Genomic DNA, 144,179 nt, shown 5'->3' on the forward strand with positions numbered 1-144,179 from the left:
CTATAAGAAGCCTTATCTCATAAAGTTATGTATTGTGGCATCCCTTTCTGATTTTTAGACTGGTTTAGCACCGAGGTTTTCTCCTCATGGCAGCCTTACCTCTAAGAGTTATCTCATTGGGGAAGCCCCATGCTAATGCAACATTCTATGGCAATGGCTAATGCTAATGCTAATTATCAATATATTTCACCAGGAAATGTCCATGGCTATGATTTTGTTAACCAAGTAATTCAGAGAATCACTCAGCCAAGTAAAATTTACTCTAGGAAGTAAAAGCGAATGTTGACAAAAGATAACATTCAGCCATTTGTGCCTAATGTACTCCAAGCAGGTTAGTGCAGCAGAGCTGTGGGAATGGGATGTGACAGAACGTATATGTGTGGACATGTGCACCTGTCTGCATTACATGAGGTTGAATAAATGCCTATGTGCATGTGTTCATGTCACACTCATTCTTTTGCTCTTTTTATAGAAAGCCATTGATCATATAACAAATTCTTTCTTTTAAGTTCACCCAAAATAATTCATTATAAAATAATTACTTATGGCTACAAATAATATTCTCCAAATGTATGCAACAACATTTTCAAGACAACAATAATCTTCATTAGTTAAGCTTCACCCACACCCCCATTACTGTCAGTCACTGGATATTTACCCAGCCAGGGTTTCACAGTCTTTCATCTCCTCCTTTTCATTGGGCACTGAAGCACACAGTTCACATCTCCGACCATCTCTCTCTCTCTCTCTCTCTCTCTGATACCTGATTTTTAAAAGATGATCCACACAAAATCTTTTCCATCCAAGCTTTCTTTAACTTCAGATGGTATTTTAAATACAACTGAGAAGACAGAGAGGAAAACACAAACTTAGTATCCTCTAAACAATATTATACCCAGCTTAATCACCCCCCCCCCCTCAAACAATATACCTGCTAGCAGCTTGTGTTTGGCTTCTCATAGTGTGTTCCTTTCTTTATCACTGTCATATACCAATCCATTGTACCCTTGCCTCTTTCTTCCATGTTTATTTGTTCTTCCAGTGACTTTCGCCCCCCTTAGCCTAATCCAGTTGTCCTTTTTTCTCCACGTTTCTTCTTCTTTGCATCTTCATAAAATTCAACCAACATTTCAAGATCACCCCATATATCATCAGTGATCTATAGCTTTCATTGGAGATATGTTTCTGTATACTACCTCTGTGCTGCCACCCTCTCTCACTCTTCCATCTACTGAAGGTAAAAACTCCTTCTGTCTTCTGGCACCACTACCTACTTTATCTTCCTGCTAATTGGTCATCATAGGTGTTACTTTTTAGTGGGGGTTCCTTTGTATTACTTATCTCAGAGCCATCAGCTATGGATTCACTATGAATCATCCCTATGACTACTTGTGCATGGACTATATCCATATAATTCTGATCTTATTAATATTAATTCTCCAATATATTGTCTTCTTCCAGCAGTCCACAATCAACTATCTTCCTGTTGGTTTAAAATGGTTCCAGAAGCTCCCTACAGTAGTCACCACTTTTGCCACCCTCCAAAAGTCTTCATATATCTATATATTATTAGTAGTACACTGGACTTCCAATATACCTGGCCCTTCCAAATTACCTGAAGCAATGTAAGGAACACAGTTTTCACTGCCATCTATGTGACTGATATCTAGCAGGTGGTGAAGACGTACCAAATGGCATTTTAAGGAATATGTATCTTTCCAAAGGATGGGTCTATATCATTTCATTGAAAACTCATTTCATTGAAGCTTAATTCACTGACAAATATTCACTGAAAGCTCACTTCACTGAAAACCCATTTCACTGAAACTCATTTAGTTGAAAGGTATATATGGCCTATTCCCCACTGTTGTGTGATCCTGGAGTTAGTATATAAAGTAGGGGGGGCACAGCCTCCCACATTCCGGGGGTGTGGGGGGCAAAGCCCCCCCACATAAATTGGTTATATGTTGTCTTCTGGAAGAATTTATTCATTACACTTGCAAGTATCCATCTATATGCTTTAAAATATTTACAACATGTGGGGAGCTATGCCCCCACATCCCCCTTACTTTATATACTAACTCCAGGATCGCACAACAGTGGGGAAAAGGCCATATATGCCTTTCAACAAAATGAGTTTCAGTGAAATGGGTTTTCAGTGACGTGAGCTTTCAGTGAATATGTGTCAATGAATTAAGCTTCAATGAAATGAGTTTTCAGTGAAATGATATAGACCACCAAAGGCTCTCTGAATGTGTCTAAACCAGTCTAATTACCAGGATTCATGAAATACTGAAAAACATTAAGTTTAAGGTATCATACAGACAATCTCTTCAAAAGTTTTTAAATTGATGATGTTCCCTTAGCCTTGCCCTATTATGATCTAGAGCATCTGTATAGAATCTAATTGTGTCTGGTTTAACTGCATTAACCACACTATTCATCCAGGGAGTAAATGTAGTTTGTTCCATAAAAACACCTATTTACTCAATTTACTTTAGCTCCTTCTCGGGACTTTGCCTTCATCATCTTCTTTCGGCTGTTCCCGTTAGGGGTCGCCACAGCAGATCACCTGTTTCAATTTCTTCCTGTCCTCTGCATCTTGCTCTGTCACACCAACCACCTGCATGTCCTCTTTCACCACATCCATAAACCTTATCTTAGGCCTTCCTCTTTTCCTGTTACCTGGTAGCTTCATCCTTAGCATCTTTTTTCCAATATACTCAGCATCCCTCCTCAGCACATGTCCAAACCAACGTAATCGTGCCTGTCTGGCTTTGTCTCCAAACCTTCCAACCTGGGCTGACCCTCTAATATACTTATTCCTAATCCTGTCCACCCTCGTCACACCCAGTGCAAATCTTAACATCTTTAATTCTGCCACATCCAGCTCAAACTCCTGCCTTTTTGTTAATGCCACTGTCTCCAACCCATATAACATAGCTGGTCTCACTACCCTCTTGCAGACCTTCCCTTTCACTCTTACAGGTACTCGTCTGTCACAAATCACTCCTGACACTCTTCTCCACCCATTCCATCCTGCCTGTACTCTCTTCTTCACCTCTCTTCCACACTCACCATTACTCTGAACTATTGACCCCAAGTATTTAAACTCATCCACCTTCGCCACCTCTACTCCTTGCATCCTCACCATTCCTCTATCCTCCCTCTTATTCACACACATATATTCTGTCTTAGTCCTGCTGACCTTCATTCCTCTTCTCTCTAGAGCATATCTCCATCTCTCCAGGGTCTCCTCCACCTGTTCCATACTCTCACTACAGATCACAATGTCATCTGCAAACATCATAGTCCACGGGGACTCCTGTCTGATCTCATCTGTCAACCTGTCCATCACCATTGCAAATAAGAAAGGGCTCAGAGCTGATCCTTGATGTAACCCCACCTCCACCTTAAACGCATTTGTCACTCCCACTGCAGACCTCACCACTGTCACACTACCCTCGTACATATCCTGTACCACTCTTACATACTTTTCTGACACTCCTGACTTCCTCATACAATACCACAACTCCTTTCTAGGCACCCTGTCATATGCTTTCTTTAAGTCTACAAAAACACAATGCAACTCCTTCCGACATTCTCTGTACTTCATCAACACACTCAGAGCAAAGATCGCATCTGTAGTGCTCTTTCCTGGCATGAAACCATACTGCTGATCACTAACCTTCATGTCCCTTCTTAACCTGGCTTCCACTACTCTTTCCCATAACTTCATGCTGTGACTGATCACTTTAATCCCTCTGTAGTTACTACAGCTCTGCACATCACCCTTATTCTTAAAAATCAATACCAAAACATTTTTTCTCCATTCCTCAGGCATCCTCTCACTTTCCAAGATTTCATTAAACAATCTGGTTAAAAACTCCACTGCCATTTCACCTAAACACCTCCATGCTTCCACAGGTATGTCATCTGGGCCAACAGCCTTTCCATTCTTCATTCTCTTCATAGCTATCCTTACTTCCTCCTTGCTAATCCATTGTACTTCATGATTCACTATCCCTACATCATCCAACCTTCTCTCCCTCTCATTCTCTTCATTCATCAACCCCTCAAAGTACTCTTTCCATCTCCTCAACACACTCTCCTCACTTGTGAGTATGTTTCCCTCATTATCCTTTATCACTTTTACCTGATGCATATCTTTCCTAGCTCGGTCCCTCTGTCTAGTCAATCAGTAGAGGACCTTTTCTCCCTCCTTAGTGTCCAACCTTTCATGCAACTCTTCATATGCCTTATCCTTAGCCTTCACCATCTCTCTCTTTGCCATGCACCTCATCTCCTTACACTCCTGTCTACTTTCTTCATCTCTCTGACCATCCCACTTCTTCTTTGCCAACCTCTTTCTCTGTATACTCTCCTGTACTTCCTCATTCCACCACCATGTCTCCTTGTCATCCTTCCTCTGTCCAGATGTGATACCAAGCACCTTTCTAGCAGTCTCCCTTACTAGCTCTGCTGTAGTTACCCAGCTATTTGGTAACTCTTCACTGCCACCCAGTGCCTGCCTTAACTCATCCCTGAACTCCACCTCACAATTACCCTTTTTCAATTTCCACCACTTGATCCTTGGTGCTGCCCTCACACTCCTCCTTCTCTTCTTGATAACCAACATCATCCTACAAACCACTATCCTATGCTGCCTAACTACACTTTCTCCGGTCACCACTTTACAGTCTCCAATCTCCTTCACACTGGCCCTCCTACATAAGATATAATCCACCTGTGTGCATCTTCCTCCACTCTTGTATGTCACCCTATGCTCCTCCCTCTTGTTAAAATATGTATTCACCACAGCCATGTCCATCCTTTTCTCAAAATCCACTACCATCTGACCTTCTGCATTCCTTTGTTTAACACCATACCTTCCCATCACTTCCTCATCCCCTCTGTTCCCTTCACCAACATGCCCATTGAAATCTGCTCCAATCACCACTCTCTCACTCTTGGGTACAGTCATCACCACTTCTTCCAATTCACTCCAAAATGTTTCTTTCTCATCCATTGCACACCCAACTTGTGGAGCATATGCACTAACAACATTCATCATTACACCATCAATTTCCAGCTTCATAAACATCACTCTATCCGACACTCTTTCACCTCCAAAACACTCTCAGCATACTGTTCCTTCAGAATAACTCCTATGCCATTTCTCCTCCCATCCACACCATGATAAAACAATTTGAACCCACCTCCGATACACCTAGCCTTACTCCCCTTCCATCTCGGGTCTTTGCCTTAATGCTACAAAAACTATTCCTATCGCTTGCATTACTGGGAAAAACTCTGTATTTCACTGTATGCTGTACTGCCCTAGAACACAAACTGGGCCAGAGAAAATCAGCATTATTTCCAGAAATACAAAACTTGTTGTGAAGATAGGTGAAGGCTGCCAGCCTAACCAGATAGAATTTTGTAGATAATTCTGTCATTTGTAAATATTGATATAAGCCACAGGCTTGTTGTCTTAAATGGGAAAAATGGTGATAAATGTGGAACTGCAAAAATGTAACAACAATGCAGTCTGCTGTAAGAAAGCTGATAGGTCAAGCCTTTTATGACCATCTTTAATCTCAGGGCTTGGAGTTGATATGTCAGGATGAAAGAATTCTGTCTATTGTTTTGAGGCCACAGTTAATGGCTAGAATTTGCATGTATAATTTCTTTTATTGCTCTTGTTGCTAACCAGCGGCAAGATCAAAGGGGTTATTAACCTCTGTGAGCCTGTTAGCATTGGAAACCAGAAAGAAATGATGTAATCTGAAATGAATCAGTGGTACTGTGTTATCAATTTAAGGACAGAAAGAATGAGAGCATTTGAGCATTTGTCTTGAGAGCATCCAACTCACCACTCTGCCTGCGTCTATATGTAAGTAGGATTTTAGAACTGTGTTTTCTCTTACAAATAGCTAGGAATTAGGAAGCTTAGACTAAGTGTTTTTCTGTGTTGATGTCAAAACCTTTCTACTGTATTATTTTAAGTATTTCTCTGTGATCTCTGAACTCTTGACTGGCACTGTGTAGTAAGAAGTATTGTCTTCTGTTTTTATTATTTATTATTAAATATTTTTAAACCTTTCAACTGTGGCTCTTTTGTGTAGAGATAAGTTAAGCTCTAAGAGTACATTGCATGTATATAGTGATAGTGTACCAAGTCACTCTAAATAAGTCTTGACTGTTTGGTTGCACTTACCATTTGGATAATAATATTGCACAGTATAACTGGACATCCTTTCATAAGAGCCTTTGAGTAGCTGATAAATATTAGCTGGGTGGTGGCAGTAATTTCTACTGTATAGTCTAGGTAAAAGGGGCACAGCTGGAGAACTGGTGTCAGCCTTCCCTAGGAGTGCCTGTGTGGTTGTATATAACTCTTATCTCAAAGTGTGTGTGTATCAGCTACTTGGGCAGGAACACAAAGCACTGGTTGGACAGAGAGGGTGCTGGAGGTTTTAGCTTGCCCACTAGGCTGACATCTGGACCCTATAGCTGTCCCAGTGGAGATTCTTATTGGGGACCTGGAGAGAAAGGGAGAAACCAGCCCCCAACTGACTGTGATCTCTGTGTGCTCTTACGGGAAATTGTACTTTATTGTGCATGTATTTATTATCCTTTCCCTATATGGACACCCCTCACTGGTGTTACTGGTGAGAATTGAGGCTCCTTAATTGCTGGGCCAGTGCACGAGTGTCACATATTAATTGTTTGGCAATGGTGGGATATCCAAACCACATTTTAATTGGTTGGCAAATACTAATTGGCTGGTAGTGGTGTGGGTAGAGTGAATTCCTGTAGCTTCTGTACAGTGATCACTTAAGGTGTTTTGTACTCTAAATCATCCACACAGTGAATACTGACTGTGATCTCTGTGTGCTCTTAAGGGAAATTGTACTTTATTGTGCATGTATTTATTATCCTTTCCCTATATGGACACTCCTCACTGGTGTTACTGGTGAGAATTGAGGCTCCCTAATTACTGGGCCAGTGCACGAGTGTCACATTAATTGTTTGGCAATGGTGGGATATCCAAACCACATTTTAATTGTTTGGCAAATACTAATTGGCTGGTAGTGGTGTGGGTAGAGTGAATTCCTGTAGCTTCTGTACAGTGATCACTTAAGGTGTTTTGTACTCTAAATCATCCACACAGTGAATACTCAGAGTTCAGATCACAATTGTTTTATTTTTTTTGTTAGCTTAGTTAATCAGGGAGAGCTGGTAGCATGTCAGCAGAGGAGTACATAAAGCTGACAAGGAGCCAGCTGGCTGAGATGTGCCAGGGTAGGGGACTGGTGCATGGAAACCTGACTAAGGCAGACATGATTGCAGCTTTGGTCACAGCTGCATCAGAAAACAGCATCCAGGAGGATGATCAGACTGGCAGTGTTTGTGTACCACCCTCAGAGAATGGACAGCTCAACCTTTCTGCAGAGGACTTAAAAATCCATCTGGAGCTAAATAGTTGAGTTGTAGGCCAGGCATTTGGAAATAGAAGCAGCTGAGAGACTGAGACATCTGCAGGCTGAGGAGAATGAGAAACTGCTATGCCTGGAAGCTGAGGAAAAGGGGAGGCAGATGCAGCATGAGAAGGAGATGCTGACTCTTCACCAGAGTCATGGAGGTAATGGGAAAGAGAGCAACTGGACCCCAGAAGCACAAAATGTCAGTAAATTTCTTCCACAGTTTAAAGAGGGGGATAATTTTGATAGTTTCATTCATATGTTTGAGAGGGTATGTAAACAGTATGATGTTGAGCAAAGGATCTGGGCACGGTTCCTGACACCCTTACTCCATGGTAAAGCTGTAACTGTGTTGTCTAAACTTGCTGATTGTGAATATTTTGATTATACTGCTGTTAAAAATCACTTGTTAGAATGTTTTAAGCTAACACCTGAAACTTATAGGAAAAAGTTTTGTGAGCATAGGCACAAGGCAGATGAAAGTGTGTGTGAATATGTTGCTGAACTGAGCACTTATTTTCATAGGTCGGTGAGTGGATGTCAGGTCACCACTTTTGAAGGGCTGGCAGACCTTTTGGTGAGGGAACAAGCCCTTAGCACTTTGCCTGAGGACATGAGGATCTGGTTAGCTGATAGGCAATGTGCTACTTCAGGGGAGTTGGGGAAGACGGCAGACCTATACCTAGCAAGCAGGGCATCCCTGCATGGGAAAGGGACCTCCAGTACTGTTCATGGGTCTAAAGGAACCCATAGTGGGAAGCACAGACTGCCCCAATAGAATCTGCCAGTAGCAGGGGAAGCCACTATTCCAGGTACATGTCAAAGACCTAGGGTTAAATGTTTTGAATGCAACCAGTGGGGCCATGTGGCATACAGATTTCCATGGAGGCAAGGTAGGGAACAAAAGGTGAGCGAGATAGTAAGTGGGAAAGACAAAATGCCAATAGTAGGTTGTCTTGAGATAACAGGGGTACTGAATTACCATCCTGCAGATGTCCTGGTAAGGAAGGATTTGGATGAGGCAATACCATGTGTTTATGCAGTTACATGCAGTCAGGCTAGGAGACAAGCATGTGGGTCTGGTAGCCTGGGGGAGACCTAGACAAACTGCATACTTGCAGCCAGGACTAGTGAGTTAGTTACTTCAGGGAGGGACCTACTCTGTAGCAGTGAGACTGAATGTGAGCCACAGCTGCTTGTGGGTACTGATGTTCCCTTGGACAAAGTGACAGCAAAGGTAGAGGTGAGTAGTAGTACCCAGGCTGACAGTGAGGCACCACTGTCAGAGGATGCCAGACATCCTGTGGAAGGGGAGCTAGGAAGGGTTACAAAGAGGGAGTTGAGACAGGCTCAGCTCTTAGACCCTACATTGCAAGGCCTGAGGCAGATAGCTAGGGAGGCACCTTATTCTCAAATTAAGGGGAATCTGTATACTGGGACAAAGGGTTACTGTATAGAGAGTGGACCCCTGAGGAAGGGCTAGAAGGTGAGATGGTACAGCAGTTGGCAGTGGTTATAGCCTACTGTCTGGCACTTCTAGCCATAGCCCATGATATTCCCTTTGCAGGTCATATGGGCATAAAACATACAAAGAGACATATTATGCAGAACTTCTGTTGCCCTGGAATTTCCAGAGATGTAACAGGGTACTGCAGGACCTGTGAACAATGCCAAAAGGTAGGCAAGGCAGGAGACAAGGTGAGAGCTTCTTTGATGCCTTTGCCTGTGATTGAGGAGCCATTTCAAATGGTAGCTATGGATATTGTGGGGCCTCTGTGTACCCTGAGTTCCACAGGGAAAAAGTATATCCTAGTGGTAGTGGATTATGCTACATGATACCCTGAGGCAGTGGCTCTGTCCTCCATTGAGGCAGAAAAAGTGTTAAATGCTTTGTTACAGATTTTCAGCAGAGTAGGTTTCCCAAAAGAAATACTGACTGACAGAGGTGCCAATTTCATGGCAGACTGGCTGGCTTGTCTGAGGAAGTACTGCGGGATGAAGCACATGAAGACCACCCCTACCATCCCCAGACTAATTGTCTTGTTGAGAGGTTAAACTCTACAATCAAGTCCATGCCACAGGCATTTGCAGACCAGTTTAAGAGGGAGCGGGACAAATATTTGCCCCATCTGTTTGCTTACAGGGAGGCTTCCCATGAATCCACAGGTTTTTCACCCTTTGAGTTGCTGTATGGGCATAGGGTGAGGGGAGCTATAGATTTAATTTGAGATGAGTGGGAAGGTGAGTGTGAATCTCACAAGGAGTCTGTTGCGGCATATGTCCTAAACCTTAGGACAAGGCTCAGGGAACTCATGGGCTTGGCCTAGAAGAACCTGGCAGAAGCCCAACAACAGAAAAAGGTATGGTATGACAGGAATGCTCGAGTTAGAGAGTATGCTGTAGGGCAGCTGGTAATGATTCTCATTCCTGTCAGACACAACAAGCTGCAAGCAGCTTGAGAGGGACCATACAGGGTGGTAGAAAAGGCAAGTGATGTTGACTGCATGGTGGAGCCGCTGGGCAGGAGGCAGGGGCACAAACTGTACCATGTTACCGTGATGAAGCCTTGCCATGATAGGGAGGCCCTTGTGCTGAGTATTTGCAGTGGATTGCAGGAGGAGTCTGAGGGAGATCTGGCGAATGATCACCTCAGTGAGGCTCAGACTGACACCTTAGTGGATGTGGTAGCAATGTCCCAGCAGCTATCGCCTGCCCAAGTTTGAGAAATCTGTGCAGTGTTACAGGAGTTTGGTGACATGTTCACTGGGAAACCAGAGTGCACCTACCTGGTGCAGCACCAGGTGGATAGGGTGGATACAGGACCCCAGAGGCTTATTGGTCTGGCCCCTTGTAGGGTGCCTGAGAGAGTCAAATGGACTCTGAGGGAGGAGATACAGGAAGTGTTGAAACTGGGATTAATTCGGGAGTCCAATGGTCCCTGGGCCTCCCCAGTGGTGCTGGTGCCAAAGAAGGATGGCAGCACCAGGTTCTGTGTAGACTACAGGAAATTAAATAGTCACATAGAATCAGATGCTTACCCATGCCTAGGACAGATGAGGCCCTATAGCAGCTGGGCGGAGCAAAGTATCTTACAGCCATTGATCTTACCAAGGATTACTGGCAGGTGCCTTTGATTTCCAGTGCTAGAAAGAAGTCAGCCCTTGTGACTCCTTTTGGTTTCTATGAGTTCACAAAGATGCCCTTTGGGATGAAGCTTGCGCCATCAACTTTCAAGAGCCTGGTAGATCATATTCTAGCAGGAGAGTTTGCCCTTGTTTACCTAGATGATATTGCCATCTACAGCCATTCTTGGCAAGAGCACCTTCAGCATGTCATGGAGGTGCTGGGCAGACTACAGAGGGCAGGGTTGACCATTAAGCCCAGCAAATGTCAGGTGGGTATGGCAGAGGTCTCCTACCTAGGACATAGACTGGGGAGTGGTGAGGTCAGGCAAGAGCCTGCCAGGGTGGAAGCCATTCAGGCATGGCCTGCACCTGTTGCCAGAAAGCAGATGAGGGCATTCTTGGGGAAAGCAGGTTGCTACAGAGAGTTCGTCCCCAGTTATAGTGCCATGGCTGCTCCCCTCACAGACCTGACAAGGAAGAACATGCCAGATAAGTTAGTGTGGACCACAGCCTGTGAGTAGGGATTCCAGGAGCTTGGGGAGGCTTTGGGAGGACCCTCGTGTTGGTCAGTCCAGATTGCAGTGGGGGATTTCTTGTGCAGGTGGATGCTTTGAGCCATGGGGGTGGGGGCTGTGCTTGGCCAAACTTCTAAAGAGGGAGAAGAGCACCCAGTGGCTTATCTCGGTCATGTGCTCCAGCCCAGGGAGGAATGTTGTGTTGCTGTGGACAGGGAGTGTCTAGCCATGGTGTGAGTACTGCAGAAACTTCAGCCTAATCTGTATAGAAGAAAATTCAATGTAGTGACAGATCACAACCCCCCTGGCATGGTTACACAGAGCCAGCCACCGGGGTGCCAGATTCCTGAGATGGAGCCGAGGGTTGCAGGCATGTGGTATGTTGGTGCAGTACTGCAGTGGGATTGGCAATACCAAGGAAGATGGGCTCTCAGGACAGGGAATGGGGTAGGGTATACTCAGACAGACCTAACCCTCTCAAGCAACATTTCTCAAGGGTGACTTGAAAAACTAGTGTGTGTTCTCCAGGGGGTTAATGTGTGAAGATAGGTGAAGGCTGCCAGCCTAGCCAAATAGAATTTTGTAGATAATTCTGTCATTAATATAAGCTACACGCTTGTTTTCTTAAATGGGAAAAAATGGTGTTAAATGTGGTACTGCAAAAATACAACAACAGTGCACTCTGCTGTAAGAAAAGTAATAAGTCAAGCCTTTCATGAATGTCTTTGATCTCAGGGCTTGGAGTCAATATGTCTGGATGAAGGAATTCTGCCTACTGTTTTGAGGCCAGAGTTAATGGCTAGAATTTGCATGTATAATTTCTTTTATTGTTCTGATTCCTGACCAGCTGCAAGATCAAAGGGGCTATTAACCTCTGAGAGTCTGTTAGCCTGGGAACCAGAAAGAAATGATGTAATCTGAAATGAATAAGTGGTACTGTGTTATCAATTTAAGGACAGAAAGAATGAGAGCATTTGAGCATTTGTTTTGAGAACATCCAACTCACCAATCTGCCTGCGTCTGTATGTAAGTAGTATTTTAGAATTGTGCTTTCTCTTAGAAATAGCTAGGAATTAGGAAGATTAGACTAATTGTTTTTCTGTGTTGATGTCAGAACTTTTCTACTGTATTATTTTAAGTATTTCTCTGTGATCTCAGAACTCTTGACTGACACTGTGTAGTAAGAAGTATTGTCTTCTGTTTTTATTATTTATTATTAAATATTTTTAAACCTTTCAACTGTGGCTGTTTTGTGTAGAGATAAGTTAAGCTCTAAGAGTACATTGCATGTATATAGTGATAGTGTACCAAGTCACTCCAAATAAGTCTTGACTGTTTGGTTGCACTTACCATTTGAATAAGAATATTGCACAGTATAATTGGACACCCTTTCATAAGGGCCTTTGAGTAGCTGATAAATATTAGCTAGGTGGTGGCAGTGATTTCTGCTGTATAGTCTGGGTTAAAGGGGCACAGCTGGAGAACCTGTGCCAGCCTTCCCTAGGAGTGTCTGTGTGGTTGTATATAACTCTTATCTCAAAGTGTGGGTGTGTCAGCTACTTGGGCAGGGACACGAAGCACTGATTGGACAAAAAGGGTGCTGGAGATTTTAGCTTGCCCACTAGGCTGAGATCTGGACTCTATAGCTGTGCCAGTGGGGAGTCTTATTGGGGACCTGGAGAGAAAGGGAGAAACTAGCCCCAGACTGACTGTGATCTTTGTGTGCTCTTAAGGGAAATTGTACTTTACCGTGTGTGTATTTATTATCCTTTCCCTATATGGATGCCCCTCACTGGTGTTAGTGATGAAGATTGAGGCTCCTTGATAGCTGGGCCAGTGCATGGGCATCACAATTGTCATCAGACTTCTAGTTTTCCCTGAAATTGTATTAACTAGCTCTATGCATTAAATCTTTCATTACAATGTTGCTAGACAGCACCAGATTGCATTATCACTGTACTGCACACATTCACAAAATGCATATAATTTATCTGCAAAACACAGATCATTTCCTTCAAGACAATGTAAATGTCTGCCCTCACAAACTTGAGTTATGCACTGCTTGATATTGCATTTCTATGGATTTGCAAATTTACCAGTGTTTGCCTTCACTGGCTGCATATTGTTCTCTAGTGCTCTGAGACTGCCCAACTGTTCACAGGTATTCTTCTCAGAATATTTGGCTGTTGCAGTGCCACAATGTGAAATGAATGGCTGTAGTAGATTTTCATGTTCTTAACAGAGCATAGCACTTCTGATTCACTGACTTTAGCTTTCACCCTGAATAAGTCATCAGTGTAGCTTTAGCATTTTTACAATGCCTTGAAACCCAAGTCTCTAATGGTTTGCTCAGTCAAGATATTACACTGTTCACCAGTATCAAGCTTAAAAGTAACATATTTGCCATGAATAGAGAGTGTCACAGCCCAGTGATCCTTTCTGAATCAATACTCCTGTGATTTTGTCCTTTTGTTTTTAGCACACACACACACACACACACACACACACACACACACACACACACACACACACACACACACACACACACACACACATGGCATTCCCAGACAACTCCTGTTCAGCTTCCAAGTTAGCAATTGAACTCTCTGAACTTTTTGTATCACTTACTTGCTAAATCTTTCTTACTCTATCTTGTATGTTTTATTTTTTGCATATTTTTGGGAAATGACGCAACAAACCACATTTCTGCATTCTTCATTTAAAGAAAGACAAGTTATGCCTTCATGCCAATAACTACACCTCGGTCAGTATGGCATCTATACACTGATATGTTATTTTCAACTGTGCCATCACAGCCTTAGATTTTGCTATGCCTTTTCACTACCATGTTGTTTCTGTACAGTTTCACATTATTTATGTGCACCACTTATTCATCTACTTAATTTTTGTAGTTCTACTTTATTTTAATTTTGCATACATCCAGATCCTCTGCAAGCTCTCTCATTTGAATGTTTGATAACTCTGCTGCTCTATACATATTCACTGCTTTAGCAAGGGTTGTCTGACCTGGCAGAAGTTTGTTCCTCAATTTATTATTTTTTACTACATGTAGTTTCTGTCTATCAGAAACAAATCAGGCAGCCAAAGAAGCTCATAGCATACCTCTCAACTTCATAGTTCAAGAAATCTAGACAAAGCCTAAAATAATGGGGGAACAAATGCCCAAAAATAGAGTCAGATTTTAAATATTGCTCTTGTAAATGTAAAAAGTTGTGTGAATAACAGGATTTGTGTTAGCATACATTTTCTGAATAATATGAAGTCTGAAACACAAATGTATGACAACATTTGGTTCCTTAAATCCTCAGTGATTTGCCAGAAAATCCAAATTTTATGAGGAACAGATCAAAAACAATAGGCAAAAATCTGGACATTCTGCGAAAATCTGTATAGCTGAGAGACATGGTGTTCAGTGTTGCATCTCAGTCCTATTAGATATGTATCAAAAGACTCTTATGACCCTTTGTTTCATGGTAAGAAATTAATGAAGATGTATGGTGGATATTTCTTACGGTCAAAGTATTGTGTAATTCTGTCTTTTATAACTGCAAAGTCAGATGGCTGCTCTTTAGTAAGATTAAACATATTGATAACTTTATGACATCATCACTTTACTCAGTTATACAACACGCAACACAAAAGAGATTAAATTTTTCAGACATTTATAGTTTTCTGCAAAACTGTATGAAGATTTATGGTTTTCAGTGGAGTGAGTGTTAGAATGGATGCCATAATGCAAAATACCAAAGCACACAAAATGTAATGATGGCTGTAGCCTGTTTTTTGCTGAAAAGCCTAGTAGTCATTGTTAAAATCACAATGTAAATGGATTTGTCAACGTAGAAGCTTTTCTGCTGCCTGGTTCAGTGAATCATAGTAATTTATGTTATGCAAATGTTTGTTTTGTGGATTTTGGCAGTGCTGATGCAATTTGTTTTCTTTTTCACTATTTTTCTCATTTTATTTTTTTCTGCTGTGTTTTGCATAATTTCACATCATTTTAATCCGTAGATTTATACCAGTGGTGCCGTTCTTTCATCAGTTTTCTTGTTGGTGGTAGCATGGTTACCAGTTTACAATCTTTAAGTGCAGTCCTTGTGCATATCTCTTGAAATGTCCAACAAATGTTGAATGACTGCTGCTGCACATAATATAATTTTAACACCATGCAATAATGTGAGTTGTTAGAGGTACTGCTCAGACAACAGGAATGAATTACAACAAATGCCTACAGTAACCATCTGAGTGCTTTTATTCTGTTTATTATCAACTACTAAAGAAGATGGAAAGATCACATGGCATTCAGTATACAGCTTAGAGCACTGCTCTCCCTCTCTCTCTCTATATATATATATATAAATATTACAGTATACACACACATATCACAACACACACACACACACACACACACACACACACACACACACACATACACACACACACACACACAATCACATAGACAAACTTGAAATAGTTTGGAGTGCTGCGCTTCTTCTACTAATTGGGACATATTTAGTGACTATTATCTTCTGCCCTTAGCCTCAACCCACATAGAAGCAATATCAAATAGTGTGCTGAATACCCACTTTCAAACTGGTCCCCCCTAAAACAAGCTCTAGCCTCCCCATTGAGATTGCCCTCACCATTTAAGAAATGCTGGTCTAGTGTGTCTGTATTGTTATCACCTTGCCTTCAAGATAATGTTGAATGGGATTCATAGATGGTGGCAGTGAGGACACTGACCTCATGAATATATCAATGACTTAATTGGTAAATGCTGCTAACTTTGGTCTCATACTCATATGAATGAAGTAAAACAAAATCCATGTTGTTTTTATGTTGATTCAGTATAAAAACAAGCAGAACTCTGGATCCAAAAGTCTTCAGTAACTAAAGTTGATGTAATACTCTTGGTGCAGCAAACATTCAGATGTTGTTAAAATAAATGACTTTTGGGAAAAGTTAAATTCTGCAGTACAAAAATACTTGCATACCAAAGGTTCCTGTATTTTTTAGTAATATTTTAATTTCTTCAGAAATATAATTTTCTCGTCTACTGAATACTTCTTTTTCTTTCGGCTGTTCCCGTTAGGGGTTGCCACAGCGGATCATCTGTTTCTATTTCTTCCTGTCCTCTGCATCATGCTCTTTCACACCAACCGCCTGCATGTCCTCTCTCACCACATCCATAAACCTTATCTTAGGCCTTCCTCTTTTCCTCTTACCTGGCAGCTCCATCCTTAGCATCCTTTTCCCAATATACCCAGCATCCCTCCTCAGCACATGTCCAAACCAATGCAATCTCGCCTCTCTTATTTTGTCTCCAAACTGTCCAACCTGAGCTTGACCCTCTAATATACTGATTCCTAATTCTGTCCATCCTAGTCACACCCAGTGCAAATCTTAACATCTTTAACTCTGCCACATCCAGCTCTGACTCCTGTCTTTTCGTCAATGCCACCTTCTCCAACCCATATAACATAGCTGGTCTCACTACCCTCTTGTAGACCTTCCCTTTCACTCTTACTGGTACCCATCTGTCACAAATAACTCCTGACACTCTTCTCCACCCATTCCACCCTGCCTGTACTCTCTTCTTCATCTCTCTTCCACACTCACCATTACTCTGAACTGTTGATCCCAAGTACTTAAACTCATCCACCTTTACCAACTGTACTCCCTGCATCCTCACCATTCCTCTACCTTCCCTCTCATTTACACACATATATTCTGTTTTAACCCTGCTGACCTTCATTCCTCTCCTCTCTAAAGCATATCTCCACCTCTCCAGGGTCTCTTCAACCTGGTCCCTACTCTCACTACATATCACAATGTCATCTGCAAACATCATAGTCCACGGGGACTCCTGTCTGATCTCATCTGTCAACCTGTTCATCACCACTGCAAATAAGAAAGGGCTCAGAGCTGATCCTTGATGTAATCCCACCTCCACCTTAAACATATCTGTCACTCCCACCACAGTCCTCACCAATGTCACACTACCCTCGTACATATCCTGTACCACTCTTACATACTTCTCTGCCACTCCTGACTTCCTCATACAATACCACAACTCCTCTCTAGGCACCCTGTCATATGTTTTCTCTAAGTCCACAAAGACAAAATGCAACTCCTTCTGACCTTCTCTGTATTTCTCCAACACTCTCAGAGCAAATATTGAATCTGTAGTGCTCTTTCCTGACATGAAACCATACTGCTGATTAGTAATCATCACCTCCCTTCTTAACCTAGCTTCCACTAGAACAACATACAACATAACACATAGAACAATTTGAACCTGCCTCCTATACACCTGGCCTTACTTCCCTTCCATCTGGTCTCTTGCATGCACAATATATCAACTTTCCTTCTCTCCATCATATCAGCTAGCTCTCTCCCTATACCAGTCATACTGCCAACATTCAAAGTTCCTACCCTCACAACTACACTCCTAACCTTCCTCCTCTCTTCCTGCCTTCGGGCATGCCTTCCCCCTCCTCTTCACCTTCGACCAACAGTAACCCAATTTCCGCCAGCACCCTGTTGGCTAACAGTACTGGTGGCGGTCGTTGTTAACCCGGGCCTCGACCGATCTGGTATGGAAATATGAAATGTTCTCCGCATAACTAGTTTGGCAGAGGTTTTACGCCAGATACCCTTCCTGATGCAATGCTCCCCATCTATCCGGGCTTGGGACTGGCACAAAGAAATGCACTGACTTGTGCATCCCCAGTGGCTGGGTTAACTGAGACTGATAAAAATATGATGATCTTCCCATCTGTCCATATCTCAGGGATGGCAACTTGGGCTTGAGGCCTTTACAATGCAAGATGAACATTTTTTTGTATACCCTATTGATGTCTTACAGTACTGAGATGGTTGGTAGTACATCTTCAAGGTGTCTGCACCTTTCACAATCTTCCCTGTGTTGTTATGCAGCACTGTGGCAAACAGCAGGGATCCTCTTAAACTCTCCATCTATAATATTTAAGAAGGCAACTAGCTTTTATTTCATGTCTTCCTCACTGCCCTAAAGTTCTTCTGACATTTGCTAGACTTGGGATCACTGATATCACAAATAGAAATGATCCTTCTGCTCCATTAGCATGATCTTTGCCGTATTCATTTTAATGCATACAGTACCTTAATCTTTGCATCTAATCAAACCAATCATATCTAATCAAACCAGCCATCATTAAATGCACCTGATATGCATTTATTTTCTGTTACCTCTCCTGCCATGTACACACTTTTACAAAAAATCATTCAAGAGTGGAATTGGAGTAGAAACATTTATTTGCCAAAACAGAAAACTTGTATTTGCTTATGTGATAGCATAATTTAAAAAGTCATATATGAACAGACATAGACGGTCCATGCAGACAATCAGTTCTTTATAAAATGTAGTTATACTGAAAATGCTTCCTACCTCTTGACAGCAGGTGTACCAGTTATTCCCATGAGCAGTCTTTGTGTATCTGTCTACTGATGTCATAATTATATTTTTTCCAGAAAGTTCTTTAACTATGCAAAAGATTAAAAACTTCCAAGTAAGTAACTGCCTCTTAAGCTCTCCTTACATTTTATACTTTCAATGGCCCTGTTATTTGCTCCAGTATCAAACATAAATCACGTCGCTGGTAAAGGAAAGTGCACTTATTTTACAACCATCTCTCAGGAAAAATAAGCAATAAAAATAGAAATGAGTGTTGCAAGGAAAAAATGAATCAATGTTCTGAGTGCTACAGGAGAAAGTCTATTATGTGCTGGAGTGCATAATGGAAGAAGGTAATAAATTTCTTGAAATGGGTGTCTCACCAGACTAAACCCAGTAGCAGTACCTCAAAGTTTAATTTGAAGAAATAAAACTTTGCAGCGTGTGGATGGGAAGAGAGTGAGAGGATGTACAATTTTAACTACATAGCAGAATTTATTGAAACACACCCCACACACACACATGCACATCTTTACAAAGACAAATAAACACATCATATTTATGGCTTTGACTATACATCCTGCACTATTAGTTTTAAATTGAACCCTTAGTCAGGAGATTGCAGATAAATCATGTTGCTATCATATCAAACATGTCAGAATATTTTGATATCCTTTTCTTTCCGCTGTCCACTTTCTTCGTGTCTTTAACATCTACTTGTATTGTTTATATTGTAAACTATGGTTATAAGTGGACATTTCAGGTCAAGCAAAGAAGAAGCATTTCTGTTAACTATGGATTAATTTGATCCAGCACAGTTTGTTGTTTCATAATGTCCCTGACTATAATGGAAAGTGTATCTTGACTTTTAGAAGTCTTGACTATAGAACTTCTTTGTACAGACATAACGATTACATATGTATAGATCTTTTTCATTCTGAATTGTTGACGTGTGTGTGTGTGTGTGTGTGTGTGTGTGTGTGTGTGTGTGTGTGTGTACATATATATATATATATATATATATATATATATATATATATATATACATATACACACACACACACACACACACACACATGAAGATAGATAGATAGATAGATAGATAGATAGATAGATAGATAGATAGATAGATAGATAGATAGATAGAGAGAGAGAGAATGATAGACAGGCAGACACTGACAAGAAGATAGATAGATAGATAGATAGATAGATAGATAGATAGATAGATAGATAGATAGATAGATAGAGAGAATGATAGGCAGGCAGACACTGCTAAAGAGAGAGAGAAAGGGAGTCTTTTTTACATTCTGTTTTGTAGTTTGCCAGTCTGTGTTTATGTATGTATAAGTACAGATATTATATGTGTGTGTGTGTGTGTGTGTGTGTGTGTGTGTGTGTGTGTGTGTGTGTGTGTGTGTGTGTGTGTGTGTGTATATATATATATATATATATATATATATATATATATATATATATGGTTGTATGTACAGGATACATGCAAAATACCAAACCCAAAATCATAGAGCCCAAAAGATCAAAACTCAAAAAAGTCAACTTTTTTTTTTACCAGTTTAAAACAAAAAAGCCAGTGGCTTGTTTTCCAAGATTGTGATACATCAGGACATGTCTTTGTCCTTTCTTCACAGTGCTGCAATGTCACAGCTGGTAGGTATAAGCAGAAAGGCATACAGGGATACAGGGGATCTTGCCCTCCCTTACACTACGTCTGCTGTTTATGCAGGACAGTAACATCTAGATTGTATGGTTTCCCTGTACTTGAGCTCTAAAACCAGCATTTCTTACATTAAGAGGGTTTTCTAACTGCACTCTTTTTGCAGAAATGTGTTGTAGCAAACCTATATGAGTTTGGGGACTGCTGGCTGAAAGCTTATTGTGTACATTCTTGATTTGTCTTTAGGCCATGCTGTTGTAAAACTTGTTTTTCTGATTCTATATAATACCTGTGTTTATGTGGGTTTGTGCTCAATTTCTCAGAGTTGCTTTTGACTTGGCAACTTCGCCTAAGATTTATATTCAATTTGCTACATCTAAAGGCACCTGCTGCTAAAGAATGAAAAGTATCATTTTGCACTTCTGCTGATTATTTTACTGTATTTCATAATAATCCTGTATTGTTACATTTCTCACACTTTAGTAGGGTTTCAAAGCTAATCTCTTTCCACTGCTGCTGTAGTACTTAATTACAATGCGCCTGCTAGTTTTACAGGACAGTAGTATCTAGACTGTGTATTTTACCTGACAAGCTCTAAAACCAGCATTTTTACATTAAGGGTTTTCTGACTGCACTCTTGTGGCAGAAGTGTGCTTTAGCAAAACTATCTGAGTTGGGGGCTGTTTGCTGAGAACTTATTGTGTGTTTTCCTGATTGGTCTGTAGGCCTTGCTCTTTGTAAGATTTGTTTTTCTGATTCTATATAAGCCCAGTTTTTGTGCTAGGTTGCTGTCTGTGCCTCAGTGGTTGGCAGTGCTCTGTATAGATGCAAATGTTTTCAAGTTAAAATTTCCCTTAAAATAACTATGTTTGCAACCTTCCCCAGTCCCCTGCTGTGCTGCTCTAGGAGCATCTAAGTTGTGCACAGAGCAACATCGTCTTCTTGGATATCTGCAGTTCACACTGAGCATAACACCCGTTCTTCATCTGTGCACTATCGTCCCAGTCCAGTTAAATTTCCCCACTCTTTTCCCTGTTTATACCCACACTAAAAAACCTGAAACCATGGATAGGCACCATTCTGCTATCTCCGTGGCCAGTCTGGTGGACATGGGCATCCTGAGGCAATGTAACAATTGTCTCATGTATACTGACAAACAATCCTGAAACAAACACAGTAAATCTGTATGACAGATGTAGTTACAGTGCAAAAATTGAGACACGTCTCTCACATACTGACAAATCAAATGACAAACATGTTGTCAACCCATATCATTTCCCTCACAAAATAAAGTCTCAACTCATAAAATCATATATGTGGATGTACTCACAAGTAATGTAACAAAACCTCAGAGGCTTCCTATACACTGCCCTCAGAAACCACATGCAAACAAAACCAAGTCAACACCAACTATTACACATAAATGTACACATCACAGTGTCTCCACAAGGAAAGCCCAAAGGTGAAATACCACACATTCAAACATCTTGGTCATAGGAGACTCCACTGTGAAACACATAGAAGACACCTCACCAGGACAGATAATAAGAGGATAACAGTCAGTCACCTTTCAGGGTCCAGGATTCATCAGATCATGCAGGCACTCAGGTCACTCAATCTCAAGTACCAGTATGACTCAGTCATAGTCCATGTGGGTGTGAATGACCTGAGACATACCTCCCTGGACTATATGAAGAGAGACATGATGGACCTCTCTGAATGCATGTCACAGGCTGGTATGATCCTCACATTGAGCAACATTCTACCCTCATCGGGAATGATACTATGATGCAAACAGAAAATGACTGACTTCAATAATTGGCTTAGCTACTGGTGTCATTCCAAGGAGATCCAGTATTTGTTACCCTAGGACAACATAATCGGCAGACTACACTGCTTTGCCAGAGATGTTCTGCGCCTGTTGCTGACAGGCTTTTGAATACTGGCCAAGTCATTAGCCACCCCCATAGTGCCCTTTTTAGGCAGTGCCAAACCAACAGACTTACCAATGTAACAAATTATCCTAATGCCAAGTTGAAGGTACTACTGCTTAATGCTAGGAGTCTTAACATAAATCTGGACTCCCTGGTAGCTCTCCTTGCCCTGCAGAATGCTGACATCTGTGTAGTTACAGAGATGTGGTTGAAAGCTGAGGAAAGCACCACAGCAGTGTAAGGCTATAATCCCTATTGCACATTCCAACCACCTTCTGAAAAAAAAAATGAAAGGAGGAAGTGTTTCCATTTACATAAAAAGCAGTCACACCTCCAGACTGGTCAAGCAGGGTGCTGTGACTATAAATCCATGCTTTCAAACAGCTAAAGCTGTGGAAACGTGTTCTGAGGTGTGCTGCACTGGAAGCTGTGTGACTAGAATTGCATTCCTAACTGTATTTTGTAACTCAATATCCTATTAAGACCTGAGCTGTTTGTAATACAGAGATGTAGTCATTGGCTTGAGTTCATGTGGCTTTATTTCCTGTCTGACCTTTGTGTTTTACTTGGTTTTTATTGTGGGTACACTGGTGAACTTCTGCTCAGTACACTAAGTAAAATAATGGCCTTATATATGTCTTTATTGCATTGCCAATACATTTGAAGTAAAACGCCTCTGTATTTTGGCAGAATTGTAGTTGCAGTATGCTGTGCTACAATGTCATGCTTTCAAGCAGCTGAGGTGCTTTCAAGCCTATGTGGTGAAATATTGATGTGTGTTGTATTAAGAAGCTCTAAGGACAGAACTGCAGTTTTAGTTCTTTTCATAACTGATGTCTCTGTTGCTTTTATATGAAATAATTAATTAAATATGTAATGAAGTCACAGTCTTTAATGTCGTGGTTTGACATTTTGCATTATATTCTTGTTTTCATTGTGGGTGTTATAATGAACTTTCTCTCAGTACTCTGAGTACAATAATGGCCTAAAAAACTTCTTCATGTGGTGCCAGTAGATCACTTTTTGTCACTTGACTTCATCACCTGCATAATAAGAAGACAAAGTTGTATATGTGCCTTTAAGCTGAAACTACCATCCAAGTACATTTTGTAGTTGAAGGACATGATATAGTATTCTTAAATAAATTTTGATACAATACTTTGTGTGGATACAGAGAAATGTTCCTTTATTGTTATGTACCATGAATAGTCTCTTTTGATCATTTGGATGATCTGGTTTTGCTATTTGTTTCACAAAGACATGCATTTTATATATTTTTTCATCCTGACAAACAGTATGTATCTCAGTCATATCAATGGTGTGTTGTTATGAAATAAGAACCAAAAATAATTCTATTTTATAGGGAACAGTAATATTGTCTATTATTTTTATGTTGCAGCACAGAATGCATATCATATATGCATTGACAGATATGTACATATTTCATATTTTGTTGTCTTTTTCTCTTAAGGTAGTAGATATCAGTTAATCAGTTCTATCAATTAATAAATGAATGTCCCTTTCTACATGAAGTGCCTGGGTTGCCCTCTGCCCCCCATCCTTCAGCAGCCTCCAGTCCCTCTGGCTTTGCCTGTCATAAAGATTCTGGCACAGCTTGCACTTTGATTACATGTAACTCCCAGATTGTTAATTTTCTGCAGCTCTGCTCAAGCTGTCAATGATCCGGACACATGGAATGTGCCCTCAAGCTTTGAAAGCTGGTTGGTTGTTATATTCTATGCAGGATAAAACTGATATAGATAAGGTTATTGTACCTGTGATCAAATGATGAGCATTGCCTTTTCTGGCTTTAGGAGTGACAGGGTTCTGCTAATACCTCTTGGTCAACTATAACATGGTCAAAAGCCTTGCTTTGTCGAGCTTCTCATCTACTCATTGGATAAACATAAAAATATGTATCATTCAGTTTCCAGAAATCATACCAAACATGATGCAGCCATCAGACTTGGCACGGGGGGGGCAACACAATCAAATTATTCCATTCATTTTGGGATTCCTTGGTAACTCCCAGTTTGACCATCTTTCTCACTTCGTCACTAATTGTTGTTTTCTGGTACCCGGGTATCCTGTATAGTTTTAGTTTTGTCATATATCTGGCGCAGTTTCCTTACATTATTGAACTATTCTCTTCCACCAGGTGCCTCAGAAAAGAAAACAACTGAATAAACTAGAAGAGGCACTGAAGGACATAAACAACAAAATAAAAGGCAAACCCTTGAACTCAAGACTGGAGCAGAAAGAGAACTCAACCCATTAAAAACACACTGGACATGAGAGAAATATTTTAAGCACTTTTTTCTTTTTACCTTGAGAACTACATCAGAAAATAGCTAAAATACCATTCATACATTTAAATACAAAACTACGAGTGACATCATACTGAATTCATCCAGTAGAAACTGTTTAAAATTTAAACCTCTCATTGAGCTAATGAATACATACAAAGTCTGCTGTGCACAACTTAAAATATTTTATAAATGTTAAAATGAACAGAAAGCATTTAAATAATCTATACTTACTCTGTTCCACCACCCCCACCAACACACACACACACACACACACACACACAATTTCCACAGCATTTGGAACTGAGGGAAGTCATAACCTGTTACAATATCATATGTAAGATAAGGTACTAAAACTACAGGATGTGTTGCTCACCCAACAGTGTCTGGATTTCTACATGTCTTAAAGAATACTGCTTCATATCTCCATGAACACATATAACTTCTACCTTTTTCTTGTCATGTTTTTTTTTTTTTTTTTTTTTTTTTTTGCTTAAAACATCAGTTCCCTTTGACTTTTAATTTCACCCATTATTTTGGGTTTCTAATACCATGATAGCAATGCTCCCCATTCCTAAGTCAGGACATGATTAAAGTTCATGTAATTAGTATTGTTTCAAACTTTGATGTTAGCCAAAAGTGCTCTTTGCAGCACCCGCAATGTGTCCAGAATTGACTCCTTTTGTAATTCATATCGAGCTACATGTACTGATAGCATATCTAAATAAGACTCCAAATTCTTTTTTATTAGACCTATTGCTCTTACTACTATTGAAACTGTCTGGGTATCCTTCCTCCACATTGCTCTGATTTCTGCCTGCAAATCCTTATATTTTATGACTTTGTCTCTCTCTGTGCATAAGACACTGTAATCACTGGGTGTAGCAATTTCAGTAATCATTGCTACTTTTGTCTTTTTTTTTCCCAGAGACTACTGTATCTGATTTTCTCGGTTTTCTGAACTGTTGGTAATGGTTATTCCCATGCGATATATAAATGCCATTGTTTTCTACAATGCTTTGTGGTTCATGTTTCCATTGCTTCTGAACAACTTCAATATTGTAGTGTATGCACAATTCCCAATGCAGCAATCTTGAACATTACTGTACCTTTCAGTATACAGACCCACTGCCATGAGTGTATCATACCAACTAACAAGATGTGCAAATATTTCCAGTTCTGTTTTACAGAACCTGCATTTGTCTGTTTCTCCCATATGTTCGATGGACTTTTTAAATTAAAGTGTACATAGTCCACTATCCTGAACTACTGTAAGGTTCCTTAATAAATGTGACTGTGTAAGAAGAATCTTGTAATCCCTTCAATTAATTTCCATCTACCTGAATATACATTTGGCTGTCTTAATACTAATAACAGTGCAATATGTTGTTTCTACTGTTCTAGCAGTCACTTTACCACATTCCATTGATACAGCTCCATTATCAACTTGTCAAATGACTGTGGCGCAACTCTCTTTATTTTAATTCTAATGATCATGATATATGAACCATTGCTATTTTTCTACCACTACATTTGTCAAATTCATTTGCTAATGAGCTATTGTATACATTTTTTCACTCTTATATTTATCATAAGAATGTCTTAGTTCCACCACTGCAGTTTTTTTTCCTAATATGTTAGCTAGTTGGCTACTATATATTCTTTTAGTACTCTTACATTTTCATAAAAATATCTTTGTGCTCCATTTAGAAAAACTCTTGGCTACCTTTGAAAGTTTAACAGACATCAAATCCAACTCATTCAGAGCTCCTTTCAGCCATCTAAACATAAAATCAAGTATGTGCTTATACAATTAAAGAACTCATAATTCAGTATTTTTTTTTTCAGAGCTGCCCTTTGCCCTCCACTGGAACTCTGACATTGCTTCTTTATTCAAAATAGAATCTTCAGACCATAAAACAGCTCAAGAATGTAGGAAGCTATTCCCAATATAAAATAACATCAGCATACTTTGCCAGTTTGTTTTCTACTGTAATTAAGAAAAATGTCAACATCCATAAAATGGATTATATTTGTTAATTGGTAGACCTATTAAAAATAAGTTACTGTTTTAGGGGTGACCTAGAAACATTGCTGAGTTGAGTGAGTCACTCAGTAGAAAGGCTTGGACTAGCAGAATTAAACCATAGACTGCAGGATGGAGCTGACTGGCAGAACACGCCCTACATCTTCCTTAATGTATTATCAAATCATAAGCAAGGAAATATATAAGAAAGTGTTATTTAAAGTAGAGACACTGAACTACAGAATGCTCTTGGATGTCTGAATATATCTTTATTCAAACTTTTTTTTTTCATTTGCAATGTGTCTTGTAGAGCATATGAAATTAACAATAGCAGTATGCAAAAGAAAAAAGAAAAAATATTTAGAACCATTTGCAACTTAATATAAATGCAAGAATCACTTATATTTTTAGCATTCTACTTTGGTGTTCCAAACTTGCTTTTAAAACTGCCGTGATAAAATGTCATATAGTATATATTATTCTATGGGTAGTACTCATGATTAAAAGTAAGGTTAAAATTCATTATTACTCTTTCAAACTTTAATGCATTATTAATATTCATATGCCATTTAGAGATATCAAAGGTTGAAGAGCTCTGCCTTCTCAAATATTTCTAGCATAATAATGCTGGCAACTATGAATTATAATACTTGGAGGAACAACGTCACCAAAACTAAAGTATATTTTACATTTTTTGTTAAATAAATAAATACATTCAAAGGCATAAAATGTGTGGTGCATTTCTATTAGATCCATATTACAGTGCAATTTATCTGTGAATTTGTGATAACACTGCAAAAGTAGCTGAAATGTATGGCACATTGAATGCCCTTCATAGAAGTATAAAATGCATTTGCAGCATAGGAAAGAACACGATACAAATCTGCATCTCATCCTCTGTCATCTGTGTCATTGAGGAAGGCCCAGAGAATTGTAAAGGGGCAGCAGAAAAAGACAGTTAATGACAAATCAAGAAGAGAACATCAGAAAGAAGGGTGAGTAAATAACAAGTGACTAACAACCAAGTCAGGCAGTGAGAAAAAACAGTTAATTGCAATCCAAGGACACAGCAGTAGAAAGCAGAGCAAATGACCAGCAATCAAGTCTAGTTGCTTCTTTGAAATACCTCTTTCATGAGTTCATAGGTTAGTAGTAGGTTAGCTGCCCTTGCGAGCCATTGTAAGCCTAGCCAATTATCCCTTGTGAGACTCAAACCCTGTACCTTGTGTTTGTAAGGCAAACACCTTAACCATTAGGCCAGATATCACAGACCAATGGGCATAAGACAACTGCAGATTTACATAACCAAAATATTGTCACTGCTTCCCATTAGGAGTCTGCCATAATAGACAAACACTGTCAAATGTGATGCCAGCAAGAAAAGGGAAAGTCCCAAAAATAGAGTACCGTGATTCACAGGCTATGCCCTGTCAGTCAAAAAGACAAGAAAAGTCCAACAATAGTATATTATCTCTAATAAGGTTATCAAGTCCGCCCTTCACTATTGATTGTATGGTTGCTAAACAAAATGGTGTATAATTTAATTTTGCCTTAAGATGGGAAGTCAGATGCATCTGATTTAATGAGCCAGACACATGCACAGCCGTTTGTACTACCACGCCAAACAATTAAACAACACTGAATGAATGTGCATTCATAACAGTTTCACATCCATATATTGTTAGTTACAGGTAATGGTTGCAAGAGAAGGGCTGCAACAGTCCTGGCTCATTTGTCATGGGAGACAATAGGCTGCTTGGTCATAGTTATATATAAGTACTGAAATGGTTATTTGTGTGAGGTACAAGACTGACTCCCACTAACTAATATTTCAGACTTTCTTTTTGAGACACTGTATGTCATAAATACTAAATGTCAATGAAAGGAGTTAGCACAGACATGCCACTTAAGACTGACAGCAGAGCTGATGATATAAGTTTAAAATGCAATATAAATATAAGATGCATTTCACCAGTGCAGCTTTAGGCACACCTCAAACAAAACATCCCATTATTCTAACTAAACATCTCCTGTTAGACAAACAAAACAGCCCGTTAGTCTAACAAAACATCCCCTGTTAGTCAAACAAAACACCCCCTGTTAGTTGAACAAAACACCACACCCCCCTGTTAGTCAAACAAAACATCTCCTGTTAGTCAAATAAAACATCTCCTGTTAGTCTATGTATCTTCTCTGGACTGCTGTTATATGCAGATTAATTACACATTTGCCCTCAAACCTCAGTAGAGGAGCTCTGTGGCACATTCTTTAATGATCCTAGAATATGGCATGACAGCCATGGCACATCCCTTAATGATCCTAGGATATGGCATGACAGCCATGGCACATCCCTTAATGATCCTAGGATATGGCATGACAGCCATGGCACATCCCTTAATGATCCTAGGATATGGTATGACAGCCACAAAGACATCAGAATACAAGAATACCATAATGCTGATAATACGACGTACTAAAATGAAATGAGTATTTGCCACTGAATTGCCATGTGGAATAATTTGTCAAGGCTCATTTTTCCATTCATCTGCTTCCTAACATTAAAGCCCTAGAAATGTGAATGTGTCCCTGCTCTGTAAACAATGACATCATTAATGACATGTAATTGGAAGGAATCATGGTATCAAAAATACAAAAGACAGTCTGAGCATTGGTGGCCATGAAAAGTATGCACAGCAGCTACGCCAGGCAAGAAAAAAAAAATGAAAAAGCAGTAAATTAATATATAGCAACAAGTTTGCAATATTCAGAAATTTTAGAATACAAACTATAGAGCCTGAAGTGGAGGGGGTGTAACTGTGGATTTGATCAGACTTCATTACTCCTTAAATTTCATAACTACCTTTAATATGAAACACAGAACACTTAAACAGATTATTTAAAAAAAAATGGGTGATTATTTGTGAAAATCCCACTTTGAGAGAGAAGTTATGACATAAACCCAGTTTTACATTTAGAAGAGATAGGAACCTGAAGGAAATTTTGGAACACACATCTAAAGCATACATGCATCAGGTATGTCGTATGAAGAAATGTGGATTCTGTTCCCAATGTGAATTAATTCTAACGGGTGACAGGTTTCTTATTAAAGGCAATGAATTCAAAATTAGGTCAAATTTTGACTGTAATTCTAGGAGGGTGGTCTACACGGCACTGCGCCAACAGTGCCCATGTTTTTACATAGGTAAAACTGAGCGTAGGTTGAAGGAAAGAATTTATAAACACCAGTATAACATCAACAAAAGAAACCCAAACAATGCCTTGGCAAGACATGTTTTGGACAACAAAAGTCACACATTTAAGTTTGTAGTTATAGAAGGATTAAATATATTTATTTTTATTTTATTTATTGTCATTTGTTAACCGGGTTGGTCCAACTGAGCTAATGGCCCATTTTCAGTGGAAACCCAAGGAAAAAAGCTCCAATTAGAATTACAGTCCCTTCCCAATTAAAGGAGGTAATGAGGGGAGGTCCATGCATACAGTTATTGGAACTAAGGGGATTATATAGGCAACTGACTTTGAATGCCCGTGGTTGACCCAGATTTAATGAGTCTTGTTCCATTGCACCCCTGTTGAAATTTAAAGCATTGACTAAGTAATGAAACAGAGGTAGGGGCAAATGGTACAATAATACCTCTGGCCCCTTTGCTATGGGTTTGCAGTTTAAGCACTCTTTTTATATTTTAAATGCACAACACACTAACAAATAAAGCTATTTATGTGAACTGTATATTTAACACACAACTTTTTTTCCTCCCATTCAAGCTCCTTCAGGGAAATGACATATGACATACATTTTATATACTCTTCAATTGAATACCCTTATTGCCCATTACAACTGGTTTAATATATTTTACTATCTCATTGCATACATTGAATGTTGAGTTATTTTTAGCTTTTTAGGTACTAGGTTTTTGGAGTGATATTTGTGTATATTATTTTAACATAGTTATGTTAAAATATAGGATTACACATTTCTCATTTTAATGTCATTTTTATTTTATATTTTATATTTTTTTATTTAAGATTTTTTCCACAAAAACTACTTTTATATATATATATATATATATATATATATATATACATAAAAACATAATTTGTTCGATACAAAAAGTTTACAGTATTCTAGATGGCCTGCAAGATTACAACTGTTAAGATGAAGTGCACTTAAAACTTCCGAACACTAGATGGCATTGTGATATTACTTTGCCTAGGAATGGTTGGAGACACTCCCTCTTGAAACACCAAAGAAAGTGTCGTCATTACTTATAGATGTGTGTATAAAAGGTTTGTAATTTAACTGTTTTTATATTCTGATGATTTTCCAATAGGGGACGAAAGCACCTAATATGTATGTAACTTATTTGTTTTGGTTTTAATTGGTTTACCAAATAAAAAAGTTGCTGCTCGCGACCTTCTGCCTTGGAGTTGTCTTGGTTTTGGAACCTTCTGGATTTTGTGTTTTGCCAGTATTCAGAAGTGAAACATAAAGTATTGTACAAAATGCAAAAATGTACACACAGACAAGTACACACAAGCATACACACACACACACACACACACACACACACACACACACACACACACACACACACACACACACACCATAGAAATGGACAGAGGACACCTCTTGGTTGCAGACTGCATTTTGACAGTAAATAGCCAATGTTTTACTTATCTTCATATCACAGTTTATAGTCCAGTATACTTGCTTCATTCTGCATTTATACTTCAGAGCGAAATAGCATTGTGGTTAGATGGGCATCACAGTAAGAAAACCTGCACATTTAGTATAAGGTTTTGTTATCCATGCACAGACTGTAGAACAAGTGATTCTAAAGCCATAAGTGGACCATAACTCAGCTTAATGTGGCTCTAAACAAGATATGCCATCAAGAACATGTCAAAGTCTTCTATACTGTGTTAAATTAACTATGTTGTCTAAGAGGTACCATCAGTATTCAAGAAATGTATTCAAACATACAAAGCATGTAAAGCATGGACATTAAAATGATACCATTGCTATCAATGTATTCATTACAGCCAAGTGACATATTCAGGTATTTCTGCAGTTTCATCCTACTCATGCCTCTAGGTGTCAAACATTGCATGTTCATACTTACAGTACTAATTCCAAAACCATGCCATATACAAGATTTGTCTAGTATGTGATATTAATTGTTGTTCATATAACATTTATTTATATTGTCAAAAATGTCATGTTTTTTCTAAATATCTCAACAACCATGCAGCACAGAGAGAGCCGTTTAGCCTAATATGAAAGCTGTCAGCTGGATAAACAAAATGCTGAAAACAGTATATGTGTAACTTGAATAATTGCTTAAATACTATAAATTGTTTATAAAATATTACAAACGTAATAGTTACTGTGTTTGCTGTGGCTTAATAAAAACTACCTCTATAAAAAGAGTATATGTTAAAGAGTTTGCCATTTGCAGTTCTTTAGTAACCCCTATGGTCCCAAAGATATGAACATTTGTTTGAAATGTGAGAACATAATTTGATTCTATCAAAAAGCTTGGGCTCTACCATTGGATGTTACAGTGCAAACTTGCAGAGCTCCATAGGAGGGAATGAGTTGATATGCCAGCACCAAGTGACACAATCCTTCAAGTCATGCCACTCTTCCAATTAAAAATATATGTGAGGTGTCTTTCTGTTTTAGAACGTATGGCACATCAACACTGCTATCTTGAGCTGTGACCCAAATAAGGCTCACAATGAGCAGCTGCAGATCAAGGTTATGAGCACTGACATCCCTGGAACTCACACACACACACACACACACACACACACACACACACACACACACACACACACACACACACACACACACACACACACTAATTTCCAGCACAGGCTGATACTTTTCCAGTGTCACTGATCATACCTGCTTTTAAAGTATCACACTGCAATCAGCCCCACCAGTTTGGCACACTATGGTTGCAAACTGACATACATTGTTAAAAATGAGCTACTTGTGATACTAAGGTTATTTATAAGATAAGCAGTCTTTCTCTTTGATACATAGATGCCAACATTTAAAACTCACTGGTTTACTGTAATTACCCTTATATGCATTAATAATCAACCACAAGCTTTTAAAAATGAATAATAAAATGCTTTACTTAATTAAATGAAGTAGTACATTTTGATGATCAAATATACAGACAAAATAATGCAAAATGAGATTAAAATAAGCCAAGTTTAAATAGACAGAGATAACATTAAAAAACTCTGACTATTATCTATCTAGATCTGATACTAGTATTAGCTAATGAAAACTATAATCTACCTATCTCTGACTTTTAAGACCATTTAACAAATATAAAAATGTACACATACCATCCATAAACATAAATTATGTCATACTAGTCCTCTTTCACCTCATAAATGCTAATTACACCAAAAGCACTCACTATGTAAACTTTAGCCTTAATTAAAACACAAATAAGACCTTTTGAAAAGACAGGCTCCTCATCAAAGGAATCCACTAAGTAGGGAGAAAACTTCATTTGTATGTTTGACAGCATAACACACTACCCTCCTTCATGATCTGCCTTGAAGACCGGATGGATACTCTTACCACAAGAGGAGTGGTTTCTGACCCAAAAATTGTAGTTTATTGGCCATTCTGCCAGTTTTTTCATCCCTTTCCACTTTCTAGTTTAAAACCCCATGTTTGCGCGGGTTTGCACTTGTTTAAGCTCTGTGCAGTGGCACCAAGCTGAGGTAAACTATTACTGGTGCCAGAAAGTCTACTCTTCAGTTTTTCCCTTAGATCTTGCTATTTTTTTCTCTTTTGCACTTCAAATAGCCTAATTGATTTGCACTTCAACAGGTTTTGTAGCAATTATTGTAGCACACCTAAGTGCCATCAGCACTAGATGTTCTTCATGGAAATAGCTCCAGTACTTAATAGTTATGACCACCCCTCCAGACATGATTAAAGGGCAGTTCCCTGTGCTTTCTCCTATTAACCTGGTGCACTTGGGCATTCTGAGGCAGTGTAGCAACTGCCTCATGTACACAGACAACCTTCTCCTCTTACCTCTCAACACTCAGACTTGTGAGAGATGCACTTGTATCAGAAATGGAAGCAATGCACTCTTCAGCCAAGACCGAACTAGCTGGTCAAGAGGAGAAGGTCAACACCTGTACCACACCACATGGAACACACAGCCCTCCAGACCACCCACTATCACAGCTCGAACATAAAAACACAAGCCACACACCCACCTTTGCAGAGGCTCTAAATAAAAATTTACCCAAATAGCAGAGACCTCCAAGACAGAAACACACTTGACCACAACAACACAGCACAAACCAGAGGACACATAGCTCACCTCCAAATTGTGCCCCTCAACCTAAGCCCCTAAGGCTAAACACCTTGCCCAATACACTAATCATAGGTGACTTAGTAGTGAGGCACACAGATGTCCCACTCACTAGGTTGAATAAGGAGAAGGTGACAGTCAGCTATCAGGTGCCAGAATCTGACACATAACACAAGCACTCAGATCACTCCACAACAAGTACAAGTATGACTATGTCATTGTCCATGTGGGTATGAATGACCTGGGACGCACCTCCCTGGGCTACATGAAAAGAGACATGGTGGAGCTCTCAGATTATGTGGCCCAGGTAGGTATGACACTAGCCCTGAGCAGTATCCTACCATCACCCAGAATGATACCACAGTACAAATAAAAAATGATTGACTTCAACAAATGGCTATGTTTCTGGTGTCATTATAAGGGGATCCACTATCTGTCTGCTTGAGATGACATGACTGACAGACCTCAATGCTTTACCAGAGATTATCTGCATCTGTCACCCCTGGGTTTCCGGGTACTGGCTAAAGCTCTTGCCACCCCTATAGTGTCTTTTTTAGATGGTGTTCCAAAGACCAAATTACCACCATAACAGCTATAAATAAATGCAATCTGAGGGTCATGCTGCTCAATGCTAGAAGTCTAAATCTCAAGATGCACTCACTCAAAGCACTCCTTAAAATGGGGAACATTGACATTTGCGCTGTAATGGAGAACTGGTTTAAAGTGGCAAAAAGCACCCCTGTGCTACCAGGCTATAACTCATTCCACACCTTTCAGACCCAAAACATGGTCCGAAGCTCCAAAGGTGGTGGTGTCTCCATATTCATAAAGGATATGTACACCTCCAGACTACTAACCCAGCATACTGCATCTGAGATACTTCAGGTACAACTAACATTAGGTAAAATGGAGATCCAGGTCATAGCCCATTATAGGCCCCCAACCATGTCCCTAAACTCTCATTCCATGTTACTAAGCACCATGGAGAATATTAGGTCCAACCTAGCACTCTCTTGCTAGGCAACTTCAACTACCCCTCCATTAACTGGGAAAACTACTCATGTACCAATACACTTGCCCAATGTTTCCTGGAGTTCATTAATTCCAATGTCCTGGACCAGCTCATTCTTACCCCCACTAGAGGTAGCAACATCCTTGACCTGGTCATTACTAACATGGATGACCGTTGCCCTACACCAATAATCAGCTTCTCCCCTGGTTAGATCCGACCACAAACTAATCACCTTGGAAATCCACATACCTCCCACTCACCCCCATTCCCCACAAAGGTAACCACAATGAAAAACTTCTCCAAAGCTAACTCTGGGCTACTAAAAATAGAGATGGCTAACTTCACGGCACCCATGCAAATGGAGAATAGTTGTATGACCACCAAATCATACACCAATGCACTGTACAAACACATACACAAATGCATGGATCACGCCATACCCAATAGAACCAAGATGGTCTCCTCCAAAAAAGGAAGCCAATTTGGTAGTCCCCTACCATAAACAAACTCTACAACAGAAGGATGAAACTGGTGCAGAATAAGGTGAGTCCCCAAGACAGGAAAAACTCCCTTATCAGCCTCAACAAAAGGTTGAGATCCCTCATCAAATCCTCTAAAGCTAGCTATGAAAACAGAATTGCAGCAGATAGTAAAGACAACCACAATGCCTTCTATAGTTATGTAAAGAATCTCCAAAGCAATACCGAGATTTGCTCTGAGCTAATGCACAATGGTACCTCCTATACTGAGCCAACAGATATTGCCAGTAGACTGGCCGACAGATTCAGTGCCAACTTTACCCTTCTCTACCCCCCAAAAGGGCCAATTCAATACCAGTAGATTGCCAGATACCCAGTATTACTACTGCACAGGTTAGAACAGCACTATCCAAGGCCAAGAATATGGCTTCTATGGGACCTGACAATATCCCTGGCTGTGTTCTACATGAATTACAGAATGAACTGGCACCTCGCCTGTGTGCCCTGTTCAGTCACAGCCTCACCTCAGGCTTTGTCTGTACCAAATGTTGCACTGCTATAGTCATCCCTCTCCCAAAAGGAGGAGCGACTACAGACCCTGGGAACTATCGCCCCATTAGCCTGATGAGCCTGATATGCAAAGCTATGGAATGCATCATCATGGACCTAATAAACAAGGATATATAGAATCTCCAAACTCTGGATCCCACACAGTTTGGTTTTGTGAAGGGTAGATCATGCCTGCTCAACTTGGTCGATTTCTCTGAGTCAGTCACCAGAGATGTGAATGAAGGCAAGGTAGTTCAGACATCCTACCCTGATCTGGCCAAGGCTTTTGATACCATTCTCCACTCAGGAATCATAGAAAAACTCACTAAGTTAGGTATCAACCCCTATATCACTAGGTGGGTTGCAAACTGGCTCACAGATAGAACCCACAGTGTGAAAGTAGCTGACTCCAAGTCAGACTGCTGACTAGTCATGAGTGGAGTCCCACAAGATTCAGTCCTGGGTCCTCTCCTGTTTAGTATCTACTTCTCTGAAGTCCAGGTCAACATGAAGGGACTCTGGCTGACAAAGTTCGCAGACGATTGCAAGTTGGGAGGTATTATTAACTCCCCAAGTGATGTTGACATCCTACAGAATGGCCTCACTGAGACCAGCGACTGGTGTCAGAACCATGGCCTTAAGCTTAATGCCAAAAATGTGTCATCACCCCCTTTGGGAAAAACCCGGTTCCCATGAATTACCACATTGATGGTAGTCCACTGAACACAGAAGGTGTTATAAGAGATCTGGGAACACAGGTTGACAGCAACCTCTCTTCTGATCACCACATTGCCACTGTGGTCAGAAAATCATTCTATGTGCCACATTTCATTACTAAGGGTTTTGCCTCCAGGAAGAAAGAAGTCATTGTCTCCCTCTATTCTTCCCTCATTAGACCAATCATCAAGAACAATGCCCCATTTGGCATGTACCTCACTAGACACCTGCAATAACTGGAGAGACCACAAAAGTACCCCACAAAGAGGATCCTAGGCCTTAAACCCTTGTCCTATATGTACAGACTCAAAAATCTCCAACTATTCTCTGTCTCATATCATGTACTTAGAGGCGATCTCTGCTTGACTTACAAAGCCATGTCTGACCCAGCTCTGTTAGAAATGCTACATCTAAAGAAATTCCAATCCCTTCGCACCACATGCTCCAGAGACCTCAACCTCATTATCACAATTAACAGAACATGCTGGAGGGACAAGTTTATAACACAGAGACTGCCCATGCTATGGAATAGACTTCCCATACATGTCAAGCAGAGCACCTTACTGACCCTCTTCAAGAGAAATATTGATGAGTGGACAGGAAATAGAAAATTCACCCAGGGATAACTCCAGTGGCTCTACTCAACAGAGGCACTGGGAACTAAGGCTGGGTGGCACTATGCCAGGATAATCCTTCCTATGGCTAGACTTGTAAAGGTCCCAGGGCCATTAGCCTAGTACACACCTATGAACCTATGAGTTGTCAGTTAAGAAGCCAGGTTTCAGTGGCTGCTAAAGCTTCTTGAGTATTTTTTTGTAAGTGTGCCATGTTGTGAGATGTGCAAATGAGAGTGGAATCATCTGCATATTGTATTAGGGTGGCCTGCTGTGTGGAAATATAGAGGGTGTTGATAAAAATGTTAAAGAGGAGGAGACAAAAGACAGAGCCTTGCAGTACACTGGTGGAGTGCCATTTTACTGACTGATACCTACTGGACAAGTAGCTTTTGAACTACAGAGGGGTAGGCTGAGAGAGACCTAGTGAGGACATTTGAAGTAGATGTTTGTTGTAACAAACTGTCGAAGGCTTTAGACAAGTCTAGAAATCAGGAAGAGACTACTTTGCCGTTATCTCTAGTTTTATTGACAGTTAATGTATAGGTTAGAAGGGGAATGCTATTCCTATGGGAAGGATGGAAGTCATTTTGTGTAGGGGATAGGAGTTCTTCCTGCAGGAGATAGTCTAGCAAATTGTTTTAGAATACATTTTTCTCAAGTATTTTGGTGAGAGAAGATAAGATTGCTATAGGTCTAAAGTTATTGATGTTTGTTGAATTTCCTCCTTTATGCAGATGGATAATGTGTGAGTTTTTCCAGAGAGAGGGAACGTGAGATTCCCACATTGATGTGTTTATAAGGACTGAGATAGGATAACAATGCTATTGGCTGCTATTCTTAGGTACTTGCTTTCAGGTCATCAGCTAAAGAAGAGCACAATTTGTTTGTTTAAGAGTTTTATATAGGATGTGGGCACAGGTTTGAAGGTGAAAGTGGGTTGGTGATATGCGGTGATATGTGGATATTGGGATTAGATGTTGAGAAATCCTTGGTTAGAGATGCTATACTATCAACAAAATAAGAGCTGAACTGTATTGCAGTTTTGAGTGGTGAGTTATCGGAAGAGGGGTTTGGGTTGAATTTTTGGCCAGGATGTAAGATTTCTTTAATGGATGTCCAGAATTTTTTAGGGTTGTGTTTTGTATTTGTATTTAGTATTATCAAGGATTATCAAGGATCATCTCTGAGCCCTTTCTTATTTGCAGTGCTGTTGGACAAGTTGACAGACGAGATCAAACAGGAGTGCCCATGGACTATGAGGTTTGCGGATGACATTGTGATCTGTAGTGAGAGTAAGGAACAGGTTGAGGAGACCCTGGAGAGGTGGAGATATGCTCTAGAGAGGAGAAGAATGAAGGACAGCAGAACTAAGACAGAATATATCTGTGTTAATTAGAGGGAGGATAGAGGAATAGTGGGAATGCAGGGAGTAGAGTTGGCGAAGGTGAATGTGATGGTGAGTGTAGAAGAGAGGGGAAGAAGAGAGTACAGGCAGGGTTGAGTGGGTGCAGAAGAGCACCAGGAGTGATTTGTGACAGACAGGTACCAGTAAGAGTGAAAGGGAAGGTCTACAAGAGGATAGTGAGACCAGCTGTGTTATATGGGTTGGAGATGGTGGCATTGACAAAAAGGCTGGAGTCAGAACTGGAGGTGGCAAAGTTAAAGATGTTAAGATTTGCATTGGGTGTTATGAGGATGGACAGGATTAGAAATCAGTATATTAAAGGTTCAGCTCAAGTTGGATGGTTTTGAGACAAAGCCAGAGAGGTAAGATTGTGTTGGTTTGGACATGTGCTGAGGAGGGATGCTGGGTATATTGGGAAAAGGATGCGAAGGATGGACCTGTCAGGTAAGAGGAAAAGAGGAAGGCCTAAGATAAGATTTATGCATGTGGTGAGAGAGGACATGTAGGTGATTGGTGTGACAGAGCAAGATGCAGAGGACAGGAAGAAATGGAAACAGATGATCTGTTGTGACGACCCCTAACGGGAAAAGCCAAAAAAAGAAGTTTAGTATTATTCTGAAAGCTATTTTAGTATATTTTTTTCTCTTCATGTATTTATTTTTTAGCCTGATTGCAAAGCATTCTGAAGTTTTTCAAGATATTGAGGTGTTTTATATTTTTGCCATTCTTTCCATGCTTTTTCTCTATCCCGCATTAGCATTCTACTCTTGTTGGATAGACAAACTGCATTATTTCTTTTCAGTCTCTTCCTTCTAGGAGTTGCCAGGTTATTTAGGATATTTAGAAAAAAATTTATTGAATTCAATTACAGCATCGTCTAAGAGGAGGATTTATAGGAAGTTCAGGTTAATAGATGACAGAGTAGTAATGAACATTTTTGCGTTAAACTTGGAAAGGCATACCTCTCAAGTGTACCTCATTACAAGGAACGTACCTCATTTGGGGTCTTAAAAATTTCATGTTCCTCAAAGTTCCACATTGAAAGAGTCTGTCACACATTCAGTGTTAGGAATTTATTTAAGTGAAATCCATGGTAAATAGAAATTAATCATATTAATTCATTAAAAGATCTTCTTTGTAAGTAAAACCAGCATATTTTAACCAACCTATGACCTTCCTAGTTGAAGTTGTTAGTAAGCCATTAGTATGTGTTCCACATTTTGCCCATTTGTTCCACATTATGAGGGCTATTGTTCCTCATTTTGGAGATGGAAGGTTGAGACCTGTGTGGAAAGGTTGTGCACCAGATTCAATAAAGCCTACACTAAGTGTACACAATATGTATTCAAGAACATTTTTATCACAGTTTTGTACTTTCTAGTTGCTCCGAAAGATTACACTGTGCACATGTAGTCTGCACTTTGTGTTAATCTATGAATCCCTGTCAATATTTAAAGCTTCAAGAATATCAGTAGAAAGATTAAAATTAGGAGGAAGAAGGTGTGAGTTATGTCTGTGTTTTATGTGCACTCAGAACAGTGTACCCTTAGTGTACACTTAGTGTAGGCATTATTAAAACCCAGAGAGAATGTTGTTTTATAAATATGCTGTTTAACTTGATGTGTGAGATGTCTAGTCATATAGATTGGGAGAAATGCTCACTGAGAGAGTCTGATATTCTACAGAGTATTTGCAAGGGTCTAATACTAGGATCCAGTCTAATAGAGAATTTAATGTCTTGCTATAATGTGTGGGGCTATTAATTAATTGTGTGAACCACATAAGTGCATGCTAGATGTAGGGGACTTAGAGTTTATGTCCAACCAACTTACATTCAGATCACATATTTTTTCTTGTGGAAATGTTATGGATATCCAGTGTAGGGTATTTTCCAATATAGCTGTAGTATCGCCAGGAGGGATATAAAGGACAGTAACACATTTGTTAATAAAATAAAAATGAAAAAGCAGCAAACCAAAGACCAGGATGGAACCAGACCACAAAACTTATAAGCTTTCGTTTGTTTAATAAAACACCATGAACTTCATCAGAATAAATGCAAAAACTTGAAACCACCCTTTAAATACTTGTCAAGTGGAAAAAATCATCCAATGACAAAATGCTTCAAATGAATTAAATAGCCACTGTGATGTCATGAAAATTTAAAAATACAGTACAAAATGTTTTGACATTGCATATTTATAAAAACATAAAAACGTATATATATATATATATATATATATATGTATAAAACTCACGAACAGCCCAACGATATGTACAAAATCCTCGTAATACCCAGAAACTGTATGCAGCAGCCAAGCGACACCACTAGGTGGGTATATATATATATAAAATAGCAATAACAAACTACTACACAGTGTTTCATCAAATAAAGCCCATTTTGTGAACAGCTTGGCTCACTACATCAAAGCCTTTGTAACTGAAGAAAACACGTGATGTTAATAGTTTCATTTAGTCCTGGAGGGTAGTCTGCTCTTAAAGCTATCTGCCATTTATATATACATTCTAATAAGTCTTTAAAATTACCCAGCAAAGGACCACAAACTACTTTGTCTAAAACAAAGAATGTAAATTTCTTAAAATTGCTACATAATAAAACATGTGGTGCCAGTGCATTATTCCTATCTTTGTTTCTCACTGCCAGCACATATTCATAAATCCTTCTACTTAGTGACCTGATGGTCTTGCCAACATAAAAACTTTTACAAGAATTACATACTGCGAGATAAACAATGCCCACAGAATCACATGTAAACCTGTCCTTTTTCCAAATAAATTTCTTGAAATGTTTCAACTCAACAGAACCTGAATTGGTTATGTATCTACATTGCCTGCAATGACCACAAGCAAAAGTCCCAACAGGGTCTTTGACCCCATTGTGTGATGTCTTAGAAGTACTTTCAAGTATACTTTTTATGTTACATACCCTTTTATAAGTGAACAAAGGTTCATTACCTAGGACTTTCACCAATTCAGAATGTCCAAGCAACACCTTCCAATTTTCCTTAATAATACGCCTAATAATGTCCATTCCATCTGAAATGGGCAATGGGAAGGCAAGCACAAACACCTTGTTGTTTTGATTCACCTGAGTTGCTACACTGAAATTGCCTCTCAAAATGGGGCTAGCTAAACTGTCTCTGAGAGTTATAGCTTCAGCAACAATGCTAATTAACCAAAACAAATCATATCCCCTAGCTGTAAAAAATCCAGTCAGTTTGTTAACCTCGCCATCAAAGACAGAATCTTCACTAGTTGAAAGGCTTAGCCTTATAAGTAGTCCTTTGACAACCCCTCTTTTCATATGTTGGGGGTGAAGATTGTCCCTGTGCAGGTACTGATTGACAAAAGTAGATTTCCTATGGATACTACTACTGAAACTAAAACTGTCATCAAGTAGTTCCAAATGAATATCCAGGACATCTATAGTTTTCCCAAACCCTCCCAAAGTAAAGTTCAAAAAAACGGGTTGAACAATTCAGGTCTTGCAAGAATAGCTAGAAGCTGTCAAGGTTCCCTTGCCACAAAAAAAAAAAAAAAAAATCATCACTGTAACGCCTGTAAAAACAAAAAATATAGTTGACATATCAAACTTTTCCAAATTAAATTCATGTAACAACTCTAATAGATCCCATGAATCTTTTAAATAAAACCTTGAACTTTGAACAATAGGGTTCAAAATTTTAATCTAACCAAATAGAAATTGGTTCAGTCTTAGAGTATGCTGCTGACACTACGGGTGGGCGTGTCTGCATTTGTGGACTTTAGGAGATTTGGAAAATTTTTATATGTCAACTATATTTTTTTTAATACTTGATGTCACTTCCCTTATACAAGTATAGATCAAGAAGTTGGAATTGATTTATTTAGGGAATATTGACTGGCTATACTGACTTTGACAATGTTAAAATCAACACTTTGTGTGCTTTGATGGAAATGATTTTGGAAAGTAATTTTTTAAGTTTGGAACTAATATTTTTCAGCAAATCTCTGGTGTGGCCATGGGTTCTAGAGTGGCTCTCTCTTTTGCTAATCTAGTTATGGCTAGGTGGGAGATGAAATTTCTTCTAACACATCATTTGGCTAAGAACATTTTATTTTTTTAACCAGTTTTTTGAACTTTGCCTTGGGAGGGCTTGGGAAAACAATAGACTTCCTGAATATTCATTTGGAACTACTTGATGACAGTTTTAGTTTCAGTAGTAGTATCCACAGGAAATCTACCTTTGTCAATCAGTACTTGCACAGGGACAGTCTTCACCGCCAACATATAAAAAGAGGAGTTGTCAAGGGACAACTTATAAGGTCGAGTCTGACCAGTGAGATTCTGTTTTTGATGGTGAGGTTAACAAACTGACTGGAATTTACAGCCAGAGGATATGATTTGTTTTGGTTACGTAACATTGTTGCTGAAGTTATAACACTAAGAGACAGTTTAGCTAGCCCCATTTTGAGAGGCAATTTCAGTGTACCATGTAGGGTGAATCAAAACAAGATGTTTGAGCTTGCCTTCCCATTGCCCATTTCAGATGGAATGGACATTATTAGGCATGTTATTAAAGAAAATTGGAAGGCGTTGTTTGGACATTCTGAATTGGTGAAAGTCCTGAGTAATGAACCTTTGTTCACTTATAAAAAGGTATGTAACATAAGAAGTATACTTAAAAGTACTTCTAAGACATAGGGTTGCCACTCCTCCATTTTTTTTCTGGACTATCTGGAAATCAAACTGATTCTCCGATAGTCTGGAAAACATTGTGCAAACTCTGGTATTCTGTTTCAAAAAGGAAACAGACTATTGGAATTTGTAAATCGGCTGATTTACTATGCTTTTTTTTACAGAAAAGCATAGTAAATCAGCCGAAAGCAGGCATCAGGAAAGAAAAAGAGGGCATTCCCCACTGAGTGATGTCATTGTGATGTCACAAAATGGGTGGAATGTGGGTGGGATGGGCAGGGTTACTGGTGACGTGAGGGTGTGGCTTTATTCCGGTTTTAGCCACGACGAAAGGTAGCAACCCTAGACATCACACAATGGGGTAAACGACCCTGTTGGGACATTTGCTTGTGGTCATTGCAGGCAACGTAGATACATAGCCAGTTCAGGTTCTGTTGAGTTGAAACATTTTAAGAAAGTTATTTGGGCAAAGGACAGGTTTACATGTGATTCTGTGGGCATTGTTTATCTCGAAGTATGTAATTCTTGCACCAGGTTTTATGTTAGCAAGACCATCAGGTCTCTAAGTAGAAGGATTTATGAACATGTGTTGGCAGTGAGAAACAAAGACAGGAATAATGCACTGGCACCACATGTTTTATTATGTAAAAATTTTAAGAAATTTACATTCTTTGGTTTAGACAAAGTACTGTGTGGTCCTTTGGTGGGTCATTTTAAAGCCTTATTAGAATATAGGGAAACTAAATGGTAGATAGTTTTAAGAGTGGACTGCCCTCCAGGAGGAAATTAAACTATTATTATCAAGTGTTTTCATCAGTTACAAAGGCTTTGATGTAGTGAACCAAGCAGTTCACAAAATGGGCTTTATTTGCTGAAACCTCCCCAGGATTCTGCAAGCCTTGCATGGCGTGCAGGATTAGTGCAGGAGCTCCAACAGGCAATATGTCTGCCGTGCGATGCAGGTATAGCCTGCAGGGGGTGCACGAGCACTCCTGCACTAGTCCTTCATGGACTAAGCCCCTGTATGCAAATTAACCCATTTGCAGGAGAAATCCATGCAAATTAGGTGAATTTGTGATCCAGGAAGCTAGAAACCGGCCATGCAGTGCTAGTGTAATATGTAGAAATGTACTTGGTTAGTATCCGAGTACATTTCTGCAAATTCCAAAACGGAACCGTGACAGCTCCAAATAAAGGGTGCATATCAGTCAGAAAACATGCCAATGGCCAAGTATAAGGCCATTGGCATTGAAAACCGCTTAAAAAATAAAAACATCAACTTTTATTTTTTTTTTTAGTCTATCTCGGCTGTTTAAGCGTAGAGCAGTGGTGCACAAATGGGATCAGGGGGAAAATAAGAAAATAAACCTAAAATAAGCATTCTAACTAAAATCACTATTCTGCAATTAAAGTCAATGGCAGGCAGAAGACCACATGGTCAGTGAGTAGTGGTTGCTAAGGGGGGAGGCTCATTGTGAGACATGTAACTATGCATTAGCAGGCAATCCTATGCAAATGAGGGGAATGATAGTGAATCCTAGTTTCCCCCAGCATGCTAGTCAGGTCCCAACAGTGTAAGAGCAGGAATAGCTTGGTGCAAGCCTAGGAGTTAGCTGACATCATAGGGGGGTGTCAGTCATACTGTAAGCGGATTGGAGCCCTGTGGCTCAAGTTTGCTCCTAGTTAAGCACAGCTAAGCAAGGGGGTGTGTCTGAGTCTGCCTAACACTCTTTACATTGCCTAAGCGGGTGTGCATACCACGCACCGGGTTTTAAAGGGAAAAAAAAGTTAAACCAGGAAATAGCATCTATGTGCACATTTGAGCACTGTGTTTGTGCAGTGTGCCCCCAGGCTTAAACAGGAAGGCAATGGGAAGAGAAAATAGCAGTAGGAAGGTAATCTAGGAGAACTAGCATAGCTGGCTGGTGAAATGTATCAGAATCAGCCGATTACACAGGCAGCAGACCAGCCCAGCCCAGAACACTACTATAAACTATGCAAACACCTTCCCCTCTGTTTTTTTCCACACTCTACACCACCGGTGTATACAAGCGAGGAACTTTTAACAAACAAAACAACAAAATGATAGGGGCTGCAATAGCTATCATACAACAACTTGTGGAAAAGGCTGAGGTTCGTGAGGATGTGAATGCTGTCGACCAACCCACAGTGAGGAGACGGAGAAGAGTGTACAGACCCAGGGTAACCTACCAGGGGCTACATGAGATAGAGATAATGGAGCACTATAGGGTGGACAGAGACCTCCTACAGCAAATTGTTGAGCTGTACCGGCCACGCCTGACACACAGAACTAACAGAGGGGAACCCGTCCCAGTGGATACCAAGGTATGGGTAGGCCTAAGAATACTAGCTACAGGTACCTTCCAAAGGCCAGTTGGGGATATGATGGGGATCTCACAGGCATCAGCATCCAGGATACTCCACCAGTTCCTGGATGCCATATCAGCACATGTCAGAGAGCACGTATATTTCCCCAACACCCGTGAGGCATTGGCCAGCAATATGCAACTGTTCCACCAAATAGCAGAATACCTTGAGGTAGTGGGTGCTATAGACTGCATGCACATATGCATCAAAGCATCACTTGGTGAGCAGGGTAGGGTCTACATCAACTGCAATAGCTTCCCCTCCATCAACTGCCAGGTCATGTGCAATGCCCAGGGCATAATAATGAATGTGCGTGCTGGCTGCCCTGGAAGCTATCATGATTCCCACATCTGGCATCTGATGCAGCTGTACCAGAGATTTTCCAGTGGGGACATCCCTTATGGTCATCTAGTAGGGGATGCTGGATATGCACTGGAGCTGTGGCTGATGACACCCATCAGAAATGCACACACACCTGAACAAGAACTCCATAATGAGGCACATGCACAGACCAGAATTATAGTAGAGTGTGTGTTTGGGATGCTCAAGTCACAGTTCCGGTGCCTGGACACATCCAGTGGAGCCTTGCAGTACTTACCAGCTATATGTACCCAAATTGTCATCGTATGTGCCATGCTACACAATATGATCCTGTGGAAACAGCTGCAGCAGGAACAGCACGGGGCAGGGCCACACAGCCCTCCACCATTGCCAAGGCCTGCACAGGCACAGAGTGACTCAGAGGAGGAACAACCTGAACCTGCCCCAGAAAGCAGAAGGAGGCATGCCCAGTATGCCCTGGTCTTGGCAAAGAGGCAATGCATAGCACATACACTGACACAGGAGGGACCCAGGGAATAACACCTCTCACTGACTCTCACATACAGTAAAAGGGATGCCAAACATGACACTGCCTGTGCTCAACCATGTGTAGGGAGTGTACTATGTGCATCTGACATAGGCAGCCCTGCAGCATCACCCTCAATACTGGGACACCCACAAGGTAAGTGACTCACACATGCCAGTCAGGGGGGTTCACATACCCAACAACAGTCACAGCCAGCAGGACAGGTATAGACAAACACAAACAAAGGCTGTGCTATGGCCTCTGAATGATGCCTATGGGTAACCTCCCCCCAGGCCTACACAGACAGACTACAGCAGGTGAGGCAGTGGGACATTAGTTCTGAAGGGTAGGATGCCAGAAACTAATATGTAGGTCAATCAAATCTAAGATCTATAGTACAGTGATATGCCTGTAGTCAGCATGATAGGTTAGAATACAGAATGAAATTGAGTACCTGACATACCAGTACAGTCATAGCAAATGTGTACTAGTGTCAGGTGTGCCCCCCCATCCTACATAGTAATGTAATAACAGTCAGGTGTGCCCCCAATACTGTGTAGAAATGTAGAATTGGTCAGGTGTGCCCCCCCCCATCCTATGTAGAAATGTAGTAACAATCAGGTGTGTGTCCCCAATCCTGTGTAGAAATGTAGACATAGTCAGGTGTGCCCCCCATCCAATGTAGAAATGTAGTAACAGTCAGGTGTGCCCCCAATCCTGTGTAGGAATGCAGAAACAGTCAGGTGTGCTCCCCCAACCCTACTTAATTATGTAATAATGGTCTGGTGTGCCCCCCCAAATCTGATGTATACACGTCGTAACAGTCAGGTGTGCCCCCACACAACCCTATGTAGAAATGTAATAACATGTAGAAACAGTCATGTGTGCTCCCCCAATCCTGTGTAGAAATGTAGAAATAGTCAGATGTGCCCCCCCATCCTACATAGAAATGTAGTAACAGTCAGGTGTGTCCCCCCAATCCTGTGTAGAAATGTAGAAATAGTCAGGTGTGCCCCCAATCCTGTGTAGAAATCTAGAAATAGTCAGGTGTGCCCCCAATCCTGTGTTGAAATGTAGAAATAGTCAGGTGTGCGCCCCAATCCTGTGTAGGAATGCAGAAACAGTCAGGTGTGCTCCCCCCAACCCTACTTAATTATGTAGTAATGGTCTGGTGTGCCTCCTCAAATCTGATGTACACATGTCGCAACAGTATGTATGTAGAAATGTAATAACATGTATGTGTAGGTATAATACCAATGGAGCACAGATGCACAGAGGTGGCCAAGGTAGCAGGATAGGTTGTAGCATCTGTACAATATGCAGGTATGTGTGTGTTAGGCTGGTGTCTCATATCATGTGAGAGTGGTCAGTATGTATGCATGTTGAGGTAAGCCTGGTGGCCATTGCCCACTACTGCTGATGACAGGGACAAGTCCTCACAACTGCAGTGTCATACACAATACCCATCAGTATAACACAAGCTAGCAGTAAGCCATTGCAAATGTATGGTGGCAATATGTGTCACCATCTGAAAGACTGACATGGCATGGCTGTTGAGCTAGATATACAAGCAGTACACAGGGAAAGTACCACAAACATACAGCATATATTGTGTCACTGTGAAATGGACACACCTTTGGAAAAGGACATACAGATATGCATCACATTATCTGATCCTGTAGTAAAGGATACTGGTGTTGTTTGCCCAAACACTCGCAAATCACAAAGGAGGTAGGACTGATGTATTGGGAAACAGCTGATGAACCTTCACATGCAAGCATAACTGGAATGCCCATGCATATCTGTGTGTCAGATGCAAGTAGTGTCCATAGCACACATGCACCCAGCTCATGCAAACACCACCTACAGGCACCTATCTGGTCATATCCTTGCTGTGGGCAATGGGTACAATAAGACCCCACCTGTATATGACAATAGCGGAAGACTGCAGCATGCAGTGCAGGTGTCCCATGCAGGTGTGTCCCTAGCTGTAGGTAGCACCCTGCCAGCATCCACACCACCTGAGCAAGACTGTTAGGAGGTATTGGCATGAACACCTATCACACCTACCCTGTCACCCCAGGGGAATATACTGTATAGTGGTCTAGGACTGTAGGACTGACAGAATGCAACGACCTGCTACATCTGTCATGCAGAAACACCTAATGCCCCACAGGCATCTGCCAAAGGCCTGTGTCGCACACATAATGCCAGTGCATGTTATGTCATAGACACCCAAATAACAACATAACGCACTCCACATAAGCCACATGCAAGGCCATGTGGGCAAACCACAGTAACATGTCCACCATGTCCCACTGCATGAACTGCGGACCACCACTAACACACACCTTTGGTGGGGAGATACCCTTAGGGAAATTATCAGAGAATGTATGCATAATGTCTGGAAGAGGTTAGAATAACAGAGGGGGGGTGGGAGCATGGGCAGTATGGAATGTGCAGGGTCCAACACCAAGCTGTGTGCACACACTATCCCTGGCTTCAAACACATACATGGGTGGCTACACACCTGGCCATACACCACAATAAGGTAAATGTCCTGACCCATGGCCCCTGCCCCTGGCTAACCTGTGCAAATCTGTATAGCTGTGAGGTATTGCCACAGCAAGATAAGCCCATACTGTCATGTTGATGGGCTTACAGGTATGGGATTCTCTGCCAGCACTGTACCAAGGTGCTGGACCGGATACACAAACCCATCATCAAGTGTCTCCAGCTCCCCCACCAGATTGGCATAACTTACCATGAATATGTAGGTGTTTGCCCACAATACCAGACACAGCTGCTGTCATCCTTGTCCCCCAAGACATCACTGTGAGCAAGAATGTCCACCTGACAGTAGTGAGGACAGAAAACATCACTGTGTATAACAGTACACATCTGAATATCTCTGCTAACAGCAGTACCATTCAGCTGAAGCAGCACAGACACAATCACCTACAGTACACACTATCCCCTGCACAGTTTGTCCCCATATTGCCAAATGATCGATGGATGCCCTGAAGAAAGAGTATGCTACCTGTAGGTGTACAACACAAAGGTCTGCACTGCATTACAAACTACCTGGACTCGATCCACACATTCAATACAGACTGGCATACTGGGCATGCTCACACACTTAGAGAAATGAAGGCAGTGTCAGTCAGCAACATACTGAAAGGTCATACTTGGCATGCTCACACACTTAAACAAATGAAGGCCATATCTGTAAACACCAGTGGACCAGATATATCTGGCAGTCGCAGATGTTAGTGCAGACACTCCTCAGTATGCACCACTCATGCTTTGCACACACAGTGGATAGGAATACAGACATATATCTAATGACAACGCACTGTAATAAGCCAAAAGTAAATGTACATAGATGTGTGGAAGAGGGTGACTGTGGCAAGGAGCCATCCAGACCTTTCCAACCCAGCACACAGCCAAAGGGCCACATACGCATGAGATTCAGCTGTCACTCACTGTAGATACTAGCCACCAGTATCTGTCAGCATTGCAAACTATGTGGTGCAAATGTTAGCTGTGCAACATGACTGTACAAGGAAATAGTCATCTAGCAGCTGTATACACGTACCTGTGGAATATGACCCTGCTTGTGCCTGCATGTGGTGTGTCAACCTCTAGATGAATGGGTTATGGCCCATGCACACACTGCCCTCCCCATAGCCCTACTATGATAAGCCCGCTGAGGTCATCCACTGTGAAATACACCTTTGGGAAAGTTGTAGCTCAGTAATCTCCATGGTGACCTATAACTGCGTACTGTTGTGGTGTGATAAACTAGTTAGCTAGGAGTTCCAATCCCAAACATGGCAAGTGTGTGTGTGTGTGTGTGTGTGTGTGTGTGTGTGTGTGTGTGTGTGTGTGTGTGTGTGTGTGTGTGTGTGTGTGTCTGTGTGTGTCTGTGTAGGGAGCAATGCTTTTTAGGGTAGTCACACTCCCTACAATTCAAATGCCCTACTTTTGTAAGGCTGCTGATGTCATCCACCTAGAAATACACCTCTGGGAAGGTTGTAGCCCAGTAATCTCTGTAGCACATCCCATAACTGCTTACTGCTGTAGTGTTATAAAATTGTTAGGAAGGAGTTCTAATCCCAGACCTGGCAAGTGTGTCTGTGTGTGTGTCTGTCCCTGTCTGTGTAGATGCTTGTTATGGTAGTCACATGCACTATATTTCAAATGCCCTACTTTGGCAAGGCTGCTGATGTCATCCACCTTGAAATACACCTCTGGGAAGGTCGTAGTCCAGTAATCTCCATAGCACATCCCATAACTGTGTATTGCTGTAGTGTGATAAAATAGGTAGGAGTTCTAATCACAGACTTGGCAAGTGTGTGTGTGTCAGTCTCTGTCTGTGTAGAGAGCAATGCTTTTTATGCTAGTCACACATACTACATTTCAAATGCCCTACTTTGGCAAGGCTGCTGATGTCATCCAACTTGAAATACACCTCTAGGAAGCTTGTAGCCCAGTAATCTCCATAGCATGTCCCATAACTGTGTACTGCTGTAATGTGATAAAATAGTTAGGTAGGAGTTCTAATCCCAGACTTGGCAACTGTGTGTGTGTGTGTGTGTGTGTGTGTGTGTGTGTGTGTGTGTGTGTGTGTGTGTGTGTGTGTGTGTGTGTGTGTGTGTGTGTGTGTGTCTAAAGAGCAATGCTTTTTAGGCTAGTCACACTTCCTACAATTCAAATGCCCTACTTTGGCAAGGCTACTAATGTCATTCACCTTGAAATACACCTTTAGCAATTCATTTTAGGCTAGTCACACTCAGTAAAATTCAAATGCCCTACTTTGGCAATCCTGCTGATGTCATTCACTGTGAAATACATCTTTGGGGAAGGGGCATTTCAGCAATCCCCATGATGCATCCTATAACAGCATCATTCTGTAGTGGGATATAGAACTCTGGTTGGGGTTCTATTCCTACACACGGCAGTTGTGAATGTTTTGTGTGTGTTTCTATGTCTGTGTAGGGAGCAATGCATTTTAGGCTAGTCACACTCAGTGCAATTCAAACACCCTACTTTGGCAATCCTGCTGATGTCATTCACTGTGAAATACACCTTTGGGGAAGGAGTCCTCCAGTAATCTCCATGGCACATCCTATAACTGCGTAGTGCTGCAGCGTAATATACTAGTTAGGTAGGAGTTCTAATCCCAGACATGACAACTGTGTGTGTGTGTGTGTGTGTGTGTGTGTGTGTGTGTGTGTGTGTGTGTGTGTGTGTGTGTGTGTGTGTGTCATTCGTATCCTGTGTGGGGGTGGTTGTGAATGTGTAACAACTGGACTCAGTGTGGTGTGGGTTTTGCAAACTTCTTATATGGTGGCCCAAGTATATATCACAATCTCCACCATGCAGGGATAACAGATGTGAAATAGCTGAGAGGCTGGGGTGCAGATCCATACCCCTAAATGTGACATCAATGCCAGCTAACCAATGTTAGCAACTCTTGTATTACTCAGGGAACACTCTCTACCCATGTCTCATACACACACACACACACACACACACACACACACACACACACACACACACACACACACACTTGCCCAGGCAACATCCGCTATGTTGGTAGTACCATGCATATTGCCCACTGATAGTAACCATGGTGTGATTGTAGTGGGCTACAGAGGACATAGCACCCTTTCCATCAGTCCAATAGGCATGTACATACCAACAGTGCACCTCCCCCATGTTCCCACTGGACACGTGCAACACCTGTGGTGCCATCAAATGTGACCCACAAAGGACATACTATGCCTGAAACACAAGCCCTGTATGGACAGATGCCACTGACACCAGGGAATACTGGTATCATGCTATCAATGTAGGTGCAGGGTCAACCTGCTGTCTATTAACAGTTACTGCCACATGAGGCCAGGACTGGCACATCTGATGATAACAATCTCTGTACACAACATGGGCCAGACACCCCAGGTACAGTTACACATGTCACTGTACATGCATGTGGGAGGTGTGCACATCCCAGACACTGTCCATATCATGGACTAATGAACACATACATGGCAAGCAATGCACAGCATTGGCCACACGCAATAGTCACCCAGGTGACTGGATGGTGAATACAATACCCATCTGTGTGGGCAACTCCAGACACTGCACCCCTGAGCCACAATGCAGACCATTGTCATGTGGCCAGATGTCAAGGTATACCCATCACCTAGCCTTGTATAGCCATCTGGCACCATCGACCACAACACACCCATGAGCCAGTGCACCCATGATGTCAGTAATGGCACCCTTGTCTGTGTGTGTTGTATGATGTGTATGACCATATTCACACTCACTACAACCCCCACTGGCATACTGAAGCATGCTGTCTGATGTCAGACACCTCCACATACCCTTTGCACATATAACCTCCTTATGATCCCTGTGGTGCATGTGATACCTGCACAGTACTGTGTTATGGCAATCCCACTAGTGATGAGTTGTAACACTGGCCCTGCCAAGTGTGTCAATGTGTGTGCATCCCTGTGAGAGTGTGGCTGTGTTGACACTGACACCTGTTCATGCAGACAGGCATGTGTACTACACCTACCACATAGCTACCATATCCCTGTTGCAGATGTCACTCACCATCACATAAACATTCTGAGGGCTCCATAACATGTAACCTATGTGGGGCATCCAATAACTGCATGGACATGTGATAGCACAACATAGTCATCGGGGATTTGATACCCTGTACTGGTAGTTGTGTGAGACAAATATGCTTAAGTTTTACTCTCCCACCCCTACCTGGCTTTTCTTTGCTTCTGTCTGCCTCTCTCACTCCCTCTCTGGTGGATGTGGAGACTTACACCTGCTTTGCTTAGGTAGCAGCATGTGTATTTTAAGTGATGCTCAGGATCAGCTGATGGCCTCTGCACAAATTGCAGCCCTCCTGTAGCTGATTGCATGTGGAACAGCTGTAGTAACATTCCCATAGCCAATTGTATGGAAACACACTCCAATATCTAGGAACATCATGTTGGTGTTGGGTCTTTCATTCACTGTCAGCAGGAACTTGATCTATTGTTTGGCAAACAGCATCTCAGATGGATTGGGGATTTACTTCTAACAACATACACTGTGGAAACAGGCCAACACACAGGAGGGGTATGTGCCTGACCTGACTACAGACTGTAAGTGCTGCTATACTGCATTTGAAGTAAGGTTGGTTTAACAGGGTGTATGTGTGGATATGGCTGTCCTACATGTTTTAATACCTGCCATATCAGTGCTACGTTTATGAGGAAACACCCATCTGTAGGGTCATCTGCAGACTGGCCAGTGTGTGGTGCCTTTTGTTTCAGGTGTTACCCACAGAGCACCTATCTGTGAACTGCAAAAGGTAGTGTGAGGATTGCAATCTGTAGATGGTGACAGCCGTGGGAGTTACTGACTTCATATCCCTCATAGGACATATGTTGCAACAGCAGTAAATGTATGAGGTTATCACAGCAACATGTCAATACTGGTCCTGTGTATGTGCCTCCAGCCACAGCCCTGTCAACCTTTGTACATATGTCATGCAGTAAGGGGTGCATATGTGCTGTACATCATAATTAGTGACATCATATCTGATAACAAGCCAGTGAGATATCAGACTGCTACACATGTTATGTATAGTAGGGTTTATATTTGATGACATAACCCGGACATTCTGTGGTTGTGTGTACAGCACTAAGGTCTGTGTACTTATGGTGATTGTCGGCAGTGTGTGTATTGTTATTATGTACCTTGGCCTGTGTACCGACTGTGGTAGATGTCATTGTTCTTAGTCCTGTTCTATATGATGTTGCATGCTGCTCCACTGTATGTTACCCTATCGGCTTACATGTTTGTAGGGCCATACATGCACATGTCCCATACTAGAGACAGGCATTGTACCATACTGTGTAGTGGCCCAGTATATGTAGGGTTAGTGTGTGATTGGCACATATGAGGTTGGTGTTGAACAGATAGTCCATATACTGTAATACTACACTAGCATACCATATGTGACTGTGGCTCTGTTCACATGGTTGTGGTTGTGCACTTTCACACAGGTGTATGTTACTCTGTGCTGTAGCATGCCTGTAGAGCCTGCTATATATGCAGGTACATGTGCATTCCCCCATAGGAAATGTAACCCAGTGTTGAGCTGGTCTGCCTGTAGCCTGCATAGTGCTTTGTTACATGCCTAGCAGCTTAGTGTACTTACCCAGTGAGATGTAATGTCCAGATACTTGCCAGATGTACTGCTGCTGGGCCACCATAATAGTCATGTATGTCAGACAGAGCAGTGGAATGCTGTACAGATGTATGGCAATATCTAGTGAGTAGTATGTGGCTATGGCACCTCTGTACCAGCAGTTATTATGTGGCAGGACAAACAGGGATGTGTGAATGCATAACCTATGGGGGCACATGTATACCAGTAGTTACATGTTATACCCATCTACATGGCTGTTAACATCCACATTGTCAGGATTGGTCCACATGTCTTGCACTAAGTGGTTATGTGTATACCTCTGGACTGTCCAGAGTGTGTCAGACTGTCCACATATATTGGCCATTATCTCTGCTGTAGTCCACAGGAGCATTACATGCTAGCAATGGTAATGTACTATGATGTCCTTAGGATGTCTGTCAGTAGGCAATGGTGCACATGTTAAATGCAGATGCGACCTCCCACACACACCATGTCTATGAAGACACTCCCTATCACAGTAGCAATAGTCTACAAATATACCTGCTATACATACCTGACATCCCCTTGCACTACAAAGTTGGGACTATAGGGGCTGAGGTAGGGCTACACTCCATGTTCAGGACATATGGTGAAGATATATTTTCATATAATTATCCAGATATCTATATAGACATACACATATACATATTGACATACATAGATGGATATGTATATGTACATAGATATACATATAAGCACCCAGATATATACATACACAGAGCAATATATGTCTACACATATACAGAGAGACAGATATGCACATATACGTATGGATATCTACATATATATTGACAGTAGTAGGTATATCAGAATAGATATGTATGCACATATAGTTATTGATATCTACATATATACCAACATAACTAGGCATATCTGTACACATAGGCTGTGCATACATATATAGCTATATATACATATATCTATATATATACATATACGTATATCTATATATACATATATCTATATATACATATATGTATATGGGAGTGCTACAGAATCCTGAAAGCCCAAAATCCTGAAGACCATCAGAGGTGAGTTGCCTTAAGGTATATGAATGTACATTACTATACAATCTACCTTGGGTAAATGCAGGCCTACTGCCACCTGCCATACAGACTGTTCTCTTTGTCAGTGTGCATGTGATGGTTGTCAGTTATGCCTTGTTATGTAGCAGTTACATCCCATTGTGTCAACTGAGGTCTTCACCTCCTAGGGATTGTCTACAGAGTGTAGATAGAAGCTGCTGAACTATACATCTGCATTACTTACTGTTGATTGTTTGGTATCCTGTGGCCCAGTCTGTCTTTACTATTGTGCTAGTTGATGGCCTTGGCCTGGACAGCAACATTTGTTAACATTTCCAGACTACTGTATTAGTATAATTGTTTCACAGTTGCATTACTGAGTTTATATGGATGTCCATGTCTAAACAGCTATATGACATGGCATATACAACTGTAATAGTACACAAATACAGCTTTCCCATTTATGCAAACCTGTGTGTGGTGTTATATCCTTTGATCTCTCTGTGGGTATATGTTGCAGGCAATGATTGTCATTTGTATGGGTGTTTCATACAGTCTCCGTTGGTAAGGTGGTAACTGTAGGAATAGTGGCTGTTCCATATTGTGAGCACCTTCTACATATGTATCTTACTATACATATCTCTGCATGTGTATGTGTAGTTACATATATATATATATATATATATATATATGTGTGTGTGTGTGTGTGTGTGTGTGTGTGTGTGTGTGTGTATATATATATATATATATATATATATATATATATATATATATGTATGTATGTATATATGTATCTGCATGTATGTGTCTGTGTATATGTATCCTAGGGATGTTGATTACTACCACATTGTACATTCCCTATGGGAGCCAGACTGTAATGCATGATATGTTACTGATACCAGCCTGACATCATACAGGTGGGATGGAGTACTGTTAACATCTTGTGCCCATGTCTTGTCAGGTCCTTGGTATCAGGCCTGCAACAGTTGGTAGTGTATTGCAGGGCAGACGTGTTTGACTGTGGGGGGGAATACCTAATCATACAAGACGTATGTTGTTTGGGGCCTCTCAACCCCAGTAACGGTGCATGTGGACATATATGTTTATGTTATGTTCCCACTGTTATCTACAGATGTATGTCCATATATACCTATGTAGATAGATATATCTGTTTACATATATATAACTTGCTGTATGTATGTAGACATATAGATGTAGACAAATATATCTATAGATGTATGCATTTGTATGTATATATGTTTACATATATATATATATATATATATATATATATATATATTATAGCTATATCTACATATATAGATATGTTATATTTATTTAGATAATAATATCTACACACACACACACACACACACACACACACACACACACACACACACACACACACACACACACACACACACACACACACACATACATGTTGAAATACATTCCCTGTACTGTTGAATGACTGGGCTGGATGATATGTTTGTGAAAACATCAGGCTTATATATATCTGACATGGCTTAGTGGTAAAGCACTTTGGCAATGGTGTGCAGGGTCCCGGGTTCGAGCCTTGCAGAGGCTATTTATTTTGTTCCTGGGCAGAACAAGGTCCGTTGGATACAAAGTGATTAAGGCACTTTTGAGCAATTGTAAGCAGGTTTGCGCGGGTTTGTGCAGACGTAAGCACGACTAACTTCCATTTACAGCTTCTAAAAACTCATTTAGTTTCTAAATTGCTTAACTTGTGTAGACATTGCTTACCCCACACAAACAGGCTTAAATCCACTTACTGGTGCTTAAAAGTGCTTACTCCCACTTACCCCTGCGCTAATTTCTTTAAAAGAAAAGAAAAAAGGGTTAATAGGAAAGTGGTGAGAAAGGGGCATAAAGGGGGAAAGACAGTAGGAAAAATAGCTAGGGATGTGCAGGAAGGGTGTAGGGAAGGTCCATAGCTGCCCATTTGTTCTACAGCAACAGCTGTGCATATACACTGAATTTGGAGGTAGATTTGGACACTCAAACCCCTGAGAGAGTGGTGAGGACAACAATAATATGTTGTGATGCCAATTAGACCTGATTACATGTGTCCAGTGGACATAAGTGCAAAATGGACAGTTATGTATGGGGCGTGATTTTTGGGGGGGAACAGATTCCCCTTTTTTATTTTTTTAAGGTGAGATTGGGATGTTGGGGAGGGGTAGTAGGTATATGTGTGGAGGTAGGTTGGGTAGGTTAACAGACAAGACAAACAAAACACATAGAGGGGCGGTATATGATACATGTGGGGGTAAGCACCTTGATGGGGAGGGGTGTTGGAAATCGAAAGCCCATGAGCCCCCTAGTGGAAACAGTGGGACTGAGATCCCCACCCATGGGCAGTCACCACTGCACCTTCACAGCCCCAGTGGTGGCTGTGCTGGGGGCTGAGTCAAAGAGCCAGACTGATGCTCTAGTCGCGACACGTGGCCCTCAAGCTGGCATAGAAGATCACCAAGCTGCTGGTTGAGCTCTTTACACACCACGACCCAGACCTAGCGATGGGTGACAGGTACCTGTCCATGCCCAATCCCAGGGGGGTGAGCCCCATCCCCTGAGGGGGTTCCACCCAAAGGTGGTGCAGGACCAACAGATGAGGAGATCCTGGGTTGGGCCCCAGACATGCTGGTGCCCGGTGCCATGGCCAGCTGAGGTGGGACAGGTGGGTCTGCTGGGACCAGCCTTCCCAAACGTGCTATAGTGTTTAAATTTTATCATCATATGTGGGTTAGTAATAATCAACACATTCCAGGATTAGGTATAACAGCATGCATAGATATTCCCATTAACCCAGACACCAGATATGGAACAGTTGCATATATGGGGCCACAGTGGTAATACCAACAGCATGCAGGTACATTGATGGCACCATGCCACCAATGTTAGAATAATTCAATATAGCACATGCATGGAAACAAATATAAATATTTATTAACCAATATGGCATAATCAGAACATTGGAGACATTACATACCGGTTGGGGTGGGTATGTAGTTTATTGTTGGAGATATGGTGGGGGGAGATGTCAATTAATAACTAGTATATTCCTGTAGTCCACATTACTTTCCTAGTCAGTGCTGTTATCTGTACCTTACAAGTATTACTACACTACCCTATAGCCTTAGTTTGGACTGTGATATGGTTGTTGTCATCGTTATACATGAACTGGTTTTACCTGCAGTATACAACTCTTACCTGGTATACCTGTGGAGGAAATGTTTGTTAACACTAACTGTTTCTACACATACTCCCAGATTCCAGGTTGATGTTGTGCACATAGCTATCCAACTCTTTCTGCACATATTTTGGCCATGTCTTGACCATATGCAGGTGTACCAGGACATAGCTAGACTATTGCCCTCTTCAACCTTCATTGACTTGACACACATATATACATGCTTTCCTACACAGTTACATTATGTAGCACAGTGTGGGTGATGGTGATCAGTAATAATTTATTATTCTGAGAAACTGCAACACTCACTATTCCCTACAATACCAGAGTAAACAGTACCAGTACAGGGTATGAAGGATTTTATTTCTCGGCACCATGTTCGTATCCGATGTACCTGTGGGAGCAATGATTGTTATCACTACCTGATTGTTGCCACACAAAGTTCCAGATTACACATTAGTATTATGCACATACATCTCACTCTGTTACTATACACACTCTGGTCACAGCTTGACAACATGGGGGTGTAGATAGGACATGCTTGGCTTATTACTCTCTTTACAGTTTCAGGAGTTGCTACAGTGACAGGTTTGTTCTCATAGATGTTTGACAATCACTTGTATTCCCTCTTGTCTGGCTAAACATCTGGGATCATCCCACAGACTTCCCAGGGGGACAGGCAGCAGATATGGGCCCATATACTGGACATCCTGGTCTTATCTGTACAGTTGTGGGGTATGATTCTGTATGCAGCCTACTTCCACTCCCAGGATTCAGACCATGGCTGTGTCTGCTACAACTTACAGACTGTCCATCAGAGTTGTGTGTGCGATACAGATATTGCTGTATATCTCCTATCTGCTTTCTGTCTTATAATTCTTCTGTGCTTTGGCATTCTGACCTTGTATTACAACACTCTTATACAGATATCCTAGACAGTTATATTTTGTAGGACAGTGTGGGCAACAGTGATGACTACTACCTCATTATTCAGAGCAACTGCATCAGTCACAATACCAATGTAAACAGTACCAGTACAGGGTAACATTCTTGTATTTCTGGGCACAGTGTTGGTATCCGACAGACCTGTGGGAGAACTGTTTGTTAGCACTCCCTGAATGTTGCCACACACAGTACCAGATTACACATTACTAATATGCACATACATTGCACTCTGTTACTGTACACACTCTGGCCACAGCTTGACAACATGGGGGTGTAAATGGGACATACGTGGCTTCTTACTCTCATATGGTTTTGGGGAGTTGCTAGTGTGCCAGCTTTGTTCTCATAGATGTGTGTCAATCAGTTGCATTTCCTGTTTGCTGCCTATATGTCTGGGATCATCACACTGATTTTACAGGGGGACAGGTTGACAGGCACCAGATATGGGCCACTTTACTGGACATTCTGGACATATCAGTACAGTTGTGGGGTATGATTCTGTATGCAGACTATTCCCACTGCCAGGATTTGAACCATGGCTGTGTGAGCTAAAAATATAACAGTTCACATCTCAGTTGCATGTGCTATTCAGGTTTTGTTGGCTGCCTTTTTCCTGTTTTCTGCCTATGTGTCTCTGAGTTGTACTAAACGGCCTCTGGGGATTGTATCAGTCATATACAGGCATTCCTACACATTCTATTTATGGTACACAGTGTGGGTAACAGTGTTTAATATAACAGTACTATTACATGATTGCAAATCTACATTACCATATGATACCAGAATATACACATGCAGTCCAGCAGTTAGAACTTTATTGTCAGACTATTATGCTTTATTTACATACAAACTATATGAGAGTCTTCTGCCATATTCTCTGATGTATGCAGTACTTGCCTTGAACAATACAGGTTTTATACAGGCAATTAATTTATTAATACTTTTAGTTTTATTTCCTATGACAGTAAATGCATGAGTATTACTGACCTGCCTCACATCACAACTTCACCAGGTGACTGACAAGGGCCTCCTGGTTCACGGCCCACTCCATTGCAGCTGTGAGGGACATAAGATGAATATTTAGCTATACCTATCCATGATATACATGAGCTGGCAATTATCACACACATAGTGTGGTGATACTTACACACAGCTGGGGCATCCCCTTCCACTCTAGCCTCTTGGATCCACTGGTCCAAGAGGTCCACCTTACACTGCTTCAGGTTGGCATAGTGATGCTGACCTGCTCACCAGTTCAGGGTATGCCAGTGGCACTGGTGATGTCACGGGTGAGACAGTCCCAGGCCTCCGCCTTGTATTGGGAGCCCTGGTACTGGCCCTGCAGCAGTCTCTGATCATTTTTGACAAGGAGTCCTACCATGACTCTGGAATCCTGGATGCACCAGCACTGCGCCCGAAAGTGCACACTTTCTCCCCTTCCTGACATGATGCCTGCAAGAGGAAGCTACAACCAGTTATGAGATGCATTCCCACCTCTTGGGTTTAATTAAAACCGATTTTCCACACTTTTCTGTGATTGGCCAGTTTTGAAAAGGCTAAGATATGGGCAAATCTGCTTACCTAGGTTGGCATTGTTTAAAGGGGTATACCTCTGGGCACACTGTGTTAGCTAGCCTACACATTGCTTACACCTCATAAGCTGGCCTGTGCAATGCTTAGTGTTGCTTACATTAGACTTTGCATTATATTTCCTTTTTGGCATTGATTTATTATTCATTACACCTTATATGTATACCTGATATCCATGATTCATGTATACGTACACTGCATGGGGCCCTTCTGTTTTATTGGGGACTTCAACACTCTGTTACAATTACACCTGACTTCTGGGCTTACTGCTGTAATCCAGTTCACATATTTATGTTATGTAGCGGGTTGAGGCACATATGACTGTATACTGATTCCTTTCACAGGTTCAGTTTGATTTTACTATAGTGAGGACTTGTTTGGTGATACCTCACTCTTCTGTACTTCTGTGATGGCTTGGTGGTTAACTACTGTGACTATTGTGTATAGGGTCCTGAGTTCAAGGCCTGCAAGGCTGCTTATTTTGTTGATGGGCAGAACAAGGGCCATTAGATACAGAGTGATTAGGGCACTTTTGAGCATTTGTAAGCAGGTTTGCACAGGTTTGTGTGAGGGTAAGCAATGCTAACCTCCGGTTACATATGCTTACAGAGAGTTAGCTTCAAAACTGCTTAACCTATGTGCGCGTTGCTTACCCCCAGCACAAACAGGCTTAATCCCACTTACTAGTGCTTAAATATGCTTACTATTGCTTATTGGTGCTTAAACCTGCTTACTAGTGTTTTATTCATTATGATACTGACACCTCACATGTGCATTTCCTGCAATACTCCAGTTCATTACTATATGTTATTTAATGGGTTATGCAACATAAATATTAGTCATAACATGCTTTGCCATAGAAAATGGAATGTGCTGCAGTGGGACTCGAACTGTGAATGCCTGCTCGTAAGGTGAATGCCCACTACACTATTGCTATGCTGCTTCATTTGCATATATCTTCCTTGTTATCCTCTTCAGCCATTTAAGCTGCATTAACTGTAGCTAAGCAATGGGCACACCCACGCACCTACTGTTAGCTTTAATCAGATTTAAAAAAAAAAGGGTTTGTTCATTTTATTTCATTATACTTGCTGTTGTACACGAGGGGGACTGTTGGTGGGGCTATGCAGACACCTATGAGTGGTCTCCCTCATTTCTTAGTCCTTTCTGCTGTTCTTCATTGCGAGGGCATGTATATTCTGAGAGTTCTTCTCTCAGACATGCCCCCAGCACTCTTACATGCTCTGTGTAAGATTAGGAGCTCAGGCAGTGCACCTCATTAATATGCATGGCGTGCTTGCTGTCCTGCTCCTAAACGCCGCCTCCGTGCAGGACTAGAGGAATAGTAAATCCGGGGGACTGTGTTGTAGTTTTTTATTGTTGACTATTACATATATACATTTTCATGCTTTTATACATATGCAATGTCAAAAAATTTTGTAGTGTATTTTTAAATTTTCATGACATCACAGTGGCTATTTAATTTATTTGAAGCATTTTGTCATGGATGATTTCTTGCACATGACAAGTATTTAAAGGGTGGTTTCAAGTTTTCTTATTTATTCTGATGAAGTTTGTGGTGTTTTATTAAGCTAACAAAAGCTTATAAGTTTTGTGGTCCGGTTCCTTCCTGGTCTTTAGTTTGCTGCTTTTTCATTTTTACTTTGTTCTTTGGAGTTGTTTAACATATTTGTTAATAATTGTTTATTTTGAGGAAAGCAATAAGAAGCTCTGCTGAACTGAATTTTGGTGTCAGTTTGTTGTAAGGGGAACTGCAGTAGGTACTGGGACATATTAAAACAATACCAACACATTTCCTCTTTAAACAGTCATTACAGATGATATTATAGCCAGGAGGTATAACTTCAGAGTCATTTATGCTGAATTTAGGCCATGATTCAGTTACAGCAAGTGCATCAGGCTTATGTTTGGGTAATCCAGACATATGAGTGTGTGTGTGTGTGTGTGTGTGTGTGTGTGTGTGTGTGTGTGTGTGTGTGTGTGTGTGTGTGTGTGTGTGTGTGTGTGCGTGTGTGTGTGTGCGTGTGTGTGTGTGTGTGCGTGTGTGTGTGCGTGTGCGTGTGTGTGCGTGTGTGTGTGTGTGTGTGTGTGTGTGTGTGTGTGTGTGTGTGTGTGTGTGTGTGTGTGTGTGTCTATAAAAAATAAATAAATAAAAGAGGTTCACTTTTCCTCTGCTGCTTTTCCGACAGACAAAAACAGAACTTAGGTACAGTTTATTTGCATTTTACATTTCTACATATTTATAGTAAAAGATTGCATGTTTTGAACAGCTTCTCATACTTCACAGCTTTGCTGCATATTTTATAGATTTTTTTTCACTACCTGAGATATAACAGTCTTATTCAGTGCTGATGTGCTATTTGTGAATAGACATAGCCAATGAACTTAAACACCTTAGAAAGCAAAGTGTTGTCTCACTATGTCAAGTGTAAAACAGAATGCAAAGCACTAAGTAAAGCAGTATACCCAATCTATATAAACGTCCATGTATGAAAAACACCAAAAGACATTGCTTTTAATGATTTTGCTTAGTTACAGGCATGAACATAATAACTACATTGGTAGAATACAGTGAACGCAGGACTTATGCAAGCTCAGTGACTTAAAAGGATTAAAGCCCTGGCTATGTTCCAGAGTGCCTGAGTTGGATTAGCAGTTTGAGCTCAGGAGGAGCTGGCAGTGAGACATGGGAATAGAGCAGCTAAAATTGACTCCATTATCTCAGAAGGAGGAGTTATTGATGGTTCATCCATGGAGAAGGTAATTGACAACCATATTTGTCTAAGCATACTTAGTGCAAACTGGGAACAATCATGCATGGGCACACACATGTTTCATATAATGCAACCCTGAGGAAAAAGTCAAAGCCTCTGTGGATACTTTAGAACTTAGAATCCAAACTCTCTGGCCTGACCACAGTTGACCCGACCACAGTCAATAGCACTACTCCTGATACTCAACTCTAGCTTTGAGGAGAACAAATACGACTCAGGACTCTTGACCTAGGAAAAGTTGTTGTGTCTTACAGCTTTTCCCGGTTAGGGGTTGCCACAGCGGAACTCCGATCCACTAATGATTGGCAGTAGATTGACCTAGGAAAAGAATGTGTCAAAATGACATATATGTGGGAGAATTAAAAGTTAGAACTGGGGGTTAGGAACAAAACAAAAAAAAATCCTAGGACTTGGCAGATTTCATTAGGCAGATGACCTTGTACATGTCACATTAAGACAGATTCTTGTCAGTAACGATGTTGCACTAAACCATTGAAGTTGTCGCTAAACAAGTGTTGCATCTAGGTAGTGCCATTTGATTCTTATCCCCTTTGTGCTTTGTTCCTCCTAATGGAAGGCTATCTGTCCAGCAAAAAAAAAAAAGGAAAGTAAGACTTAGCTATCAAGTTGTGTGGTTTACCATTTCTCTACCTTCTCAATACATATGGATAAAATGAAAGAATACTTGATTTATTCCTCAAGATAGCTTGATAAAAAGGGAGGCTAGGCCTCCTGTGGAAAGGTATTCTCATCTTCTCTGCAGAAATATGCACCTCCAGTCCTCACCACTGATTTGTTTTTAACACCTCACATTTTAAAGACAGTAAATTCTTTTTGCAGTGCCTCCCACAAGAAGCTTTACTGTATATTCTTGGCTAAAGTGAGATGACTGTCTGTTGGTAAACGTTTAATCTCATATAAATAAGCTGTCATAATTTCAGACTTCTAAACCTAGAGCACTGCACCTCCCTGCCATGTGGTCGTACCAGATGCTCCCTACCCAAGTCCTCTGCTCATTATCTTCCCCTTAAATATCACCTACCATTTCACCACACCTTCGGTACTGTGGCAGTAAGGCCACTCAGTTAATGACCAGTAAGCTGTGGAATGCCATACTTCTCAAAAGTATTCTCAGAACTTTTCATCAGACTTAAAATCCCATCTAATCAGCAACTCTAAATATCACTGCTTACAAGTGGTTAGTTACATCAGCCTCTGTGCCCAATTCTGCCTGATCCGGCTGGAGCAAAAAGGTGCCACATGACTGATATACTGGATAACAAAAGAGATACTGAGCGGTACTAATTTCATCCGCTCTCTCTTCTCTTTTCTAATTATGTTTCTACTGACCTATATTGTCTTGGGTGTGATGTATAAACTTGTAGGTAGGTGATTGCATAATATTCTTGGAATGTTTGTTGCTGTAAAAGATTTGTTTTCCCAAGGCTGTAGTATAAACAGCCTTCATGGTCCAGCCCAACTACCTGGTTAAAAATAAAAATAATTTTAACTATTCCCCAGATACATTTTTAAATTGAGAAGTTTAGCACAGAAAAAAAGCACAGATAAGGTTTTAAATGTACTAACATTATTAGGGTTTCACATCTCATTTTAACACAGTAATATTTAATGTGAGCTACTGTAAAATAGTAAAGCTGAAATTGCCCTATTTTAGTCAAGCGATTATTAATCTATAATAATAGTGAGGTATTGATGTAATAAGGGAAAAAACTATGCTATAGTTTATTTTATTCAATCACACTACTTCACTCAGATTGTTGCATATTTCTGAGCAGATTTCTGGAATGTCAATACTACATAATGTAGCAATCTTTTTTAAACAGAATACATAACCTGAACAGAATGTCATTTTAGAGACAGCATTAATGTAGAAAATCATCTTGGTACATATGCAGTTTCATTTCTATGCTATTATACTAAACTTTTCAAATGAATAGAAATCTAACACTCCAATAAGATATTAATGCAGTGCAAACACCTTTGCAGGAGTCAGACTGACAAATTCTGCTCTGTACTTTATGCTGTAACCATTAAGTTTAACAAAAGAGTGTGTGATAATGGGGTCTCTGATAGTTATCTCTTTCAATAGCTAAATCCTTGCATTCAGATTTCATGTCTTTAAGTAACAGGAGGTAATTGTCATGTGAACTGAAAGTTCATTCTAAACTACTTGTGAAAATATTTCAACCGGTGTGGAAGATCTCTTTGTTTATATTAAATTTTACTCTTTATACAATACTGTAACACATTTCTTACTCTATTCAAGGAGGGAGTCATACCTATCAACCTCTTGAAACAAGAAATCTGGACAAAGCCATAAATAAAAGTGGGACAGAGGAACAAAACAGGGACACATTTTAAATGTTGATGTTACAAACTTAGAAAATTGATAAAATAACAGATTTTCCATTAGCATGAATTTTCAGAATGATATGGAGTCTGAAATTCAAATGTCTATCATTATTTTATAACTTCAGTCTTTAATGATTTGCCACTAATTTTGCCAGAAAAAACACAATTTTATGAAAAATGGACCAAAAATATGAGGCAAAAATCTGGATATTCTGCGAAAATCTGTAGAGTTGAGAGGTATGGTGGAAGTGTTGATTAAACATTTTTTAAATATTGCAAAACAGTGGGAATAAGTGATCTAGCCATCACTGACATAATAATTCATTGTTTTTTTTCCAGACTTGCACACTATGATATTGCATCTAACACATACCTGGGGTTATGTGTCCATTTTAAGGAAAAGTCAACAATTATCAGAACAACTTAGTGATGGCCTCTGTGTCCATATATAAAAGTGGTCACATGATTCAGAACTTAAATCAGAAGCAACGTCTATATTTAGTTGAAAGAAAATCATAGCACCATGGGAAACAGGTTAGAGATGTTTACCATGCAAATGTTAAACAATATGAATCATTTATCTGTATATCTATCTGTCTGTCTGTCTATCTGTCTATGTACTGAGTAGCTGGGTTGAACCAAAAGCCTTTTATCAACTGATTTATATTTATTTTGTTTGTTTACTGGGGTAGTACACTGATTACTACAGAACATTTGCAGGGACAGCCCTTGTGAAGAAATTCACAAAAAAATAAAATAAACTCACAAACATAGAGTAATCACATAAGGTAGATAATCTCAAAGACTATTGAAAAAATGCATAAATACTATTAAACAGAGTAGAAAAACAAATGTAAATTAATTTTAGTAGCAAATATGAGAAGAAAGCAGCAGGCGAGAACAGAGGGTCAAAGTAGAAGTGATGCAGGTGAGGAGGGGGTCAGGTTATGATTCCAGTGACAAAGCACTTGCAGTCAGATTTTTGAAGGTGGTATCTTTTGAGTTGTGCTCTGAACATGGGGAAAGAGGAGACTTCATTTAGGTCATGGGGAGGGACTGCCAGAGTTTGGGTGCAAGAATGGGGATGGAATTGTCGGCACAGTGCAGTTTGGTTTGGGGTGTCTAGAGTTAATTGGGACCATCTGTGGAGGTTTTAAGGGATGATTTTATTATGGAGTTTGGCTGCAAGTGATGATTAGGCACCTGGTTGAAGTAGTCTGAAAAGAAAAGACCCTAGAAGCATCTCAATTCTGTAGGAGACCGGTGGCTTTGGAGAGGGGGATGGAAATGAATCAGCAGATTTTGCTTTCAATGGACTGTACAGTGAATGATTTTTTAGAGGTCGTGGTTATGGTGTGGAGCCAATACTCAAGTTGAGCAAGGAGAACTCTTTTGCCTATTGCAGCTCTAGCTGGTCTCCAGAGAAAGGGAGATATTTCCAGGACAAAAATAAAAGAGAACTGATCTTTTTCCTGGTGTTTTCAGCATGACTTTGGAAGTTAAGTGACTGGTCCAACCATAAACCTAAGTATTTAAAAGATATTGTTGTTTCTATTAGAGAACCATTGAAGTCTGTAATGCTGAGATTTTTAGGAGTTTTTTTTAAGCTTTTGTGAGGTTCCAGATATCATATGTTTCATTTCGGAGGAGTTTAATAGTATCTTATTATTTAGGATCTGAGGTGTTAAGGAGTTGTTTTCTGTGGTCCATGATATGATTCCTTCAGCCTTCATTTGTTTACTGTGCAACTTTAAGCAAGTCACTTATCCAGACAATCCTCCCACACTGAGTTTGAAAAAGGTCCACCGGGATCAATACTGTACCCCAGTTAACAAAGGAGTAAATGCAAATACATTTTAAAAATCCATGCATCAGGGCCCCTAACAAAAGAGAAGCTACCTAATCACAGGTATGACAATGCAGACAGTGCTATGTTCTGTCACTTGTTAGGAATATAAATCTGCACATCCTGTTAAAATGACTGCATAGCAGACAGGTGCTGTAAGTTAAAGTCACAGTGATTATAGGAAGGGCACATCCTAATTAAGAAAGTACTACATTACTGTCAAAATCTCTTCTAGCTTCTGAGGATAGCAGATTTGAGATTCTCTAGTACAGTTTGACTCGCAGAAGCACCTTATCACTTCCTAGTTCCATGTGATTTTTCTAAAATAGAATGTTGGATTGAGTATTATTCTCTGTTTAGTACCTTCTTTGACTGTGATATTTCTGAGGACTTTTGGATTGATAGGATTTGATCATGTTAGCCGTTGATGTATTCTGAATGTCATAAATGCAGTTTATTTGTGGTCTTCAAATTATTTTGTGTTCCAAAATAAAATGAAGTTGCATTGTAATTTCTTTTGTATGTTGTTAGATGATTTATCTGAGGCTACTATTAGCAAGCTGTCTGTGTACATATGTTCAAATTAGGTAGTTCATGGCTGAGGTTATGAAGGAAGAGCAAAAGCAGAACTTGTCCTAAAAATAATTCCTTAAGTTCTATATGCATTAAGGATCCTGTTTCTAAGAGTGTGGATCCTATAGCAACATCATGGGACTGAGGGCTACAGTACCTTTGGAGCCTAGGTATGACACCTTGCCCAGAGCCACTATGAAATATGGAAAGTGAAAAGTGAAGTTCAACAGACTCAAAAGCCTGAATGATATCAATAAAGATGTTAGTTGTGAGCAGACCATTATTTATGTTGTTTGAAATGGTGCACATTTACAAAGGGCTGTAAGGGTTTGAAAATCATTGTGGAAACCATGCTTGACATGGGTCAAAATGCCATAATTAAGAATGTATTGTACAACAGAGAGTATATCAGTTTTTTCAAATATAAGGTGCATAAGTTAGCAACTGGACAATAGTCTTCTGGTGAACATGGAGATGTGACTTTCAGCAAAGGACTATTCAATGCATGGTTGAATGCAATCTAATATGATTTCTCAGGTGAAAGAGAGATTAAAGATACAAGTCAGAGGATTTGCAGCATAAGTAGTTTCTAATCTAACAATGGAAGTGTGTAAACTATTGAACTTGGGTCAGTTTTTTTTGTCCAGTCCTACTAAATACTTGCTGCCATTTTGTTTGTAGATTTGTTTGAAGTGAAATGGAGTATATAGTACTTGCTGAGGTAGAAATATTGTTAGGTTAACTACTTTGGTTCTAGACCTGAGATGCTGAATTGAGAGACTACCAGTAATAGAAGAATCCTGTGATTAAGATAGACTTACTCATGAAGCAATATTCTGTATGAGAGCATTAGCTACAATTTTATTTAGGAATGAGCTGGTCTGAAAATTAGGCTGAGTTAGCCATCCAGTAAGGTATTTGATTATTTTCCTGAAATGTTTGGGGCTTGACTCCACTGCTTGTTTTTTTGTTCTTATATAGTAGGCTTTTTTATATATTTTGCTATTCTACTCAACGTTCTGAGGTCCGGAAACTTTTGTTTAAAGTCAAAATTGGATGGGGTCTTTTTTTCTACTGTTGACATCTTTGTTCTCTTTACTTAGGAAGATTCTTAATGTCTGTGGGAACTTTAAGCATCCATGTATTAAAGAGAAAATCTGTCCTGAATTTACCGCACACCACTCTGTAAGTTGTGATGCAGATAGTATAGCATTATTTTTTGCATAAAGTGAAGTCCAATCTATGCAATTTCATATTAGAAAGTTAGTTTGCAGTCTTCCTGAAAAGTTCTTATCATAACTTGTGGGAGGAGCTTTTAGTTATTAAAAAAAAACAATATGAGATTATAGGACAATCATGACCAAGACAACTGATTTGCATTGTGGTGCTGAGACATTTGTGGAAATTAAAGGTACATATACAACTGAGCAGTGACATGTTAGTGTATTATGAATTACATCTACTGAGTTTTCAGATTATTTGTGATAAATTCTGCAGGGAAATTGCTCTGAATATTTCTTTATTCATTGGGATTTTTCATGCTCAGCATGTGGATTAACTCATAATTCCCTTGATTTACACAGTCTGCCTAATATACTTTGATGGTTAACTCCCCAACATGGTCTCAACCTTTTGGACTTATCTAGCACAATAAGTTGTCTGGGACCTGAAGGCTCAGAGAGCCACAAAAGCTGCTCAATGCAGTGAGGGTGATGCCATTAATTTAGTTCTACCCCCTTATAATATGCCATTGTTCTTTCCTAGGCAGAACAGATCATGATGAATAGCCCTGGGTATGTCCCACCACAAGCCCTAGGGCAGCAATTCCCACCTGAATTATTGGCTTGCCTAGCCTAACTGTTGCTCTGAGCCCCAGTCTCTACCTATGGTTGCAGAAGCAGCCCACCCCCACCAGAACATCATCCTAGGTCCTCCTTTCTCAGAAAGGTGGTCAGTCATTGTTTCATTATTCCATTTTCCTAGCCACTAGCCCCAGCAGGAATCTGAGCCACTAATCAAACTCAGGTCACCAGGGTCATAGTAAGGGATCTGTCCATCTAGTCCAACAAAGCTGCTCTGTAGTTAGACTGGTGTGATTTATGTTGGAGAAGTTTGTCAGTAATTGGTGTGTAGCATTATCTTTTGCAGAGTTACCTTTGTTATTTTTCTAACAGTCAAACCTGTGGCTTTTTTACAAGATCATATTTCCCTATTCTCTTTCCAGCCTTATTGTTTTTGCTAGAATATTGTTTTGTAGGAACTTGAATAAGGTTTCACTAATGGCAACTGGATCAAGTCGTTTGCTAGAAACCAATCTTTGAGCTATGGCCATTTAGTGTTAACACTGTTGGCAATTAGCAGCCTAGTTTTTATTCCCCTATTGCAATTAATGCTTTGCATTGTGTGGTTTGTAGCTTGAAGAGGTACTATATTCAGATAGACTTGCATGTGTCACGGCTTTAGGTTGTCAACCCCACTCTACAATGTTTGGGTTTAGTAAGGTAAAGCTGTATAAAACTTTTTTTTATATGGGGTTTGATGACAAAGTTGCTTTAACAAGAGGCACACCGTACAAGGTAAGTTACATAAAGGTAACTAGTGGGGCTAATTTTGTAGTTTGGTTTTGTCCTATGTGAGGGATCTTTAGCAATGGCAGATGGCAGCCTGTAGCAAATGACTAGGGATAAGTACAATCTTCTACTAGTGCTCAAATGCATTACCATGTTATATGATTAAACAGAGAAAAGGTACTGTGTAGTGGGCTAGATGTAGTGAAAGGGAATGATAATTATAGATTATTATTTTATATTAATAATGTAAAAAGTGTATATTAGCATTGTAATATAGATGGGTATCTAGGTAAACAGTATTTTTGTTTAGAAACACCACTATGTAAGATCTTTACAAAATGATGTGCTCTGACTATAAGGAACTCCCCAATTTGCTCTTAATTTTGTTCTTAAGTTTGCTGATGTTATTCTTCTGTTTAAAATAATATTTTGAAATGATATGCTATTAAATTTGGAGTGAAGGCACAGATTGGGTTACTGTTCATGGTTAGTGAGCAGTTACTGCTTTGGTTGGGTGTTTTATAATACATTATAGAATGGGGGGCTAAGCAGAATTTGAATGTTCACATCCATAAAGGACTTCTGTGGTTTGAGACTTTTTTAAATGTGAGGAACTGAGATATTAGTACTCTGAATTCAGCAAGTGTATGTAGTACATAGAGTACAAGGTGTATAAACAAAGAGGGTATTGTTACATAATTATAATAGCAACTGTGGGCAAGCTGGCTGATGATGGGGGTGGCAGTGTAGAGAAGTGAGTCCATTTTAATTGAAGTGCAAAGCTTTTGGACTGGATGGGCCACGGAAGGTGTGAAGCAGACCCAATAAAGGTACAGTGCAAATGTATCAGCTTTTGCATACACACAAGCATCAGGTACTTGTACACAGCAATCCCAACAGTTTTGTTCTAGAATGCAAAAAAGAATGGAAACCCAAAGAAACTCTGAAGCATTTGGATGGTTGTAATTTGGGCAGCTAATGAGGAATAACCCCTTACAGATGGATTAGAACATGCTGAAGGGACAGGTTCATAACCCAGAGACTGCCCATGCTATGGAATAGACTTCTGATACATGTCAAACAGAGCACCTCACTGGCCCTCTTCAAGAGAAATCTTGATGAGTGGATGGGAAATAGAAATTCACCCTTGGGATCACTCCAGTGGCTCTACTCAATAGATGCACTAGGAACTAAGGTCAGGTGGCACAGGGTAATCCTATGAGCTAGGCTTGTAAAGGCTCCAGGGCCATTAGCCTAGTACACACCTATCAACCTATGAATCTATTAGATTATGAATGCATTCTTAAAAAGGCATCTTTACAAAGTAAGGTGAAATAGCCCATTGGCTTTAAAAGGAATTTCATGAATACTTCAAGGGATCTAATGAAAATTAATGATTCATAAAGGATATAATAAGAGGTAATTTTTGGGCAAAGGCAACACACTTTCAGGGAGATAATGGAGCCATAGAAGTTAAGTGCAAAGTCACATGAAGTATACTTTTACAGAAAACATCCAAAGAACAATCAAACTACAACATAAACAGCACCTGATGAGACTACGATTGCCATCTTTTCAGTTACCTAAAGTTGGATATTTTTTACAGAAACAAGAAATTTTGAAGGACAAACCCAACCTGCAAACGGTGCAAGAGACAAAACTTCACTTTTATTGCCAAAAAAAGCTTAATTTTGTTGAATTTGAGTTATTTGCATTGGTTCACATCATTTTAAGGTGTTCAGATTCAGAATACTTGTTTTATGCAAAAATAGAGGAAATCTAAAAAATACTTCTTGTCCTGAAATCTTGGGATATTTACCATTCTTATTTTTTATTCTGTATTTATTTATTTATTTAGGACACAGCAGCTAAAATAGGGACTATCAAACATGAAGAAAGAGACAATTGGTTATCTGTGATGAGGCAAAAAAAAATTTAACAAGATTTAATTCCTCCCTGAAAAAAGGGTACCCCAATGTGAAGTACCATAAGAAAAATAGAAATAATTTAATATGTAAACTTTCCAGGACCTATCTTTAAACAACTGCTTGTAAATATCACATTATACGACTTGAACACTATCATTTAGTAGCAAACATATGAACTAGTACACAACGATGATGATTTTACATTCACAAGCAGTCATAACAACTGAACTAAAACTGTAATCTACGCCAGAAAAACTTCCCATCAGTCATTTCATATACAAAGATACAAAACAAGCCCCTAATCTGTTGATGTAAACCCTAATAATCAATGCATTTGCAATTTCTCAACAAAAATAAATACATTTGTCTTTGCTTATCAAAGTAAATTTGACAGTTCATTAATTCAATCTAAATGGTTTAATTCAATAAGATCAGTGTTGCAGCATGCAAAAATATGTAAAAAAAAACAGTATCCATGTTACTCAGTATGGGTGTAGGTGTGTTACTCTGTGGAATATCATACATGGCTGCAGCACATTACAATGGTCATAGAAAGCTAGATCACACTTAAATGTCTTGCAGTGCTGAAGATGTACCACAAGCAGAGCAACATTAGGAAAATAAAATAATGTATGCAAGTCATCCGAAGGAAAAAGTGATAATAGTAATTAAACAGAAGTAAAAAACCTTAAGAGAGGCATTCACAGACTAATACAAAGAATAAAAATGTAGCACTGCCAAACGAAAGAACTGTTACCAGAATATCAGCCTTTTGTGGCTCACCTGAGACCTATTTGTACTATATTTCATTTGTATTTGTTTACCAAGGCAGAACACTGATCACTGAGGCCCTTTTCAGACTCAGCCTGGGAGCACTTTCTGGTTAAGTGACTTGCTCAGAGTCACACGGTTAGGCAGTGGAGGCTGAGGGAATCAAACCCTGAACAACTGGACCAACAGGAAATGTAAAGATGGTTAGGGCAAGGTGAGTAGCAATGTGCATGAAACACGGGCAATTGGTTAGTGGGGGGGGGGCAAGTAAGGACCACCAGTTGTGAACTACAACACTGAAAAGGAAGCAATGGAGCTAGACACGGTAATATATCACATGGCCCAGAGACAGAATTCTACCTGGGAAAATCTAAATTACTTTCCTTAACCTTTCCTTCTGTATGACCTGAAGAGGTGAGGCTAGAGGCATGAACTTCAAATGGATATTAATACACCAGCAGAATCATGTTTTCACTAGTCCATCAAACCACATACTTATTACAGATACTTTTATCCTAGTATATACAGACTGATGTGAAAATGCACAGCATGACCTACTAAGTCACAGCATGAACCTCTCAGTCTGTACATGCACCTAAGTATCGGGCAACTGGAGATGGTATTCTCAGAAGTGTATTAAAATGGATTCTGAATGCATTTTTGTAAAAGTGATCCTTTACAAGGCAAGCTTGAGTACCCACATATTCTAAAAGAGCTAAAATGAATGATTCAATGCATAATGAATGCTAATATTTCAAAAGGATAGAATGATATTAAAGGAGTTTATTGAAAGGCAACTCTTAAAGATGTAGGTAACAAACTATTAGGGAGCTCAGAAAGTTAAGACCAAAGTTATTAGATGTTCATCTAAACAATATTTACACAGTTTTATTGTCAGTGTCCAAATATTAAATTGTAATACAATCTTTGTACTTCTTGGGACAGCAAGAATACTCATGTTTTAATTCCTGTCTGTAAAGATTACTCCTTGAAAATAGTGGCTGTGAAGTCATAATGGTGAATGATCTATAACTTCTTGATGGGGAAAATGACAAGACATCAAGGCTACGCAAATTTTATTTTCTCCCCACAGCTATCAGTCACTGAAAATAATGGCTTTGGAATGCTGATGCTGAGCGGACCACTGGAGTTAGACCGTGGCTTTATTTGGGGGTGGCACTCAAGTGTACAATACCCATTCTGGAGCTGACCCAGGACCTACAAAGAAGAAATGCACGTGTAAGCCTTTCAACAGCAATATGATATATCTTTGCTTTAAAAATTTATAAGACAAGCTAAATGACAAGGGTGTTTGTGTCACATTATGAGAACTATATGATTTTTTTTTAATCAAAAGCAAAGAAAAGCATGAATACAACAACAGGACTATAAGCAGAATCATAGTCTATGTCAGGGAGATAAAACTGAGCAATATGTAAACAATGTCATCCCTAGCCTATAAAATAATTTAATAGAGCTTTTGAAAATGTCAACACCTCTACAGAACCACTCCTGAGACTACAGTATGGGCTAGTAGCTAAGAGCAAACATGCCTCAATATTACTGTATCCACAGCAGTTTCACTGCTATGACATGACTCCCTCTCAGGTGCACTCGGTTATGTCAAGTACAGTGTAGTATTGTGGCTACTAACATTAAAAAAGTCACTGTATTAAAAAAGCTGATTCCTTCCCTTTAATATAAAGCTAAGTGTATGCCGGTATAGAAGGAACCATGTTCTGTAGCCTATGTTGTGCACTAACAGTGCATGCTTTGAGGCTAATTCTTGGAACTTGCAAATAAAACAGAAGTGTTTTTTGGTGGGGCAAGACCCCACACACCCCCACACCACCTGCTAATTATATATACTAACACCGAGATTGCACAATCCCCATCGAAAGGGCATATCTCCCTACCTTGGGAATTGTCAATCTCACGTAGCTGCCGACCAACACGGGTTGACAATACACAGGTCAACAATCCTAATTTTGACATACTCCAGCCATCCCACATAGATATATATATACATACTGTAACTTAGTATAGTGGAAGAGGGTGTGTCTTAACATTGTATAAAAGTAGTGTAAATAAAAGCAGTATTTTGAAGAGCTCGAAAATAAGTAATGTCTATAGCAATGTTATACAGAGTTCATTATAAACAGAATGACATTTTTTAATTGAATATTTTTTCTGTTAAGCTGTGCTTGTTTAAGAACAGAAAGATATCTGGCAGTATTAGTGAGAGCATGTTTCTTTAATGAGTGGTTCTGTCAAAGAAAATCAATCACAATGAAGGAAAACTTGAAAGGAGAACATGAAATTCATTCCTTGCAGAGAAATTAATAGATACCTACCAAAAGAGACAGTTTCAGTATTAAGACTGGGTATAAAACTAAGGCATAGGTATTTCTTATGTTTTTGGCTAAATCACAAGACTTAATTTGTGCTTGGAAGAACATGCATTCAACTTATTTTTTATATCATAAACTGCATTTTTATAAGACTGGTTGTTTCAGTGGCTTTAATCTTCTGGACTGCAGGACTGGCATTTGACGCACATTATTGATGACAAGTAACTGAGACTACAACTCAGGCTGCCAATGTGAATGCAATTTCCTTGGAATTAGAGAGAGGAGTATTGCGGAATTTTTTTCACTCATTTGAGGATCCATGAGCCAAAATTACTATAGCAAAGCAGTTATTCCATGACATAGCAGTTACAGCCAAAGTGATGGTCATAAAAGCTAAGTTGATGTCTACCCCTTGGACTCTGCCACTGTTAAAACAACTTACCCAGGAGAAGGACCTCAAGGTGTAGCTTACTACCTTCTAGCAGTCTGCCCACCAGCAGAGCTGAAACTGAGCCATTTTTGGCAGGATCTTACCAGTTCAGTAAACTGTAGAATCATTGATACTTCATGGACATGAAGGAGATTGATTACCAGGAGTATGATAAAGTCAAAAAGATATTATTTGCTGTTCACATAACTTAATGATAGGGTCACAATTATATTGTCCTTTGGGTGAGATATTAAACTGAGGTCCCATCTGGCAGAGTTGGTGGTAGCTGAGGTGAATGTAAAAGTTGCCACAGACCTTATTGAAAAGAGTATATCTGCATTGCTTACTGTACTTATTTCCTTGTTTCACTTGAAAGAAAGTTACTGTTTGTCGTTTTTGCACTTAAGTTACCTGTAACACATTGCACTTAAGTTACCTGGCACTTGCTCACTAAGCAATTATATGTCAGCACTAAAAAATTAAAAGCACTACACCCTCACAAGCTCCCCTTGAGTACCTTGTTCCCCATTGGCCCTCGTTTTCAAGTATAAAGGAATTCCCAATACTATTCTAGCATGTCCAAAGGTCAGTTGTCAATCTCCTCTCCGGTCCAGCTGGTGAATCTGGGAATCTTGAGGCAATGTTACTGCTGCCTCATGTATACAGACAGCCCTCTCCTCCTCCCAACAAATTCCAACACATGTGAGAGATGCAACCATATAGCCAAACTGGAGGCTAAGCTCTCTCAACTCAGTACTGGCATAACCAGTCAGGAGGAGAAGGAAACCACACTCACTACAATTCCAGTCTCACATAGACCTACCATGACAGCAAACCAAACACATAATCACACAAAAACATACTCGGAGGCTCTAAATAAAGATCTGCCTAAGCAGCAGAGACCTCCAAAGCAGACATCCAAGCAACCGCTACCCCAAAACAAAACACATGCAACACATATCTCACAAAGCCAGTGTGCCAAACAGTCACAGCCCTTAAGGCTAAACAACACACCTGATACACTTGTAATAGGTGACTCTATCGTCAGGCACACTGATGTCCCGCTCACCAGGCTGAACAAGGAGAAAGTCACGGTGAGCAGCCTGTCGGGCGCTAGGATCCGCCACATAACACAAGCACTCAGGTCACTCCAAGGCAAGTACAAATATGACTCAGTCATTGTCCATGCTGGTGTGAATGACCTGAGATGTACCTCCCTGGACTACATGAAAAGAGACATAGAGGAGCTCTCTGAGCATGTAGCCCAGGCTGGTATGACCCTGACCTTGAGTAGCATCTTACCCTCACCAAGAATGATGCCACAATATGAAGACAAGATGATCAATTTCAACAATTGGCTTAAGTATTGGTGTCATTCAAAGGGGATCCAATGCCTGTCAGCCTGGGATGATATGCTCGACAAGCCACGATGCTTCGCTAATGACGGCTTGCACCTGTCACCCCTGGGCTTTCGGATATTGGCAAAGGCTCTTGCCACCCCCATAGTGCCTTTTTTAGGCAAGGCTCAAAAGACAAACCCACCTCCATAGGTATCACAAGGGATAAGAAACTAAGAGTAATGCTACTCAATGCCAGAAGTCTAAACCTCAAGATGCATGCACTCGAAACTCTCCTTAGCATGGAGAACATCGATATCTGTGCAGTAACAGAAATCTGGTTCAGGGCTCCCGAGAGCACCCCAGCACTACCAGGTTATACCTCATACCATGCTTTTCGGCCCCAAAACTTGGACCGAACTACAAAAGGAGGGGGAGTATCAATATTCATCAAAGATACCCACACCTCCAGGTTGGTGGCATAGCACGAAGCATCAGAAACTATCCATGTGCTACTAACAATGGGTAAAACTGCCTTCCAGTTTATAGCCTGCTACAGACCACCCTCCCAAACCCAGGAACCCCACTCAGCCTTCCTGAGAACACTGGAAAATATGAAGGTCTCTCCAAACACCATTATATTGGGTGACTTCAACTACCCAAACATAGACTGGGAGCATTACTCTAGCTCCAACACCCTAGCCCAAAGGTTCCTAGAATTCATAAACTCAAATGCTATGGACCAACTTGTTACCACTCCCACAAGAGGGGAAAACATACTGGACCTGATCATCACCAACATGGGGACTCTATGCTCCAGACCAGAAGTGTATCCCTCACTGGTAAGATCAGACCATAAACTAATCCAACTGGATATTCACATCCCGACCCCACCCCTGCCCAGAAAACCACAGTGAAAAACTTCTCTAAAGCAAATTTCACACTCCTCAAAATCGAGGTGGAATCCTTCAAAGCCCCGGCCTGTGGAAAATATGGCCCAGACCACAGAATCCTTTATAAATGCATTCTATGAACACCTTCAGGAATGCATGGATCATGCAATCCCAAATAAAACCAAGACCCAATCCTCCAAAGGCAGACGTCCTGTCTGGTGGACCCCAGCCATAAACAAACTATACAATAGAAGGAGGAAGCTACTACATGATAGAGCAAAATCCCAAAAGGGAAGGCATCTCTGATCAGTATTAGCAAAAACTACGGGCACTCATAAAATCGTCTAAGGCCAGCTTCGAGAGAAAAATTGCACAGGACACTAAGGATAATCACAAGGCTTTCTTTAGTTATGTTAGGAACCTGGGTGGGAATTCCCAGATATGCTCAGAATTAGTCCAAACTGACAAAAATACACCAACCCACAGACATTGCCAACATCCTAGCTGACAGGTTCAGTGCAAACTTCCCTCCCCACCAAAAGGGCAAATATCTATCCCAGCAGAGTGCTGCCCCACCTGACATCTCAGATGCTCAGGTAAGAGCCACCCTCTCCAAAGCAAAAACACAGCATCAATGGGACCAGACAGTGTCCCGGGCTGCATCCTACATGAACTCCAAGAAGAGCTAAACCCAAACATAAAACTACTGTTCAATCTCAGCCTTACTACAGGATATGTACCCAAAGAGTGGCGTACAGCAACAGTGGTCCCTCTCCACAAAGGTGGTGCCTCAACGTACCCTGGAAACTATCGCCCCATAAGTCTGACTAGCTTGGTCTGCAAAGCTATGGAAAGGATCATCATGGACCTCATAAATAAAGATATTGGGGACCTACAGACACTGGATCCTACTCTGTTCGGCTTTGTTAAGGGCAGATCCTGCATCTTAAACCTGGTCGACTTCTTTGAAACTGTCACCAAGGCCATTGACGAAGGGAAGGTGGTCCACACAGCCTACCTGGACCTCGCAAAAGCCTTAGATACAATACCCCACTCGGGCATTATAGATAAGCTCACCAGCTTAAATATAAACCCCTATGACACTAGATGGGTTGCAAACTGGCTCAAGGACAGAACCCACATGGTTAGAATTGCTGGAGCCATGTCAGACTCCAAACCAGTTACAAGTGGCGTCCCACAAGGCTCAGTCCTGGGACCTCTCTTGTTCGGTATATATTTCTCAGAGGTACAGGCCAACATGGAAGGACTGTGGCTGAAGAAGTTCGCAGATGACTGCAAACTGGGCGCCATAATCGACTCTCCAGCTGACACAAGCATCCTCCAAAAGGGCCTCATAGAAACAGACAACTGGTGCCAGAGCCATGGCCTCAAGCTAAACGCCAAAAAGTGTATAGTCATCCCCTTTGGCAAAAACAAAGTGCCCACAAATTACCACATAGGTGGTAATCCATTAAGTACAGAAGAAGTAATTAGGGACCTGGGGACCCAAGTTGATAGCAATCTCTCATTTGACAACCACGTGGCCAAAGTGGTTAGAAAAACATTTTATATAGCCCACCTAATCATGAAGGGATTCACATATAGATCAGGGGAGGTCATCGTGCCTCTTTACTCATCCCTCATCAGGCCCATAATTGAGTACAATGCCCCTTTTGGGATGTACCTTACCAAACACCTGCAGCAATTGGAAAGACCCCAAAAGTACCTCACCAAGAGGATCAAAGGGCTCAAACAGATGCCATATGCTGCCCAGTTAAAGAAACTCCAGCTCTACTCAGTGGCATACTGCCTGCTCAGAGGCGATCTGTGCCTGACATATAAAGTCATGTCCAACCCAGAATTAAGGGACATGCTGCACCTCAAAAAATCCAAATCCCATCGAGCTACGCGCTCGAGAGACTTGAACCTCAGCTCTGAAATAAATAGGACATGCTGGAGGGACAGATTCATAACCCAGAGGCTCCCTTCACTCTGGAATAAAATCCCAGTCCAGGTTAGGCAGAGTCCCTCATTGACTCTCTTCAAGAGGAATCTTGACGAATGGATGGGAGATCATAGGTTTACCCCGGGTATCACTTCTGTGTCACTGTTAGACAGAGGCACAGTATACTAACCTCGAAAAAGGGCATAGCAAAATTGATTTAAAATGGGTGGCGAAAGCCAAACATACTATGGCTAGGCTTATAAATGCCCTAGGGCAGATAGCCTAGTATGAACCTATGAACCTATGAAGTTTCCAGGTACCTTGGCAACACTTGCCCTTGTCAGAATGAATACCACCTTGGGTCTCCCATGAAAAGAGGCCATTGGCCTAGTAGGGCTAACCCAGTCAACAAAATGTAAATAAATCATTACATATAACTTAAAGCATATTATGAATTCATGGTTAGAACATGAGGGTCAACACAATAAGAACAAAATAAAATAAATGATAGGAACTGCCATCAAATTCAAAAGATCTTTACCTACTCTTTTAAGAAAATAGATGATACAAACTGAGGCTAAAGATTTAGAAAGTTATCTTGTGCTAACAAAACGATTATTATGACATGAAACTATAGGTAGAACTGAGCAGTCTACTCTAATTGTGGAAAAATTGTCACATAACTAAATTTTGAACTAGTAATAGCTACACTGTTACACGTGTGAAAACTGTTATAACTCTAGATAGTGGTAAATTCTCTGTTAAAATGGTTAAGACTGCAATCTATTACTGTGCATTTACCAAGTTAAGTGCAATATCTTAACAGAAGTGTTATCCTCAGGAAGTAAGGTAACACTTATAAAAGGGCAGTACTTATGCAAGAAGAAAACTAACAAAGCAGTAGAAGTAGTAAGCACTTACGGTGAAAAGAAATAGTATCCTATCAGACAGAAATACAAACTGGCTTTGGGAATGAATTTTATTCCATTCGTGTCATTCACAATTTAATACATGACATCCATCCGCAACCCCTTTGTTTCACATTTTTGCACATGGGGTCAGGCTGTCACTTTTGTGACAATCATCTAGAGGCAAGGTTTACACTGCCAGGGGGCTAGCCCCACTGCATAATGTAACACATAACATGATAATAGGGAAAGATTTTCCCAATTTTAAAGATTTGTAAATGTCATGTGAAGAAGGTAGTTGTTTCTATAAATCACCCTATGAGAGTGAGCAAGGGAAACAGCAGGTGACTAAGCCTAGAAAAGTGCCTCTTCTTAAATTAGGAAAAAGAGAGGGGAAACCACCAGACACATTCATTACAGTGTAATAATCTACTAAAGCAAAGTTGGCTAGGGACTCAGAAACAGTAAAAACATATACTGTATAAAGGGATATGTCATCCTATGCTTATGCCTTCAAGAACACAGACTGTAAAATATAGGAGCAGAGAGCACAATGGAAGCATGCTGAGTCCATAACCCAGAAGTCAATGGATCAAAACCATCCTCTAGTACGCAAAGGGGTATAAGAGCTCTGAATTTAAAACTGCTGTTATCAGCATTGACTTTGGGATTTTCTAGTTTAAAGGTTTGGATATTTTGATTTCATTAAAACAGAACAGTGGAAGTGTGCTGGGTCCATGACCCAGAGGTCAGTGGATCGAAACCATCCTCTGATATACAAAGGGTAGAAAGTTTTGCGCTACATGAGCTCTGAATTTAAAACTGCTGTTAAGTGCATTGATTTTTTTGGATTTTTTACTTTTAAGGTTTAGATATTTCTATTACTTTTTGATTTTGTTACTATTATTATATTACAATTTGCTGAATCTCAGAATTTGTTTTACTTCAAAGTTTTTTTCTTGAAGTGTTAAACGTTGTTGGCTAGGTTCATTTAGTTAAGCTTCCTTTTGTGTTCATTCATTGAACAGGAATTAGGTCAGCTAATTAGTGGGAGGAACTGAGAAACGTTTTTCTAATTTAAGGTATTCACACACATACCTTTTCAGCCACAAAAGCTCTGAATTTAAAACTCCTGTTTAACTGCTTTGATTTTTGGATTTTTTTTGTTTTTAAGGTTTGGATATTTCCATTACTTTTTGATTTTTGTATTATTATATTGCAGTTTATTATAATTTATAGATGCATAGATTCATAGATTGTTACTAGGTTAACAACTGAAGGGGCCTTTCTAAGCCTAGCCAAGTTTTCCTGAAAGACTAATGATGTCCTGTATACAAATAGGACATTGAAGCCAGGCATTTATAAGCTACCTCTGTCCATTAGGGACATGGGTGCCAGGCCCCATGTAAATGTCCTGTTCCCCATCCACTGGTCTGGGTTGTGATTAAACTGGGTAATTGATGAACATGGATGGGGAGCCTATTCCGTAAGAGTTTTACTGCAAAGTTTTTTTTTTTTTCTTGAAGTGTTAAACATTGTTGGGTAGTGTCATTTAGTAAACATTCCTTTTGCATTCACTGATTGAATAAGAATTAGATCTAGCTAATTAGAGGGATGAGCTGAGAAACTGTTTTCTTTCTTAAGGTGTTCAATTACATTACTCTTCAACTACAAGAGCTCTGAACTTAAAACTGCTGTTTGCATTGATTTTTTTTATGTTTAATCCACCTACCCATCCAGTTATTGTTGTCTTTTTAAACTTGGTGCCTTTTTAGCTGCCTGAACCTACTGTAAAGTAGAGTTGGCAAGCCACTCCTAGTACTATTTCTACTGGATACTGATAGCTTAAACTGATAAGGCACTCTCATTAAATTCTTAAAGCTGGAGTTAGCCACAGTTTCATATAAACCCATTTCAACTAGTGCACACTGAAATATTCAGAGTGTAAATCTAAATTGTGTATTCTCCAAAAAAGAAGAAGAAGGTACTAGACCACAGCCTAATCAACCATAAAATTTTATTTCACAAAAGATAAAAACCTGGTTAGCACTTTCACAGCTGACGCAGCTTTGAAGCTGTGAAAGTGCTAACCAGGTTTTTATCTTTTGTGAAATAAAACGTTATGGTTGATTTGTCTATGGTCTAGTACCTTCTTCTTTTTTGGACATTGCTGACAATTTGTGTAGAAGGTCCGTTTACCTACACCACTTGCATTTTGTTTCTTGCTTCTAAATTGTGTATTGTTCTTTTCTGCATTTTTCCTTGTTTTAACCAAAAGTTATTTGTTTGCATTTTTTGCTTGGTCTGGGACCTTGATTTTGTAGTATCCCTCATAATAATGGGAAAACTGTGAATTGCTGCAGGATCTGAGCCTCAGTTTATTACATTTCTACTGCATTGTTCTGCTTGCATTTTACTTGGTCTGAGATCTTAATCTTGTAGCATAACTCACAATAGTGAGAGAATTATGAATTGCTGCAAGATCTGAGCCTCATTTATTACATTTCTACTGCATTTTTTTCTGTTTGCATTTTATATAGTCTGGGAACCTTAGTCTAGTAGTATCACTGACAATAGTGAGAATTGCTGAAAATTAGTGCCGGATCTGAGCCTTATATATACACTTATACTACATTTTCTATGGTTTACTGATTAGATTCCGCTCTAACTCATCTTCTATAACCTTTGAAGAGCTGTTCAGCAGTGGTTTGCAGTGCACTGTATAGAAACAGGCACCTAGAGTTGTACTTTTCCATATAACACTTCCTCTGCTACTTTCTCAGGTATATACCTGAGTTTAGAGCAGCTAGTTTGCCCGCTGAGAAGCATTACCCCAGGAGTGTTGTTATAGAATAATCCTAGATATGTATCCTCCAAGCTCAGCTCTAAACCTGATTGCACCACCCCTGATAGATCACAAACAATAGGATCCACAGTCGTAGATGTGCACTTTCATACTGTCTCTGTGGCTATCCTGGTGGAAATGGGCATCCTGAGACAATGTATTGTCTCATGTTTACTGGCAACCACCTTATTCTTAAGCAAACTGACAGAATATGTGACAGATGTAATTATACTATGTCTCTGGAGGCAAAGCTCTCGCATACAAACACTATTTTCTCCAAACAGGTTGCCAATAACACATGCATACTCTACTCCTACTATGGATCAGACACACAAACTCACATATACTGAGGCTCTTAAATGCAATCTACCCAGACCTCAAAGGCCACCCATATGCTGCCCTCAGCAACCTCCCAAACACTCTACAAAGAAACAACTACTAACACAACAATATCCGAACTCAGTCCACCAATACCACAATTAAAGCGAAGAGTTCAAGAATCCACTGGTAGGGTGATATGACGAGATGTAAAATTAACTGGATAAAAGCAATTTTATTAAAAACTTAAAATGGCTAAGCGCTTTCATCTATTATCATATAGACTTCATCAGAACCATACATAAAAATTTCCACACTCTTAAATAGGCACATCTAACATTTAAAAATTAATTCCACCAATCCCAATGCATTTTCTCCTCCATCAATTTAAAAGCCCCTTAAAGCATTGTCAAAATACAAGTTTTCCAACCATAATTTACATACATAGTCCTTACTAGCAATTGATATAATATATATCTTGTGAATGAAAGCGCTTAACCGTTTTAAGTTTTTAATAAAATTGCTTTTATCCAGTTAATTTTACCTCTTGTCATATCACCCTACCAGTGGATTCTTGAACTCTTCTTTAATTGTAGTACTCTACAAAGAAAACACTCCTCAGGTCATATATAATCACATCTCACAATGTCTCAACCTCTAAGCCATTAAAGCAAATTGCCACACAGCCAATATATTAGTCACTGGAGACTCTATTGTGAGACACACTGATGTCCCCTCACCTGGCTGAGCTAGAAGACAGTCACTGTCAGTTGCCTATCAGGAACATGGATCTATCACTTCGCACATGCAGTCAGGACATTGAACCACAAGTGCCATTATTACTCTGTCATAGTCCATGTGGGTTTTCATGACCGACCTTAGTCATATCTCCATGGACTATATGAATAGAGATATGGTGGGGCTTTCAGAGTGTGTGTCCCAGGCAGGTTGAGCCTAAAACTGAACAGCATTCTCCCTTCTCAAAGGATAACAGCACACTATAAACAGAAGATGATTGACTTTAACAATTGACTTTGTTACTAATGTCATTCTATGGGGATCCAATATTTGTCAGCTTGGGAGGGCATGATCGACAGACCACACTGCTTTGCCAGGGATGGTCTGCACCTTTCCCCATTAGACTTTTAGATACTGGCCAAAACATTATCCACCCCTAAACTGCCTTTTTAGGACAATGCCAATATGATAGACCTTCCAACATAGTAAATTTTATATAAGATAAACTAAAGGTGTTACTGCTCAGTGCTAGGAGTCTCAAGAAGAAGCTCCCCTTCCTGAAAATACTTCTAACCCCAGAGAGTGCTGACATCTGTGCAGTTACTAAGACACGGTGTAAAGCCATGGAAGGCACTCCAGCAGTACAAGGATATAATGCCTTCCACAAATTTAGACCAGCTACCATACAAGAAGGGACAAGATGTACAGATGTATCAGTCTACATAAAAAGTAAGCACTCCTCAAGACTGGTCGAACAATATGACATGCTTGAGCTACCGTATGCCCAACTAGCCAATACCATAACCTTGCTAGCTATACGTCTCTGTCTATGACCCAGGATAACCAAACCACATACTCAAATGTACTGGTGTTATTCACATTTCAGCCCAATGCCATATTCACGGGTGATTTCAACCATCCCATAATAAACTAGGATACATACACAAACACTGAACTGTAGTCTCAAAGATTCCTGGATTTTGCCAATCCAAACACCATGGAACAGCTAGTCTGCACACCTATTAGGGGTGCAAATGTCCTGGATCTGGTACTCACAGATATGAGGGAACATTTTACCCCCTTGTGTAATGTCCTGACTTGTCCAATCTGATCCCTTGAAATAAATATAAAGGCTGAACTCCCAACAAACCCCAGAACCTTTAAGAAATTGTCCATGCCTAACTACCTCCTATTAAGTGAAGCCATAGCTAAATTTCAAGCCTGCACCAAGCTCAGAGAACATGGTGGTCTGTATGGAAGTGTTTATGGAAACCCCGTACAAGCATGTAAATAACTGCATAGAAACAGCAGTACAAAATGGAAATAAACAAAGGACAAACTCTAAATACAAGCCCCCTCCCCCCCATTGGCAGACCACCAATATAAATAGGTTGTACAACAAAAGAAAGAAAATCCTGTCCAAAAATAGGAAGGGCTATGGTCAACATATAAAAAGCTCTTTCATCAGTCTCAACAAGCAACTCAGGGGACTAATTAAGTCCATCAAAGCCTCCCAGGCTAAGGATACTCAGGGAGCACCCAACAGTGTGCTGAACTAATAGTAAATGGAACTTCCTATACCAAACTGGGGGGATATAGCAAATATGTTGGCCTATAAATTTAGCTCCAATTTTACCCCCTATGACCCCCAGTTTGCCCACAAGAAATACCATCTACCATTTCTCCATCAACTATCACTAAAGAACAGGTCCTCAATGCCCTCTCCAGAGCTAAAAACACTGCATCAATGGGTCCTGATAACATCCCAGGATGCCTGCTAAATAGCTTGAAACATGACCTGTCAAGCCCAGTAAAATCTCTATTCAACCACAGCCTCCAGATAGGCTTCATCCCTAGGATATGTAAGACTGCAACTGTTATCCCGCTACACAAGGCTGGACTGTCAACAGACCCTGGGAACTGCATGCTTATAAGGTTGACTAGTGTTATATGCAAAGCCATGGAAAGAATTATTCTGGACCTGATGAACAAAGACATATGAAATCTTCAAACACGGGACCAATCCCATTTCGGTTTTGTCAAGGGCAGGTCATGCCAACTAAACTTGATGGTCTTCTTCAAGAAGGTCAATACAGCCATGGATGAGGGCAAAATTTATTTTATTTATTTTATTTTACATTTGTTGACCGGGCTGGTCTAACTGGATATATTTCCATTTTCAGTAGAGGCCCGGGGAGAAAAGCTCCAACATAGCACAAACAGTAATATGCAATTGTATAACAAAAAAAAGTAACAACAAAGTAAAAGGTATATACAATCAAAAAAAGGCATACTCAAAATAAAAATACTAAGTAGGTGAAGAATTTAACAGTCATGTGATTGTTTGATAAGAGAGATACACTAAAGTTCATTGTTAATTAACATAAACACTTGTGATTATAAGTTTTCAGAGACCAGATTTTAGCATACAGAGGGGTATATAGAGTAAGATGTAGAACCATAGGCAGTATGAAGAAAAAAGGAAAGGTGGTTAATTAATCAGGGTTAGTGCAGGGACATAACCAGTGTGATTTTAGGTGAATTTTGAGTTTTTGCTTAAAGAGTAACAGTGACGGAAGTAGAGTTGGATTAGTAGGTAGAAGGTTCCAGTGTTTCCCAGCAGTATTGGAGAAGAGAATATCGCCTGACAAGTTATTGGACTTACTTATGCTAGCAAGTAGTTTACCTGAAGAGTGTAGATAAATCAGATTGTTATAAGGGGTAATGAGGTTAGCAAGAATTGGAGTATTATTTGGTTGGTAAAAGATTTTATGAGCAATGGTGAGTTGGGAAAAAGTTAGCATGTTAGGGAGTTCAAGCCAGTCAAGCTGCTTTAGATTCAGACAGTGGTGTGTTTGAAATGCATTGCCAGTGGCAAATCTGGCAATATTGTTATAGGAGTTCGATAGTTTGAGAAGATTATTTTTTTTTAGATTAGTATAAATAGGAGAAGCATAGAGAAGAGTTGAGATTAAGTGAGAGTGGGCAATGGTGGTTCTAGCTAAAGGAGTTAGGAAGGGTTTGATTCTGTATAAGGAGCCAATTTTTCTGTTCACTGCTTGAATGGTGTTATTTATATGCATATCAAAGTTAAGGTTGTTATCAACTGTGACTCCTAATAGTTTGGTAGTGTGGTCGGGAGAGATGAGGGTACCGTTGTTAGATATAATAGAGAAATCAATAGGAGAGGACCTACTGGTAGGTGTGAAGAGTAGAAGCTTGTTTTTTTTTTGGCATTCAAAAGAAGGCAGCATTTTAGGAACCAGTCTTCTACTAAGTTGAATACTTTTTGAGTTAGATAGAGTAGTTCAGATGTGGAGTTAGCAGAACATATAAGTGTGGAATCATTGGCATATTGAATGCAGGTAGCTTCAGGGACTGCTATGTGAAGGTTGTTGATGAATAAAGAAAAGAGAAGCGGTCCTAAAATAGAGCCCTGGGGGACTCCAAGGGTGACTGGTAGGAGGGATGATAGTTTATTTTCCCAGAGAACTGCCTGTTGCCTATTGTTAAGGTAAGACTTGAACCATTGTATAACTGGGGGATCTAGAGCAAGAAGTTCAAGAGTATTTATAAGTAGGGGATGATTAACCATATCAAAAGCCTTTGAAAGGTCGATGAAGAGAGCAGAAGAGAGGATGTTGTTATTACAGTTCTTATTAATGGAGTCAGTGAAAGATAGTAGAGCAGTGGTAATGCTATGAAATGGCCTAAAGCCATGCTGGCATGTAGCCAGAATATTGTGTTTAGTTAGGTGGTTGAGTAACTGATGGTGAATGCATTTTTCCATGACTTTAGCTAAGGATGATAGGAGAGCTATTGGTCTGTAATTAGAGTAGTCGTTGGATTTACCACCTTTATGTAGGGGGATGATGTGGGAGATTTTCCAGATGTCTGGAATGATTCCTTCATTAATGGTTCTATTATGTAGGATGGATATGGGAAAGGCAATAACTTTAGCTGCTATTTGCAAATACTCAGAAGGTAACTGGTCAGCTGAAAGAGTACAAGGCTTAAGCTTTAGTAAGATTTTGTAGATGAAAGTGGTTGAGATAGGATGAAATCTAAAAGTTGGTAGAGATCCAGCTGTAGAAGAAGGGAGCCTCATGTTATCAGTGGAAAGCTGGCTAGCTAAGGATTGTATGGTCTCTGTGAAGTAGGTGTTGAAGTTGTTGGCTATTTGAAGTGGAGTGTTATGATCTGCATCATGAAGGGATGGTGTGCTAGACTGACCAGGTTTGAGGAGCCTATTGATGTTAGTCCAAAATTTCTGAGGATTCTTATGGTGTGTTTGTTGTAGCTTACTATAGTAGTTCTTTTTGTCAGAGAGTATAACCTTTTTAGTTATGTTTCTCAGCTGTCTAAAGGTTTGTCATTCAGGGGAGGTTCTGTTAGTTCTCCAATTGTCCCAAGCTTTATTTCTAAGTAGTATTTTTGTCTAGTCTCTTTTGTTAGCCAGGGGGCTGGTTTGGATTTTATTCTAATAGATAATTTAGGTGCATGCTCATCTAGGATTGCAAGAAATTTAGAGTTAAAATATTTAACAGCCTCATCTAGTGAGAGTATTTTTAGAGGTTTCCAGTCACAAGCTTTAAGTTCATTTTGGAAAAGTACATGGTTAAAGTGTTTCTTTGTTCGTGATATCCTATAGGCTGGAGTGTTAGAGATGTCATTCTTTTGTCTTATTATATAAGTTAGCATATGATCACTTAGATCATCTGGTAAGGTTCCTACATTATAAGTATGTGGGTCTTTATTTATAAGTATCCAGTCTAAGGTGCTCTCTTTTTTGGTTGGTTTGTTGATTCTGGTCGTTAAGTTGATAGTTTGAATAAAACCATGGAGATTAATATGTGTGGAAGGGTTAATGGTATTAATGGTTTTCCAGTCAGTGTTAAAGTCACCTAGTATTATTGTTTCTTGAGGGTAAGTGGAGGAGACACCCAGCTAAGAATATCTTCTATTATAGTGTTGTTATTACTGGGGGGTAGGTAGATACAGATCACATAGAGGGATTTGTTAGGGTTGATTTGAAGTTTGGAGATTAGGACTTCAGCCTTATTGTGCAAGGGTGGGTTTTCAGTTATAGAGGAGATCTGTAGTCCATTTTTGTAGAGGAGTGCGACTCCCTCACCCTTACATTTTAAGCAGTCTTGTCTTAATATGTTATAGCCAGGAGGGATAATTTCATTATCCTTAGTTCCTGGTTTTAACCATGTTTCTGTTTCCATTTCTTTATTATCAGGTTGTTATACTTAATGTGTGTGCATCGATGGTATTGAGGTGACATATAACAGGGAGTAGAAATGATGTTAATGTGTTTATGGGAGTGGAAGATATCAACAGTGGTTGTTTGATTTGGAGGGAGGTTGTAGAGGAAGAGATTGGATTTTTCAAAATGGGTTAGGAGATAGGCTGAGGTCAGGACAGGTAAGAATATATTTAGGAGTGTTAAGTTGGTTATGAAGACTTTTATTGTAGTTTGCATGTTGCTAAAATATAGCTATACAAATACTAAGGAGGTTTGGTGGGATAAAGTAATGAAGGAGAGGTAGGAGTGGGAGGGACTTATGTAGAGGAAGGAGTGATGCTATTTGGGAAAACAGCTCTATAAGTAGAGATACTAGTGAAATAATTAGAGGACAAGGATGTGGCTAGGAGGAGTAAATTTATTGGGTGGATAATAGGCAGGATGAGTGAGGGGTGTGGTTTAGGAGGTATAAGAATATGACTACTGGGGGTGGGTGAGATTTGGGGGTAGGGTAGGGGAGCGGATTGAGCCCGCAGGGCGAACGGAGCGGGCAGACACAATCGAAGGAGAGCTGGAGAGGAGACTATCAGAAATGCAGGGAACTATGGGTAAGTGAGGTAGTGCCTAAGTAGGGAAGGTTTAGAATGACACAAGAATCTAATGAATAAGAAATAGAGGAGGGTAAAATACTGTTAAGCACTAGGTGAATGAGAGGAGGAGCAGATCAAGAACTAAGAAGGTATAGTACAATTGCAGGGGTAAAATCAGGAGAGAAGCAGTGAGTGCTGGATAGTATGAGAATGAAGGGAGATAAGAAGCGATATACTGAAATTGCAGAGGTGAGACAGAGAGAGAGAGTGAGAAGCAGTGAATAAGGGAATAGGATAAGGGTGCCACCTTTGGACAAAACTAGTATTGAGGAAGGTGTTTGGGAGAGCTAGCTAGACATGAGCTATGGAAGATCTGATACTAAGAGAGTAGGTTATTGTAAGTGAGGAGGTGGATTGTCTGTTAGGTAGCTGGAAAGGGGGGATAAGGCTGCTGGTTACTCAAACTCAAAGCGAACTTTAGAGCCCTGGTAAAAATAGTTATCAGAGGCCTACTGTACAATTAGGTCTAAGTACATAACCTACTTTCTTCCTTCCTTGCTAGAAGGTACAAAGAAAAACAGTCAAGCAGATGCAGCCAATAGAGTTTGGTCGGGTTCTTAAATCACCGGATAGGTTGAGGCTAGGGCAGGTTCAGAACAGTGTAGAACTAGGTACTTTGGGGAGGAAGGGAGACAAATTGAAGAGATAGAACAGAGGTTAGCACTGGTAGCAGGGCTTTAAAGCTAGTAATAGTAAGATAAAACATTTACAATCAGTCACAGATGCAAATAAATATGTATGCAATTCTTGTAGGCATTATAGGCAAGATTAAAATAATGAATATAAATGCAATTAATGTTGGCAATTAAGGCATGAGTTAAACAAATCAATAGAGATAACATGCAAACTAGGAACAAAAAAATTTAAATTGAGTAAGTGATGTCTTCATTAAAACAGCTCAAACATTGAGTAAAAATTAATGCAGTAACCAAAAATGCAGGTACAATAATAGTTCTTTCTTTTATAATTGAGAGTTAGCTTGCTAGGGACTAAATAAAATTCCCAGAAACAGGTAGGGCGAGAGTTGGGGGGACCCTGATTATCTCCTTAATGTGAAGGAACGTGGGGACTCGCTATCATTTAAAGAACATTTCAGCGGGTCAACGGGTAAAGGAGAGGTATGGGCCTTATACACATTCAAGCTAGACTACAATGGTGGTACAATGCTAGCAGTGGTTCAAGCTGTTATCAGGTAATTAACAACAAAAATTTTAATAAAATGTCCTCAGTATACTCAGGCTAGCAGCACATATGAGGCACGTTATCATCTAGCCATACAAGGATGAGTGTAGGTAGTAGGGGTTTCCTATGCAGTTAGGATAGCTATACGAGGGTGGCGGAGTATGAAAAAGCCGATTCGGCTAAATTAGCTCTGAAACACTTAAATTGGACAATGTAGTAGGAGTTTGTTAAGCATTCCGGTAGTGGGGGTTTACAAAGCAGTCGGGTTAGTTTCACAAGAGTGGCGTAGTTAGAAATAGCCGAATCGGCTAATATAGCGCTAAAGCACTCAATTTGGGCAAAGTAGTAGGGGTTTCTTAAGCATTCAGGTTAGCTCTACGAGCGTGGTGTAGTCATGAAATATCCGATTTGGCTAAAATAGCACTAAAATGGTACATACTGCCTATCTTGACCTGGCAAAGGCACTTGACACAACACCTCACTCGGGTATTATAGACAAACTCGCAAATTTAGGCATAAATCAATTCAACCTTTTTAAATATCCTGAACTCCCTAGCTCCAATAAGAACAAAAAGAGTAAAAGCCAAGACTGCCACTTGGCTAACCAAAGACACCAAAAAACTTATGCTACAAAGAGACAAAACCTGGAAAACATATCTCCAACACAAACAGCCTGAAATTATACTTAGATACAAACAACTACGCAACCTTGTTAAAAACAAATAACTAGAGACAAAAAGTCTTACTATACCAAACTTCAGTTAAATAATCCAAAAAACCCCAAACTATTCTGGAACTCCATTAATTCCCTTCTCAACCCAGGTACTAAAATCAACCCCTGCCCAGACACCAGCAAATCTGACCATGAAATAGCCTCTCTATTCAATTCCTTCTTTACCAACTCTATAGCAGAACTAACCAAGTCCTTCCCCCAGAATAACCTTCCCCCTCAAAACACCCAATCCTCCTCATCCCCTACTCCTCCTCCTCCTCCTACTTTTGAACTTAAACCCATCTCAACCTCTCACATAAAGAAGCTACTCTCTAACCTAAAACCTTGCTCCAACGCCCCTGACAACATCCCATCCACCTTCCTAAAAACAGCCGCAGATGGTATCACTCTCCCCATCAGTATCCTGATCAATCGATCCTTTCTGGAATCATACATTCCTAAATTATGGCGTTCTGTCTTTATTCTACCTCTCCATAAAGGAGGCAAAGATAATAGTACTTCAAACTTCTGCCCCATAGCTATTCTCTCCTCAATCTCTAAACTCCTTGAAAAATGCATCCACCTTCAACTTATGCCATTCCTAACCAAACACCAACTAATCACTCCTACCCACCATGGCTTCCGACCTGGCCACAGTACCATCACTGCTCTTCCCTCCTTCCTACACTCTGTAAACCTCGCCCGTGACTCTGGAAAAATAGTTTCTACAGTTCTACTGGATTTATCCAAAGCATTCGATACCATCTCCCACACCCACCTCCTAAACCATCTTTCTAATCTTAATCTCTCCCTCAAAACCTTATCCTGGTTCTCTAGCTATCTTTCCGATAGGTCTCAGGCTGTAAAATGGAAGAAAGGCACCTCTACCTTCCTTTCTACCCCACTGGAGTACCCCAAGGATCCATACTTGGTCCAATGCTATTCAACATCTTTATTAACGACTTCCACAAAGCCTTACCCAACACCAAAATTGTGCAACACGCAGATGATTCTACTTTAATCTAATGTGCCTCAAACCTTTCTGAACTCCAAACAGTTACCCAAACTGCTTTCTCCTCCACTGAAAACTGGATGCTCCAAAATCATCTCTCTCTAAATGCTAGCAAATCCAAAATACTTCTATTCTCTCCCTCAAAAGCTCCCCACATTGACAAAACATCATTCCAAATCACTAGCCTAAACAATTATACTATAGACGTTGTTCCCTTCGCCAAACTCCTCAGTGTTAGTATCGATGAACACCTAAAATTCGATACTCACATCCAGCAAAACATTAAACCCATATAAAACATGGCTTACTATACAGAAACAGCCACTTCCTCTCTCCCTCCACTAGACTAACTCTAGCCACTACCTATCTGCTCCCCTCACTACTATATGGTGCTCCCCTACTAACTAATTTATCTGCTACTCTTACCTCCAAACTGAAGGTCTGTTACAATAAGATTTCCAAATTTGCTACCAAGGCCAATGCCTCCTCTCACCATTGTGCTTCCCTTCATTTGCTAAATTGGCTTGAGCTCCCCAGCCATTTAGATTACCTCCAAATCATCACAGCCCACAAATTATTATTTCAACCATCTAGGTGTCCTGCACTATCTAACATCCTCCAACCTTATACTCCTCCCAGAACTCTCAGATCTACCCACCAAAACCTAATCTCTGTCAACAAACCCAACCACCCTGCAGGACAGCATCTCCTATCATTTTCCTCAGCTAAAAAATGGAATTCTCTCCCTGCTTCCCTAAGGACCTGCATAACCTTTGAAAATTTTAAAACTCAGCTACATTCCCATCTCTTCTCAACTAGGAAATGCAACTGTGCTCTCCCCCTCACTCCTCCTAACCACTCCTTCCCCCCTTACTCCCCTGGCTAACTCTGAACTCTAGCTGACCAGTTGACCTGATACAATTTGTACTCTCTGTAAATAACAAAACTGTACTTTGTATGTTAAATGTTATTGGCTGTTATTCATACTAAAACAAAAATGAAATTGCTTCCTTGTTGTTGTTGTTCTTCTATGTATGTTAAATGCTATTGCCAGTTTCTCATGCTAAAATGAAATTGTAATTTCTTTCTTCTTCTAAATTGTACCTATCTAAAGCATGCTTCACAATAATTCACTGTAATATTCTCTGTAACTAAACTGTGTAATGCTGAGCTTTTCTCCCTGGGCCTCCACTGAAAATGGGCTTTCTGAGCCCAGTGGACCTCCCTGGTCACCAAACTCGAAATAAATAAATAAATAAAATAATAAATAAATCCCTATGTCACCCAATGGATAGCCAAATTGCTCACAGGCAGGACACATGAAGGTAGGGTAGGAAATCCACCTCCACCAAGAGGCCTGTTACCAGTGGTGACCCACAGGGTTCACTACTGCAACCTCTTCTGTTTGGAATATATTTCTCTGAAGTCAAGGCCAATATGCAGGACATTTGGCTGATCAAAGTTGCTGACAACTGCAAATTGGGTGCAATCATTGAATTCCCTCAAAGATGTAGATATCTTCCAGGAAGGTCTGACACACAGACAAATAACTGGTGCCAGAATCATGGCCTAAACCTCAATGCAAAAAGATGCATAATCATACCCTTTGAGAAGACAACCACCCCTACAAATTACAGCATTGATAACACTCCCCTAAGAGTAGATCCAGTCATAAGTGACTTGAGAACTCAGGTTGATAGTAACCTGAACTTTGATCATCATGTGACCATGGTAGTGAGAAAATCCTTCTACATAGCACAAATTATAAGTAAGGGCATGGCATCCATATCTAAGGAAATCATAGTCCCACTATACTCAGCTCTCGTTAGACCAATAATCAAGTACAATGCACCCTTAGGAATGTAAATGACCAGGAATTTCCAACAGCTGGAGTGGCCACAGAGGTTTCTCTCTAAAAAAAATACAGGGTGTAAATAATATATCCTGTGTGTACCACCTCAAAGCCCTGTCCCTGTACTCAGTCTCCTACAGACTACTGAAAAGCCATCTATGCATAAACTACAAGGCATTCTCTAGTCCAGCCCTGATGAACCTTCACACATTTGCAAAACAAACAATATTAGAATTAGCCAAGCTAAGGATCTAAACCTAGTCTGTGACATAAACAAAACATGTTGGAGGGACAGGTATTTGTCTAAGACAATGCCCCCTCTTTTTAATAGACTCCCTGTTCATGTGAAACCAAGCTCTTCCCTAAGCCTGTTCAAATGCAATTTGAACTAATGGATGGGAAATCACAAATTCATCCCTGGCTTGCTGACTGTGGCCCTTATGGACAGCTGCAGTTTGTAGACGCTTTAGGGCACAAGTATATACCAAAGCAGTTCTAGCCTGTGCACATTGATAATTGGGAAATTGGGGCATGAATGGCTAGGCTTAAAAAGGCTTTAGGGCCATTAGCCTGGTAACCTCCAAGGATCCTTTGATCCTATGAACATACACACTCAGATATTGCAGACTGTTGTAAGAGGCTGTTGCAAGAGTAGAACCAGGAGAAGGAAGGGACTTCCATAGTAACATATTGCAGCTTGAAAGTGTTGCAAAACAGAAAATAGAAATGCTGCGGCTGTCTGGAAATACTATATAGCAGAGAGTAGAAGAGTTAGTATAACCAGAAAATGTTGAAAATCAGGGAGTAGAAGTGATAGCAGAACTGAAGAACAGAATAATTCAACTGAGAAGGTATATTGTAAGGGAATGAAGTTAGGAAGCATAGAAAATGAACAACTTGAGCTCAATTCTAAATAAACTTTCTGCCATGCTAAAACACAAAGCCTCAGAAATAGAAATTTGTAAATAGTTGATGGGTGTTGAGAAAGTGAAATGCAACAATAAGCAATATTTCAGCAGTGTAGTTAGAGGAAGAATTTGGAGAAACAATACCTCATTAGAGTTCTAAAGCAACATCTGTAACTACAAGACAGACAAAACAAATAACGGATGACTCTAGGCATCAGATATTTATCAGTAAAAGAAGTAAAGCTGTAGACAATGTGCTAAGTTACTCTTTTCAGCGACAAAACCACTAAGAGAGGAAGAACGGGATGAAAGTGCTGTGTTCACTCCTTCTGAGACAGAGGGAGAGCAAAACAGACAGGAATAAGAAAAAGGAGAAGGCAGTGTCTACAAATGGACAAAATAACCATGAACAAACCAGAATGATATTCCTTTTGAGGCAAAATACAGGAACGATAAGAAAAGGAAAATGACTCTACATCAGGTTCCTAAAAAAGGCAAAAAGAAGATTAAATTAGAGTCAGTGACTAGCACTAAAGAATACTGGTGTGCATGTCCTTTTCTAGGAAAAGTGATAGATACTGAGACACCAGAGCACGCACTGGTATGTTGGGAAGACAGTGCCATTTACTTCAAAACATGCTAACCTTGAAGAAACTTCAGAGTCATCTGTTCTTCAGGTAAGCAAGTGACATTTTACGAATGCAGAGGGGACATAACATCTTGAGCTGAAGTGGCTGTGAAAGAAGCTGGAAAGAACGGTCCTGTTTCTTACTCTTGCATTTGAGTTTCAAAGTGATTTGGTGAAGTGAGTAAAGTACAGTTGTACACGTGAACTTCCCATAGCAGTACACATTCTAATAGATCATTGCTCTATTAGTGTAAGATATACGAGTCCTACCTAGATATATTTCAATCCAGTTTGTAGGGAAGCCTCTGGTAATTGTCTTTGGCCAGTTTGAAAAGAAGGATGAGCTATTATTGCCTGGGTCAAAATGGGGCTAACACATTGTTCAGAGAATCCTTCTGGGTCATTAAAAGAACCCAGGATATCAGCAGAAAGGTGAAAAAACATAGAGGAACATTATCATCCCTGGGAATGAGAAGGCATCTGTCTTCAAAGTCTGTTATCAAGGAATCCTGGAGCAGAATTTCTTTCATTGTCTGTTCGTAGAGGAGGCAAACAAATCTACTGGAGGTGTTCCCCACAGTTAAATCAATTCCTGGAAGACACTTTGGTGACATTTCCATTCAGGAGGATTTGTCCTGATGTTGCTTAGCTGGTCTGCTGCAACATTTTGCTCTGACAGAGTGAGTCTTAAAGTGTCAAAGTGAGCGGAGTTGCTACCTCCCAGGCTATTGTAGCAAGTCTGTCAAGGGAGTAAGATCTAGTATCCCCATCCCCATTTGTTCATGTGCTATACCACTGTGGTGTTGTCTATGAAAACTTGCAAAGGTTCTGGAGATCAGAGATGATTTGTGACTTTGAAAGCATTTACTACTTCCAATAACTCTTTGACATGTATTTGTTTTTGTCTTTCTTGTTTGTTCCATGTAACTTGCACTTTCACACTTTTGAAACTTTTCTACACACCAGGTCTGAGGCATCTATTGTGCCAGACTGAAGAGGAGGCAGAAGGGAGAATGGGAGAATTGGATTCTGAGAGAACTAGTCTACACACTACAGTGCTTTCCTTTATAAAATCCCAAAATGGGGATCTCAAAAGCGAAAGGGTGAAGAACATACTGACCTGAGGTACCACTAATTTTTTTTTCATATGAAGTCTGGCCAGTAGTATCACTGGAGTCATAGAAGTCATGTACTCAGAATCCAGAGCAATTCCCTGGCATATGCCTGGTTTGATTATAAAATCTTAGGAAGAACTCATAACATCTCTACTTTGTCTAGAGGAAGAACTATTCTTCCCACAGCAGAATTTAACAGACATCTCAGGAAAACAATTCTGTGAGAAGAAGATTTATGTGAGATCAGTTAAAACCCCAGAATGAGAAGAACATTCTGAACTAAGGACTCTTGACAACTGGAAAAATACTCTGCAGATATAAGGCAATCATCCAAATAAGGAAAATGTGATTGTTTTGAAGTCTGCAATAAGAATTTATTACAGGCAGACACTTTATAAATACCTTTACGGCAGCATATAGTCCAAAGGGTAAGATGAAGAACTGATAATGTGAGTCATTTATAGAAAATATTAAAAAAGTATGAAATGTTTGTCAATGGATATGTGACAGTAGGCATCTTCTAAATCTGTCTTTACCATGAAAGCTGGTAAAGGGACCAGAGTTAGCAGAGTCTGGAAGGACATTTTGAATTTTTGGACCTTTACAAAAAGATTGAGAAAGAAGAGGTCTAGCACAGGCCTCCACATCTTTTCATTCTTTGACAGCAGAAGAAAATTACTAAAACCCTTTGCTCCTCAGGTCTGCATGCACTATTTCTGTGACTCCCTGAGATAGTGATTGTTCCAAAAGAAGAGGAAGCAGAGATATTTGGTTTACTGGGCAAGGATGGATTCCCTAGAAGGGAGGGGAGAGTCCCATTGCCAAGTGTCCTATGTTGTATAACTGTCAAAAAGCAATTGTCTGCAACAATGAGCTGCAAAAAGGCAAGAAGAAGACTCATGGAGCAGGAGGGGTTGCTAAAGAGGAAGGGGGAGACAGCCTGAAAAGGAAAACTATCATTCTGACTTAATAGACTGTCCTTGGATTTTTGAGGCTTTCCCTTTGTTTTTATAGCCTCCTTGTCACTGCTTTCTAAAATCATGTTTATTGGCACCCTGATACTTTTTTTTTGACAAAAGAAGCTGAGGTGGAAGGAAAAAAAATGTTTTCCTAAATAAGGGAAATTTGGAAAAGTTTGGTCATCTCTTGAATCAGTTTCCCCCCTCATAAAAGCTCTTAAGCACCTTAGCTGCAGAATGGCCAAACAGAACTTCTTTGTCAAGGGGGAGAATTTAAAATTTCAGTTTTAATATCATCAGGAAAATTTTGAGACTGTAACCAAGTGAATCTTCTTATAGCAGACCCAAAAACAGTAGCCCTGGAGACAGTACCAACAGTGTCATAAAAACACTGTAAGGTATGTTTAATAACATGAAAAGCAAATACAAAATAGGCATTCACAGATTGTTTGCCTGCAAAGAAAGAAGGTTAATAATACATATTTTCATGTTTCCCAAAGAAAAAAGTAAAACCTTTAACAAATGAGCCTGACAGTTTAAAATTTAATTAAAATTCTGAATGTTAAAATGGCAGCAGAATAAACTTTCTTCCCAAATCTATCAAAAGCTTTCCCTTCCTTATCAGAGGGAATGGATTTAGCAATTTGTCTAGCAAAAGCAATTTTGTATATGGGAATCACTGCAGGATCTGCCTTAGGATTAGCAAATGGGTGTTTGTGAATTTGAAGTACACCATATAACCTATCAGACTTCCCAGGGGCAGAAGGTTGATTACCAGATAAACTACAAGCTGTGAGAAAACATTATCTAAAGCAGGTAAAATAAGAGTTAAGTGCAGATTGAGGAATGTGCAACAGTAACAAATCATAATACATTTGCTGAGCAATAGGAATTTCATTCTGATACCAATGCAAAACATTTTGTAATTTAGCTAAAATTTCAGAAAAAAGAAAGATCTTCTGGAAGGAATTCTGAAGCAGCACTTTCCACAGAATCAGAATCTTCATGTTGAGTAGAAAATCCTGACATTCACAATTTAACCTCCAGTTCCTGCTCTTCTTACTGAATTCCAGATCCAGAACACGAAATAAACCATTTTTCTTTTTTTTTCTTTTCTTTTCTGAAGTGTAATGGAAATAATAAAAGCAGAAATTAATTCCCTAGCTAATCCCAGCAAATAGTCCCTTTTCATAAGAAAAGACATAGGAGAAGCCACATTTTTACTCCTCCCTGGAAAAAGACCAACCAAAACAAACACAATCTCCTAGGGCTTAGGATCCCTTTCCTGGCTATGTAGATCTTTCCCATGAAATTTACAAGAGCAGTTCTCCCATGCCCATAGAGGGCCTCCCTACATCTACAAAGGATATGTTTATTCCTCAGCCCTTAGTGGCTGTAGGTGCTATACCAGAAGGACTGGAGGGGGATGAGCTGCCTGAGGAACCAGGACTGGCCACAGCAGAGCCACTCATCACCAGATGAGGCACAACTGGAGCCAGCTTGACATCCACAGACTCCCTGACTACTTTCTTCTTCTTCTTGTGGACAGGGTAATTTCATTTCACTCTGACCACTTCGCTGAAAACTCAAATTACTGAAAACTCAGTTCACTGAATCTCATTTCACTGAACTCCAGTTAGTATATATGGCACTGTGTAGAGTACTGTAAGGCAAATAAAAGGTATATGCCCTTTTCCCCACTGTAGTGCGATCCTGGAGTTAGTGGGGGGGGGGGTTCAGAGAAGTGGTCAGGGTGAAATGAAATTCTGTGAAATGAGATTCAACGAAACAAAGCAGACCCACACACACACACTCACACACACACACACACACACACACACAGACACACACATATATATATATATATATATATATATATATATATATATATATATATATATATATATATGCAATGATCAAAACAAAATGTTCATTTCACAGACCCACAACACTGAACACGGAACACTGCCTAGGTCAGTATGTCATACATCATGCCGATAATTTGAATTCAGCATTATTTGACATATACTGTCCCCTGCACCTTATACAACAGTAATGTAAGTTTAGGTTGTCAGTAGTACGAATGTACTGTACAGCAATGAACTACACATTTTTGCAGGGGAGCAAGCCTGCCTGCACCACCCACACCCCCTGCAAATTATATATTCCAGCTCTGAGATTGCACTACAGTGAGGAAAAGAGTAAATTTCTCCTTCCACACTGTACTGCGATCTATTGTAATAAGGTCAACCACATATGTGTGAATGCACAGTGCATTTGCTAAACTGGGGACCTGCAGACATGAAGGTTGAGCAACACAGATTCAGCCAACTGTAATTCGATATCCCATGGTCGCCAAACCTTCACTCATAATTTTGATGGTAAACCATATATATATATATATATATATATATATATATATATATATATATATATATATATATATATATATATATGTGTGTATATATATATATATATATATGTATATATATATATATATATATATATATATATATATATATATATATATATATATATAAAAATGGGTAACATTCATTTGATGTAAAGTCAAAATATTGAAACGCTGTTACTGGCACAAAATATCTAAAAGTCAAAATATTAAAAACTTGGAATATGCCCTTTTCCACTGTTGTGTGATCTGTGATTATGGATTTGGTGTAGGTATGTATATGATTTTACTTCAGAATGTCGTGTTACTGAAAACTTGAACTTCATATGGTCGAGACCATATGATCGAGTTTTCAGAAACTCGAAATTGTCAAAGTGAAATAAAAAAAAAAGTCAAACAACGTTTCTGCAGGGGGACAAGCCCCCCTGCACCCCCCTACTTAAATATACCAACTCCAAGATCACACTACAGTGGGGAAAAGGGAAATCTCCCATTTCACTCTGTATGCCAAAGCGCAGAATGGGAGATTTCCCATTTCCTTGCCATACTGCGATCACGGAGACAATATATTTAAGTAGGGAGGGTGTAGGGGAACTTGCCCCCCTGCAAAAATCTTATTTGTAACTAAATTAAAATCTTTTTTATCAAAACTTCACAATTTCAAGTTTCTGAAAACTCGATCATATGGTCTCGACCATATGAAGTTCGAGTTTTCAGTAACTCAACATTCTAATTGAAACCATGTTAAAAAAAATATATATATAATTTATATATATATATATATATATATATATATATATATATATATATATATATATATATATATATATATATATATATATATATATATATTTCACTTGTAGGGGGTGTCGGGTGTGGAGGGGGGTGCCCCCCACTACAAAAACTAGCTTTCATTTCATTACTGTGAGTTTCGATACTTTGACAGTTAGATATTTTGCATTTAGATATTTTGACATACACTCATAAATATATATTTATCAGTTAATCCTGTATAAATGGCTATAACCTGAAATAGGAAAGACAGAAAGTAGGTTCCTCGGTTGAGAGGATGATCATCATGGGGTAGCACAGGAGACTTGTCCCGAGATTCTTGTTTCCTAGAATTGGGTGATCCAGTAAAAGCCAGTTGTGGATGTGGGCTGAAGGAAAATTGGGGTTGGGATTGGTATAATTGTTAAAGTGTTAACCTCACAAACACAAAGTACAGGGTTTGAGTCTCACCTTTGAAAGATAAATTGGCTAGGCTTAAAATGGTGCACTAGGGCAGATAGCCCAGTACATACCTACAGACTATTAATCAGATGAGGATTGTTGTGGAGCTGAAAGAAAGCCTAACCATGATATGCACTGTTTAACTATACTGGATTTAACCATTCATGAAAGAACCAACCTGTTTATTCCCTGTCTGTTACTCCAATCTTATTTTGCATCTCCAGTATCAAATGTCAAAAATTCCATGAAATGTCTGTGTCGTCTGAAAAATCAAAACTTGTGTCTTGTATGCCATCATCCAAACATATATTAATAATATCAAAATATATGTGTACATTATCCACCTATGGAGAATTACATTTATTTATTTATTTTTATTTATTTTACATTTGTTTACCGGGATAGTCCGACTGGATACATGTCCATTTTCAGTGGAGGCCTGGGGAGAAAAGCTCCACAAAGACAAACTTACATAGATTACACAGAAGTTAGCAAACAGTTATAAAAACAAAGTGATTATATACAATGGGTTAGTAGTGATTCCCTAGTAGGGACTCACAATTGTCATGGACAGAGAATTAAAAGTAAGAGACATCAGATTGGAAGCACAGCTTGGTAATGTAGTTACAAGTTATGATAATTGCAGAATATGCTTTTAGTTTATAACTTAATCAGGGTTGGTACATGGGCATAGCCAATTCACTTTGAGATACTGTTTGAGGTTTTTTTTTGAAGAGACTTTTGGAGGATTGTAGGGTTATATAGTTTGACAACGAATTCCAGGTTTTGCCAATGAAGTTGGCAAACAGGGATTCACCAGCAGAGTTATTAGCTTTGTGAGTTTGGACCAGTAGTTTATCAGCTGACCATAGGGATCTTAGATTGCTATATGGCTTAATAATATTTTTAAGTGAGGGGGTATCCTCAGGGTGGTACAACATTTTGTGTGCTATTAAGAGTTGATTGAATTGAATTAAGCTGGGAAGTTCTAGCTACTCTAGTTGTTTAAGCTTCTGGCAGTGGTGGGTTCTATAGGTGGAGCCAGTGGCGAATCTGGCAATATGATTGTAGCTATGGGACTGCTTACCTAGTTCAGATTTGTTGAGATTTGAGAGTACAGGTGAGGCATATAAGAGAGTAGAGAGTAGGTGTGATCGGGCGATTGCAGTCCTAGCCAGTGGGGTTAAAAATGTCTTGTTTCTATTCAGTGATCCAAGCTTCTTATTGATGGTCTGTATGGTTTTGTTGACCTGTAGGTCAAATTTGAGATTATTGTCTATGATAACCCCTAGCAGTTTGGTGTGATTATCTGAGGAAATAGTGGTACCATTGTTAGATGTGACAGAGAATGAAAGTGTGGTAGATCTACTAGTGGGAGAGAAGAGTAGAAGTTTAGTTTTATTGGGGTTCAGAAGTAGGCGTTGATTGGTGAGCCAGTTCTCAATAGTGTTAAATGTATTTTGGGTTAAGATTTGCAAGTCGGATGGGGAGGTGGCTGAGCAGATGAGAGTGGACTCGTCTGCGTATTGGATGCAGGTGGCTTTAGGGATAGCAGTGTGGAGGTTGTTGATAAAAATAGAGAAGAGTAGTGGACCTAGTATGAACCCTTGAGGGATACCAAGTGTGAGAGGTAACTGGCTGGAGAGTTTGCCCTGCCATAGTACTGCCTGCTGTCTACCAGTCAGGTAGGACTGGAACCACTGGATAGCAGGCTTGTTGAGGGAAATAGATTTTAGTGAAAGAATGAGAAGTTCATGGCTGACCATGTCAAAGGCTTTTGATAGGTCAAGAAAGAGGGCAGAGGTTAACCTATTGTCATTCCTGTTTTTGTTTATGGCAGTAGTAAAGGAAATGAGGGCTGAGGTGGTGCTGTGGTATGGCCTGAAACCATGCTGGGAGTCGGATAGTAAGTATTTTGCATCTGTAGATGGTGCTATGAGCTTGAAAGGTATGACACCAGCATTTTGCATTGCACCAGTTAAGCTGGTAAGAAGCAGTGATAGTAAATACTAATACGTAAGGTCAGGCAGCTGTGAAGAAGCCTGAGGGATCAGCATCAGATTAGTGGAAAATGGTTACATAAAAGAACAAAAAAACTATAATTACCAAGTGCTGCAATATGATGACATACTGATTAAGAGTACAACTGTTGGACTTTCCATTGAAATATGCTTGGAGAAAAAAATTGCAAGCCAACAGCAGATGTGTAGTCATGACTTTTACTGATTTTAATTCAAGATTTCCTATGTATCCCTTGCAACGCAGTTGGCACTTTAATTCCAACATACTCTGTAATGGACAGGGGCTCATAAAAAGCTTTTCATTTTGTGATATCCTTGCAATGCCCCTTCTCCAGTGAATGCTGGGGAACTCAGAGTAGGCAGGCAACAGTTGCTAGGAAGTACTAACAGCTATCTGTAATGGGTGGGATGAGCACAAAGAAATACTTGCCAAGCTGCACACAGTAGTGTCACTAGTATACATCATTTGTCAGAGGAGAGACAATTGCAGACATGAGAAAATAATCTACACCTTCTCTAGAGTGTGGGATTGTTTGGGCCGTCATAACCCAAGCCTTGCCTACTATTAATGGAAAGAATGTTGTACATGTGTGTGTTTCAATTCCCAGATGTACAAGTTTAACATGTAGGAAAAAATATGCGTATTGCAAAAGTGGTGCAAGACACATCAGGTATCTGGCACAAATGGTAAATGCACATACCAAGGAACTTATATTGAATGTGATAATTTTAAAGTTAAAGGGTGGCTAGAAATGTTCTTGTGTTCATTTTTTTTTTCAAAATTTTACAATAAAATACATTTAATCTAAACAAGATTGCAATCTAAAAACAATACTGCTGGGTTGGCACATAATAAACAATATGTTTTTATTCTCTCCAAGAAGCAATTGTTCTAAACATTATGTAATATATTTTGCAAAAATAATCAGAAGTCATTACCCCTCTCCTGTTTGCAGAAATATAAAATAATTTTCTGTAAAGGAGTGCTATTTGTACTGTGTGTCTCGGTACTGTGTGTCTTCGGTCTCCTAGAAGATATATAGAATGCGCTTGTCACCTGTGGCCCTGTAACTCCAAAAGAGTTAGAACCTTGGTGGTGCTGCAATGGTATCTAAATAGTTGTCTTTGAATAATAAGCAGTTATTTGTAAAAGAAATATTTACAGACTAATTATATCTGCTGTGTAACTTAAGTAACCACATAAACGTATATGGCATTATATGATCCACTGAACCATGCTGTACACTCCACAGGAAAGCTTGCATGCTGTCATTCTAAACATTTATTGAAATTTGTTAACCAGGTTGGTCCAACTGGGCTTGTGGTCCATTTTCAGTGGAGACCCGGGGAGAAAAGCTCCCCAAAAAATATAAAACACAGTCTACAGAGAATCAAACATATGAGTAAAAAAAAAGGTCAAAATCAGTTATACAAGAACGTTAGAGAGACAAAGCAGAAATGCAAACACATGATATAGGTTCATAGGTAGGTACTAGGCTATCGGCCCTAGGGCCTATACAAGCCTAGCCAAAAAGGTACCCTGACTTTCGCCACCCAAGAAAATTATTTTCCTGTGCCCCTGTCGAGCAGAGCCACAGAGGTGATCCCAGGAGTGAATTTCCTATTTCCCATCCAATCATCAAGATTTTTCTTGACGAGTGCTAATGAGGAGCTTTGTTTGATATAGATAGGTAGTTTGTTATAGAATATGGGAAGTCTCTGGGACAAGAATCTATCCCTCCAGCATGTTCTGTTTATTGTGGTGACAAGGTTTAGCTCCATAGAGCGTGTAGCTCAGAGGAATTGGGATTTCTTTAAATGGAGCATGTCCAACAGCTCTGGGTTTGACATAGCTTTGTATGTTAGGCAGAGATCACCTCTCAGTAGGCGATATGTGACAGAGTAAAGCTGGAGTTTTTTGAGACGGGCTGCGTAGGGCATCTGTTTGAGGCCTGTAATCCTTTTTGTGAGGTATTTCTGCAGTCTTTCCAGTTGTTGTAGATGTCTTGTGAGGTACATAACAAAAGAGGCATTGTACTCTATAATGGGTCTAATGAGTGATGAGTAGAGGGGAACAATGACCTCTTTTTTCCTGGATGAGAAACCTTATGTGATGAGGTGTGCTACGTAGAAGGATTTCCTGACTACTGTGGCAATGTGATTATCAAAAGAGAGACTACTGTCCACCTGAGTCCCAAGGTCTCTTATCACACTATCAGTATTAAGTAGACTACGACCTATGTGGTAGCTCATGGGTACAGAGTTTTTACCAAAGGGGATGACACTGCACTTTTTGGCATTGAGCTTGAGGCCGTGGCTTTGACACCAGGCATCTGTCTCAGTGAGGCCTTTTTGTAAGATGTCCACATCGTTAGGAGTTTCCATTATGGCTCAAAGTTTGTAGCCATCTGTGAACTTCTTTAGCCAAAGACCTTCTGTGTTAGCCTGTACTTCAGAAAAGTAGATGCCAAACAGAAGAGGACCCCGGACTGAACCCTGTGGTACTCCACTTGTCACTGGTCTAAAGTCGGATTTGGAGTCTGCTACTTTCACAGTGTGGTTTCTGTCAATGAGCCAGTTGGCAACCCATCTTGTGGCATAGGGATTTATACCTAGTTTAGTGAGTTTATCTATAATTCAAGAGTGGGGGATGGTGTCAGAATCCTTGGTGAGAGCTAGATAGGCTGTGTGAACTGCCTTACCCTCGTCTATGACTTTCGTGACTGCTTCAAAGAAGTCAGTCAGGTTTAGGAGACATGATCTTACTTTTACAAACCTGAACTGGGTGGGGTCCAGAGTTTGGAGATTACCAATGTCTTTGTTTATAAGTTCCATGATGATATGTTCCATGGCCTTGCAGACCTGGCTCATTGGGCTAATAGGGTGGTGGTTCCCAGGGTCCGTGGTGGTTCCCCCTTTGTGTAGTGGGATCACCATCACTGTGCGTCATTCAGTGGGCACAAAGCCTGAGGTGAGGCTATGACTGAATATGGTGCTTAGGTGGGATGCCAGTTCATTCTGTACTTCATGTAGAACACAGCCTGGGATGTTGTCAGGTCCCATGAAAGCTGTGTTCTTGGCTATGGAGAGTGTGGTTTTTACCTGTGCAGCTGTGATTACAGGAACTTTGCATGCTTCTGGTATAGAGATGGGCCCTTTAGGTGGTGGTGGGGGGTAATGTTAGCACTGAACCTATCTGCCAGGATGTTGGCAATATCAGTTGGCTCTGTATATTTAGTGCCATTGTGCTGTAACTCAGAGCAGATCTGAGTGTTGCCATTGAGATTCTTGACATAGCCATATAATGCTTTGTGGTTGTTTTTAGAATCAGTGGTGATTTTGTTTCCATAACCAGTTTTGGAGGATTTTATGAGGGATCTCAGCTTCTTACTGAGGCTGACCAGGAAGTTCTTCCAGTCATGGGATTTTACTCTTTTTTGCAACAGCTTCTTTCTTCTGTTGTAGTTTGTTTATGGCAGGGGATCACCAGATTGGCTTCCTTTTTTTTGGAGGATAGCATCTTGGTTCTGTTTGGGATAGCATGATCCATGCACTCAGGTAAGTGTTTATAAAGTGCATTTGTGTAGGATTCAGCAGTTGTCAAATAAATTGTTAAAATCAGACTGTAAAAATCATTACGCTTTTCAAAATGACAGTCAATAACACAGGAAGCTCAAGTTCAATAACGTTTCTTTACTCGTGTACACAAGGAGGCAAAAAACTATGCACAACAAGTATAGAGTTTTGACTAATTTCAGTAACTTTTTATAAGTTTATAATCAGCTTTTGCCCACCTTACTGACGTGGTCAGTCACAGGGCATTTACATCACTATAGTCCATAATATTCTATTCATAAGTAAACGCTGATGTAATGCTTTTTAAAAGTTTCCCATGAGAATATTACAGCCTTGCAAGGCACCTGGTCAGTTTGCAGATCTTCCTGCCTTCCAAGGTTTTTCAGGCCTGCTCGAATACAATAGTCAGTTCATTTCTTAATATGTTCCTTTGTCTCTCTGGTAAGCAGCTGTATTCTGTCTCTGATAAGCTCACAAGGCCATCCTCCTTGGTGGAAGCAGGAAAGATACACATGCATACATATTTATTTCTCTCTAACCCAGCAGATAATAATGCTGAAAGACACAAGCCTGCTGAGCTGGCTACTGCCAGGGTTAGAGTTCAATTACACTACAGCTAAGCTTCAAGCAATTAACATGCAAGATCATTTCTACTGCCATATTGTAAAATAGAATTAAATGCATTACATATTGTACTGCTTCTAAACTAACATTACATATATGTGTTTAAACACATATTTTTCTAACATTCTCCCTCCTTTTAATGCTTTTCATTTTATTCAGAAACATAAACAATATTATTTCATTCCCTAGCCTTTTCCTTTTAAGGACTTTTAACTAGGCAAGTCATTTAATCTATACTTTAGAAAAAGCATCATCTGAAATCAATCTTTCAATTTCAACATCTTGGTAAAAAGTTTCAGTAACAGATATATCAACAAAATCTTTGATTAATCTTTTCATGCAGGGAATTCCACAGTAAACACATGCTCCTATTAGGAGTATACCCACACAAATAGCAATTAAAATGTTCAATAGGATGGAACCCCACCCCCCCAAACAGATTCTGGAAAAAGTCCGTCAGTGGGTTTGGGCCTGGTTTAGTCATTGCTGATACTTGCTGAATTACCCCTAGGTGATTATTTGTCTCGTGATGATTCTCAGGGATAAAAGCACAGCATTCTTCTTCGTGTACCACCTCTTGCCGCTAGGGTGAAGTAAAGAGCCATTCGATTTTGTAGCACAACAGTTCTCATTGCATTCAGTTTATCAGTCACCAATTCTAGGGCGGAAAAAGTTGCATTACTCATTACTTCGAGAAATCTTGACAGCTTCCTCAGCTCCCAGATCGATGTGACTGCTCCATAGGCTGGTAGTATTCCTGCCCAGGATATAACACTGTTGCCCAAGTCCATATGAGTCAATTTACTTTTGTCTTTTACTGAATTATGGTCTTTTCAACCAGCTTCGATCTTCCCAACTGGATTCACAGGTTTCTTAACTGGACCTTCAGATTTTCGAGCTGTTACCCAAAGGTAATTCTGCAGTATGTCTTATTGCTGGAACCAGATAACCCAAAAAACAACTGCCGGACCAATTCTCAGGTAACCATTCATATGCCTTTTTCCCACAAATAAAATCATTACTTTGGTACTAATACGGGTTATCCCTGCATGAAACATTTTCCTATCTTTAATAGACAATTGTTTAGTTAAGACTGGATTGTCACGTACTGCATTTAATGTAGTTTTCATTGAACTCAGATATGAATCATAGTTAGTATTACAAACAGTACCCCACTTCTGACTTTAATGTAACATTTATAAGACATTGTTATATTACCATTACTCCAGCCCACCTGGAGGGTATTATTTTTGTAGAAACATACAACTCCTTTTTGTGTGACAGGTAAAAATAAAGCTATTTTGTCCTGTGATTATACAGTTCCTATATCAAAAAGCAAATTTTCCCAAGTCTTATTTGTCCCCAGAGGGACAGCGGACTTAACAGTCCTCCATATGCTGTTGGTATAGCTGTACAAACCCAGCAATTTGAAATGTTCATAGTCTCTGCATACACACGTTTCATGGCCAGGTATGTGCTAGAATTTGGATGCCAGTTTATAGACAGTTCATCACATCTTTTCACTTTCACTTGTGTGGTTGAGTGCAGGAAAAAACCACAATAAGAGAAAAATTGTCACACTTATAGTCAACAAATGCACAGTTAACAAAATAATTATGCAATAGTTCTTGGGTTGCTCTGCTTTTTTGTTTGCTTTACTCTTGGCCATTTTGCCCTTGTGTATCAGTCACAAAGTTCTTATCCAGTTGAAAGTTCTTTTATCTGAAAAAGAGTTAAACTGCAAAACAGATTTATTCATTAACAGTTTCTTTATATAATTAGCTAATGAACTGTCAGCCTCCTGCTCTGCAGGCATGAGAGCTTTCCATTGAGGCACATAATATGCTCTCCCAAAAAACATTTTAGAGGGAGTCAAACCCTTTAAATTTATTTAGTTCTATGAAATCCATACAAATGGTGTGGAATGGGTATGGTGGTATAGGAAAACTTCCTTGCTTGTTTTTAAATGCTCCTTGTGCATGGTGCTTGTTACAAGTATGACAAGCTGCACAAAATTTTGTTGTATAATTTATGTATCCATATGTTTGAAATATTTTATTTACTAACTGTACCATCCCCCCTGTTGAGACATGGCTCTGCCCATGGCTCAACAAAGCTGCATATCTAAATAAATTAGACAGCAATATTGTTTTTTTTTTGTTTTTTTTTTGGAAATGTACAGTCCATTTTCAGGAATTGCACCTTGTTTTACCCATTTTTGTATTTTTGCTTTTGTAGTAAGCATCTGCATTGTTTTTAACATGTCTAAATCTAAAATCTCAGAGGGTTGTAATTCCTCATTCAAAAATAAAGTTTCTGAGTCTGAGGCTGCTTGCTTTGCAGCTGCATGAGCTCGTGCATTACCTTTTGAAATCTTATCCTGTTTTGTATGAGCTACACATTTACAAATAGCTACTTTGGTAGGTAACTGAATAGATTTCTAATAGCTCAAAAATAAATTGCGCATGATTAATAGGTTTTCCACTGGATGTAATCATTCCTCTATTTTTTCATTGTTGTGCAAATACATGTACTGTAGGAAAAGCATACTGACTATCAGTATATATGTTTACTTTCTTGCCTTCTGCCAAAGTACATGCTCTTGTCAAAGCTACCAACTCTGCTGCTTGTGCAGATAAGTTGTGTGGTAAGGATTGAGCTTCTAAAATTTCAGTGTCTGTAACTACTGCATACCCCACCAGATTCTTTCCTGTAGGACCCCTTTTGCATGAGCCATCTACGTAATATGTCACCTCAGCATCATCCAAGGGCATATCTGTAAGATCTTGTCTAGGTAATATTGATGGATTCAATGTTGTACATTGTTTAATTGTCATATGAGGTTGACTCAGCAGTATGGTCATACATGAAAGATGTCTAGCAGGAGAGAGGTATGCAACTTTTTCTTGTAGCAGAATTATTGCAACTGCATAAGGCACTCTCAATGTGAGAGGGTGGTACAACACCACTGAGGCTGAAGCCTGTACTGCCATTGCAGTTGCAACTACTGCTTGTACACAGTGAGGCAAAGATTGCACCACTGGGTCTAACTGTGATGAATAGTAAGCAATGGGGCATTGCTTATCCCCATGTTGTTGCTTTAATACTGATGTCATGTACCCTTGCTTACAATCTACGGTCTGAAAGAACCGTTTGTAATAATTTGGTAGTTTTAAAACTAATGAAGAAGCTATTAACTGCTTCAACCTACAGAAAGGTATTTCTGCTTCTGTTGCCCATTGCTGTTTTTTTTTTCCTTTTTTTTTCTTTATCTAGTATTTTACCTTCATTGGATATCACATATCCCAAGTATCTAACTTGTTTTTTCCAAAGTTATAACTTACTTTTGTTTACTTTGTGTCCTTGTATTGCTAAAAATTTTAATAATGCTACTGTATCCGCCCTGCACTGCTGCTGGGTGGGGGCTGCTAGCAAGATGTCATCTACACAAAGTAGAATTTGACTACCTCCCGGTGGGGTAAATCCTGCCAGGTTGCCAGCCATTTTTTGTGCAAATATTGTTGGACTCTCACAATATCCCTGTGGTAACCGAGTATAGGTATACCTTTTATCCTGAAATGTAAATGCAAACCAATACTGACTATCAGGATGTATAGGTATTGAAAAGAAAGTATTGCTAATAACTACCACAGAGAAATACTTCTGTTGTGGGTGTAAACCATTTAACAAAGTGTGTGGATCTGGCACTGTAGGTGCTCTAGGTATTACTGCATTATTTACAGTTTGTAAATCTTGTACCATCCGCCATTCCCCGTTTGCTTTTTTAACAGGAAATAGGGGTGTATCACATGGTGAATCGGGAGATTCTACCAGTACTCCTTTTTTGAGTAATGCTGCTATTATAGGCTTAATTTCTACTTCTGCATCCTTTCTCAAAAGGTATTGTCTTTTTTGTGGTCTAAAAGCTGACTTTGGGGTTATTATAACTGGTCCTGCTGTTTTAATAAGTCCTACATCTGACTTGCCTGTTGACCAGAGAGTTGTTGGAATTTTACATAAGGCTTTTTTCTTCTAATAAGAATGCTAATCAGCTGTTCTTGCTGGATTGCAAGTGTACTGCTGGGTGTGTCTGTGTCAACCAATTCAGTTTTTTTTTTTTTTTTTTTTTTATCCCTTGTTCTGGCAGCTCTAAATCAGTCTGTTTCTCCCATCTTGTTACTTTTTTTCTAAGTCTGCCCATTTAACACTTTTGTTTTTTTGTCAAGCTGACATGTGGCAGTCTATTGGACTTATACAATTTCATGAATTCCTGAGGTAATGAACAGCTTACTACACTGTTTTCCTCAGTATCCCAATATAAAGTTCGTAATATTAATCTGTTTAGCAGGATTTTTGAACAATTTTTGTTCATATTCCTTATCAGGTCCCGGTGTGCTACAGTAGTATAGAGTACAATGTTACAAATGCTGCTGATCAGTGTCAAGGGACGGTGCCTTACTGATGGCTACGTTCATCAGTTCTTTGGTTACTGCCCCTGGACCAGTCTTAACTAGGTACTGGCTGTACCAATAATAGGCTTCACCCTCCGATCACACCACAAAAAAGCATTCATTTGTCTTTGTGCCTCCATACCCTGCATGGTAGGAACTACTGCTATGCCAAATATCTGCATAAGGTCTCTTCCCAGTAAGTTTACTGGACATTTTGCAGAAACTACAATTTTATTTTTCTGAGTCATACCTGAAACAGGGTCAGTTATTGCTATATTATGGGAGAGTGGTTCCCTGTATAGTTGTCCATTTGCTGCTTTTACTAATATATAATCAGGTGATTTAGAATGTTCTGGTAACTTGGAGGGGTATATCAAAGTCCGTGATGCTCCTGAGTCACACAGGAATTTGACTTCCCTTCCCTCCACCAGAAGTGTCACTTCTGGTTTTGTATCTGCTAGGTAGAGCTTCAGGCTCAACAATGCTAAATCTAAAATTTTATTTCCATTTTCATCCTCTACATCTGTTTATACTTCCTTTATTCCCTCTACTACATTTACATTTTCTTTTTGTTTATTAACCTTTCCTGATGATTTTTGATTGTTATCACTATCATATAGTCAGTCCTCATTTCCTTATTTTCTGTCATTGCTTTCTTATTTTGTTTACAGTCCCTAGCTAGATGCCCTTTTTACCTGACTGTAATACAAATACTTCAGCTCCGTCTTCAGCAGTGAAGACTTGTGCCTTTTTTTTTCCTTTTTTTCAGCATGTCCAGCATACTCAAGTAAGGCTTGCAGCCTGCTTGTTCGGTGATCTATCATATGCTTTGTAATAAAGCTACTGATAGGGGCAATGCAACCTTTTAAAAATGCATTTTTTTTTTTTTTTAATTGTTGTTTAAAGCATTCTAATAATCTAGCATAATATCCATTTATCGTCTTATTTTCTTGTTGTATGCATTAATTAATGCAAGTCCAGTCTGCTCTAAGTTTCCATTTCTCAGAGATTCTGTCTGTCAGACCTTTCACTCTGTTGTCTAAAAATGTTTTAGAATTTCTAAGCTTCTGTTTTTCTACAATTTGCTTCCTCAATCCACCTGTGTGCTTGAGGTATGCCTAGTTGGTGCTGCTTTTTTGCCTGACCTCCTGCATCAGATTTAAGCTTATTTAAGGAGTTTAACTAGTGAAAGTTTATCTAGTTTACTATCAAATTCATATTTGTTAACACATTTTGTATAATATCTCACATTATCTGCTTGCTGCAATTGCATATACTTCACATTATCCGTTAGGGGCAGATCTCATGATCTCTCAGTGCACTGATTTCCCATGTCTTAAAAAAGACTGTTACGTAACCCTTCTCTTGTACCACGTGGTATCTTCTTCTCTATATCCACAGTAGTGTCTAGAATGACTGTTTACTTTGCTTTGTTATTCCCCTGATCTATGACCAAAGATACAGTACTTCGACTCGTTCTCTCCCTGCTATCACAAACCTTAGCAATAGCACCCTGTAACCTGGTCCCTGATCTAAAACAAAGACAAAGAGGGAAATTCTCCTTACCTGAGCCTCCCGTTTTATGACTGCATATTTCTCTTCTTGGGGCCCAGTTTTCCGCTCTTCAGCCACAGATCAGAAAGTGGACAGCCTCTTTACACACAACAATTTAGTCGGAGGTCTTTTCACTCAAGAAGAACCATTCTGGCAACTCCTCCTGCGCAGATTTATTACATGCACTCTGACCTGTAGCTTACCAAGGGAATTCTGGTCCAAAGGACCAAAATGTCAAATAAATTGTTAAAATCAGACTGTAAAAATCATTAGGCTTTTCAAAATGACAGTCAATAACACAGGAAGCTCAAGTTCAATAACGTTTCTTTACTCGTGTACACAAGGAGGCAAAAAACTATACACAACAAGTATAGAGTTTTGACTAATTTCAGTAAGGAAGTTACTTACTTTTTATACAGTTTATAATCAGCTTTTGCCCACCTTACTGACGTAGTCAGTCACAGGGCATTTACATCACTATAGTCCATAATATTCTATTCATAAGTAAACGCTGATGTAATGCTTTTTAAAAGTTTCCCATGAGAATATTACAGCCTTGCAAGGCACCTGGTCAGTTTGCAGATCTTCCTGCCTTCCAAGGTTTTCAGGCCTGCCCGAACACAATGGTCAGTTCATTTCTTAATATGTTCCTTTGTCTCTCTGGTAAGCAGCTGTATTCTGTCTCCGATAAGCTCACAAGGCCATCCTCCTCGGTGGAAGCAGGAAAGATACACAGGCATACATATTTATTTTACTCTAACCCAGCAGATAATAATGCTGAAAGACATAAGCCTGCTGAGCTGGCTACTGCCAGGGTTAGAGTTCAATTACACTACAGCTAAGCTTCAAGCAATTACATGCAAGATCATTTCTACTGCCATATTGTAAAATAAAATTAAATGCATTACATATTGTACTGCTTCTAAACTAACATTACATATATGTGTTTAAACACATATTTTTCTAACAGCAGTCGTACCTCTATTGTCTGTCTGCATGGGTGTCATGAAGTTTGCCACTTCTGTCTTAAAAAGTGTGAAGTTGGCTTTGGAGAAATTTTTTATGGTGGTTTCCCTAATGGGGGGTGGGGCAGGATGTGGATGTCTAGGCTGATTAGCTTGTGGTCAGATCTGATCAATAAGGAATTGACCTCTGGTGTAGAACACCGGTCATCCATGTTGGTAATGACCAGGTCTAGGATATTCTGCCCCTGGTGGAGGTGTGGATAAGTTGATCCAAGGTTCTGGAATTTATGAATTCCAGATTACGTTGAGCAAAAGAGTTGGTACATGAGTAGTTTTCCCAGTTAATAGTGGGGTAGTTGAAAACATCCATTATTAGGGTGTTGGGTTGTACCCTAATATTTTCCAGTGTATCAAAAAAAGAGAAGTGGGAATCCTGGGGCATGGTGGGGGATCTGTAGCAAGTTACAATTTGGATTGCAGTCTTGCCCAGAGTTAGTTGTACTTGGATAATTTCGGATGCATTATGCTGAGCAACTAACCTGGAGGTGTGAATATCCTTAATGAATATGGACACGCCTCCACCTTTAGTGTTTCGGTCCAGGTTAGGTGGCCGAAAGGTGTGTTATGAATTATAGCCTGGTAATGCAGCGATGCTCTCTGGAGCCTTGAACCAGGTCTCTGTCACTGCACAGATGTCAATGTTCTCCATTTTAAGGAGTGCCTCGAGTGAGTGCATTTTGAGGTTTAGACTTCTAGCATTGAATTGCATTATCCTCAGATTTTGCTTGCTTGTACCTGTTACAGTGGTGAATTTGTCATTTGAACCTTGCCTGAAAAAGGCACTATAGGGGTGGCAAGAGCCTTAGCCAGTATCCAGAATCACAAGGGCGATAGGTGCAGGCCATCTCTGGCAAAGCATTGTGGTCTGTCGATCATGTCAGCCCAGGCAGACAGATACTGGATCCCCTTAGAATGATACCAGAAGCTTATCCAATTTCTTGAAGTCAATCATTTTGTTCTTGTACTGTGGTATCATTCTGTGTGATGGTAGGATGCTACTCAGAGCTAAGGTCATACCTGCTTGGGCTACAACATCGAAGAGCTCCTCCATGTGTCTTTTTATGTAGTCCAGGGAGGTACGTCTCGGGTCATTCACACCAACATGGACAATGACAGATTCATATTTGTACTTGTTGTGGAGTGACCTGAGTGCATGCATTATGTGGTGGACCCTAACAGCTGACAGTAACTTTCTCTTTGTTTAGTCTGGTGAGTGGAACATCAGTGTGCTTGCCTATAGAGTCACCTATGACTAGAGTGTTGGGTATGTTGTTATGCCTTATGGGCTGTGGTTGAGTGGCACACTGAGTTTGTGGGCTATGTGTCATTTGTGTTGTGTTGCGGGTGCAGGTTGCATGTGTTTCTGCTTTGGAGGTCCCAGTTGCTTGAGCAGATTTTTATTGAGAGCCTCCATGAATGTAGGTATGTGTTTTGTGTTGCTATGTGTGTGTGTGTTTTGGTGGTGTAGGTTTTGAGGGACTATGTGATGAGCGTGATGTGGTGCAAGTGTTTACGTTCTCCTCTTGACTGTCTAGTCCAGTCTTGGGGGAAGAGAGCTTTGCTTCCAATTTGGCTATATAAGTGCATCTCTCACAGGTTGTAGTGTTGGGTGGTAGGAGGAAAGGGTTGTCTGTGTACATGAGGCAATTGTTGCATTGCCCCAAGATGCCCAGATTCATCAGGTAGATAGGAGAAAACACCGGGAGCTGACCCTTAGACATGCCTGGATAGGTGCTTATTTATTAAGTACTAAAAACTGTTTTCCTCTAGACAAGTGAGGAAAGTTGAGTGCTGTAGTAATTTGTAGTTTATTTAGTGCTTATAACAAGTTCTGAACAAGTATTGAGCTCAAAGAAACAGATTTGAGTGGTAAAACTAAAAACTGGCTAGTTCTAAGGGAAAATTTGAAGAGCAGACTTTATGACACCGGGAATAGTTTAACCCTAGATAAGGGGTGATGCATAAAGTGTATTTTTTTTAATATAACAGTAGTAAATGAGCAAACTGATTTAAACAAATTAACCAATAAAAAGCTAAAAACTGAGCCCCTATCCCAGCAGTCTTCGATCAGACAAGTTCTAACTGCACACTCCTGCCAGTAGGATGCAGGGGAACCTTCATCAAAAAAGATGGTCTGGATTAGTGCTCAGGTTATACAAACAAAGCTAGATTCAGCAGATCTGAATTTCGTCTATGCTACAGCAAACAAGGCATACCAATTTCAGAAAGAAACAGTTCAAATAAGCAGGCACAATAAGCTTTTAACCGGAAACTCCCAGCTCAGAAGGGCAGAATCTACCCTCTCCTCCCACAAGAGTGCAGACCACACCTTCTTAATGTAAAATAACTGGCCCGAAGCCCTAGTGCTTAAACCAGAACTGATTCACTTTTAGAATAACAGACACTAAGCCTTCAATCAGCAACTCCCAACTTAGAAGGATGTAAGCTACCTGCCCTGCCACAACAGTACAGACTACAAACCTTCTTAATGTAAAACAACTGGTCTGAAGCCCAAGTGCTTCAACCAAAGGCTTAGAATAACAGTCACAATTTAATCAGGCTACTAACAAGCAGTAATAAATGCAGCAGAATAAATGCAATAAAATAGGAAGAAACACAAATACAGTAAAAGCAGATGAATAAAGTGCAATTGTTTATATATATATATATATATATATATATATATATATATATATATATATATATAAAACAATAGAAAGCAAGCAAGTTGATTTAAACAAATTACCCAATTAACCAGTAAAAAAGCTCAAAATGGAGCCCTGTTCCAGCAGCCTTCAATCAGACAAGTTCTAACTGCAAACATCTGCCACTAGGGTGCAGGGGAACCTTCTCCTAAAAAGATGGCAAACAAAGCTAGATTCAGCATGCCTCAATCTAGTCTATGCTACAGCAAACAAGGCGCACTAATTTCAGAAAGAAACAGTTCAAATAAGCAGGCACAATAATCCTTTAACCAGAAATTCCCAGCTCAAAGAGGCAGAATCTAACCTCTCCTCCCACAAGAGTGCGGACCACAAACCTTCTTAATGTAAAATAGCTCGCCTGAAGTCCAAGTGCTTAAACCAGAACTAATACACTTATAGAATAATATATATCTTCTTCTTCTTTCGGCTTTTCCCGGTTAGGGGCTGCCACAGTGGATCACCTGTCCATGATTGGCAGTGGAGTTTTACGGTGTTGAATTGTCAGCCCGGTGCCCAACCTTCCACAGAAGGCACATGCATGAACGCCCTCATGTCTAGGGACAATTTAGAGCATCCAATCCACCTGCAGCATGTCTTTCGAATGTGGGAGGAAACCGGAGCACACCCACATGACCACAGGGAGGACATGCAGACTCTGCACAGAAGGCACCCCAGCCGAGGATCGAACCGGAGAACCTCTTGCTGTGAGGTGACGATGCTAACCACTGGGACTGAAAAGGTATATAGTAGGGTTGTGGGGAGCTTAAGTAGGGGCTTGACAAAGAAATATTTTGGAATTGAGAAGATGAAGTTTGAGTTTTTTTTTTTTAAGTGGGATGGGACAGTCTGGCATTTGTAGCTAGAAATTTTTTGTTACGATACAGTAAACCAAGTTTCTGGTGAGTCTTTTTTATACTTCGGAGGATGTGCAAGTTGAATTTGCATTCATATGCTAACGGTAAGGAACATACTGTGAGGAAGGAGTATATTATTATTATTATTATTATTATTATTATTATTATTATTATCATCATTATTAATTTGTCCTACCCACAGTCCTCTTTCTGCTCCCCAAAATTATGTTGAGTAACATCTGTATGATAAGTTGCTACCAGTGAATGCAACTCCTGACTCCTACAAATATTTCTGAAGCAGTCATAAGCAGTCCTTTTATTATGTATTGCACATGAAACAATGAGCGGTATCTATTCACTATAACTGTAATGAATAATACCTCTGAACTGTCCCTGGTTTTGCAGAATGTTCCAGAATTTGCCTTATATTTTTCTCCTGCCCCTTGCAATTTTGTAGTAAATTACTGAGGATGACATTGTCGCCTCACAGTTAGACGTTGCTCGTTCCATTCTCAGTTAGAGTGTCTTCTGTGTAGCGACATGCGTGAATGGGCATTCCTTCATTGAAGGTTGTGCGTTAGGCCCGGCAAACCAGTACATAAAAATCTACTGCCAATCATTAGTGGACCGGAGTTCCGCTGTGGCGACCCCTAACCGGGAAAAGCCAAAAGACACAAACATTCAGCCACTACTGCCAGACATTAGGTTTTCATATTTTGTATTGTTCTAAAAATGCATGTCGATGCAAAACATATTGTTCTGTTAACTTGATTAATAATTAAAATTGTTTTCTGATAGTGGGGCTTTGTGTTCCCATTATTTTTGCCTTTGTCCTGAATTCTTAAGAAAATATGTTAAGAAGCCATGTAATGCTTGCCTATAAAAAAATATTTTGCCATTACTAATACAGACTACATACTTTAGCCGTTCTCAGATGGTAATTATATGATATCAATAATCTGTAAGGGAAGAGGAAAAACCAAAGCTGCTAAAGTCTGTTTCACTTTCTGTCTCCAGATTATACCACTGATAACACCTATGCACAGTAATTTTACCAAATACTATGAGTGAAACTAAATGCTTTCAGCAAAAATGCACATTTAAGAAGAAAATAAAGCAAACAAAAATGTTTTCAAAGAAGATACAGTTTTGTTTTTAATTAATACAGCATATACATCTCTATTTATTATCTCTCTGTCCATCGCAAAGATACTCTTACTACACACTCTCTCTCTGTCTCTTTACCCTTTAATATTAATTACTTTCTCCCTGTCCTCTGTCACTCTCACCCTTTCATCATTACTGTAAACACTATCAATTTCTTTGCGTGCCTTCTTATATCCTCCCCACTTTTCCTCTTATATACTATAACTCCTGTAACATGTCTTCTCTTAATGTATTTTAAGTTTAAATCCTCAGCTATAATATGCTTGCTAAGCATTTGATATTTACCTGTACTACCATGTCAGCTATACTTGTACTGTATTTATCAAGTGCGCTTTATATATTCTAAATGTGCTACTTAGTAATAATTTTTCCCTTTGAGATATGCACATTCTAAATGTGTTTTAGTGGTGCTTTTTATATTCCAAATGTATTTTTTGTGGAGCTTTTTTTCCCGGGCCTCCACTCAAAGTGGGCTCTGCTTGGCCCAGTGGCCTTTCCCAGTAAACAAATACCAATAAATATATAAATATTTGCTGACAGGGTAGTTGTACTAATTCCCAGATCATTTTCAGCCACGGTCCAGACCAGGTAGGCATTCACAGGTTACAATTCTCTGAAACTTGTGCAATTCAAAGAGCATAACAGGTTTGTTTGCACAACAACAAATATGTGGTATAGAGGTGATACAACTAGTAACAGATGACAATAATACACCATGAGGCAAGTTAAAGTTTAAAGAGAAAAACATACATGTTAATAGAAACAAGAAATGGAAGATATTAAATAAGAGACAGAAAGCGGTATTTACATATCTTCAACAAGTATAAAACATATCTACCAGTTTAGCATAGAAATAAATGAGATGTTACCTGTGCAAATCCAAAGGTCATATTTTTTAATATACTTTGTTGACCATGTAAACCAACTGGATACAAGTGCACTTTTCCGAGCTGACAAAGGGGCCTTCTATTTTCTTCACTCCAAAATATTAAAATACTATTAAATAGTGAAATGTGCTGTTAATGTTCCTTCGTTTACATGTACGTCTACATTACCTGTGCTGCTGCATTACCTGTGCCACTACCTCAACAGGCTGGCATATTCTGAGGCTTTACAGATGTGCCCCACAGCTGCATTACAAATATATTTGTATCTAAGAGTAACATATCATGCTATAACAGCTCTGTTTCAGGCTGTCACTTGATGGTATTTATACACAGTAACAGTAAAGGTGTCATTAAACAGTAAGTTGCCAGCACGCTTGTTGCACATTTACAAAAGCATTGCATATGTCCGTGTTTTAATTACATTCTACTTGAACTATCAGAATAATTACACTCCTACTATCTGGTAGTCCATTTCTTTTTTCCCTTTACTTTAGCATTCATGACCATTATCTCAGCCTGTTTCATCTCCTTTTTTTAACTCTCTCCACTCCAATATTTATGACTGGTATTATCACTGCCATCCATTTTACCCAATTACTCTGACTTTCATTAGCCCCTTAGGTAGCCATTGATCTGAATAACCAGTTCAGTCTGCCTCACTTGTGTGACCTCTGATGTGCAAACACATTGGTTAATTTCTAGTGTTCTTTCAGAAAATGGATGTCACTCTGTGTAATCTAATATTAGATGCCATATAAAAACACTCTCAAACATTTTATACATTTTAGATAACACTAAGTTAAAAAAATTGCAAATGTTTACGTTTAATTATCTTACATTGTTTAATTTGTGAAACGTTGCAATCATCTTTTACTCATTATATACCCAGATGTGTTTATTTCTTGATTATCAGTGCAGATTAAAGGAAACTGATTTCATTCTTCCAAGCATACCAGGTTTTTTTTATTAAGTACAATAACACCACCGTAACACCTTGATGATAACATGGATATAATAAACATAATAGCCATCATAATCAGACATAAGGGGTGCCAGATGTGTGTGCTGCCCAATAGTTTTAAGTCAGATCCTGTTGCCCTCAGTGCTAACATTTACACACACACACACACACACACACACACACACACACACACACACACACACACACACACACACACACACACTACGATTTATTAGGATAGGAACAGCCACTTTTTTGTAAATTTCTGGACCTGACACATAGAACATTGATGCCAAGTCGTAGGCTGCTGTCTTATTGCCAGCCCATTGATTGTTGGAACACAGGCACTGCACTTTCAAAGCAACAAAGTTACTAAGCAAGCAAAGTGGCCTTGCATGGATTTGCATCGAGTCAATTTCCCTGGCAAAACCTGCAGCAGTGTTAGGATTAATGTCATTAATGAAGCCCTGGATAATGCTGTTCCTTATCAAAGAGCACAAGCTCCATTCTTCAGACCAACAGCAAAAATCTTTAATTGCCTGCATACACTATAATCTATATTTGCATGTGAATAAATTATGTAAATTATGCATTTTTACATATTCATGTATGGGCATGTGTGCATATAAACTGTTGCCACAGTAACCTTTTTAAAAATGTTGATGCTCCTTCAGTGGTATCACAATACAGGAAAGTTGCCACTGGTGTTTTAAACATTATTTCTAGTACTAATGTAATAGTAGTGATTTTACAGGGTTGCCACCTTTTTAAATGCCCAAAGTGGGACATTTTTTTGTAGAAACATGAGATTTTGTAGGCAAAACATACCCACAGCCAGTGCAAAGGGAAGAACTTCACTTTTTTGTCAAAATAAGCATTTGAGTTGCTTATGCTATTTCACACAATATTTAGGTGTTCAGATGCAAAATAACTGTTTTACGCAACTATTGAAGAAAACTTAGGAAAAGTGTTGTCTTAAAATCTCAGGGCATTTGCCATTTTTTTAGCTTTTTTCCACAGGACACAACTACCCAAAGTGGGACTGACCCTACTGAAGAGGGACAGGTGGTAACCTTACAGTGATACTATATCTACATATATCATTCATGTACAAAGTCAATGACTGCATGCTTGAACTACATACCAGAAACCATCAACAATTTCCTGCAGTAGTCAACAGTTCAATCTTTTCAAGAACAGTTCAATTCATTCCAGCCAACATATTATACAACAGAAGTTTAAAAATAGTGGTAATCAAGAATGTAATTTATTTATTTATTTAGTTGTTTATTTATTTATTTATTTATTTATTTATTTATTTATTACATTTGTTAACCAGGTAATGTCTGACTGGGCCAGGAGCCTGTTTTCAGTGGAGTCCAGGGGAGTAAAACTCCAAAAGAGTAACAAATATTATCAATGCAAACAAAAATAATAATATACAAAACAAATACAAATTCAAATAACAGTGTGCACAATATATACAGTGTAGCATTAACAGAGACACCAACACAGTTGCAATTAAATGTACAGTTATGAGCAGCGGTCCATATGGACCCATGTCCAACAGTTCTTCTTCTTCCTTTCGGCTTTTCCCGGTTAGGGGTTGCCACAGTGGAACTTCGGTCCACTAATGATTGGCAGTAGATTTTTACGGTGCCAAGGTGCCAGCCTGATGCCCAACCTTCAACGAAGGCATGCCCATTCACGCGTGTCTTTCAAATGCCACTTGACCACGGGAAGGACATGCAGACTCCACACAGAAGGTACTCCAGCCAAGAATCGAATGGGAGAACCTCTTGCTGTGAGGCGACAATGCTACCTCTGCACCACCGGGGCTACATGGATCCATGTCCAACAGTACCCAGAAGATGTAAAATAAGCAATTCAGCAACAAGATGATAGGAAAAAGTGGTAAAGAATAAAGCAGCAAGATAAGGACTAGAGTTAAGAGGAACAGAATGAGTGACATAGTTAAGGAACTAGTAGGTATTAGCCTGGAGTATGGCAGGATCAAAGCCAATGATTATCTAGGTAGTCCTTTAGGCATTGTTTGAACACATAATAGTTAGAATTTTTTGTGATGGGCTGAGGAAGAGGGTTCCAAAATTTGGCAAATTTGTAAGAATAGAGAGAGTTGCCATGATAGTTGTGGGAGTGGGTAACCATTAACATTAGTTTCTCAGAAGATCTGAGCTACCTGAGACTAATACTAGGTTGGACTAGGTTAGAAAGAACAGGGCAGTTGCTGGGTTGGTGGAATATTTTGTGGACCATGGTAAGTTGACTGAGAAGTAAAAGGCTAGGGAGTTCTAGCTAGCTGAGCTGGGAGAGAATTGGGCAGTGGTGAGTCCTGCGTGGGTAATTAGCGACAAACTTGGCAAGTTTGTTGTAGCAAGATTCTAGGTTATTAAGGTCAGTCTTTCACAGGTTTGTGAATATATAGGATCCATAGAGGGGGGTAGAAAGCAGGTGTGACTGAGTAGTGGCCAGCCTGGTGCTTTGAATAAAGAATGGTTTGGCCCTATAGAGGGTGCCAAGTTTGATGTGTACTTTTTTGATCAGCAGAGAAATATTTTATCAAATTTTAGATTATCATCTTGTGACACCTAGAAGTTTAGTCTGGTTAGCGGGTCCTATCTTGGTTCCATTTGAAGAGAGGATTGTGAGAGGAGACTGGTATAATTTGGATTTTTTATTTCTGAAAACTATTATCTTGGTTTTGTTTGCATTTAGTATGAGTTGATGTTCAGTGAGGTATTTTCTATGTCCAGAAAAGAAGTTTGCATTTTTATTTGAAGTTCCTGGAGTGAGGGGGCTGAGAAGATAAGTGCAGCATCATTGGCGTACTGAACAATATAGGCTAGCTGAGTTGCAGAGTTGAGGTTGTTTGTAAATATGCTAAAGAGGAGAGGATCAAGTATGGAACCTTGGGGTACACCAACCGAGATGGGGAGTAGGGGAGGAAAGACTGTACTTCCATTTAGTAGCCTGCTGTCAACTGGAAAGATAGCTATGGAACCAAGACAGGGATGATGAACTGAGGCCATAAGATGACAGTTTGTTGAGTAGTAGTTGGTGGGAAATGGTGCCAAAGGCTTTGGACATATCAAGAAATAGATAAAACAAGTCGGCCTTCATTTAAGAGATGATGAATATTAGTGAAAGTTATTAGGGCAGTGTTAGTACTATGTTTAGGTCAAATGCCGTGTTGAGAACAGGATAAAAGGTTGTGACTAAGGAAGTGTTTAGGGAATTGATTTTGGATGGATTCTTCTAAGATTTCTGCAAGGGGGGAAAGGATCACAATGGGGTGGAAGTTAGTAAGTACTTTAGAGGGCCAACCTTTGTGAAGGAGAATGATGTGTGAAATTTTCCAAACAAGTGGAAGTGGGATGTATTGTTCTGCAATAGAACAATTAAATCAGAATAGACATTTGGGTAGGAAATAGAAGGGGCAGCAATTTTAGAAATTCATTAGGAAGTTGGTCAGCTGCAAGACAGCATGATTTAAGCTTGGTTAACAGAGTTTTTATGTAACTAGTTTGAATGGAAGTAAAAGTGAGAGGGTTGGAATTATCTGGAGTAGGAGTGGGAAGAGTAAGTGGTTGATTAGGCTGGCTACCTAGCAGGGAGGTTATAGTATTTATAAAGTGAGAGTTGATTTGAGTAGCAACAGGGACAGAGTTGGTTAAGGTGAATGGTGCAGGGGTAGTGGATTGACTCGGGCTAAGGAGATAGTTAATGCTTTGCCAGAATTTTGGGGGGTTATTTAGGTGTTTCTGTTGATAGGTTAGGAAGTAAATTTGCTTGTCTTTTTTATTTATTTGTTTTTTAGCTAAATTCTGTAGTTGTTGATATGTTAAGAGGTTTACTCCTCCCACAAAACACAAATACATGCGAGAGATGCAACTATACGGCCAAACTGGAGGCTGAGCTCTCTCAACATAGGACTGGCAAGACCAGTCAGGAGGAAAAGGTTACCACACACACTATAGACCCAGTCTCACATAGTACCATCACAACCTCAAATCATACACATAAACACACAAAGACATACTCGGAGGCTCTGATCAAAAATCTACCAAAACAGCAGAGGCCACCAAAGCAGACACCCAAACAACCACCACCTCAGAACACAACACCTGAAACACATAGACCTCACAGTCAGAGTGTCAAACAGTCACAGCCTTTAAGGCCAAACACAATGCCAGACACACTAGTCATTGGTGACTCCATAGTCAGACACACTGACGTCCCGCTCACCAGACTGAGTAAGGAGAAGGTCACAGTAAGCTGCCTGTCGGGCGCTAGAATCTGCCACATAACGCAAGCACTCAGGTCGCTCAACAGCAGGTACAAATACGACTCAGTCATTGTCCACGCTGGTGTAAACGACCTGAGACGTACCTCCTTGGACTACATGAAAAGAGACATTGAAGAGCTCTCTGATTATGTAGCCCAGGCAGGTATGACCCTGACCTTGAGCAGTATCCTACCTTCACCAAGAATGATGCCACAATACAGAGATAAGATGATCAGCTTTAACAATTGGCTTAAAATCTGGTGTCATTCAAAGGGGATCCAATGTCTGTCTGCCTGGGATGACATGCTGGACAAGCCACGCTGCATAAGGGATGGCTTGCACCTGTCACCCTGGGATTCGGATATTGGCAAAGGCTCTTGCCACCCCATAGTGCCTTTTAGGCAAGGCTCAAATTCTAAACCTACCACCCTAGAACACAAAAAGGAAAAAACTAAGGGTAATGCTGCTCAATGCCAGAAGTCTTAATCTCAAAATGCACGCTTTTCGAGGCCCTTCTCAGTATGGAGAACATCGATGTCTGTGCTGTGACAGAAACCTGGTTCAAGGCTCCTGAGAGCACCCCAGCACTATCAGGTTATACCTCATATCATGCGTTCCGGCCCCGAAATCTGGACAATACCAAGAAAGGAGGGGGGGTATCCATATTCATCAAGGACACCCACACCTCAAGACTGGTGGCAACGCACGATGCATCGGAGACCATCCAGGTGCAATTAACCATAGGCAAGACTGCTCTGCAAATTGTAGCATGTTACAGGCCACCCTCACAAACTCAGGAACCTCACATGGCCTTCCTGAAAACACTAGAGGGGATAAATGTATCACCAAACACCATCATACTAGGTGACTTCAATTACCCTAATATAGACTGGGTACACTACTCAAGCCCAAACACCCTAGCCCAAAAGTTCCTGGAATTCATAAACTCAAATGCCATGGAACAACTAGTCACCATCCCCACAAGAGGAGGAAACATACTTGATCTCATCATCACGAACATGGGAGCACAATGTTCAACACCGAAGTATACCCCTCACTGGTGAGATCAGATCACAAACTAATCTCGCTGGAGGTCCTCATCCCACCCCCACCTGAAATAAAAAGACCACAGTAAAGAACTTCTAAAAGCCGACTTCACACTTCTAAAGACTAGTGTGGTCTCCTTTAAGGCCCCGAGCCGGAAAACAGTATTCAAGCCGCTGAATCACTTACAAATGCCTTCTACCAGCACCTGCAGGACTGCATGGATAAGGCAATCCCAAGCAAAACAAAGACTCTTTGTACCAAAGGCAAGCGTCCAGTCTGGTGGACCCCAGCCATAAACAAACTCTACAACAAAAGGAGGAAGCTACTACAAGATAGAGCAAAATCCTTAAAAGGTAAGACACCCTTGATCACTATAAGTAAAAACTAAGAGCTCTCATAAAATCATCCAAAGCAAATTTTGAGAGAAAAATAGCTAAAGACTCAAAAGACAATCATAAGGCCTTCTTTAGCTATGTTAGAAACCTGGGAGGAAACTCCCAGATATGTTCAGAACTAGTTCAAAATGATGTGAAGATTACTGATCCTACAGACATTGCCAACATACTGGCTGACAGGTTCAGTGCAAACTTCCCCTCCCCAAAAGGAGAGATATCTATACCAAGCGATTGCAGTCCCCCAAACATCTCCAACACCCAAGTGAAAACTGCTCTCGCCAAAGCAAAAAACACAGCATCCATGGGACCTGATGGTGTCCCCGGCTGTGTGCTCCACGAACTAAACGATGAATTAAACCCACAACTAGGACAGCTGTTTAATCATAGTCTTACCTCTGGATACGTGCCCAGGGAGTGGCACACTGCAACTGTGGTCCCACTTCACAAAGGTGGTGCCTCCACCGACCCTGGAAATTACCAGCCCATTAGCTTGACAAGCCTTATCTGCAAAGCCATGGAGAGGATCATAATGGACCTCATAAATAAAGACATAGGGAATTTGCAGACTTTGGATCCATCCCAGTTTGGCTTTGTCAAAGGCAGATCATGCCTTCTAAACTTGGTTGACTTTTTCGAAACAGTCACCAAAGCCATTGATGAGGGAAAGGCAGTCCATACAGCCTACCTAGATCTGGCGAAGGCCTTCGATACAATACCCCACTCGGGTATCATTGAAAAACTCATCAGCTTAAATGTTAACCCATACATCACAAGATGGGTTGCAAACTGGCTGAGTGACAGAACCCACAGGGTCAGAGTTGCTGGCGCCATGTCAGACTCAAAGCCTGTCACAAGTGGTGTACCACAGGGCTCAGTCCTGGGCCCACTCTTGTTTGGCATCTACTTTTCCAAGTACAAGCAAACACAGGAGGGTTATGGCTGACAAAGTTTGCAGATGACTGCAAACTGGGCCATAGTAGAAAACACATCTGACACATATATCCTACAGAAGGGTCTCACAGAAACGGATAACTGGTGCCAGAGCCATGGCCTAAAGTTAAATGCCAAAAAATGCATAGTCATACCCTTCGGGAAAAACAAGGTTACCCCTAGCTACCAAATAGGTGGCAATCCACTGAGCACAGAAGAAGTTATCAGGGACCTAGGGACTCAGGTTGATAGTAGTCTGTCATTCGACACCCATGTAGCCAAAGTAGTTAGGAAGACCTTCTACATTGCCCACCTTATCATGAAGGGATTCTCATCTAGATCAAGGGAGGTCATAGTCTCCCTGTACTCATCACTCATCAGACCAATGATTGAGTACAATGCCCCATTCGGAATGTATCTGACCCGACACTTGCAGCAGCTTGAGAGGCCACAAAAGTTCCTCACCAAAAGGATAAAGGGTCTCAAACATCTGTCCTATGCTGCCCGACTGAAAGAACTCCAGCTCTATTCAGTCGCCACCGCTTGCTCAGAGGTGACCTTTGCCTAACATACAAGGCCATGTCAAACCCAGATTTGATGAATATGCTTCACCTCAAAAATCTAGATCCATCAGAGCCACAAGGGCGGAGACTTAATCCTTGACACGGCTATTAATAGGACGTGCTGGAGGGATAGATTCATCACCCAAAGACTCCCTATGCTGTGGAACAAAATCCTGGTATATGTGAGGCAGAGCACCTCGCTGGCCTTGTTCAAGAGAAATCTTGACCAATGGATGGGAGATCGCAGATATACCCCAGGGATTACCTCAGTGTCACTGCTCAACAGAGGCACAGCAAAATAATGGGTATAGTTCCCCATACTAAAGGGGTGGCGTAAGCCACAAAACTATGGGCTAGGCTTGTAAATGCCCTCGGGCAGATAGCCTAGTATGAACCTATGAACCTATGAACCTATGAACTTTATCTTTGGTGGTATGGTATGCTGACCAGGCTCTATCTCAGCTTTTAAGTAGCAGTTTGGTTCCATTGGTTAGCCATGGTAGGTGCGTGGCTTTTGAGCGTACTTTGCTAGTGGGAGCAAGGTCATTAAAACTTTTTAGGACGGTATTGCTGAAATACTGAATGTCCAGGTCTAGATGGAGGCTATTAAGTGGCTTCCAGTCACATTGCTAAAGTAGTAGGCTAAAAGTAGAGGGGAAACAGTTTTCTTGTTATGGATGTATTTGTAAGTAATGTTGCTTTGAGTATGTATATGTTTTCTGTATAGTAAGGTTGGAGAATGGTCACTGAGGGAGTCTGGAAGGCAACCAGCTAGGTAACTTAGGTTGGGAATCTAATGTTGACTGCTTTTTAAAGTGTTTGTCTGTGCGAGTTGGACAGTTTATGGGTTGGGTGAAATTTAATAGGTTTAGGAAGTTGGTGGTGTTATTGGATGAGCAGAAGTGCCAATCAAGTTTGAAATCACCAAGAACTATAGTTTCTTGGTTGAAATTGGTAGATGCCCAAGAAAGCAAACTTTCAGTTGTGAGAAGGTTATTGCCTGGAGGAAGATAGGTCACTATGATGTTTATAGATTTTTTGGGTTTATTTCAAGATGAGTAGTTAGGATTTTAGAGTTAGGTAGATCAGGAGGAGCACAGTTTAGTTGTTTAACTTTGACGGTGTCCTTAAACATAATGATGACTTCACCACCTCTTTTGTATAATCTGTCTAGTCTAATGATGTTATAGCCAGTTGTGGTGACTTCTTTGTCTGTAAGTGTGGCTTTAGCCAAGTTTCAGTTAAATATCCGGTGAGTTTGTGGCTAGGGCAGCATGAAATTCACTAGCTTTATTTGTGATGTTACAGAGACTGAAAATGATTAAGAGCAGGTCAGTATTAGATGTTTTTGGAATAGACGGATAGGGATGGGAGTGTGGAGTCAATGGAATAGAATTTGTTGGGTAGGAAGGTGGCAAAGGTTATAGGCAGGGTGGGAAGTTATTATTGGGACCTAGGTTAGGCTGGATGTCAGCCTGGAGCTTAATATGTGTTATAGAGTGCAGTAGAAGCTTCTGATAACTGAAAGTTAAGGAATTAAGATAGTAGGTATGTATGTGTTTGAAAGGTAAAATAAGAGAAGTTGAGTTGTTATAAAGATGTGGGCTGATGTCAGTATAAGTGTGGGACTGAGAGTAATGGGAGGACAGTGGAAGTGTTAGACAGTGAGAGTGTCTGATTTCATATGTGTGGAGAGAGGTGGAGCTATAGGTGAGGTAAAGAAAATGAAGTAGGAAAGTATTGGTTTGTAAGGTGCAGTAGAGATGCATGGTGGGTAAGTATGTGGGGTAATAGAATAAAAATGTAGAAAGGAGGAGTAGAGTGAGTTGGTAGATAGTAGTGATTGGAATATAGTGGAAAGGGTGGGGTTGATGAGGTAGGGTAGAGAAGTAAGAAGATGGATATGGGTCGGCTGAGTGGAGAAGGGGTGTAGTTTGGTTAGGTATAAATGTAAGGAAAGTGGGGTGGGTGGGAATAGGGGTAGGGTAGGGGGCTGAGAGTGCCTGAGCAGAATAAGGGTGAATGGAGCAGGTTGAGACAAACTCAAGGTTTATCTGAGATGCCAGAAGAAAAACTATCAGTAAATCTGGGTAAGTTGTGACCACCTATATGTATACAGCTAAGAAAGATTTAGTTCTTTAGAGGAGAAAGCCTTACTAATAAATTGCTGCTGCTGAGTCAAATTTATCAAGCAGTGTCAGGTATAGGAAAAGGGGTGGGGTCAACTAGGAACAGAGAGAGGGGATCGTGAAGATTAGCCTCCATGCTAGGTGTGCTCACCATTGGAGTTTAATTAATGCAAAAATGGAGAAAGAGCTTCAAAAGGTTTAACTGTGACAAAACATTTCATGAAGGCAAGAATACACACAATTTCAATTCAGTACTGTCTAATGTTTACAGCATTAGCTGATTGAGTTCTTACAGAGTTCTTCTCACATTCTTACACAGCTCTGCCAGACTGTATAAGACAATAATGCACATAAGTAATGTTTTTTTTAATCTAGGAATAAAGTGGAATAACAACGTATAATTAGAAACCTGTATCAAAAACTAAGTATTGGAATTGTTCTGTTTCCTGGCTTCAGAATATAAAACATGTTCCAGAATTATTAGCATGCATGAATACATTTATACATGCAAGATTATGTATGCTAGACAGGTGGAGACATAAACTAGTACATAAACAACCTAGGAAGATTATACTTCAGATTTAGACAGTTATGAAAGGCTTCAGTAAAGTGAACATAATCTAATTTGTGAGACTTAAAAGTGCCAATGAAGTAAGGTTGGATTGACTGAGGCTTGAGGCATTCAGCTGTTATCAAGCTTCATTTTGTAATCCTAGGCTTCATTCTTTCAGTCTCCACCTATAAACTGTGGCTGAGATTCATCGACAAGTGTTGTGTTCCTGGGCAGCAACAAATGTCATGATGTGTGTAACATGGCAAGGCCAAACACTAATCAGGTATGTATTAGGAGCAGCAGCATAGTGCTAACACACTAAGGAAAGGAACCAACAAAGTACATCCACAAAACTGCACAAACACTCACTTGTAAAACACCAAGCAGAATCTGGAACTAGAAGCCTCCAAATACCAAACGGGGTTAGAGTGGTTACACAGATAAACAAACTCTTTTATAAGTCACCAGTATAAAAAATTACAGATCATGCAGAGATCAAAATGTTAAGCTCTTTCATCCTAAAGAAATATAACTTTGGACTTCATCAGAACAAAATTCAGACTGGAGAGAGGGTTTAAATAGGAGCAGATCACAAAATGGAGGCTAAATTAAAGTTGTAAAGACCCAAAATCAAGCTTACATAGAAGGTATAACTGCTGTCACAAAAGTGCAACATGTAAAGCTATTCTTCTGAGCTCTAAGAAAAGACATAACATAACATTCAAGCTGAAAAGGGTACTAAATAAATATGAGTTCAAATAAATGTAAAACTTTAATACATAAAAATGTGTTATCTATGTTTTACCACTTTCTCGAATAAAAAGTGTTGTACATAAAAGTATTGTTAATTCTGTGCCCAGATAAAATAGAATAAAGTACTACTCCACAAAATTGTACTTAGTTTGGCTGCTCTTAATTTTAAAACTGTGGGTGTTGAAATGTACTCACTGATACCAGCAACACAACTTTCATCCAGTCTAATTTGCCAATAAAACTTGCAGAAATTTAAAAGAATTTCCCAGACGCCACTTGTTGGGTTTGGAATGACTGCAGCAAGAATTTTTATACAAGGAAAGCACTGCATAGCTAAACAAAGTTGCCAAGTTATAGGGAAGGACATAGCTAAGCAGACATAGTGGACAATTAGCACTTTGGACAGGCAGATGACTGCCATGCTGGATGCTAATTCCCAAGGCAGGTTATCAAGGCACAGTTCATGCATGGTGTATAGCTGCCACTCCAGATAGCTTCCTGAGGATCAACATGACAAAGTATCAAATCAATGGGGAGGTAAGATGAGGACAGGAAACTAGGAAAGTGAAGAAGAGCAAGCATAGGAATATACACACTGGTAGCCATAAGACATGACAGGTAGGGGGAAGGAGAGGCAATTTTGCTTTTTATGGCTGAAAGCACTATTTTCAGTATATAAAGAAGAGTGGTCCATACGGTACTTAAAGAGGAATGGCTGAAGAAGAGATAGGGGAAGAAAGGATGGTAACAAAGGCAGGGAAAACAAACATGAAATGCAAACATAGACAGATAAGAATGGTATACACATACATGGTGTGAAAACAGTGGCTAGATGCAGACTGAGAGAGGGTGTACTGCTGGTAAGATCTGGACAGTGACAAAGGTATGGGGAATGGCACTGTAGAGAGGGGAACACCTCAATGGGGATAGGACAGAGGCCATAGATGGATGCCAGGCTGGCCTGGAAGACAACACATAGCCATCAGTCACTTCAATGACCAGCATAATGGGCATGATGTATATCTTATGGTCCAGTGATAAGGGCCTTTCAGTTTTGTGACTCAACAAGCTGCACCTAGATGTGTCTTGTATTGCTGAGGTAAGAATTCACTTGCACTTCAGATGACACTCACCATCGCAATCAAGGCTAAATGACCTCTTCAGGCCTCTGCCAAAAAAGGAGTCTATGCCTCCTCCCCAAGAAGTAGTTGTGGAGACAGACGGTTATCACCCCAGGTCATTGACACCTTCGGCAGAAAGATCTCAGTCTCCTTGAAGAGACATAGACCTGATAAGTATCAGTGGCCTAGAGCCAGAAGCATCAACCTTCTCACATGATGGTGACTACACCTCGCTGTGCTTTCAATAACAACTGGACATGCAGAAGGAAGAGAAAATGATAGCACATTAGTACACATGCATGGTACACATACAATGGCAAATATGCCATGTACACTCCACTGCTAGGAAAGTCATTCCTGCCTCCTGTGACACATGTACCCAAGGTAATCCAATAAGAAATGAAATGCCTACGATGTACAGACATTTCTCTACCTAACCTCTACCTTCCACTATTGAAGTAGATCAGGGTGGCATCACTACAAGTCACTGTACTAATGCCACCATAATGATTGATATCAGTGGCATTACTCACCATCCTGGTAAACTTGTGGCAGGCATCATCCTTGTACAAGAGGACATCAGATTACCCCAGCAAGCTCTCAGAGAAGTACTTGAGTAGGATGAACAAAAATATCCTGCTCTCCTTGGCACATTATGCAGAAGCCTTATAGTTTACAGCACCCATGAAAGATATGGCCACTACATTGGCTCACTTGAATAGCAACATGGTAGTCCAATGTGTAGAGATGCAAATGTGCAATGAAGTATAGCAACAGGATGCTTACAAATTTTCATAATGACTTCTGTATCTACTTGGATATTGGTCACAGGCTTCACTAGAACTATGACAAACATGGCTAGTACCAAATAGGATGAATAGTTCATTGTGTAATAGATGTGATTTAGATACAGTGACACTAAACTGGATAATTAAACTAGCTATAACTGTCTCTTTGTACTACAAGTATTTCTCCTCCATAGTGTATCTTATAGCCAGATTACCCCAGATTTTATAATATTTGCAGTCAATAACAGTGCTCCCTCCCTTTTACCCTTGCTCTACTCAGCATCAATTCAAAACTCTAAATACTTTAATTTTAAACTACATGCTACCTTACCATACTTAGCAGGCAGCCTAGTGGTCAGAATTCAATCCATCTAAACAGTAAAGTCCCTCTCTGATTTATGTGCTTCTGCTGTAAACTGATCTTTTAATCTTGGCCATTGCCTATCTAGAAGCTGTTCTTAGAAAAAAAGTCAGGGGTCAAAGACTCTCTCATTAGAAATGCTCTAGACGTTTTATTTGATTGTTTTTGTAGAACCACTCTACTGAAGCCAGGCCTACTCTGCTCCTCTTGGACTCACTCCACTCCCCTACCCTACCCCAATTCCAACCCACCCACTACTCCTAAAATTGTAGGTACAAATTCAACCACACCCCTAACAATCCATCCAATAAATTTCATCCACACCATCTCTATACCATTTCCTCATACTCTTCAACTCTCTCACCCATATACATAACATAAAATCCTATTTCAAAAGTTTTACTTATCCAACAGAAACCTAGGCCTACCCAAAAAAATACAATATGCTACTATTGGACAAATTCCTCCTCATATCTCTCACTACTACATATCCAATTACCTCATATCACAATTTACAAATTACCTGTACTCGCTCTCCCACACTATGAACTGACTTAAATGACACTCCAACTCTCATTGCAATATCACCACACCTCTACAACTCCCCCCACAGAACTATTCTCACTCAAATATGTTCAAATACATACACCTCCCCCACACTTGCTACACAAACTGACAAAATTACTAACAAAACTCTCACTCTTACATCTTTTTAAAATATCCATACTCAGAGTGGTGACTACATCCAAATCCAGGCTGTCAACTCACACAACAAACTTGTAGCTCAAAAAAGTCACTATACTACCATGCAACAGCTCTGACCTTCTTATCCTTAATATGAATCTTAGAAGTAACCTCAACAAAATCCAATACTTCCACACTACCCTCAATTTTTACTCACCTAATATTTCAGTAATAGCCAAGACCTGGTTCAAACTCCATATCATTAATACAGAAATCCTGACTACAGGCTATTAAAATCCATAGAGTCGACAGAAATCATAAATGGGGTGGTAGAACAGCTATTATGTATAAAAATGCACTAATCATGGAACACCTGGACATACACACCCTCAACATAAACAATGCTGAACTACTAATCACCTGCCTCAAACTAAACATTAACGAAAGCATCATAATCATAGCAGCTTACATTCCCCTTGGTAATAAGACACCTCCTTATTTGAAAATATCCTTTCCTGGACATCCTCCACATACATCCAAGAAAAAATCATCTTAGGAGATTTTAACCTTGACTGGCACACCTGCACCTCTGACAACCCAACAAACTTTAAAAACCTCTATGGGTTCTCCCAAATAATCTGCATCCCAACCAGCATAGATAAACACAGTAATAAACACTGTATCCTAGAATGGACACTTGCAAACTGTCCCAACCTATGTCATCACCATGTGTGCCTCCCAGACTCATTCAGTGACCACATGCCCATCTACCTTCTCAGGCAAAAAATAATTCCCACCAAAAATGCCACTTATAAATACACTTACAGTAAAAAAGAACTTCCCCCCCATACCTTTACTATCCTACTAAAACACTGTGATTGGTCCCCTCTAAAACACCTGCAGTTAGATGACGTGTTCATATACTTCATTGATAAATTCCTTGATAGCCTGACCCCCCCCTCAGGAAAACCCATGTCAAATCAAAATGTACCCCTGGTTAACTAATGAAACTAAACTTCTTATGAAACAAAGATTCAGAGCCTGATCTCTTTATCACTTAAACAAAAAAACAAACCACTCTCCAAAACTTTCGGCAATTAAGAAACTCGGTCAAAAAAAAATCACAGATGACAAAAGAAAATATTACATGACTATGCAACAAGAATATCTATACAACCCACAAATATTCTGGGCCACCATTAAACAAATCTTAAATCCTGGACAATGCATTACCCCTACTCCCACCATCTCAGACACCACCAAGTCCATTGCCACCCAATTCAATGAACACTTTACTAATTCAATACTCTCACTATTAAAAATGATGTCACTATCCCACTAATCCTTCCCACATCTTCTGCCCCTCATCCCAAGTCTTTCCCTATGACACCAGTTCAAACTAGTCATATAAAAAAACTCCTTCATAAACTAAAGCCAACATCACTCACAGCTGACCTTCTCCCTCATGACTTACTTAAAATGGCAGCAGGTGGCATTATTTTCCTGTCTCCATACTAATAAACCGATCCATTACTGAACAGTATATTCCCCAACTTTGGGAAATCTCACATATCATACAGTTGCATAAAGGTGGCCCCTCTACAGACTTTACACATTACAGACCAATTGCTATACCCCCCCTGACAAAAATTCTCAAGAAATGCATACAGCCTCAACTTTTGTCCTATTGTATAAACAATAATCTTCTCTCCAACTCCCAGCATGGTTTCAGGCCAAACATAGTACCACAACCACTCTTATAAGTTTCACTGACTCAGTTAACCAACAAAGAAACAACAACCAATTTGTATCATCAATATTCTTGGACATGTCTTAGGCCTTTAAAACAGTGTCTCATCAAACACGTCTTAATGAACTAGCCATCTTAAACCTTTGCCAGTCATCCATCTCATGGTTCCACAGCATTTTGTCTAACTGCCAACAAGTGGTCAAATGGCAAAATGAGATCTCATCCCTACTCCCAATCTCTGTTGGAGTCACATAAGTTTCAATACTCGGTCCCCTACTCTTTACAATCTTTACCAATAACTCAGTTCTGCTACCTACCCAGCCACCATTGTACAGAATACAGATGACTCCTCCCTCATCTGTACAGCCCCTTCCCTCCCTGAACTCCACCATTGTACAGTATGCAGATGATTCCTCCCTCATCTGTACAGCCCCTCCCACCCGAGCTCCACCATTGTACAATATCCAGACGACTCCTCCCTCATCTGCACAGCTCCTTCCCTCCCCAAGCTCCTACACAAAACTCAAAAATCTTTTCCAGATATAGAACAATATCTAACTAAAAAACAGCTAATCCTAAACCCTAATGAGACCAAATTAATGCTATTTTCTAACAAGAAACCTAATTTCCCTGTTATTACCTACTCCTCAAACACCACCAAAATTGAGCCTGTAGCAAAAACCAAACTTAGGTGTCACTATTGACAGCCACCTAAAATACGACATGCATATATCTCAAGCTATAAAAAAGGTCCACATCAAACTTGTCCCACTATACAGAGCCAAGCAATTCCTCACTCAAACATCCAGACAGTCTATAATCAAAACTTATCAGCTTCCCACACTGGTATAAGTCTCCCCCATCTATACAAACCTCAGAAAAACAGAGCTAGGTAAATTGGAAAGCTGTTACAATAAAATTGCAAGGTTTGCCATAAATCACCCTAATAGATCACGTCCACTGCTCAGCTCTACAAGAGCTAAAGCGGCTTGAATTACTAAATTGTTTAACTCTTAACCAGCTAAATATCTCCCACTCCGTTATTCACCAGCCAAACAACTTCCCCTCACTTGCAAAGCTGATTCAAATTCACCAAAATAATAGAACTTTGCATTCATCCAACAAACCCCTACTACAGGTAACCACATGTAACAACAACTTCAGTGATTCCCTGTACTCCAGACAAATATCTAAAAATTTAGAACCCCTCCCCCAACACATAGTCTCCAGTTCAAACTTCTCCTCAAGGAACACCTAACCAGAAATTGGCGATGCTCTTGCACTACCCCAGGATGATTCCCTCATATCACTACAGACCTACTCTCCCACCTTGCAACTACATTTTTTTTTTATTTTGTGTGTCTCTCTCTCTCCTTCATCAAGCCCTATTCTCCTCCCCAATATATATATAGTATGCTTTCTTTTGTTAATACAACTGGTTAGTATGTTATAGCTCAACAAGTCAATGATCTTGCTTATGTCAAACATGACACTTCTGTGAATTGTTTATGTTATTGTAGTACTCAACTATATTGTGATGTAAAAATTTGTTTGATCGCTTGTTAAAAATAAAAATTTGTTTAGAATTTTTTTTAATATTACTGGAGCTTTTCTCCCTGGGCCTCTGCTGAAAATAGGGTCTTGGCCCAGTCAGACATTTCCGGTAAGCCTTCCAGTTTGTAGCCTGCTACAGACCACCCTCCCAAACTCAGGAACCCCACTCTGCTTTCCTGAAGACACTGGAGAATATGAAGGTCTCTCCAAACACCATTATATTGGGTGACTTTAACTACCCAAACATAGACTGGGAGCACTACTCAAGCCCCAACACCCTAGCCCAACAGTTCCTAGAATTTATAAACTCAAATGCTATGGAACAACTGGTCACCACTCCCACAAGAGGGGAAAACATATTGGACCTGATCATCACCAACATGGGGACTCTATGTTCCATACCAGAGGTATACCCCTCATTGGTAAGATCTGACCATAACTTAATCACTATGGGCATCCATATCCCATCCCCACCCCCAGCAAAGGAAACCACTGTCAAAAACTTCTCAAAAGCAAACTTCCCACTTCTCAAAACCGAGGTGGAATCCTTCAAAGCCCCAGGGCCAGTGGAAAATACGGCCCAAACCGCAAAATCCTTTACAAACACATTCTATGGATACCTACAGGAATGCATGGATCGTGCTATCCCAAATAAAACTAAGACACACTCCTCCAAAGGCAGGAGACCTGTCTGGTGGACCCCAGCCATAAATAAGCTGTTCAACAGAAGGAGGAAGCTACTACATGATAGAGCAAAATCCCTGAAAGGGAAGGCAACTCTGATCAGTACTAGCAAGAAACTATGATCCCTCATAAAATCATCTAAGGCTAGCTTCGAAAGACAAATTGCACAAGACGCTAAAGATAATCACAAGGCTTTCTTTAGTTATGTCAGAAACCTGGGTGGAAACCCCCAGATATGCTCTGAGTTAGTGCAAAATGACAAAAAATACACTGAACCCACAGACATTGCTAACATCCTGGCAGACAGGTTCAGTGCAAACTCCCCCCCAAATGAGCAAATGACTATCCCAACAGAGTGTAGCCTCCCTGACATCACAGATGCACAGGTGAGAGTTGCCCTCTCCAAAGCAAAAAACACAGCATCAATGGGACCGGATGGTGTCCCGGGCTGTGTTTTACACGAGCTCCAAGAAGAACTGAACCCTCACTTAAAATCACTGTTCATTCTCAGCCTTACAACAGGATATGTACCCAAAGAATGGCATACAGCAACAGTAGTCCCACTCCATAAAGGTGGTGCCACAACGGACCCCGGAAACTATCGCCCTATAAGCCTAAAAAGCCTGGTCTGCAAAGCTATGGAGCATCATCATCATGGAACTCATAAACAAAGACATTGGGAAACTCCAAACACTGGATCCTACCCAATTTGGCTTTGTTATGGGCAGATCTTGCCTCTTGAACCTGGTCAATTTCTTTGAAACAGTCACCAAGGCCATAGACGAAGGGAAGGTAGTCCACACAGCCTACCTTGACCTTGCAAAAGCCTTTGACACAATACCCCACTTGGGCATCATAAATAAGATCACCAGCTTAAATATCAACCCCTATGTCACAAGATGGGTTGCAAACTGGCTTAGGCTTAGAACCCACATGGTCAGAATTGCAGGTGCCATGTCAGGCTCTAAACCAGTTACAAGTGGTGTCCCACAAGGCTCAGTCCTGGGACCTCTCTTATTCAGTATATATTTCTCTGATGTACAGGCTAACACAGGAGGACTATGGCTGACAAAGTTTGCAGATGACTGCAAACTGGGGGCCATAATCGACTCGCCAGCTGACACAAGCATCCTCCAAAAAGGTCTCACAGAGACGGATAACTGGTGCCAGAGCCATGGCCTAAAGCTAAATGCCAAAAAGTGCATAGTCATCCCCTTTGGGAAAAACAAAGTGCCCACAAATTACCACATAGGTGGTAATCCATTAAGTACAGAAGAAGTAATTAGGGATTTGGGGACCCAAGTAGATGGCAATCTCTCCTTTGACAATCACATTGCCAAAGTGGTTAGAAAGACATTCTATATAGCCCACCTTATCACGAAGGGGTTCATATCTAGATCAAGAGAGGTCATTGTGCCCCTCTACTCATCACTCATCAGGCCCATAATTGAATACAATGCCCCATTTGGGATGTACCTTACCCGACACCTGCTACAACTAGAAAGACCCCAAAAGTACCTCACCAAGAGGATCAAGGGACTCAAACAGATGCCCAACGCAGTTAGGCTAAAGAAACTCCAGCTATACTCAGTTGCTTACCGCCTACTCAGAGACAATCTGTGCCTGATGTATAAAGCCATGTCCAACCCAGAATTAATGGACATGCTCCACCTCAAGAAATCCAAATCCATCAGAAATACACGCTCCAATGATTTAAACCTCAGCACAGAAATAAATAGAACATGCTGGAGGGACAGATTCATATCCCAGAGGCTCCCCTCACTCTGGAACAAAATCCCAATCCATGTCAGACAGAGCCCCTCAATGACCCTCTTCAAGAAGAATCTTGACGTTTGGATGGGAGATCGTAAATTTACCCCTGGGATCTCTTCTGTGTCATTGCTAGACAGAGGCATGGTAAACTAACCTTAAATGGGCTATCTTCTGTGACCCACTATACAGAGGCACAGTCAACTAATCTAAGAAGGGAGGTGAAAGCCAAACACACTCTGGCTAGGCTTGTAAATGCCCTAGGGCAGATAGCCTAGTATCAACCTAAAAGTAAAATAAAATAAATACATAAAAAGTGTCCATGCTGCAAGGCCTTACTAGCATGATATGAAGTGTGGGCATCATTTTGCATGAGAATTTTTACAGATAAAAATCTGTGGAATTCAGGACTTTTCATACTACTAGCAGTTAACTAATACCTGCTGTAGATGGTAAACACTGAAACAGATATTATGAGACAATTGTGACTGGGAACACAGTACAGTAGTATGTCACTATCATGTCCAGACACAAGACGCAGGATGCATGAAGGCCCCTGAGTATAGGAAGCCCATGCCCACTGCAGCACAGCATAAATGGAAGGCTGTGTACAGCACTACAGGAGCCTATTAACCTGCTATAGAACTGGGTGAAGGGAGCTATAGCCATAGGTCGGCTGTCTGATACACATATTCAGTGGCATGTGTAACCTACTGGTGTACAGGACATGTCACCTTCCCCAAGAGACAAAGACTTAAAAAGTTCACCTACCAG

This window comes from Protopterus annectens, chromosome 12.part0, assembly GCF_019279795.1.
Source record: "Protopterus annectens isolate FY-2018-M chromosome 12.part0, PAN1.0, whole genome shotgun sequence".
Lineage (NCBI taxonomy): Eukaryota > Metazoa > Chordata > Ceratodontiformes > Protopteridae > Protopterus > Protopterus annectens.